General features: G+C 47.4%; 2 protein-coding genes across 7 annotated transcripts; one reads left to right on the forward strand and one right to left on the reverse strand.

The window, feature by feature from the left end:
• The first annotated feature begins 33,167 nt into the window (after positions 1-33,167).
• Positions 33,168-100,469, forward strand: mak (male germ cell-associated kinase). 6 transcript variants are annotated; one of them, XM_055653439.1, is made up of 14 exons: positions 33,168-33,295; positions 40,403-40,731; positions 44,790-44,844; positions 55,354-55,475; positions 58,170-58,249; positions 60,646-60,778; positions 61,272-61,443; positions 66,235-66,402; positions 75,550-75,858; positions 80,495-80,694; positions 85,691-85,830; positions 89,065-89,166; positions 90,871-90,990; positions 100,270-100,469. In XM_055653439.1, the coding sequence occupies exons 2-14, from the start codon at positions 40,631-40,633 to the stop codon at positions 100,350-100,352; spliced, it is 1,785 nt and encodes a 594-aa protein (XP_055509414.1). In that variant the 5' UTR covers positions 33,168-33,295; positions 40,403-40,630; the 3' UTR covers positions 100,353-100,469. The 6 variants fall into 6 exon arrangements, with proteins under 6 accessions (XP_055509414.1, XP_055509390.1, XP_055509421.1 ...); XM_055653415.1 differs by lacking the exon at positions 100,270-100,469 and adding an exon at positions 91,874-92,686; XM_055653433.1 differs by lacking the exon at positions 100,270-100,469 and adding an exon at positions 91,874-92,686 and having other exon boundaries at positions 33,221-33,295; positions 40,406-40,731.
• Positions 95,265-117,327, reverse strand: LOC129707956 (transmembrane protein 14C-like). The gene is made up of 4 exons (XM_055653469.1): positions 117,166-117,327; positions 106,365-106,466; positions 102,923-103,010; positions 95,265-95,465 (listed from the first exon to the last, which is right to left on the reverse strand). Exons 1-4 carry the CDS (start codon positions 117,254-117,256, stop codon positions 95,408-95,410), a joined length of 339 nt encoding a protein of 112 aa, XP_055509444.1. The 5' UTR covers positions 117,257-117,327; the 3' UTR covers positions 95,265-95,407.
• Between the last annotated feature and the right edge of the window lie 4,364 nt (positions 117,328-121,691).

Consider the following 121,691-nt stretch of genomic DNA (forward strand, 5'->3'; position numbering starts at 1 on the left):
GTGTGAGCGGATGGCGGGCCACATCCATCACGTGTACACATGGATCCCGCCCCCGTCCCGCCCCGGATGGCAGGCATCAAATCACGTGTTCACGGAAGGGGGACAAAAATGCTGGAGAAACTCAGCGGGTAAATGTAAAAATTGTCCCTGGTGTGTGTAGGATAGTATCAATGTGCAGGTCGTCGCAGACCCGGTGGGCCGAAGGGCCTCTTTCCGCGCTGTATCTCTAAACTAAATCTCCTTCCTAAAGGAACGTCATTTAATTCTAAAGCTATGACCTCTGGTCCTAGACTCTCCCACTAGTGGAAACATCCTCTCCACATCCACTCTGTCCAGGCCTTTCGCACACACGGCCCAAGAAGCAGCTGCGAATCTTTCCAGTGGATTCCCGGAAAACCAGTAGCAAATTCGGAAAGTCTATCCTAACAGTCTGGTTTCTTACTGCATTCCATCTTGCCACACCCTCCCCCCCTCACCCCCCCCCACCTCAACCAGCACCTGATAACACAATATGCCAGCATCTGCTGCAGCCAAGGATTTAACAAGCATCTGCCTTCAGTTCAACTTGTCCTTTCATGTTTAGCTTGTTTAATTTTTCTTCTCTCTCTCTGCTGAAAGTACACTGATAACATCGCAGCAAAGGGAAAATACAGTCAGACAGCACGGAAACAGGCCCTTCTTCCCAACCCGTCCTTGCCAACCAAGATGCCCCGCCTACGCTAGGCCCATTTGCCAGCGTTTGGCCCATATCCCGCCAGACTTTCCTATCCATGTACCTGGCCAAATGCCTTCTGAAAATGTTTTTAGAGAATTTCAGCGACGCAGAGCGGAAACAGGCCCCTCGGCCCAGCGAGTCTGCGCTGTCCTGTGGTCACACTCGCACTATCCTACACACTGGGGACAATTTATATTTTTTCACAGAAGCCAATTAATAGACAATAGGTGCTGGAGTAGGCCATTCGGCCCTTCGAGCCAGCAACGCCATTCAATGTGATCATGGCTGATCATCCCCAATCAGTATCCCGTTCCTGCCTTCTACCCATATCGCCTGACTCCGCTATCTTTAAGAGCCCTATCTAGCTCTCTCTTGGAAGCATCCAGAGAACCGGCCTCCACCGCCCTCTGCGGCAGAGAATTCCACAGACTCACAGCTCTCCGGGTGAAAAAGTAATTCCTCAACTACATCAACCTACAAATCTGCTCGTCTTTGGAGTGTGGGAGGAAACCAGAGCACCCGGAGAAAACCCACGCAGGTCACAAAACTCCGTACAGACAACACCCGTGGTCGGGATGGAACACACGGGTCACTGGCGCTGTGAGGCAGCAACTCTACCGCTGCGCCACTGTGCCTGTACTGTAGTGTTCTAAGTTCTCTGTTCCTGTAGTTTGCGAATAATGTACACATTTAAAAACGAAGTACCGGGTCCCAGCCAGTGCCGATGAATGGGCTCATAAAGTTACACACATTATTTGCCGGTGCCAGTGGACACGTTCTTTCAGGCTACTCCTTCTCGGCTCAGCTGTTACGGAGGTCAGTGGAGTTAACTGTCTGGGCTTGAGGTGCGTTGGAATCAGTTAAGGGCCTGTCCCACTAACGCTATTTTTTCGGCGCTTTACCATGGTCGCAGCAGGTGGCTGAAATTTTTCAAACATGTTGGAAATCCAGCGGCGACCAGAAAAAGGTACGACTCTTTGGGCGACTACTGAAACCAAACAGGCGTCACAGTCGCAGCAGGTTGCCGAAAATTTTCAACGTGTTTAGAAGGATGAGAGGGTATCTCATTGAAACACATAAGATTGTTAAGGGCTTGGACACACTAGAGGCAGGAAACATATTTCTGATGGTACACAAAAAAGCTGGAGAAACTCAGCGGGTGCAGCAGCATCTATGGAGCGAAGGAAATAGGAAACGTTGCCTAATAGCGTTTCCTTCGCTCCATAGATGCTGCTGCACCCGCTGAGTTTCTCCAGCTTTTTTGTGTACCTTCGATTATCCAGCATCTGCAGTTCCTTCTTAAACAACATGTTTCTGATGTTGGGGGAGTCCAGAACCAGGGGCCACAGTTTAAGAATAAGGAGAAAGCCATTTAGAATGGAGACAAAGAAACACTTTTTCTCACAGTGGAGAGTGGTGAGTCTGTGGAATTCTCTGCCTCAGAAGGCGGTGGAGGCAGGTTCTCTGGATGCTTTCAAGGGAGAGCTAGATAGGGCTCTTAAAAATAGCGGACAGGGGATATGGGGAGAAGGCAGGAACGGGGTACTAATTGGGGATGATCAGCCATGATCACATTGAATGGTGGTGCTGGCTCGAAGGGCCAAATGGCCTACTCCTGCACCTATTGTCTATTGTCTATTGACTCTTTGGGCGACTACTCACCACCAAACAGGCGTCACAGTCACAGCAGGTTGCCGAAGATTCTCAACGTGTTGAAAATCCAGCGGCGACCAGAAAAAGGTACGACTCTTTGGGCGACTACTCACCACCAAACAGGCGTCACCCCGCGATCGCCTGTTTGAAATTTTTTTCGGCAGCCTGCTGTGACTGTGGCGAGTGCCGGCAAGTCGGCAGGAAAAAAACGGGTAAGTGGGACAGGCCCTTTAAGGTTGTGATGAGGAGAGCTGATGAAGGAAGGGAAGCCTGGCTTGGGGCCTTTATCTGGGAGCTGAACAAAGCTGGGAAGATTAAAGAGAACATCAGTCGGGCAGATAAGAGATGAGAAGGATTGGAGAAAGCGCCGACGCAGGTAGTTTGCCTGCAGCTACCCTACCTGTTGGGTGTGACCTGACTGAGTCTTGACTCCGTTGTAACCCATTCCATGTTAAATTTAGGCACGTTTAAGAATAAGGGGTAAGCCATTTAGAACGGACACGAGGAAACACTTTTTCACACAGAGAGTGGTGAGTCTGTGGAATTCTCTGCCTCAGAGGGCGGTGGAGGCCGGTTCTCTGGATACTTTCATGAGAGGGCTAGATAGGGCTCTTAAAGATAGCATCCAGGGAATCAGCCTCCACTGCCCTCTGAGGCCGAGAATTCCACAGGTTCACAATTCTCTTGGTGAAAAATTGTTTCCTCATCTCTGTTCTAAATGGCCTACCCCCTTATTCTTAAACTATGATACAACGGTGATTGGCCTCATCAGCAACAACGATGAGTCGGCCAACAGGGAGGAGGTCCAGCACTTAGCAACATGGTGCGCTGACAACAACCTGGCCCTTAACTCCAAGAAGACCAAGGAGCTCATTGTAGACTTCAGGAAGTCCAGGGGCGGCACGCACACCGCCATCCACATTAACGGGACGGAGGTGGAACGTGTTTCTAGCTTCAGGTTCCTGGGTGTCAACATCTCCGATGACCTCTCTTGGACCCACAATACCTCAACTCTGAACAAGAAGGCTCACCAGCGTCTCTTCTTCCTGAGGAGACTGAAGAAGGTCCATCTGTCTCCTCAGATCCTGGTGAACTTCTACCGCTGCACCATCGAGAGCATCCTTACCAACTGTATCACAGTATGGTATGGCAACTGCTCTGTCTCCGACTGGAAAGCACTGCAGAGGGTGGTGAAAATTGCCCAACGCATCACCGGTTCCACGCTCCCCTCCATTGAGTCTGTCCAAAGCAAGCGTTGTCTGCGGAGGGCGCTCAGCATCGCCAAGGACTGTTCTCACCCCAACCATGGACGGTTTACCCTCCTACCATCCGGGAGGCGCTACAGGTCTCTCCGTTGCCGGACCAGCAGGTCCAGAAACAGCTTCTTCCCAGCGGCTGTCACTCTACTCACCAACGTGCCTCGGTGACTGCCAATTATCCCCCCCCCCCGGACACTCCTCCCACAGAAAAAACACTATGTCTGTATATATGCTAATGTAAATATCTATTCAAATCATATGCTATGTCGCTCTTCCAGGGAGATGCTAAATGCATTTTGTTGTCTCTGTACTGTACACTGACAATGACAATTAAAGTTGAATCTGAATCTGAATCTGAATCTGAATAGCCGCTGGTTCTGGACTCCCCCAACATCAGGAACATGTTTCCTGCCTCTAGCGTGTCCAATCCCTTAATAATCGTATATGTTTCAACAAGACCCTCTCTCATCCTTCTAAATTCCTGTGTGTACAAGCCCGGCCGCTCCGATTCTTTCAACATATGACAGTCCCGCCATCCCGGGAATTAACCTCGAGACTGCGTAATAGCAAATGTAGGCATAGTCAGAGTCAGGCAACCCTTCAGCTCAGCTTGCCCAAGATGTCCCATCTACACTACCATCTGCTCACATTTGGCCTATATCCCTCCAAACCTTTCCTCTTCATGCATCTGTCCAAATGTGATTTAAATAGTTACAGTACCTGGTACAACATCTCCTCTGGCAGCTCGTTCCATATACCCACCACCCTTTGTGTAAATGGGTTGCCACTCAGGTTAGACATAGACATAGAAAATAGGTGCAGGAGGAGGTCATTCGGCCCTTCGAGCCAGCACCGATCGTCCCCAATCTATCCCCTCCTCCCCATATCCCACTAGCCCCTAGAGCTCTATCTAACTCTCTCTAACCCTAAACCTATATCCTTGAATCCTGGTTCTTGAATCCTCCACTCTGGGTAAACGACTCTGTACATTCACCCTTCAGCAGTTCAGCTCATGATCTTATACACCTCTATCAAAGGACAAAGGACATTTATTGTCCCATACACCAATCGGTGCAGTGAAATTTGAGTTACCATGCAGCAACCAAATAAGATAAGCACAACACTATAGAATTTAACATAAAACATAAGAACGTCCCCCCGCAGCGGAATCAACGTTTCCCACTGTGAGGGAAGGCACCAAAGTTCAGTCATCTTCCTCTTGTTCACCCGTTGTTCGGGGCCTATTGAAGCCTCCGCAGTCGCCCCTCATCCTCCTGCGCTCCAAGGAATAAAGTCCCAGCCTGTCTCGGCTTTCCCTGTAGCTCTGGCCACGAATAGTGAAAGGCCTGGATAGTGTGGACATGGAGAGGATGTTTCCATTAGTGGGAGAGTTCTAAGACCAGAGGGCACAGCCTCAGATTAAAAGGACCTATCTTTAGGAAGGAGATGAGGAGGAATTTCTTTAGCCAGAGGGCGGTGAATTGGTGGAATTCATTGACACAGACGGCTGTGGACGCCAAGTCAATGGGTATTTTCTAAGGCGGAGAATGACAGATACTTAATTGGTAAATGCGTCAGGGTTTATGGGGAGACGGCAGGCGAATTAGGTTGTGAGGTAAAGATAGGTCGGCCATGATTGAGGCCGCAGTAGACTACAGGGGCAAAATGGCCTAATGCTGCTCCAATGATGTATGAACCTATGAACTTATGAGACCCTCGAGTCCTCACAAATCTTCTCTGCACTGGGATGGGATCTGTTGCGGAGCTGGTAACACACAAAGGATTATTGTAGTCTGAAAAAATACACGTAAAACTGCACTTGCAAAACCGAAAGAGCAAGAAGAATATCTCCGACATGCTGGTTTTTGTCTGGGAAGAATTTGTACAGTTGCATTTTAATCTCTGGACATCGCTGATACATCTGTGACAAGCCTGTTTATGTGATGAAGATACTCTCTATCAGAACTACCAGCATTTAAACAATGACGGCATGCTTGGCTTTAATCCCAGTGTGGAGAAATGCCTACGTGCGGAGTGGTTGAGGCAGATTTGTGTAACTTTGCTGCCTCTGGGGCAGCGTTTGATGAAAGAATTTTGACACGCCCAAAAAGGTTTTGCAAGATGCTCTGTGAAGTGACCGATATAATGCGGGCGGCACGGTGGCGCAGCGGTAGAGTTGCCACCTCGCAGAGCCAGCAGAGGCCCGGGTTCGATCCTGACCAGGGGTGCTGTCTGTGCGGAGTTTGCACGTTCTCCCCGTGACCTGCGTGGGTTTTTCTCCGGGTGCTCCGGTTTCCCCCCCAACACTCCAAACATGTAGGTTAATTGGCTTCTGTAAAATGTCCGTAGATGTGTCGGATAGAAATAGTGTACAGGTGATCGCTGGTCGATGCGGACTCGGTGGGCCGAAGGGCCTGTTTCTGCGTTGTATCTCTAAAGTAAAACTAATGGGCATATTCCAGCATCAGTACGTGAATACAAACGTGACTTGCTGGAATCTTTTTGAAGAATAATTTAACAAATTATTTAAAATATCTTCTTTACTGAAGTCATAGAGAATCATGGTCATTAGCACAGAAACAGGTTAATAGACACTAGACAATAGGTGCAGGAGTAGGCATTCGGCCCTTAGAGGGGCCACAGTCTTAGAATAAAGGGGAGACCATTGAGGTGAGAAAAAACTTTTCACCCAGAGAGTTGTGAATTTGTAGAATTCCCTGCCACAGAGGACAGTGGAGGCCAAATCACTGGATGGATTTAAGAGAGAGTTAGATAGAGCTCTAGGGGCTAGTGGAGTCAAGGGATATGGGGAGAAGGCAGGCACGGGGTATTGATTTGGGACTATCAGCCATGATCACAATGATTGGCGGTGCTGGCTCGAAGGGCCGAATGGCCTCCTCCTGCACCTATTATCTGTTGTCTTTTTTTTTTTTTTTTTTATTTTATTAGAAGTACAGTAAATTACAATAATACTCATCACTTAAATCTTATTACATTTTGTTGTACCACTTCGTTTTCCGAGGTTTAAAAAAGGTAGAAATAAAAGAAGTAAGGAAAGTGAGCAAGAATCGTGAAGGTGCAGGAAAGTGTTGGGAGAAGAAAGCCCCTTAGGGAAGAAGTTAGAGAAGGAAGTGAAGAAAGGAAATAAGACCCTAAGAAGAAAAGGAAAAAAAAAAGGAAAAACAATTGCTCTATTGTAACACAAAGCTCCGCAAAAAAGGATATACCAACAGTGTTTTTTTTTTAATTTATTTTATACCCCACGTTACCAGATCCTGGTACCATTTATATTTTAAATTACTATTGCACCTTATGCTTGTAATAGTTCCGTAAATGCAGACCACGTCTTTTGGAAATGGTCTGCTTTGTCTGCTAGGAGGAGTCTCATCTCTTCCAAGTGTAGTGTTTTGAACATGTTTGAAATCCACATTTTTATTGTTGGTATTGGAGCATTTTTCCAAAATTTGAGAATAAGCTTTTTTCCCATTATTAGCCCGTAATTAAGTAAGTTCTTTTGAAACACATTTAATTCGGGGTTACCTTCCGATATTCCAAAAATGATCCATTCTGCTTTTGGTACAAGTTTTAGTTTAAATAATTTTGTGAAGATTTCAAATATTTCGTTCCAGAATTTTTGAATTTATATACAGAAAACAAAAGAGTGCGCTATGTTAGCTTCTTGTGACTGACATTTATCACAAATGGGTGCGACATTGGGGAAAAGTTTATTTATTTTAGTTTTTGAATAATATAGTCTATGTAATGTTTTATATTGAATTAGAGTATGTCGTACGTTGATCGAGCATTTATGCACATATAGTAAGTGTTTATCCCAGCTCTCTTTTGAAATTTTTATAGCTAGTTCTTGTTCCCAGTCTCTTCTAATACCATCGGTTGTAGGTATTTCTATATTTAAAATAATGTTGTATAAGTATGATATTAGATTTGCTGATTCAGCCTTTGTCTTCATGGCTTCATCCAATAAGTCTGGGGGCATGTTATGATAGTCTTTTGTGTATTTTTTTCAGATAGTCACGGATTTGAAGATATTTAAAATATTGATTATTTTTCAAATTATATTTCAGTTGTAATTGTTGAAATGATAATAATTTTCCTAATTCATACAAGTCTCCGAGCGTTTTGATTCCCATTCTTTCCCATTGTGTAAATGATTTATCTATAATTGAGGGTTTAAACGATGGGTTATTGACTATTGGCATTAAAAGAGATAGATTTCTTAATTTTAGATTCTGTTTTATTTGTTTCCAAGTTCTAATTGTGCTACCCGGACAGGGCACGACCTGTGGTGAAGGTCGTTAGCCCAGCGAAGTTCCGACGGTCTTCCCTGTTGTGAGGTCCGATCCTCGTTGCGGCCCACTACAAAACTGAGAACCGACGAGCATGTATCATTGGATTTTTATTATAATTTTTGTTATTCAGATTCATTGGTGAGAGGAGAGTCGCTCCTGTATTACACGGAGAGCAGTCCTCTCTCTCCATTACAATCCAATCCACCTGCTGGGAAGAGTTGTCCAACAGGTGAATCATATTTTTAATATTTACTGCCCAATTATAGTACATAAAGTTAGGGAGCGCTAGACCACCCATCTCTTTTGGTTTACTAAGGTGTGCTCTTTGTATTCTGTGGGATTTGTAATCCCATATAACATTTGTAATGTCTGAGTCTAGTTTTTTGAAAAACTTTTTTGGAAGATATATTGGAATTGATTGAAATAAATATGGGATTTGTGGTAAAAAGATCATTTTTATAGCATTTATTCGACCTATTAAAGACATCGGGAGCGTTTTCCAGAATTTAATTAGATTATTTAGTTTCTTAAGTAAGGGGCTATAATTGGCATTAAACATAGCGATTTCTAGTTTCTTAGTAATTTCAATTCCTAAATATTTAAATTTTTCTGTTGTCTATTATCAAGTTTCTGTATATGAATGGGATACAGATGGCACCACCCAGGTGACACAGAAGTGTATCTACATTCACATATTATTTCTTTATCTATCTATCTATCTATCTATCTATCTATCTATCTATCTATCTATCTATCTATCTATATATCTATCTATCTATCTATCTATCTATCCTTTCTTATCACATGTAACGTCACGGTAAAATTCTTAGATTTGTGTACCACGGACAAAGTATGCAAAGGGGGGCTACGTATAGGGCACCGACAAAGTTACAAAGTGTTCAATATGGTCCACAATGGTCCCTCTTTGTTCTCCGATTCCCTTTATCAAGTATCCCTATACTCCAGCTTTTTGTGTCCATCACCAATTCCTTCCTACACATCTCTACACTGTGGACGGCTCGATTGTAATCATGTATTGTCTTTCCGCTGACTGGTCCGCTGACGCATCAAAAGCTTTTCACTGTACCTCGGTCCACGTGACAGTGAACTAAACCCCATCGTCTGCCGAAAGTGAGAAGAAAGAATAACCTGGGGGCATGGGTGGAAATCCTGTGGGGAACGGGAGGACACGCACCCCTCCCCCCAATGCTTTGTAATCCGGACTTTATCAGCCGCTTTCTTTGGGCTGAATTGGCCCGTTCGTGGGGCCTTTCAGTGCTCTGCGCGGCTTAAAATCAAACTGCTGCATCGAGGAGATCGAGGCGATTGAGGCTCCCGATGTTGAAGCCCCCGCAGGCCAATGAAAGGCCCCGTGAACGGGCCGATTCAAGCCCCACGATTCGGAGTGGACGAAGCTGCTGTTGCTGGAGTTCGTAGTCGGTCACCATCCAGGTCAGCTCCCGATGTTACCGTCCACAGGACCCACGGCCGAAGCCTCCTGCGTGTGCGTGCGTGCGTGTGTGTGTGTATGTGTGTGTTTGTATGTGCTCATGCGTGCGCGCGGCCGACAAGAAATTGTGTCCCCCCCCATGTTTTGATAGCGATTTCCGTGCCTGCCTGGGGGTGACAAGCCATTGATAATATTGGCTGTTTTTTTCCCGAGGCAGCGTGAAGTGCCAAACACTGATGGGCAGAAATCTCCATCAAAAAGCCCGCCTGTAGTAGTGGTACTGACACGGACAGAACGAGTTGTTTCAGTATTTAGCCCAAATGACCTTGACATACTTCCTTGTGTTTGATTAGCCTGTCTGAAAGCAGAATTGTTTAGCTTTAGCATGAGCGGGTGATGTGAGATGTTCCGTTCCTTTGACGTTGCTATTATGTTGGTGAGGGCAAAGTGTAATCAGCATGTAAACACGGCCGTGACAGATGGAGGAGAGTGTGGGGATAAACTGTCCAACTTGAGGTCATTCTGGGTTGTCAGGTGACAGGTTCACCTTCAACACCAGACATCAGGTGCAGGAATGGCACCCGGATGTGGCGCCGACGGACAAGAAGCCAAAGCAAAGGAGTCGAAGCCAAAGAACCGAATGTAAACGAGGCCGAAACGCTAATAAACCAAAAGAGTCCGAAGCCGAAATGCCAACTAACCGAAAAGGTGGGACGCCTAAAAGTCAACGAACCAAAAAGCTGCGTAGCCTAAAAGCAAACTCACCTAACAGCCACTCTGCCGAAACGCCACCTACCCGGACAGCGGCGTCGCCTACAAGCCAACGGACCGACTGCCGCTCAACAGAAAAGTCCAATAATGGACATGACGTTGCCGGGGGGGCGGGACTTGTCAGCGATTGGTCCAGACCCTCACGTCCATCACATCACTGTGGAGGGATGAACATTGTCCCACACCTCCGCTCCACCCGACCCACAGCCCACAGAGGGTGGCCGTGGGAGAGTGAGGGCTGTCCCGAGGGATGCGCACCTTCGGCTGCTTACAACTTTCTGCTTGGGTTCAGATTGCCCAGTCACCTATGGCTTGTGAGGGGAAAATGAACCCCACGCTCCCATCTCCCCCTTCTCCCTCCCCTCTTCTCTCTCTCCCCCTCTCTCTCTTCCTTCTCTCTCTCCATTCTCTCTCTCCATTCTCTCTCCCCTCTCTCTCTCTCCTCTCTCTCTCTCCACTCTCTCTCCCCCCTCTCTCCCTCTCCCCCATCTCTCTCCCCCCCCCTCTCCCTTCTCTCTCTCCTCCGCCTCCACCCGCGGGAGCGTCCCTCAGTCACTGACTGTGATGCACCGCCATCGTACCCCAACCCCCACACCAGGGTGACTCACCCCAGCCGCGGGGACAGACGTTTTATTTATTACCGTCTCGGTGCTTGCGAACGCACCCAAGCTCCCACGCACAAAAGAGGCTACATCTCTGGAGAGAAGGAATGGGTGACGTTTAGTGCCGAGACCATTCTTCAGAGTGCGTCTGAAAGGTCTCGACCCGAAACGCCACCCATTCCTTCTCCCCAGAGATGCTGCCCGGTGAGGCTGCTGTCACACAGTGACCCAGCCGGGGAGAGCTGTCTGCTGTCACACAGTGACCCAGCCGGTGAGTCTGCTGTCACACAGTGACCCAGCCGGTGAGACTGCTGTCACACAGTGACCCAGCCGGCGAGACTGCTGTCACTCAGTGACCCAGCCGGCGAGACTGCTGTCACTCAGTGACCCAGCCGGCGAGACTGCTGTCACACAGTGACCCAGCCAGTGAGGCTGCTGTCACATAGTGACCCAGCCAGTGAGGCTGCTGTCACACAGTGACCCAGCCGGGGAGACTGCTGTCACACAGTGACCCAGCCGGTGAGACTGCTGTCACACAGTGACCCAGCCAGTGAGGCTGCTGTCACACAGTGACCCAGCCAGTGAGGCTGCTGTCACACAGTGACCCAGCCAGTGAGACTGCTGTCACATAGTGACCCAGCCGGTGAGACTGCTGTCACACAGTGACCCAGCCGGTGAGACTGCTGTCACATAGTGACCCAGCCGGTGAGACTGCTGTCACACAGTGACCCAGCCGGTGAGACTGCTGTCACACAGTGACCCAGCCGGTGAGGCTGCTGTCACACAGTGACCCAGCCGGTGAGACTGCTGTCACACAGTGACCCAGCCGGTGAGACTGCTGTCACATAGCGACCCAGCCGGCAAGACTGCTGTCACACAGTGACCCAGTCGGTGAGATTGTTGTCACACAGTGGCCTGGCCATTAAGGCTGCATCACAAAGTGAATGGCGGAGAAGAAAAGATGGGTCAAATGGCCTAATTCTATTCTTATGAACGTTTAGATAGCCACATGGAAGTGTAAGGAATGGAGGGATATGGATCATATGCAGGCAGATTAGATCATTTCAGCAAGGTATCATGTGTGCCAAAGCACCACTCATGTGCTGTGCTGTCTATATTCTAATTCAATGTTCATACCATTGAGTTGTAAGCTACTCAAGCGGAATATCTATATATAACTAAAACTCTCATCTTGTATGTATGTATGTATGTATGTATATATATATATATAATATATATATATATATATGTGTATGTTAAAGTCAATTTTTATTCGTCACATGCAGAAGGTGCAGTGAAATGAATTTGCCAGCAGCGATACACTTAAAAAGAACACACAATACACAATAAGATTTAACACAAACATCCACCACAGCATTCTTCGCTGTTCAGCCAGTCCTCCTCCTTTGTTCACCCGTGGTCGGGGCCATGAACCCTCTGCAGTCGCCGCTATGGATGGCCCGATGTACAGGCCCTCTCGTGGGGATGATCCAAACTTCGACGTCGGGACAGTCGAACACACTCCAAGGCTTGGTGCCCGAATCGGCAACTTTCTTATCAGCGACCGTGGGTTCAGGATGTTATAGGCCGCAGGTCAGTGGTCGGAGCTCTTCTCCGGCGATCCCAAGCAAGGGATCCCAGATGGTAAGTCCACTCCACGCCACGTCCGCGGCTAGAAGCACCGCAGACCACAGCCCCATGATGCCAAAGTCACCAGGCCAGCGATCGGAGCACTCCTTTCTGGTGACCCCTGGCAAGGGTGCGCCCGCTCCGCAATGGAAAAGTCCACGCTGTGCCCACTGTTGCAGCTCTGGTCCCAATCCATGGTGTTAGGCAGCGAGGGAGGCGACATAGAAAAAGTTGCCTCTCCGTCGAGGAGGCGACCGAAAGCGGTTCCCCCTTCTCCCCCACTCCCCGCCACCACCCCCCACACAAGACACACTGAAAGACACTAAAACAAACATTTGGACAAACTAAAAAAAACTAAAAAAGTTAAAATAACGAACACGCTGCTGGCAGGGCAACCGACCCGCAGCGCCCTCACCAACCTGAATGTATGTATGTGCCCCAAATACAGCCAAAACAGTGCACGATAGCGCTAACATTTTAGGGGCGCCTTGGTCCCCATTCGCCTGCGGTGTGCAGTAGCAAGTTTCATTCGATTTAACAGAGTAATTCCCTTTAAAAACTTAAATTATCTTTCTCCCGCAAACGGCACTGCACTCCTACTTGCCGGCCCGGTTCCACGCTTGGTCGAGTGAGAAATAAAATCAGAGAATTCAACATTCATTCCATCCCTATAACTGCAGACTTCAATTCTGGTTGAGTCTCTTGGAGAAAGATCCCTATTAACGCAGAGTATAGATCGGCAAATAAGTGTTTAGTTTAGATTAGGAAGGAACTGCAGATGCTGGTTTAAAACAAAGATACACACAAAAAGCTGAAGTAACTCAGCAGGCCTGACATAATGTCTGAAACAAAGGAATAGGTGACAAAGGAAAGGAATAGGTATCGGAGCAAAGTGGTCCTTCTGCATTCGTAGCTCGAAGGGCCAAATGGCCTACTCCTGCACCTATTGTCTATTGTCTATTGTACAGGGCCCTAGTGAGACCACACCTGGAGTATTGTGTGCAGTTTTGGTCTCCAAATTTGAGGAAGGACATTCTTGCTATTGAGGGAATGGAGCATAGGTTCACCAGGTTAATTCCCGGGATGGCGGGACTATCATATGTTGATAGAATAGAGCGGCTGGGCTTGTATACTCTGGAATTTAGAAGGATGAGAGGATAATCTTATAGAAACATATAAAATTATTAAGGGTTTGGACACGCTGGAGGCAGGAAACATGTTCTCGATGTTGGGGGAGCCCAGATTGTGGATGATCAGCCATGATCACATTGAATGGCGGTGCTGGCTTGAAGGACCGAATGGCCTACTCCGGCACCTATTGTCTATTGTCTATTGTGACGTTTCAGGTCTTGAAGGGTCTCAGGTCTGGAAGATGGCACCAATTCATTTTCTCCAGAGAAGCTGTCTGACCCACAAGGTTCAGAGGGACTGCCGCCCTCAATGTGATCTAATGAACTTTGAGTTGCATCCCGGCCACTCACCCTTCTCCCTTCTCCCATCAGGCAAAATGTATAGAAATGTGAAAACGCAGACCTCCAGATTCAGGGACAGTTTCTTCCCAGTTGTCATCAATTATTGCAACTGAATCATCCTGACACAACCAGAGAGCAGTGCTGAACTACTGTCTATCTCTTAGGTGACCCTCGGACTATCTACGATTGGACTTTACTGGCTTTACCCTGCACTAAACATTATCCCCTTATCATGTATCTACACACTGTAAATGGGTCAATTGTGATCATGTATTGTCTTTCCGCTGACTGGTTAGCACGCAACAAAAGCTTTTCACTGTACCTCGGTACACGTGACAATTGGCCAAAGTGAAATTTGAAGGTAGACAAAAATGCTGGAGAAACTCAGCGGGCGAGGAATAGGCGAAGAAGCGCCGAAACGTTGCCTATTTCCTTTGCTCCATAGATGCTGCTGCACCCGCTGAGTTTCTCCAGCATTTTTGTCTACGAAGGAATGGGTGACTTCGCTCCATAGATGCTGCCTCACCCGCTGAGTTTCTCCAGCATTTTCGTCTACCTTCGACTTTTCCAGCATCTGCAGTTCTTTCTTAAACTGAACTTTTGTATTTTTTTGTTTTGAAGAGGACACAAATCTTCTGAGAATCCTTATCTGTCCCTGAGAAACAGCAGCCAAAAAAAAAAAAATGTAGTGTATATATACATCTACTAAATAAGCATGAAGATGCAGGTTGTACCCGTGAGTGGTTCTGTGGCTCACTCACCCTGATAGCGATCTTATAGCCAGGATATTGCGGGCTGTTGTTGATAATCCATCTACCAGCTGCGCTGCTGCGGATTCCAGCCCGCTTACCTGTCTTTTTTTGATCGTCCCCAAGTGCCAATAAGCGAGGATGAAAAAGAAAAGTTACTGAACACCAGAGAAAGCGGTGCCTGAATGTACAGGAAGGAACTGCAGATGCTGGTCGACTAGTCCCTGCCTCAACGGTTCGGACGAACGCATTATGGGAACTACACTCACCCCCGCCCCTGCAGGACCTATACACCAGGAGGTGCTGATCCAGAGCCAGCAACATTATGGGGGACCCCTACCACCCCAGCAATGGACTGTTCCAGCTGCTACGGTCAGGCAAACGCCTCCGCTGTCATGCTGCGAAAACAGAGAGGATGAGACGGAGTTTCTTCCCACAGGCCGTCAGGACTGTAAACTCTTATCTCACCAGGGACTAATTTACTGTTGTGTTGTGTCTTTTTATTTTTTTCTAAAATGTAAATACTGGTTCTATTCTATTCTGTTGTTCTGTAGTTTCTTGCACAATCTGCAGGCATTGCCACTTTCATTTCATTGCACATCTTGTATGTGTATGTGACAAATAAAGTTGACTTGACTTGAACTAATTCCTCTGGCAGCTTGTTCCATACACCTGCCACCCTTTGTGCAGAAAAAATTGCCCCCCATTAAATCTTTTCCCCTTCACCCACCTACCTCACCTTAATCCGATGTCCTCTTGTACATGATTCCCCTTCTCCAGGTAAAATACTCCATTCACCTGATCTATTCCCCTCATGATCTTATACACCTCTATAAGATCAACCCTCATCATCCAAGAGACAAGACTCAAGAGAGTTTTATTGTCATGTGTCCCAGATAGGACAATGAAATTCTTGCTTTGCTTCAGCACAACAGAATATGTAAAACTAATACGGAACAGGAGATAAAAGTTCAGTGTGTCTATAGACCATGGACCATATATATATACACAATAAATAAACAGATAAAGTGCAATAGGTTGAAGAAGGGTTTCGGCCCGAAATGTCACCTATTTCCTTCGCTCCATAGATGCTGCTGCACCACCTGCGTTTCTCCAGCAATTTTGTGTACCTAAGTGCAATAGGCTGTTATTGTTCAGTGTTTGTTTCATGACGAGTTTAACAGCCTGATGGCTGTGGGGAAGCAGCTATTCCTGAACCTGGATGTTCCAGATTTCAGGCTCCTGTACCTTCTTCCCGATGGCAACGGAGAGATGAGTGTGTGGCCAGGATGGTGTGGGTCTTTGATGATGTTGGCAGCCTTTTTGAGGCAGCAACTGCGATAGATCCCCTCGATGATGGGGAGGTCAGAGCCAGTGATGGTCTGGTCACAACTTTCTGCATTCTTTTCCGCTCCTGAACGCTAAAGTTATCGAACCAACGCTACAAGGAATAAATTCCACAGATTCACCACCCTAAAGAAATTCCTCCTCATCTCCTTCCTAAAGCCACGTCTTTTTATTCTGAGGCTATCCCCTCTGGTCCTAGACGTATCTTTAGGAAGGAAATGAGAAGGAATTTCTGGCCGAAACCCTTCTTTAGACTGATGTAGGGTGCCCCCTTCTTCTTCTTCTTGCGTATGGCGTGCACAGCCTAAAGTTGTAAGACAACTTGTTCTGTTTGATCTTTTGTTTGTGCACACCTGGTTGATTGCATTTGTTGAAACAAGGTGGACCATGTGAAGGTTGCAATCTCCCACCCCAGGGTGCCCCCCACCCTACATCAGTCTGAAGAAGGGTTTCGGCCCGAAACGTTGCCTATTCCTTCGCTCCATAGATGCTGCCGCGCCCGTTGAGTTTCTCCAACACTTTTGTCCACCTTTGATTTTCCAGCATCTGCAGTTCCTTCTTGAACAAAACTGAGAAAGAATTTCTTTAGCCAGAGGGTGGTGAATCTGTGGAATTCATTGACACAGACGTCTGTTGAGGCTAAATCAATGGGTATTTTTAAGGCGGAGAATGACTTAAGAATCTCCTCTATAAGATCACCCCTCAGTCTCCTGCACTCCAAGGAATAAAGTCATTGTCACACAGTGTGGAAACAGGCCCTTCGCTAGACTTGCCCATGCTGACCAACATGCCCACTCTACACGGGTCCCACCTGCCCGCGTCTGGCCCACATCCCTCTAGACCTCACGATTTTGCAAACCTCGTTAAGGTCACCCTTCAAAAATCACCATACTCTATGCAGTAAGGAACCGCAGATGCGAGTTTCAGGTCGAGTCCCCTGAGTTCACAGAAGGGTCTCGACCCGAAACGTCACCCATTCCTTCTCTCCAGAGATGCTGCCTGTCCCACTGAGTTACTCCAGCGTTTTGTGTATGTCTTCAAAGCTGTGCCTGATCTCTGCGGCTTCACATGTTTTGAAGGACGTCGGGGTGGTGTTATGAATGAGGCAGAGCGGGCATTTGAAATTAGATCCCATTACCACTGCATTGAAAATATAGGGAATCTGCTGTGAGAGTAGATTGAACGATTAGCTGACTTCTTTCAACACCGCTGAGGTAAAGATAACACAAAGTCAAACAATCTATGTTTTGTGATTTACCCTCGGGAGATAGCTTCGAGAGATAGGAAGTAGTTCTACAAAACTGAAATCCTTTTGACAAACATGAGCTGACACTCTTTGAAATCTGCATTTAACTCTTTGCTCTCATCTGCATCATTGAGACCAAAGATGGAGACCTTTCAACTATCTTTAATCAGACATTATCGGACTTTAATGTCAATGTTATATCCTGCACTAAATTTAGTTCCGTTTTCAGTTTAAAGATAAAGGAGCTGAAACAGGCCCCTCGGCCCACCGAGTCAATAGACAATAGACAATAGGTGCAGGAGTAGGCCATTCGGCACTTCGAGCCAGCACCGCCATTCACTGTGATCATGGCTGATCATCCACAATCAGTACCCCGTTCCCTGCCTTCTCCCCAGATCCCTTGATTCCGCTATCTTTAAGAGCTCTATCTAACTCTCTCTTGAAAGCATCCAGAGAATTGGCCTCCACCGCCTTCTGAGGTGGAGAATTCCACAGATTCACAACTCTCTGGGTGAAAACGTGTTTCCTCACTCAGTCCGCGCCGACCAGCGATCACCTCGTGCTATCCTAACGGGCCTGTCCCACTTAGGCGATTTTTTAGGCAACTACAGGCGACCAGTTTGTCACCACATGGGCACCGGTGGTCACCGGAAGTAGTCTCCTCAGTCGCGCAAAAAGTCGTAGCATCTTTCTGCTCGCCGCTAAATTTTCAAAATGTTGAACTTTTTTCGGCGACGGTGGGTTTGACGCAAATGAGCATAGCTTGACTTCTCCTGGCGTGGTTGCTGTCGCAGGTTGTCGCCAGGATGACGTAGGTTGGTGCCATTTTTTCGGCGAACTGATATGACTATGACTGTCGCCAGCCATTGCCTAAAAAATCGCCAAGTGGGACAGGTCCATAAAACACTGTCCTATACACTAAAGACAATTTTTTAAACAACTTACCAAAGCCAATTAACCAACAAACCTGTAGTCAGGATCAAACCCGAGTCTCTGGCACTGTAAGGCAGCGTCTCTACCGCTGTGCCGCTCCATTAGAGACCTTTCAACTATCTTTAATCAGATTTTATCAAACTTCAATGACAATGTTATATCTTGCACTAAATGATTTACTTTTTATCCTTAATGAAGAAGTGTCTCGACCCGAAACATCACCTATTCCTTTTCTCCTTAGATGCTGCTCCTTAGATGCTGCATCACCCACTGAGTTTCTCCAGCAATTTTCTCTACTTACCTTTTAGACAATAGACAATAGGTGGAGCAGTAGGCAATTCGGCCCTTCGTGCCAGCACCGCCATTCAATGTGATCATGGCTGATCATCCCCAATCAGTACCCCTTTCCTGCCTTCTCCCCATATCCCCTGACTCCACTATCTTTATGAGCCCTATCTAGCTCTCTCTTGAAAGTATCCAGAGAACCAGCCTCCACCGCCCTCTGAGGCAGAGAATTCCACACTCACAATTCTCTGTGTGAAAAAGTGTTTCCTCGTCTCCGTTCTAAATGGCTTACCCGTTATTCTTAAACTGTGGCCCCCTGGTTCTGGACTCCCCCAACATCGGGAACATGTTTCCTGTCTCTTTTATCCTTTATCTGTGCAGTCAGTCGATGGCTAGATTATATTCATGCGTAGTCTTTTCTCTGAATGGATGGCACACAAACAAAGGCTTTTCATGTACCTCAGTACACTTGACGATAATAAACATCTATAATAAACTAAGTTGCAAGGTTCATGAGACCTCATTTTCCATATTCATTGACACGTTTTAGACAGTCAGAACCTTTTATCCTAAGGATAAAAATATTAAATATTAAGAGGGCACAGCTGTAAGGTGAGAGAGGTAAAGTGTAAAGGAGATGTGCGGGGCAAGTGTAGAAGAAACTTAGAGAAACAGCATGGAAAGAGGCTCTTCAACCCACCATGGAAGTGAAAATGTCAAATGGAATTTTCGCACTGTAAACACTATATATTTATTACTTGGACAGGGGCCACAGAGTGGCACGGGTGGGGGACTGTTTGGTGAAATTTGACAAATGTAAAAAAATTGTACTGAAAAAACTTGTATAGTCTCCGAAAATGTTGGATGAATTTTGTTTGTTTGAATGGTTCAGGAATTGTATATATTTATCAATTGAATAAAGTCTATTTTGAAATTAAAAAAAAAAAAAACCCACCATGCTGAGCATTCATCACAAGCTCACACTAGTTCTATCTTATTCTATTTTCATCCATCCCCTGCAAACTTGGCTCAATTTAACCCTACCTCCGACCACGTCTTTGAGATGTGGTAGGAGATGGGGACAAAGTTTAAAGGAGATGTGCGCGGCAAGTTTTTTTTAACGCAGAGGTTGGTGGGTGCCTGCAACGGGCTACCAGAGGTGGTGGTGGTGGCAGATACAATAGAGGTGTTTAAACGGCCTTGCCAATTTATTTCGGCGACTGCCGGCATCATTGACTGACGTATCCGGTCACCGAAAAATTTGCGGCATGATAAAGTTTGACGTTTTCTTGCAAGTGTCGCAACATCTTTTTGGGATTTTGTAAAACGTTCAAAATCTTTTGGCAACGCTGATATGGCACTGGCAGTCGCCGAAAACAGTCGGCAGGTGGGACGGGCCCTTAAGAGTTTGAGTTTATTGTACCGTGATAATCTTTCATCGCGTGCTAACCAGTCAGCGGAAAGACAATACAGGATTACAATCGAGCCGTCCACAGTGTACAGATACAAGATAAAGGGAATAAAGGTGAATAACGTTTAGTGCAAGGTAAAGCCAGCAAAGTCCGATCAAAGATAGTCTGAGGGTCTCTCTACTTATCATCAAAAACAGTATTTAGAATGGATCAGATACATAAAGTTCTGCAAATCTTTTCTACCTGTGATCAACATCCAGCATCAGATATTGTTTTTGACAGGTACCATTCTTGAGATATTCTTTTTTGCCTTGAAGATAAACATTTGAAGATAAATCATCGGCAGGTGAGATAAATAGCTCGGGAAATCTCTCAAAGAGAAACATTTGATGCTTTACAGACTACAAGCCTGAAAACTGAACTGAGAACGGTACAGCGTAGCAACAGGCCCTTCGGCCCACAATGTCCGTGCTGAACAAGATGCCAGGTCAACCTAATCTCCTCTGCCTGCACGTGACTATCTAAAAGCCTCTTCATCGGAGACCCTCAGACTTCACTATAGAGATCCTCGGACTATCTTTGATCGGACTATACTGGACTTTATCTTGCACTAAACATTATTTCCAGAGTCACAGAATGATACAGCGTGGAAACAGGCCAACTTGCCCACACCGACCAACATGTCCCAGCTATGTTAGTCCCACCTGCCTGTGTTTGGTCCATATCCCTCCAATTCTGTCCTAACCATTTACCTGTCTAACTGTTTCATAAATGTTGGGATAGTCCCAGCCACAGCTTGTTCCATGCACCCACCATCCTTTGTGTGAAAACGTTACCCCTCAGATTCCTTTTATATCATTTCCACTTCACCTTAAACCTACTGTATGTCCTCTGGTCCTCAATTCACCTACTTTTGGCAAGGCACTCAACGAGATCTATTCCTCTCATGATTTTGTACACCTCTATAAGATGACCCCGTCTCCCCCATACTTCTGCGCTCCAAGGAATAGAGTCCCAGCCTACTCAACCTCACCCTATAGCTCAGACCCTCTTGTCCTGGCAACATCCTCATAAATCTTCTGTACCCTTTCCAGCTTGACAACATCTTTCCTATAACATGGTGCCCAGAACTGAACACAATACCCTAAATGCAGCCTCACCAACGTCTTACATAACCGCAACATGACCTCCCAACGTTTATACTCAATACTCTGACGGTGGATGGTCTTGCAGATCACGTAGATAGTTATGAAAGATTGCAGCAGGATCTGGATCGATTGGCCAGGTGAACTGAGGAATGGTTGATGGAATTTAGTACAGAGAAGTGTGCGGTGTTGCATTTTGGGACGCCGAACAAGGGCAGGACCTACACAGTGAATGGTCGGCCTCTGGGCAGTGTTGTAGAGCAGGGGGATCTAGGAGTACAGGTGCATGGTTCCTTGAAGGTGGAGTCAGAGATAGATAGGGTTGGCAAAAAGGCTTTTGGCACTTTGGCCTTCATCAGTCATAGAGTCATAGAGTGATACAGTGTGGAAACAGTCCCTTCGGCCCAACTTGCCCACACCGGACAACATGTCCAGCTACACTAGTCTCACCTGCCTGCGCTTGGTCCATATTCCTCCAAACCTGTCCTATCCATTTCTTAAACGCTGGGATAGTCCCAGCCTCAACTACCTCTTATGGCAGCTTGTTCCATGCACCCACCACCCTTTGTGTGAAAAAGTTATCCCTCAGATTCCTATTAAATCTTTTACCCTTCACGCTTTCCGCTGACTGGTCAGCGCGCCACAAAAGCTTTTCACTGCACCTAAGTACACGTGACAATAAGCTAAACTCAAATACATAGTGTTTAAGAAGGAACTGCAGATGCTGGAAAATCGAAGGTACTCAAAAATGCTGGAGAAACTCGGCGGGTGCAGCAGCATCTATGGAGCGAAGGAAATAGGCAACGTTTCGGGCTGAAGCCCTTTTTCAGTCTGAAGAAGGGTTTCGGCCCGAAACGTTGCCTATTTCCTTCGCTCCATAGATGCTGCTGCACCCGCTGAGTTTCTCCAGCATTTTTGTGTACCTTCAAATACATAGTGACTTCCTTATATGCTGAACGTGGCTGCAGGTTAACACTCAGTGTCTATTAGCGCCATCTGCAGACCAGTTTAATCTTTGTCAAAGCCTTACAATAGACAATAGGTGCAGGAGTAGGCCATTCGGCCCTTAGAGCCAGCACCGTCATTCAATGTGATCATGGCTGATCATCCACAATCAGTACCCAGTTTCTGCCTTCACCCCATATCCCCTGACTCCACTATCTTTAGGAGCCCTATCTAGCTCTCTCTTGAAAGTATCCAGAGAACCAGCCTCCACCGCCCTCTGAGGCAGAGAATTCCACAGACTCACAACTCTCTGTGAGAGAAAGTGTTTCCTCGTCTCCGTGATAAACGGCTTACCCCTTATTCTGAAACTGCGGCCCCTGGTTCTGGACTCCCCCAACATCGGGAACATGATTTATTTCAATAAGATTCCCTCTCATCCTTATAACTCCAGAGTATACAAGCCGAGCCGCTCCATTCTCTCAGCATATGACAGTCCCGCCATTCCGGGAATTAACCTTGTAAATCTACGCTGCACTCCCTCAATAGCAAGAATGTCCTTCCTCAAAGTAGGGGACCGAAACTGCACACAATACTCCAGGTGTGGTCTCACTAGGGCCAAAAATATTCCACTGTACCTCAGTACACGTGATAATAATAAACTAAACTAAACAGCATCCAGCGTCACTGGAGAACATGGACCGTGACGTTTCGCGTTGGGACCCTTCTTCTGACTCTAATACAGGAAGTGCTGTTCGGACAGAGGAATGTTGGTATCATACGACTGGTATCATAAGATATAGGAGCAGAATTAGGCCATTGGGCCCATCGAGTCTGCTCCGCCATTCGATCGCGGCTGATCTATTTTTACCCTCTGAACCCCATTCCCTTGTCTTCTCCCAGTGACCTCAGATGGCATCGCTGAGGTGTGGCACAGATCTTAGATCATTGCAAGCAATTTTGCAATGATCCATTCCTACTCAATGACAAAAATGGTGCCGTGGTTGCATCATGGCCTGGATCGGCAACCCGAACGCCCGGGAGCAAAGAAGACCGCAAAATGTTGTGACCACTGCCCGGTCCATCAGGGGTACTGACCTCCCCACCATCGAAGGGATCTACAGGAATCGCTGCCTCAAAAAGGCAGCCAGCATCATCAGAGACCCACACCACCCTGGCCACACTCTCATCTCACCCCTGCCATCAGGAAGAAGGTACAGGAGCCTGAAAACTGTAACGACCAGGTTCAGGAACAGCCTCTTCCCCACAGCCATCAGGCTATTAAACATTACAACCTCAAATGAGTTCTGAACTACAATAGACTGTTATTGTTATTATTGCACTATTATTGCTAGTTTTTTTTTGTGTACGTATGTGTGCGTGTGTGTGTATTTGTGAGTATATATTCTCTCGTTAATTATATTAATTTACAGTCTGCTATGTTTACATATTCTGTTGTGCAGCTTACAAGTATGAATTTTATTGTTCTATCTGGGGGGACACATGACAATAAAACACTCTTGACTTGAAAAAAACTATAATGGGAATTAATGGTCTATTTCACCGCTGCAGAATGACAAGCCAAATCACAAAATGGGTAATTTTGGTCAAATATTTTCCATTTTAGGACATATGCTTTTTGTCATGGGTATTAAGACAGAAATGTTCAGAAATATTATCTACCTAGTCTTAAGTTCACAAACTGCCAAAACGCAACAAGCTAATAAAGGTTTCCTTATTTGAAATGAAGGACATTATACTAAGATTATATATTGTGTTTGACAGCACAACTTGTTTAAAATTGTTTTACAACTTCATAACAAGTGGACTTCAGTACTGTATTGTTGTATTGTATTCAAATTTATTGTCATTGTCTCAATTTGAGACAACAAAATGAATTTCCCTTACAGGCAGTATCATAAAAATAAAAATAAATCATTAAAAAAAAATAATAATAATAAATAAATGATAAAACATATTAAAAATAAAATTGAAATTCAATTAAAAAAAAGCACAAACACAGAAAGTCCACGACACAACATAACATAAATGGCACCAAGGTGAGGATGGCACCATAGTCCAGCCAGCCTCCCCTCCGTGTTCATAGGTGGTCGGGGCCTTCTGAGCACCCGCAGTCGCCACCCCGGGTGGCCCGATGTTCAGGCCCTCACGCCGGGCTGGTGGAACGCCGACGCCGAACCCCGACGGTGAACATCCTCCTCCTCAGCGGCCCGGACTATAGGAGTAAAGAAGTTCTTCTGCAGTTGTACAGGGCTCTGGTGAGACCACATCTGGAGTATTGCGTACAGTTTTGGTCTCCTAATTTGAGGAAGGACATCCTTGTGATTGAGGCAGTGCAGCATAGGTTCACGAGATTGATCCCTGGGATGGCGGGACTGTCATATGAGGAAAGATTGAAAAGACTAGGCTTGTATTCACTGGAGTTTGGAAGGATGAGGGGGTGGATCTTATAGAAACATATCAAAATTATAAAAAAGAATGGACAAGCTAGATGCAGGAAAAATGTTCCCAATGTTGGGCGAGTCCAGAACCAGTGGCCACAGTCTTAAAATAAAGGGGAGGCCATTTAAGACTGAGGTGAGAAAAAAAGTTTTCACCCAGAGAGTTGTGAATTTGTCGAATTCCCTGTCACAGAGGGCAGTGGAGGCCAAATCACTGGATGGATTTAAGAGAGAGTTACAAGATACAAGATACATTTATTTGTCACATGTCCCAGTTGGTACGGTGAAATGTGTGGTCAGATAGATAGAGTTAGATAGTACTCTAGGAGCTAGTGGAAACAGGAGATATGGTGAGAGGGCTGGCACGGGTTATTGATTGGGGTTGATCAGCCATGATCACACTGAATGGCGGTGTTGGCTCAAAGAGCCGAATAGCCTCCTCCCGCACCTATTTTCTATGTTTCTTTTTAATTTAATTTTTTTATTTTTTATTTTTTATTTTTATTTTATTTTTTTTTTATTTTTTTTTGGAGCTCCCTGTATATTTATTATTATTTTTTTTTATTTTACATTTGTTGTACCACTTTGTTTTTCGAGCTTTAAAAAAGATAGAAATAAAAGAAGTAAGGAAAGTGAGCAAGAATCGTGAAGGTGCAGGAAAGTGTTGGGAAAAGAAAGCCCCTTAGGGAAGAAGTTAGAGAAGGAAGTAAAGAAAGAAAATTAGACTCTAGAAAGAAAAGAAAAAAAAGGAAAAACAATCGCTCTATTGTAACACAAAACACCGCAAACAATGATATACCAACCGTATTTTTTTTTTTTTTACTTTACTTTATAAATGGTACCAGATCCTGGTACCATTTATATTTTAAATTACTATTGCACCTTATACTTGTAATAGTTCCATAAATGCAGACCACGTCTTTTGGAGGTTACACAGAAAAGCTGGAGAAACTCAGCGGGTGCAGCAGCATCTATGGAGCGAAGGAAATAGGCAACGTTTCGGGCCGAAACCCTTCTTCAGACTGATCAGGGGTGGGGACAAGAAAGGGAAAAGGAGGAGTAGCCGGAAGGCTGGAGGGTGGGAGGAGACAGCAGGGGAGCTGAGGAAGGGGAGGAGACAGCAAGGACTAACAGAATTGGGAGAAGTCGATGTTCATGCCCCCGGGGTGCAGACTCCCCAAACGGAATATGAGGTGCTGTTCCTCCAATTTCCGGTGCTGCTCGCTGTGGCCATGGAGGAGACCCAGGACAGAGAGGTCGGAGACGGAGTGGGAGGGGGAGTTGAAGTGCTGAGCCACCGGGAGGTCAGCTAGGTTATTGCGGACCGAGCGGAGGTGTTCGGCGAAACGATCGCCCAACCTCCGCTTGGTCTCACCGATATAGATCTGCTGACATCTAGAGCAGCGGACGCAATAGATGAGGTTGGAAGAGATGCAGGTAAACCTCTGTCGCACCTGGAACGATTGCTTGGGTCCCTGAAAGGAGTTGAGGGGGGAGGTAAAGGGACAAGTGTTGCATCTGCTGCGGCCGCAAGGGAAAGTGCCCGGGGAGGGGGTGGACCGAGAGGGAAGGGAAGAATTGACAAGGGAGTTATGGAGGGAGCGGTCTTTGCGGAAGGCAAAAACTCGCAACAAGGGCCGAGTCCCCCTAGTCCTCACCTTTCACCCCACCAGCCATCACATACAAAAAATAATCCTCCGTCAGTTTCGCCACCTCCAACGTGACCCCACTACTGGCCACATCTTCCCATCTCCCCCCATATCTGCCTTCCGGACACGTCTTTTGGAAGTGGTCTGCTTTGCCTGCTAGGAGGAGTCACATCTCTTCCAAGTGTAGTGTTTCGAACATGTTTCTATGTTTCTAACCTGAATCAGTGCTATAGGCCCAATGACTGACCCCATTAGCTAATATTGATCTTAAAACACTAACTACTTCACAAATCAAAGTAAAGTTTCATTATTTTATTAATCTGTAACAAAATAAATGTATTAATTTGTATTATAGAAGAGATGCCCTTCATACGTTCCATAAGTCATAGGAGCAGAATTAGGCCATTCGGCCCATAGAGTCCATTACTGATCTGTCTTTCCCTCTCAACCCCATTCTCCTGCCTTCTCCCCAGAACCTTTGACACCCGCACTAATCAATGTCAATCTGTTAATCTTCGCCTTAAAAATACCCATTAACGGCTTCCACAGCCCCCTGTGGCAGTGACTTCTACAGATGCACTACCCTCTGACTAAAGAACCCTCCTCATCTCCTGTTTAAAGGTATGTTCTTTATTCTGATACTATGCCCTCTAGTCCTGGATTCTCCCACTAGTGAAAACATCCTCTCCATATCCACTCTATCCAGGTCTTTCACTATTCGGTAAGTTTCAATGAGGTCCCGCCCCCAGTGCCATCAAACCCACACATTCCAGGGATCATTGTCGTAAAGCACCTCTGGACCCTCTCCAATGCCAGGATATCTTTCTTATAAAGCCTCAGCACTACATCCCTGTTTTTATACTCACGTTCTCTCAAAATAAAGAATACATTCAGAATAAGGGCTAGGCCATTTAGGACTGAGATGAGGAAAAACTTTTTCACCCAGGGAGTTGTGAATCTGTAGAATTCTCTGCCATAGAAGGCAGTGGAGGCCGATTCACTGGATGTATTCAAGAGAGAGTTAGAAAGAGCTCTTAGGGCTAACGGAATCAAGGGATATGGGGAGAAAGCAGGAACAGGGTACTGATCATCAGCCTTGATCATGTTCAAACATAGAAACATAGAAAATAGGTGCAGGAGGAGGCCATTTGGCCCTTTGAGCCTGCACTGCCATTCATTGTGATTATGGCTGATCATCCACAATCAGTAACCCGTGCCTGCCTTCTCCCATGTCCCTTGATTCCGCTAGCCCCTAAAGGGCCTGTCCCACGAGCATGGGACTCCATGCAGCAAGCGCGACATAATGTGGTCGCTTGAGCCGTACGGCCTCGCGGGGCCGGTCCCACTTTGATCGCCGGAGCAGTATGGAGTTGTGCGGAGCTGGTCCCGACATCGCACGGGGCACCGAAAAACTGACCGTGTTTAAAAATTCCGCGCGGCAACGGCCTGCCGGCCCGCAGTCGCCTCGACGTCGTACGTCATGCGCGAACTTCCCGCGGTTCTTCGCTCGAACTTCATGCCAGTCACTCGACCTTCTGGCTTTGCCGTCGCGCTTGCCGCATGCAGGCGCATGCGCATGCTCGTGGGCCAGGCCCTTAAAGCTCTATATTTTAAAATTCATCCAGTGAATTGGCCTCCACTGCCTTCTTTGGGAACATTTTTCTCCTTTCATTGGGAACATTTTTTCCTGCATCCAGCTTGTCTAGTCCTTTTTATAATTTGATACTTTTCTATAAGATGCCCACTCATCCTTCTAAATTCCAGTGACTACCAAGCCCAGTCTTTCCAATCTTTGAATGGCAGTGCTGGCTCATAGAGCCGAATGGTCTACTCCTGCACCTATTTTCTATGTTTCTAATATAAATGCTAACATTGCATTTGCATTGAGGTGGAAATGGTGCAGAGCCAGCACTTTTAATTTAATTTAAGAGTGCAGAAAAGTTTTACAACAATGTTGCCAGGACTCAAGAACCTGAACTATGGGATGTGGTTGGGCTGGCTAGGCTATGTTACAGTTGCATAATATGTTGGTGAAGCTATACTTGGAGTTGGGAGTTCAGTTTTGGTCACCCTGATATAGGAAGGATACAGGGGCGGAAATCGCTATCAAAACATGGAGGGGGGGGGGGACACAATTTTTGGCTGGCCGCGCACACACACACACACACACACACACACACACACACACACATACGCGAGGCTTCGGCCGTGGGCCCTGTAGACGGTAACATCGGGAGCTGGTCTGGTTGGTGACCGACTCCGAACTCCACCAACAGCAGCTTCGTCCGCCTCGAATTGTGGGGCTTGAATCGGCCCATTTGCGGGGCCTTTCATCGCCCGGCGCGGCTTAAAACAGTCAGCGGGATCTTCCATCGCCCGGCGGGGGCTTCAACATCGGGAGCTTCGATCGCCTCAACGCAGCTATTTGACCGCGGGCGATGGAAGATCCCACTGCTGATTTTAAGCCGCACCACGCCGTGCCGGGTGATGAAAGGCCCCGTGAACGGGCCGATTCAAGCTCCGCTCTATGATCTTTGCTCCACCAGGATGTCTCCCTCCTCCAATCACCACCCTCTATCCTCAGTCCCACCCCCGTACTTCCGCCTCTGCCCGACACCTCCCTCCTCCAATCATCGCGCTGAATCAGCATGCCCCCACCCCACTGCCTGCTGACCGACGTCTCTCTCATCCAATCGGCGCCCTCGATCATCAGTCCCACCCCCACTGTATCGCGGAAGGCGGAGGTTTTTAATAGATTTTTTTTTCACCAAATTTCAAAATACGGATTATAAAACATTTGGGGGGATTGTCCCGCACCTCTCAAAACATGTAGGGGACGTGTCCCCCATGTCCCCCCTGGGATTTCCACCCATGGAAGGATAAACTGCAAAGAGTGCAGAGAAGATTAGCAAGGATGTTGCCCGGACTCAAGGGCCTGAGGTTGTGCAGGCTAGGACATTATTCCTTGGAACAGGGGAGACTTAAGCGGTGATCTTATGGAGGTGCTGAGTGTATGGAACAATCCATGGAGGGGGTAATCAACGCAGGTACTATCATAATGTTTAAGAGACATTTCGACAAGTACATGGATAGGATAGGTTTAGAGAGATAAGGGCCAAACGCAGGCAGGTAGGACCAGCGTAGATGGGGCATGTTGGTCGGCATGGGCAAGTTGGGCTGAAGAGCCCGTTTACACGCTGTATGACTCGGAGATGTTCAGTCAAGCTGGTACTTGTCGTACATTGTTTAATGATTCTTAATCGGCGCCATTTCAAAACTTGGAGAAAATATTGTTGAAACAAAATATTGTCAGGGTCTGATAGAAACTGACAACCTCCGTCATTTCTTTCACCACAGCTTTTCTTGACTAGAATAAACAGCATATCACCGAGCTCAACTCATGGCCACATCTACTCACGCGAGACAGTGAAATCCAACCACCAGTAGCTTTTTTTTTTAAATCATCTTTACATCTCATTGGTTTCACTTTTGAATCCTGTGCTTTGAAGGTTTGGAAGAGGTATGTTTTCCAAGACTGTGACAGAAAATATAAATAGACAAATCAGTCAGCATATATGAAATACAGATCAACATTTTGGAGTATAGACCCGATTCATTTCGCTCCTACCATTGGGAAGAGGGACCAAGAGCCCGAAAACCGTAACCGCCAGGTCTGAAGAAGGGTCTCAACCAGAAATATCACCTATTCCTTTTCCCCAGAGATGCTACCTGACCCGCTGCGTCACTCCAGTATCATAATCATAATCATAGTTTATTAGCCAAGCATGTTTTGCAACATACAAGGAATTTGATTTTTCATAGTCATACCAATAAAAAGCAACAGAACACACAAAATACATTTTAACATGAACAGTGAATCCTCCACATTCCTCACTGTGATGGAAAGCGAAAAAAAGTTCAATCTCTTCCCTTCTTTGTCCTCCAGCGGTCGGGGGCCTCTAACCTTCCGTTGACGGGACGATCTTACTCCCGTAGTCGGCGGCGGGCCTCCTCGTCGGGGCGATCAAGCTCCAGCATCGGGGAGGGGGAATCTCATCTCCCCCGCGACGGGCGATCTGATCCCGGGTCAGAGCTAGTCGAACGGCATGCAGTTTTTGGAGCTTCCCGACATCGGTCTCTTACCCGAGACTGCGAGCTTCTTGATGTTAAAGTCTGCAGGCCACGGTTTGAGGGTCGATCCCAGGCAAGGGATCGGCTCCGATGGTAAGTCCACGGCCCCGCGGTGGGGCTCAAAGTCAGTCTCGAGCGAGGCCTCCAGCTCCATGATGTTAGGCCGCAGAGGACAGACAGACTAGCCATCGAAACGCCACCCGTTGGAACCCAGTATTTTGTGACCATCTCAAGTTCAAGTACAGCTTCTTCCCAACAATCATCAGCCTCTTGAACACTACACAACACTAACTTCAACTATGAGTGAACTGGGGTTGGGGACTGGACTTTGTGCCTTCCCTCATGGTGGGAGCCATTGTGGGGGGATGTTCTTTGTGTTTAAGACTCTCATTGGTGTTATGTCTGTATTCTTTTTTTGTGTGCTGCAAAATGGCAAAAAGCATTTCACTTCATTACACCTCGGTGTATGTGAATGTGACTAATAAAAACCTTTGAATACTTTGAAGTCAGAAGAAGCGTCCCGACTTGAATCATCATCTTTTAGAGATTAGAGGATGCAGCACGAAAACAGACCCTTCGGTGCACTGACCTGTGATCCCAATTACACTAACATATATCATGCAACAGGGGAAATTCACATTTAAAAAAATCAAAGCCAATTTATCCACAAACCTGTACGTCTTTGGAGTGCGGGAGGAAACCGGAGCACCCGTGGGGAAAACCCGTGCGGCCACGGGGAGAACATACAAACTCCATCCAGACAGCATCCCATAATCAGAATCTAACCCGGGTCTCTGGACTGTAAAGCAGCAACTCTACCGCTGCACCACTGTGCTGCCACATCACGTATCCAAGTCAAGTTTATTCATCACATACACATACAGGATGTGCAGTGAAATGAAAAGTGGCAATGCTCGCAGACTTTGTGCAAAAAGACAAACAAACAAACAAACAATCAAACAAACTACCTGTACTAACAGAATGTAACAGAATCACATATTCTTTTTCATATTAAATATTGTGGGCGGAAGGAAAAAGGGGAACAAAACAGCAATTTTAAGAAAAAGCAGTAGAGTGGTACTAAATTTAGTCCCTGGTGAGATAGGAGTTTACAGTACTAATGGCCTCTGGGAAGAAGCTTCTTCTCAACCTCTCTGTTCTCACAGCATGGTAGCGGAGGCGTTTGCCTGACCGTAGCAGCTGGAACAGTCCGTTGCAGGGGTGGAAGGGGTCTCCCATGATTTTATTGGCTCTGGAGTTGCACCTCCTGATGTATAGTTCCTGCAAGGGGGCGAGTGAAGTTCCCATGGTGCGTTCGGCCGAACGCACTACTCTCTGCAGAGCTTTCTTGTCCTGGGCAGAGCAATTCCCAAACCAGATTGTAATATTTCCGGACAAGATGCTTTCCACAGTTCCTTTCTCTCCAGAGTTCTCCAGAGAGACTGCCTGACTCGCTGAGTTACTCCAGCACCTTGTGTCCTTCGATAAACTACTTTGGACTGTCTTATGTGCATAAAGTATTTTATTTTAACTGGTATAACGGTTATTAATTTATAGATGTTGGTTTTCACCGGGTGCTCCTGTTTCCTCCCACAGTCCAAAGACATTTGGGTGTGTAGGTTAATCAGTTTCGGCAAAGATTGTAAATTGTCCCTAGTGTGTGTGGGATAATGCTTGTGTATGGGGATCACACTGGCTGACGCGGATTTGGTGGGCCAAAGGGCCTGTTTCCACACTGTATCTCTGACCTAAACTAAACTAGACCAATTTCTTCATTTTGAGCTTCATGCAGAATGACTACAGCACAGATGTAAAATAAAAACATCAAATGCTGGAAACACTCAGCTCAGGATACTTCGTGTGGGAAGAGAAACACAGTTAACATATCAGGTCAAAGTTCTTTCATCCGGAGAAAGGTTTAAACTGTGCTTTTGTAGACAAAAAGGTGCTGGTTAAAATATAATTCCTTTCTGTTGGTGACTATAGAAACAGAAAATAGGTGCAGGAGGAGACCATTCGACCCTTCGTGCCAGCACCGCCATTCATTGTGAATTAGGCCATTCGTCCCATTGTCTACTCTGCCATTCAATCATGGTTGATCTATATTTCCTTCTCAACCTCATTCTCCCACCTTCTCCCCATAACCCCTGACACCCTTGCTAATCACAATAGACAATAGGTGCAGGAGTAGGCCATTCGGCCCTTCAAGCCAGCATCCCATTCAATGTGATCATGGCTGATCATCCACAATCAGTACCCCCGTTCCTGCCTTCTCCCCATATACCCTGATATCCCCTATCTTTAAGAGCCCTATCTAGCTCTCTATTGAAAGTATCCAGAGAACCGGCCTCCACCGCCCTCTGAGGCAGAGAATTCCCCACAACTCTCTGTGTGAAAAAGTGTTTCCTCATCTCTGTTCTAAATGGCTTACCCCTTGTTCTTAAACTGTGGCCCCTGGTTCTGAACCCTTAATAATCTTATATGTTTCAATGAGATTCCCTCTCATCCTTCTGTCCAGAGTGTACAAGCCCAGCTGCTCCATTCTCTCAGCATACGACAGTCCCGCCATCCCGAGAATTAACCTTGTAAACCAACGCTGCACTCCCTCAATAGCAAGAATGTCCTTCCTGAAATGAGTGGACCAAACCTGCACACAATACTCCAGGTGTGGTCTCACTAGGGCTCTATACAATTGCAGAAAGACCTCTTTGCTCCAATACTCAACTCAATCTTTGGGCGGCAGTGTGCCGCTCTTGAGCATGCGCAGTGAGGCAGGCCGCTCGCCTGGGAGTAGGAGGAGCGAAGGCGGGGTTGTGCCGTCTCTAGCGTTGCCATGGAGATGCTTGAGATTGACGGCGGCAGGGCGGGGCCATCGCCCGATCAAGCGCGTTGAGGCCCGGCGTCGCCAAGGTGACAGCGCCGGGATTGACCGGAGCATGCGCACGAAGGCCGGCCTGCCGTTGCCATGGAGACGCTAGGGGCGGGTGGGGGGGGCGGTGCCGCATCCCGAGCATGCGAGTTGAGCCGCGACGTTGCTATGGAGACGCCTGAGGGTGGACGGCGGCGGCGGCGGCGGCGCGTTGCCATGGAGAGGCCGGGCCTAGAGCCGGCGATGGGCGGCAGCGGCGTGGAGGTAAACAGGGCGGCTGGGGTGAGCGACACGGGGTGCTGGGGGTGGGGGGGTCATAAGATCATGAGTGGGATCGGGCAGAATTGGACCATTCGGTCCATCCAGTCTACTCCGCCATTCAATCATGGCTGATCTGTCTATATCTCCCTCCTAACCCCAGTCTCCTGCTATCTCCTCATAACCTCTGACATGTCGGGGAGGCTGGCGCTGGCTCCGGCCCCCAGCGGTCTGTCTGCCTGTGGCAGCGGCCCTGTGGTGGACGGCGCCGGCCCCGGGCTGGGCTGGGCAGGCAGCCGCCCCTTGACACACAGAGGGAAAGAGAGAGGTGGGAGAGGGGGAAAGAGAGAGGAGAGAGAGGTGGGAGAGAGAGAGAGGGGAGAGAGATGGGTGGAAGAGAGTAAGAGAGGGTGGAGTGAGAGAGGGAAAGAGGAGGGAGTGAGGAGGGGAGAGAGGGAGAGGTGGGGGAGGAGAGAGAGGTTGGTGGAAAGGGGGAGAGAGGTGGGAGAGGGAGGGGGAGAGAGGAGGAGGGAGAGAGAGAGAGAGAGTGAGAGGGGGGGAGGGTGAGGGGTGGGGGGGGGGGGAGAGTGAGAAATATGCGAGACCAAGAGCGGGGGGAGAGAGAGGGGGGGGGGTGTGTAGAGAGAGAGAGGCGGGAGAGAAATACATTTGGACAGACATGAGAGGACAGAGAGGGGGTTTCCAGAGAGACTCCATGAGATAAGAGAGAGACGAGGGCAGACATTGTAGGTGCAACATGAAAGAACAGAACAATTTAATAGGAATCTGTGGGGCATCTTTTTTTACACAGAGGGTGGTGGGTGTGTATGGAATGGGTTGCCTGAGCAGGTAGTTGAGGCTGGGACTATAACAGCATTTGAAATACATTTGGACAGGTACATGGATAGGACAGGTTTAGAGGGATCTGTTTCCATGCTGTATGACTCTATGACTCCATGAGATAAGAGATGGACGGCATCATGTTCAGTGCAGACATTGTAGGCCTGTTCTTGTGCTGTACTGTTCAATGTTCCAAAGATACAGCATGGTAACAGGCTCTTCAGCCCACCAAGTCCACAATTAGGAAAGGAAAAATAGATCTGACCATTGATCATCTGTTCCTACTTACTGTTAGGTCAGCATCATTCATTCACTTGTGGACTGCTAGATCTGGCATTTGCTGTTGTCTCAATAGACAATAACTGCCTCACAGCGGCAGAGAACTGGCCTTGATCCCAACCTCCGGTGTAGTTCCTGAAGATTGGCGGGTAGCAAACGTAACGCCACTTTTTAAGAAGGGAGGGAGAGAGAAAATGGGGAATTACAGACCAGTTAGTCTAACATGGAGTTTGCATGTTCTCCCTGTTTCCTCTGGATGCTCTGGTTTCCTCCCACACCCCAGACATGTGGGATGTGTTGGTTCATTTGTAAAATTGTCCATAGTGTGTCAGAGGTGGGTAAGAAAGTGAGATAACATTGAGCAGGTGATTGATGGTCAGTGTGGACTCGGCAGGCCAAAGTGTCTATTTTCATGCTGTATCTTTCAAGTAATCAATTTAAATATAATCTGAAATATTGAGCTAACCATAGAAAAATTAAGGCGAGACACAAGAGACTGCAGTTGCTCGAGTGTTGAAGTGTGAAAACGCACACCTCCAGATTCAGGAACAGCTTCTACCCAGCTGTTATTAGGCAACTGAATCATCCTACCGCAACCAGTGAGCAGTCCAGTACTACTATCTACCTCTATGATGTCTCACGGACTATCCTTGACCTGACTTTACCTTGCACTAAACGTTATTCCCTTATCATGCATACACTGTAAATGGCTTGATTGTAATCATGTACTGTCTTTCCGCTGACTGGTTAGCACGCAACAAAAAGCTTTCCACTGTAGCTTGGTATTCGTGACAATAAACTGAACCGAACGGGATTCTCTGGCAACATAAACTGCAACGAACATATTGGGATAAATAGTGTAGACAAACTGAAACTTTTGCCTAGTGTGGAAATGACAAAGACAGATGATACCAAAGATGGCAGATGACATTAAAGTAGTTGCTACCATAGGCAGGGAAGATGCTTATCAAAAATGACAGCAGGCGCTTGAACAGCTGGCCAAGTGAGCAGAGGAATGTGTCTCACCTATCACACAGATCACAGGAGATCTGGAAGCCTTGGGCGAATTGAATTGTCCGTGTCTTTATCTTACTTATTTATTTATTTATTTATTTATTTTTAAATTTGAGCGTGAGAAATTTGTGATCAGCGTGAGAGCGTGAGAATTTTTGTGAAATGGGTGAGTCTCACACTCAATGCATGAGAGTTGGCAGCCCTGGCTGTAGGAAGAGGCTAGGACTTTAGGAGTGGTGGTGCAGTCCGATACAATAGTGACATTTAAGAAGTGACGTTTGGATAGGCACATGGATACGCAGGAAGTACGTCATCAAGTTTGCCATGGACATTGTGGACTGAAGGGTCTGTTCCTCTTCTGTAGCATTTTATTACTATACACTGGAGGGGCTCTGAGGATTGGACAGCATCTATGGTGCAGGAAATTCTGGGTTGAAGCCCTGCATGAGGACTCGTGAGTTTTGATTTTTTGTTGCTTAGAGAAGCAGTTGCTTGTAGAGGAAAACTCAACTGATAGTTAAATTGTTAAATATCTGCTTGAGAAGTAGAATATTGGTGGTGCCTGACTTTAATTCCAAGGAAGCCTGATAAAGACAGGGGGTGGAAGCAGAGAGGCTCTGGATTATTTTGGTCATTGGAACTGTTTCTGGGAAAGGAGGAAGTTTCAAAGATGGATGGGTTGCATCTCAATTCAGACATTGATGGGACAGTCCCAACCTCAAATGTCACCTATCCACATTCTCCAGAGATGCTGCCTGACCCGCTGAGTTACTTCAGCACTCTGTGAAATGTCACCTATCCATGTTCTCCACAGATGCTGCCTGACCCGCTGAGTTACTCCAGCACCCTGTGAAACGTCACCTATCCATGTTCTCCAGAGATGCTGTCTGACCCGCTGAGTTATTCCAGCGCTTTGTGTCCTTTTGTGTAAACCAGCATAGCAGTTCCTTGTTTCCACAATGAATTGCAGGAAATTGTTTAATATTTAAATTGAAGGTGACTTTCTTTTTGAAATTTGGTTTAGTTTTTCATTTTCATTTTAACTTGGAACAATAAGATGGTATCATTTACAGTGTTAGTCAACAGTAAATACGCTTGTTGCTGTTGTTGTTCTTTATTGGAACATGTGCCTAGATACAGTGAACTGCTTTGTTTTGCATACAACCCAGTAAAATCATACTGTAGATAAGGACAATCACACACAAATAAGAGTGAAAGATTGAGTAGATTTCTTCTGATTCGGTACACAAAGAGTTTAGTTTAGAGATACAGCCTGGAAACTGCCCGCAGAGTCCTCCGCACCAGGCCAGCGATCCCCTTACACTGACACTATCCTACACACACTAGGAACAATTTATAATTTTTTGTACCTAAGCCAATTAACCTACTAACATGTACGACTTTGGAGTGTGGGAGGAAACGGAGCACCCGGTGAAAACCTACACAATCACAGGGAGAATGTACAGACTCTGTAAAGACAGCACCCGGGTCTCTGGCGCTGTGAGGCAGCAACTCTACAGCTGCGCCACCATGCCAACCCCTTACTGCGTTTACGACGCCATCTTTGTAGCTTTCAAGTATCAAGTTCTTAAAAACATTGATTCTTATCTTGGCCTCAAAGGTGCCTGTGGCAAATTACAGTTAATGGCTCAATGGTTCTTTATTATCCTGTGTACCAAGGTACAGTGTTCTCTTTTGCATAGATCAGTAAGATTATTGCCATGCCTATGTCCAAACCCCAGTTAAGTACAGAAACAGCCCACTGAGTCCATATGCAACAGGTGCCTGGTGTTGGTGCCAATTTAACAGTTCCACCTGCAGTTGGCTATAAAGGCCGTTGTATAAGTTAGTCCCTGGTGAGATCAGAGTTTACAGTTCTAATGGGCTCTGGGAAGAAACTCCTTCTCATCCTCTCTGTTTTCACAGCGTGACAGCGGAGGCATTTGCCTGACCGTAGCAGTTGGAACAGTCTGTTGCTGCGGTGGAAGGGGTCCCCCATAATGTTGCTAGCTCTGGATCTGCACCTTCTGATGTATAGTTCCTGCAGAGGGGCTAGTGAAGTTCCCATAGTGCGTTCGGCCGAACGCACTACTCTCTGCAGAGCCTCCTTGTCCTGGGCAGAGCAGTTCCCAAACCAGATTGTGATGTTTCCGTACAAGATGCTTTCTACAGCCGCTGAGTAGAAGCACTGGAGGATCCTCAGAGAGACTCTGAATTTCCTCAGCTGCCTGAGGTGGTAAAGGCTCTGCCTTGCCTTACTCACCAGTGCGGCAGTGTGTGATGTCCATGTCAGACCCTCTGAGATGTGGACTCCCAGGTATTTCAAGCAGCTCACCCTACCCACTGTATCCCCATTTATCTTCAGTGGGGTGGCATGTACGTCCTCGGATGTTGTTCCCTCCTAAAGTCAACGATCAGCTCCTTAGTTTTTTTGACATTCAAGAGGAGGCTGTTGTCCTGACACCAGAGTGCCAGATCAGCCACCACTTCCAGGTAGGCCTTCTCATCGTTATCGGAGATCAGGCCCGCCACCACAGTGTCATCAGCAAACTTGATTATAAAGTTGGAGCTGAACCTCGCCACACAGTCATGTGTGTACAGGGAGTACAGTAGGGGGCTGAGGACGCAACCCTGGGGGGATCCTGTGCTCAGGGTGTGGGTCTTCGATGTATTTCCTCCCATCCTGACTACCTGGGGCCTGATGGTGAGAAAGACACACAGGGGAGTGTTAAGCCCCAGTTCCAGCAGCTTCTCAGCAAGTCTGGTTGGGACTATCGTGTTGAAGGCTGAACTGGCCAAGTCAGGAGCTGTTCTTATAGATCCAACAGCTGCCTATGACTCCGTGTGGCACCGGGGACCAACTGCAAAGCTACCTCGGGTGCTGCCAGACAGGCGCATGGTACGCTACACCATGGAGCTGATATCAAACCGCAGCTTTGTGCTTAAGACCAGCAGAGTAGGCTACGTAGACTGAAGAATGGCGTCCCACAGGGATCTGTCTTGGCTCCGCTGCTTTTCAACGTGTACATCCATGACCTCCCAGAGACCATCGCTGGAAAATATGGGAATGCTGACGATCTAGCCATCCTGATGAGACACAAAGAGTGGAAGACAATCGAAAGCTCCTTGAGTCAAGACATGGGCACTTTGGCTGTATACCTACGACAGTGGCATCTAAAGCTGAGCGAAGGCAAAACAGTGTCAACAGCATTCCATCTAAACATCAAGGAAGCTAAGCGAGAGCTAGCTGTCTTCGTTAACAACAGGCGCTTGGACGTCCAACAAACACCCACTTACCTCGGCGTAAAGCTGGACAGGTCGCTTGCATTTCGTCAACACCTGGCTGGTCTCTGCGACAAGGTCATGGCACGTAGCAGCCTCATCCGACGCCTGGCAGGAACAAGTTGGGGAGCCAGTCCATCAACTCTTCGCACCTCTCCCTTAGCTCTTGTGTTTGCCCCAGCTGAGTACTGCACACCCATATGGAGTAGAATTAGACATACTAGCCTGGTAGACACGAGCCTGAACAGCACCTTGCGAACCATCACTGGGTGCCTTCAACCTACTCCAGTCGAGCCTGCAGGGATCTGAAGGCAAACAGCAACTCTGGCACTGTCTCGTCGTGCCATGGACCCAGATCACCTCCTCCATCAGGCTATCAGCAGAGAGCAGAGGCCACCATGACTGAAGTCCCGTCACCCCTTTGCTCCACATGGAAAACAACTCTTAGCATCCATCCAGCCAACTGAGACATAAGCACACTGGGTAGCTACCAAGTGGTCACAGGAGTGGAAGGCAACCTCATCTCCATTACACAGCTACATCTCTTCACCAGATAAAAGTTGTCCAAGGTCTGACCTCCCCAGAGGAGCATGGGTGAAGCTCAACAGACTTGGGACTGGAGTTGGGCGTTTCAATGCCAGCGTGTGGAGATGGGGGCTCCGCCAGAGCTCAACCTGTGAATGTGGAGCAGAACAACAGACAGCCAACCATGTCATCTCTGGGTGCCCGCTCTACCACCCACCAAATGGAGCTCAGGGCTCGGCAGACATTGACGCCAGCAGAGATAACAACCTGGCTGCTCAACATTCGGCTTGGGATCTAACAATTCCTTTGGTTTATGTTTCATTTGCGAGAAGAAGAATATCCTGCATAGCACCCAACAAAAGCTTTTCACTGTACCTCGGTACATGTGACAATAAACTAAACTGAACTGAAACAAACTTTCTAAAAGGAATTATATTCAACCAGGTGCATACATTTTCTACTAAAGACAGACACAAAAAGCTGGAGTAACTCAGCAGGTCAGGCAGCATCTGTGGAGAACATGGAGAGGTGACGTTTCACAGAGTGCTGGAGTAACTCAGCGGGTCAGGCAGCATCTGTGGAGAATATGGAGAGGTGACGTTTCACAGAGTGCTGGAGTAATTTAGCGGATCGAAGGCTTAGGAAGATTGGCACGTCCCCTCCAAAAATCACACCAACCTCTACGGATGCGCCATAGAAAGCACTTCATCAGGATGCATCACCGCTTGGTTTGGGAACTGAAAAAGAGCGTGAAGCTTGGCTCAGGGCTACGACACTCAGTCTTTGTCCTATCCTTGGTTTGGTTTGGTGTTATCGGCATCCGTCTCCACAAAGTATTCCACGAGAGAAGACTAACTAGATTAACAGGAGAGACCTTGAGAAGGTTGCCGACATCTCCCCGACATTACAATCGAGCCATTTACAGTGCACAGATACATGATCAGGGAATAACGTTTAGTGCAAGGTAAAGCCAGTTAAGTCCGATCCAGGATATTCCGAGGGTCACCAATGAGGTAGATAGTAGTTCAGCACTGCTCTCTGGTTGTGGTAGGATAATTCTGTTGCCTGGGTAGAAATTGTTCCTGAATCTTGGGTTTCCGACTGTTTAAATTATTTTCTTATGTGATACGGTATAAAATGAATTATAAGGATGCTTTTGTTTTGCTTTCACAGCAGAATGGCAGAGAACCAGTCTCAAGGATAGTCTTCTAACCTATTGCAAATACGGATTAAGGATATGAAAAGCAACCATACACCCAAGGACTTCTTTCATTTCTGAGAGCAATATCTGAAGACTTTAAACCAGTCTAGGAGTTATACGATTTTTTAAACTGTGAATCAAACAGATGAAGGAATATTGAGCTTAGGTTTCCGACTGTATAGATTTTTTTTCCTTCCAATATGAATCGATATACAACGATGAAACAGCTGGGGGATGGAACATATGGCTGCGTCCTCATGGGGAAGAGTAATGAATCGGGAGAATTGGTAGCCATCAAAAGGTATGTGTGTATTTTCAGCAACATAGCGGACATTTTAACTATCAGTACAAAAATGTTCTTGAATTGATTAGTATGACTGGATGTCACAATCCCTAAGGTTTTTCACTACAATTGACATTTGGTATTCTTGGGGATGACCACCACGTGATTTTGCTATCATTGTGATTGTGGATGATCAGCCATGATCACAGTGAATGGCGGTGCTGGCTCGAAGGGCCGACTGGCCAACATCTGCACCTATTTGACTATTGTATATTGAAACCGGAGCACCCGGAGAAAACCAAGTCACATGAAGAACGTACAAACTCCATACACACAGCACCTATAGTGAGGAACGGACCAGGAATTCTGATGCTGTGAGGTAGCAGCTCTCCTGCTGAGCCACTGTGGCACTTTGATACTAGGTGTTCATTATGAAGATTATTCATCTCATTTACAAAATTACATAAATAGATTTTTCACCTGTGTCTCTCCTTCAGGAACATTACTGTAACATGTTAAGGGCGGCACAGTGGTAGAGTTGTTGCCTCACAGCGCCAGAGACCCAGGTTCAATCCTGACTTTGGGTGCTGTCTGTACGGAGTTTGTACGTTCTCCCTGTGACCGCGCGGGTTTTCTCCGAGTGCTCCGGTTTCCTCCCACACTCCAAAGATGTGCAGGTTTGTAGGTTAGTTGCCTTCGGTAAAAATAGTGTGTAGGATAGCGCTAATGTGCGGGGATCGCATGTCGATGCAGACTCGGTGAGCTGAAGGGCCTGTTTCCCCACTGTTCCCCAAATCTGAGGAAGGACATTATTGCCATAGAGGGAGTGCAGAGACGGTTCACCAGACTGATTCCTGGGATGTCAGGACTGTCTTATGAAGAAAGACTGGATAGACTTGGTTTATACTCTCTAGAATTTAGAAGATTGAGAGGGGGATCTTATACAAACTTACAAAATTCTTAAGGGGTTGGACAGGCTAGATGCAGGAAGATTGTTCCCGATGTTAGGGAAGTCCAGGACAAGGGGTCACAGCTTAAGGATAAAAGGGAAATCCTTTAAAACCGAGATGAGAAGAACTTTTTTCACACAGAGAGTGGTGAATCTCTGGAACTCTCTGCCACAGAGGGCAGTTGAGGCCAGTTCATTGGCTATATTTAAGAGGGAGTTAGATGTGGCCCTTGTGGCTAAGGGGATCAGGGGGTATGGAGAGAAGGCAGGTACGGGATACTGAGTTGGATGATCAGCCATGATCATATTGAATGGCGGTGCAGGCTCGAAGGGCCGAATGGCCTACTCCTGCACCTAATTTCTATGTTCTATGTTTCTATCTCTAAACAATAAACTAAAGTAAACTAATTTAAATACCATGAGTTGTTTATTATGTGAGGCCAAGTCAATGGATATTTTTAAGGACTAGATAAGTTCTTGATTAGTCCGGGGTGTCAGGGGTTAGGGGGAGAAGGCAGGAGAATGGGGTTGAGGGGGAAAGAGAGATCAGCCATGATTGAATGGCGGAGTAGACTTGATGGGTCGAATGGCCTAATTCTGCTCCTACCACTGAAGAACATACTTTTCGCATGGTGGATTAGAAAATTACAAAAGATTTCTTAAGGGCCTGTCCCACTTGCCGATTTTTTCAGCGACTGCCAGCGTCATATCGGAGTCGCCAAAAGATTTTGAACATTTCAAAATCCAGCGGCCAGAGAAAAAATGTTGCGACACTTGAAAAAAAACACCGTACGTCAATACGTCATCACGCCACGTCACCGCCACATCACTCCGCAAATTTTTCGGTGACCTGATTCGTCAGTCAATGATGCCGGCAGTCGCCGAAAAAAACCGCCAAGTGGGACAGGCCCTTTACCCTTGATTATCCTTGAAAAGCCGAATGGAGCTGGCTGTGGCTGAAGAGAAAAGATGCTGTCTGGGCTGCCACGTGACCATCTAGAGGCTAACCATAAGACACACTCCCAGGGCTGATCACTCTGCGGTGGGCCTGCCTCGACTGAGGGCGGCTTGCGATAAAAGGCCGAAACACCCAGTGACGTTGAGGTACACAACTGAAGATGTGTCTGGTAGCAAAAGGTACAGAGAAGAATTGCAAGGATGTTGCCAGGACTAGAGGGTCTAAGAGGAGAGGTTGTGTCGGCTGGGACTCTATTGAGGGGTGATCTTATAGAGCTGTACAAAGTAATGAGCGTCAGCGAGTGTGGCAGCCTCGCCAGCAGCTGTTCGTCCTTTCACCCTTTTTTGTTATTTTTAGAAAGTATTTTTTAAAGGTTTATTAGTCTTTTTTATGTTGGGGAGGTGGGGGGAAAGGGGGAAACCGTTTCCCAGTCACTTACCTGGTCGAGATCTGTCTTTTCTCTGAGTTGCATCTTCGCCCCCTCCCCCTCCGCGCCAATCCAGCCGGAGATCTGCCAGAGCTTCAGCAGCGGCGCAGCACTGAATTTCATCGCGGAGCAGGACGATGCAGTGCCGGGGATCGCCTGTGTTGAAGCTCCGGAGTGTTGGGCCTGTTGCTTTAACATCGTGGAGCTGTGGTTTGCGGAGCTTCTAGCCGCGGGCGGCGCTGACTTTATCATCACGGAGTCCTGGGATCTTTGCCGAGTGTTGGAGCTCCGCCCAGCTCGGCCTGTGGACTTCGGAAGCCACGGTCTCCGGTAAGAAGCGGCTGATTCGGAAACTCCGAGCCGCTGAGTGTGTTCTTCCGTTCCGACACGGGAGCGCCGATCACCCCGGCGAGCGGGCCTGAACATCGGGCTGCCGTAGCGACGACTGTGGAGGGCTCAAAGGACCCGACCACGGGTGAACAAAGAGGAAGATGACTGAACTTTATTGCCTTTCTTTGCAGTGGGAAACGTTGATTCCGCTGTGTGGGGTGTTCATGTTAAATCCTATCATGTGTTGTGTTCTTTTTATTCGTATGGCTGTATGGTAACTCAAATCTCACTGTACCAATTGGTGCCTGTGCCAATAAATGAACTTGAGCAGAAAAGATCAGGTAGACGCACAGAGTCAATAGACAATAGGTGCAGGAGTAGGCAATTTGGCCCTTCGAGCCAGCACCGCCATTCGATGTGATCATCGCTGATCATCCACAATCAGTACGCCGTTCCTGCCTTCTCCCCATATCCCCTGACTCTGCTATCTTTAAGAGCCCTATCTAGCCCTCTCTTGAAAGTATCCAGAGAACTGCCCTCTGGGGCAGAGAATTCCACAGACTCACAACTCTGTGTGGAAAAAGTGTTTCCTCATCTCCGTTCTAAATGGCTTACCCCGTATACTTAAACTGTGGCTCCTAGTTCTGGACTCCCCCAACATTGGGAACATGTTTCCTGCCTCTAGCTTGTCCAAACCCTTAATAATCTTACATGATATGCTTCAATAAGATATCCTCTCATCCTTCTGAATTCCAGAGTATACAAGCCCAGCCTCTCCATTCTCTCAGCATATTGACAGTCCCGCCATCCCGGGAACTAACCTTGTTAACCTACGCTCCACTCCCTCAATAGCAAGAATTTAAGGTGAAGGGGAAAATGTTTAATATGAATCTGAGGGGTAACATTTCCACATGGGTGTGGATGGAACGGGCTGCCAGAGGAGGTAGTTGAGGCAGGGACTATCGCAAAATTTAAGAAACATTTAGACAGGTACATGGATGGGACAGGTTTGGAGTGCTATGGGCCAAACGCAGGCAGATGGGACTAGTGTAGCTGGGACATGATTGGTGTGGGCAAGTTGGGCCGAAGGGCCTGTTTCCACGCTGTTTGACTATGACTCTAAATCATTCCGATCCATGTACCTGTCCAAATGTCTTTTAAAATCCTCTGGAAGATTTAAATACATTTCAAGAACATTTATACTTTTGATATCCCATTAATCAGCTTGCCAACTGCAGTGCGAGAATTCCCCGCTGAGCATGGCTATGTTATGTTCAGCGAGAGTATTACATTATCTTGATGAATTCCTACATTTAACTTTCTCATTACCTTTTTAAGAATATTTTTAGTATCATTATTATCTCGGCGTCGTTTCAGCCCATTTGTTTCAGTCCATGTGTTTAATTTTGCAGGATGAAGAGGAAATTCTACTCCTGGGATGAATGTATAAATCTCAGAGAAGTTAAGGTAATGCTAACTTTTTCGTATACAAAGCCCTTAACGGGCTTGCCTTCCCCCCTCCATATCAAAAATCTTCTAACCCACCATTCTACCTCCAGGTCCCTCAGGTCGGCCGACTTGGGGCTACTGACTATCCCGCAGTCTAGGTTTAAGCTCAGGCGACCGCGTTTTTGAAGTTGCAGCACCCAGACTGTGGAACAGCATCCCTCTTCTCATCAGAACTGCCCCCTCCATTGACTCCTTTAACGCTCAATGCTCAAAACCTATTTCTACTCCCTAGCATTTATGAGGCCCTCTGATGGGGCGCTGTAAACAGTTTATGTATGTATTGTTAGGTCTGTGTACCATTGTATGTAGCACATTAGTATCTGCACTGATGTGAAGCACTTTGGTCAACGTGAGTTGTTTTTAATCCAATCAATCAATCAATCAACCTTTATTGTCATCTTGCAAGCAACAGTTGTACAGTGCAAAATGAAAAGACGTTTCCCAGTGAATAGCGGAGCATCGCACATGAAATTTAAAACATTTCACACATAATAACACTAAAAACAATCCAGTCCCTGATGGAACAGTATAAATAGTTAAAAGCAGGTAAAAACACAATGTTAAAATACAATAAACCAATCATAAAAAATGTCCGGGGCAGCTGATTTGAGTGGCCAGTGCCAGTTATTAAAGTGTCCGTGCCAGCCACAGAATCAAGTGACTGTGAGTACAGAGTGACTGTTTAGCAGCCTCACAGCCTGTGGTAGGAAGCTGTTTAGCAGTCTTGTAGTCCGGGCTTTGATGCTTCGATATCTCTTGCCTGATGGCAGGAGATCCAGGTGTATGTGGAGGGGGTGTAGTTTGTCCTTAGCAATTCTCTGAGCTTTTTTCAGACAGCGGCTCTGGAACAGTTCTTGTACCGAGGGTAGGGAGCTTTAAATGTGCTATACAAATAAAATTAACTGACTGGCTAACTGCTAATACTAACTGTGTAGGAAGAAACCACAGATGCTGGTTTATAAAGAAGATAAACACAAAAAAGCTGGAGTAACTCGGCGGGTCAAACAGCACCTCTGGAGAAAAGGAATAGGTGACATTAAGGGGTCGAGTCTGAAGAAGGGTCTTGACCCGAAATGTCACCTATACCTTTTCTCCAAATTTGCTGTCTCGCCGGCTGAGTTGCTCACAATGCTTCTATCTCTGTTAATTATTTCTTGCCATTCTCTTGAACATTAGAATATAAAACGTAGAACTGCAGGCCCCTGCGGTCCACAATATCTGTTCCAAGTACAATGCCAAGACCAGCTCTTGTTTGCCAGCACATAATCCATATCGATCCATATCCACGTACCTATCCAAAAGTAAGTAAGTAAGTAATTTTTATTTATATAGCACTTTTAAATCAAATCACGTTGAAGCCAAAGTACATTACAGGGAAGAAATTAAATTACCAAACATCCATATAAAATAAATAAGAGAAAACAGACACAATACACTATAGGATTCAACATGAACGTCACCCCACAGCAGAATCAACACTTTCCACTGTGAGGGAAGGCACTAAAAAGTCCAGTCCTCCTCCTCCTCCTAGTCTATCCGAGGTCGGGGCCTATTTAAGGCCTCCGCAGCCAGTCGCCACAACGGCGGCCCGATTTTATAAGCCCTCTTGCCGGGAAGATAGAACTCCGGCATCGGGTGAACACTTACATTCTTAAATTTAAATTCCACTATGTGTAAGAAGGAACTGCAGATGTTGGAAAATCGAAGTTAGACAAAAATGCTGGAGAAACTCAGTGGGTGAGGCAGCATCTGTGGAGCGAAGGAAATAGGCGACGTTTTGGGTCGAGACCCTTCCAAGGGTCTCGACCCAAAACGTCGCCTATTTCCTTCGCTGCACAGATGCTGGCTCACCTGCTGAGTTTCTCCAGCATTTTTGTCTACCTTAAATTCCACTATCGTATATCTGCCCCCACAACACCGTGCCGGCGAGTTCCAGGCACTTGCCACCCCCGGTGTAAAAATAAACTTGCCCCACACATCTCCTTAAAACTAGGCACAAAATGCTGGAGTAACACAACGGGATAGGCGGCATCTCTGGAGAGAAGGAATGGGTGACGTTTCAGGTCGAAACCCTTCAGACACGTTTCTAGTCTCAGACCCCTTAAAGATTTATGTAGAATTAACTCTTTTCTCTTTTCCACTCCCTCCCCTGCCCCTCTCTTCCCCCTGACACCCGTGTTGTGTGTGTATGTGTGTGCGCATGTATGCCTATGTTATTATCCTTCTTGTGCATATCTGCCCGTTACCAGAAAATGCTTGGTTGATGGTTACAAGTGCAGTTACTATCATGGCCCATCCTAGGTGGAGCATTGTTTAATGTCCTCTCCACTGCAGTTTTGTTGGAAAGCAGATAACATCATAATAGACAATAGATACAGGAGTAGGCCATTCGGCCCTTCGGGCCAGCACCGCCATTCACTGTGATCATGGTTGATCATCCACAATCAGTACCCTGTTCCTGCCTTCTCCCCATATCCCTTGACTCCGCTATCTTTAAGAGCTCTATCTAGCTCTCTCTTGAAAGCATCCAGGGAACCGGCCTCCACCGCCCTCTGAGGCAGAGAATTCCACAGATTCACAACTCTCTGTGTGAAAACGTTTTTCCTCATCTCCGTTCTAAATGGCCTAGCCCTTATTCTTAAACTGTGGTCCCTGGTTCTGGACTCGCCCAACATTGGGAGCATGTTTCCTGCCTCTAGCGTGCCAAATCCCTTAATAATCTTATGTGTTTCAATAAGTTACCCTCTCATCCTTCAAAATTCCCGTGTACTCAAGCCCAGTCGCTCCATTCTTTCAACATATGACAGTCCCGCCATCGTTCGTGTAGGAAGGAACTGCAGGTGCTGGTTTAAACCGAAGATAGACACAAAAAGCTGGAGTAAGTCTGCGGGACAGGCAGCATATTTGGAGAGAAGGAATGGGTGACGTTTCGGGTCGAGACCCTTCTTCAGGCTGAAGAAGGATCTCGACCAGAAACGTCACCCATTCCTTCTCTTCAGAGATGTTACCGGTCCCGCTGAGATAACATCATTCCCCATTCTGAAGAGTGGTCCTTATCCGAAACACCGCCTGTCCATTCCCTCCCCAGATGATGCCTGATCCACTGAGTTCATCCAGCAAGCTCAAGAATCAAGCATTTCCAATTTCTTTTGTCTATAACATCATTCCTCATTGTAACATCTATATTCACAGAAGCAAGTACATAACTTATGTCAACGTCTTGAATTGTTCTGTGTAATATTTAGCTTGCATCTTGGTCGGTTTATTGAAAACTGCCAATGCAATGGTGACAAGATTACATTATTAACCGTACGAGAACCGTGCAATGCACAATGGCGCAGTGGCAGACTCAATGACTCTAAGAGGCCCAACCCAAAACATTACTTATCCATGTTCTCCAGAGATGTTGAGTTACTCCAGCACTCTTGTGTCCTTATCTGTTTTTGTATGACACCTGCTGGCTGAAAGGAGAAGCAACATGCAATCCTTTTGAAGAACATCCTGGGCATCTCGAATGCACCAAAGTGCTCCAAACTGTACTAAAGTCACAGTGTCATACAACGTAGAACGCTGACCAACATGTTCCGTCGACACGTCCCACCCGCCTGTGTTTGGCCCATAATTATCCCTCGAAACCTGTCTCATGCATGTACCTGTCCAATTGTTTCTTAAACGTTGCAATAGTACCTGCCACAATTACCTCCTGTGGCAACTCGTTCCATTACACCCACCACCTTTTGTGTGAAAAAGTTACCCCTCGGGTTCCTATTAAATCTTTTCCCCTTCACCTTGAACCTATGTCCTACTCTGGGCAAAAGACTGTGCATTTACCCGATCTATTCCCCTCATGATTTTGTACACCTCTAAGAGCAATATGTAATGTGGCATAGATAAGGTGTAGCGCCCTTCGTCATTCTGGAGGCTACCATGTTTACGGTGATGGTTGCTTTCTCCTGTACAAGCAGAACACTCCGAGCACAGGAGTGTGACGAGCTCTGTCCGCAGATAGTGATGGATCTCTGATGTAGAAAACATTAAAATTATACAAATATATATATATATATATATATATAGAAACATAGAAACATAGAAATTAGGTGCAGGAGTAGGCCATTCGGCCCTTCGATATATATATATATATATATATATATATATATATATATTTCTTATAGAAACATATAAAATTATAAAAGGACTGGACAAACTAGATGCAGGATAAATGTTCCCAATGTTGGGCGAGTCCACAACCAGGGGCCACACTTAGAATAAAGGGGAGGTCATTTAAGACTGACGGTGAGAAGAAACTTTTTCACTCGGAGAATTGTGAATTTATGGAATTCCCTGCCACAGAGGGCAATGGAGGTCAAATCACTGGATGGATTTGAGAGTTAGATAGAGCTCTAGGGGCTAGTGGAGTCAAGGGATATGGGGAGAAGGCAGGCACGGGTTAATGATTGGGGACGATCAGCCATGATCGCAATGAATGGCGGTGCTGGCTCGAAGGGCCGAATGGCCTACTCCTGCACCTATTTTCTATGTTTCTATGTTTCTAAAGTCTAGATGTCTTGCTCCTCAAAAATCTGGACATGGGCAAGGTTTCTCCAGCTCTTAGTAGACAGGTTCTCCGGGTTATAAAGCTTCTCCCTATCTCTTATACTCTTATCTCTGCCCGGTCCATCACGGGTACTGACCTCTCCACCATTGAAAGGATCTACAGGAGTCGCTGCCTCAAAAAGGCAGCCAGCATCGTCAGAGACCCACACCACCCTGGCCACTTTCTCATCTCACCCCTGCCATCGGGAAGGTACAGGAGCCTGAAAACTGTAACGTCCAGGTTCAGGAACAGCTTCTTCCCTACAAATCATCATTCAACCAACCATCGGGCGGCACGATGTCACAGGGGTAGAGTTGCCGCCTTACAGCGTCAGAGACCCGGGTTCGATCCTGACTATGGGTGCAGTCTGTGCAAAGTTTGTACATTCTCCCCGTGACGACGTGCGTTTTCCCCGGGTGCTCAGGTTTCCTACCACAGATGTACAGGTTTGTAGGTTAATTGGCTTTGGTAAAGATTGTAAATTGTCGCTAGTGTGTGTAGGGTAGTGCTAGTGTACGGGGTTCGCTGGACGGAGTAGGCCGAAGGGCCTGTTCACTACAACCTCCAAATAAGTTCTGAACTACATAGACTTGGGGGTATTGCTTTTGCCTCTCCACTATTATTATTTGTTTGATCTTTTTTATATATTGCGCTGCTGCAAGTATGAATTTCATTGTTCCATTTCAGGACAAAATGACAATAAAACACTCTTTACTTCTTGATCACTTGCTCACGGTGTTCTTACACTAAACCATCCAATTTCCTATCACCTTGTTGTGCTCCTTGTCAATATTTACTCCACCTCTAAATACAACAGCATTTGTAGTCCCTTAATATAATTGCAGCGATCTCCTCAACAGGGCAGTGGGCAGGTGCTATAGACCTGCACGGGAAGGTAGAAGGTAGACGCTCCCGCCCCCATGAGTCTTGGGCAGATGGGGCTCGTCAGCCTGGGAAGGCAGTCCATCTAGGAGAGGGAAAACTCTGATTTCTAGAATTTAGAAGATTGCTCACTCGCTAGAATTTAGAAGATTGAGGGGGGATCTTATAGAAACTTACAAAATTCTTAAGGGGTTGGACAGGCTAGATGCAGGAAGATTGTTCCCGATGTTGGGGAAGTCCAGAACAAGGGGTCACAGTTTACGGATAAGGGGGAAATCTTTTAGGACCGAGATGAGAAAAACATTTTTCACACAGAGAGTGGTGAATCTCTGGAATTCTCTTCCACAGAAGGTAGTTGAGGCCAGTTCATTGGCTATATTTAAGTTATAATGTGACCCTTGTGGCTAAGGGGATCAGGGGGTATGGTGAGAAGGCAGGTACAGGATACTGAGTTGGATGATCAGCCATGAGCATATTGAATGGCGGTGCAGGCCTGAAGGCCTACTCCTGCACCTATTTTCTATGTTTCTATGATTTAAAACCTTCACTGCCTTGTGGCCATATCCAGTCATGGAAAAGGCTCCAGGAGCAAACCTCCAGACAATCCGGAATCGGAGCCCCTAAGGCAGTTCGTCATTGTCTACAACCTCGCTCTGGCAGCTCCTGCTACGGCACTGGTGCCAAACTGTAACGGCCCTGCTGGTCCTTTGGATCGATCAGCGACGTGGAGAGGGGGGATGTGCTGCATGGGCAACAGCCTGTCCTCCATATGACATCGCCCAGGCTTGCATCCGGCCAGGATGCATCACCCATGGTCAGTCAAAGGTTCAAAGGTTATTTTATTGGTCACATACACCTAGGTGTAGTGAAATGCTTCTTGCCAATGCAGCACGTAAAGAAAGAATACAGACATAACAGTAATAAAGAAATTTAAACATAAAAACATCCCCCACAATGGTTCCCATTATGAGGGAAGGCACAATGTCCAGTCCCCATCCCCAGTTCACCCATAGTCGGGCCTATTGAGACCTCCACAGTCGCCTTTACGGAGGCCCGATGTTCCAGGCCGTTCTCACCCGTTCTGGGTGATGGTGCTCCGGCGTCGGGAAAATCCTCACAGCGGCATGGGACACCTGGAACGGCCGCTTCCGTACTGGAGGCCGCGGCTTCCGAAGCCAACAAGGCCGCGCCGGATGGAGCTCCACAACTGGTGATCTCGCTGAGAGATCCCAGGCTCCCGATGAAAAGTCAGCGCCGCCGCCCGCAGCTGGCCGCTCCTCAGACCCGCAGCTCCGCGATGTTTTTATCGGCGGTCTCAGCTCACTGGAGTTCCAGCGCGGCGACCTGGGCAAGGCATCACCCGCTCCACGATAACACACCAGCGCTGTGCCGCCGCCGAAGCCGAGGTTCTGGGCGGTCCCCGACAGGAAACGCCGCTCCAGGCCCACTGGTAGGCCGCGAGGACAGGTCGACGGTGCAGCCCGGAGGAAAGCTGCCTCTCCGACCAGGTAGGGACCGTAGAAAAGCAATTTCCCCCTCCCCCCACATAAAAAAGGCTAGAACTCCAGAACAAAAAAACTCAACTAACTAAAAATTAAAAAAAAGAGGGAAAAAAACGGACAGCTGCAGGCTGGGCAGCCATACCATACAGGACGGCGCCCCATATCCATACGGCGCCCCCTATGTCATGACCGAGGGGAGGCCTAGGACCTCAACAAAGACAATTGATGATTAACAGTTGAGGGTGGACAGCCAGAACCTTTTTCCCCTGGGTGGGAATGTCCAACACTGGAGGGCGCAGCTATAAGGTGAGAGGAAGAACGTTTAATGGAGATGTGCGGGGCAAGTTTTTTTTTACAGTGTGGTGGAGGCCTGGACCGCATTGCCAGGGGTGGTGGTGGGGGCAGATATGATAGTGGTTTTTAAGAGGCTTTTAGATTGGCACATGGATGCCCAGAGAACCAGCAGGCAGATGAGATAGATCAGTTTAGCTTGGCATCATGCTTGGCGCAGATGTTGTGGGCAGAAGGGCCCGTTCTTTTGCTGTGCTATTCCTACTTTGAGGAAGGGTACTCTTGCTATTGAGAGGGAGTGCAGCGTTGGTTCACCAGGTTAATTCCCGGGATGACGGGACTGACGTAGGATGAAAGAATGGGTCGACTGGGCTTGTGTTCGCTGGAATTTAGAAGGGATGGGAGGGGATCTTATAGAAGCAAATCAATTCTTAGAGGTTTGGACAGGGTAGATGCAGGAAAAATGTTCCCGGTGTTGGGGGAGTCCAGAACCAGGGGTCACAGTTTAAGAATAAGGACTCATCCCTTTTAGGACTGAGATGAGGAAAAATGTTTTCACCCAGAGAGTTGTGAATCTGTGGAATTCTCTGCCACAGAAGGCAATAGACAATAGATGCAGGAGTAGGCCATTCGGCCCTTCGAGCCAGCACCGCCATTCAGTGTGATCATGGCTGATCATCCACAATCAATACCCCGTTCCTGCCTCCTCCCCATATCTCCTGATTCCACTATCTTTAAGAAATAGACAATGGACAAAGAAATAGAAATAGGCAGTGGAGGTCAATTCACTGTATGATTTCTAAGAGAGAGTTACATTCAGCTCTTAGGGCTGAGGGAATCAAGGGATATGCGAAAAAAAAACTGGAACGGGGTACTGATTGTGGTAGATCAGCCATGATCATATTGAATGACAGTGCTGGCTCGAAGGGCCAATTGGCCTACCCGAGCACCTATTTTCTGTGTACTGTTTGTTCTAGGTTCCATCAACTTGTACGGCAGGTGTAGGCTCTGTCCCTACACCTACTTTCCTTTGTGTGGCCAACACTTAATTACATAATTACTTTATCACAAATTATGATGCAGTTTCATAGCAGAGCCACTGACAGAACATTGTAGAGGGATTGACATTACTCGTAGGTTATCCATGCACTCTGTGCATGATGTGCCCTAAATCAGGTTCCCATAATCCATAATTCACACCAGTTACGATTTACAAACATGGCACTAAAATTGGGCACTGTTTGGCACTATAAGTCAATCACCAAGGATAGTCTTCCCAGTTGAGGTGTTTTCACTTGTGGGGGAACCATAGCCTATTGGTGCATAAGTTTCAGGAGCAAAACTATATAAAACTATAGCCATTGGTGCAAGTTTCAGGAGCAGAATAAGGCCATTCGGGCCATCAAGTCTACTCCGCCATTCAATCATGGCTGATCTATCTTTCCTTCTCAACCCCATTCTCCTGCCTTCTCCCCATAACCCCTGACAATCATACTAATCAAGAATCTGTCAATCTCCTTAAAAATACCCATTGACGGCCTCCACAGCTATCTGTGGCAATGAATTCCGCAGATTCACCACCCTCTGACTAAGGATATTCCTCCTCATCTCCTTTCTAAAGGTACATCCTTTTATTCTGAGGCTGTACCCTCTGGTCTTAGACTCTCCCACTAGTGGAAACATCCTCTCCACATCCAGACCTTTCACCGTTCGGTAAGTTTCAATGAGGTTCCCCCCCCCCCCCCCCCCCCCCCCCCCCCCCCCCCCCCATCATCCGTCTAAACACCCACAAGTACAGGCCCAGTACCTTCAAGCGCTCATCATATGTTAACCCGATCATTCCTGGGATCATTCTGGTCAACCTCTTCTGGACCATCTCCAGAGCCAGCACATCCTTCCTCAGATATGAGGCCCAAAACTGGGGTACTATGAGGTAGAAGAAGAACAGATGAATAGTTTCAAAAATTGCCCTTAGTGTGCAGGAAGGGGATGCAAACTTGCGATAGCATGGAACTAGTGTGAACGGGTGATCAGTGGTCGGTGTAGTCTTTGGTGGGCGGGAAGGCCTGTTTCTGTACCGCTTCTTTCAGTCAGTCAATATATATTGTAATGGAAACAGGCCCTTCAGCCCACCAATTCCACACCAACGATCGATCACCCATTCACACTAGTTCTATGTTATTCCCACTTTCGCATCCACTCCTTTACACACTAGGGGGCAATTTACAGAGGGCCGATTAACCTACAAACCCGCACGTCTTTGGGATGCGGGAGGAAACCGGAGCTCCCAGGGGAAACCCACGTAGTCACAGGGAGAACGTGCAAACTCCACACAGACAGCCGCCGAGGTCAGGATCGAACCCGGCACTCTGGCACTGTGATGATTCGGCCAAGGTGACGAATTTAGAATGCCACTTGACTTGATGAGGTAGGTAGCTGTTAACAAAGTTGAGACTCTCTTGCTGCAAATACAGATCCGCTGCCGATTTTAACGGTGTCCTGCGGTCCAGCACCTCCTTTCATTGAGACAAAATTCCAAGAGCGCTATTGAAATCCCGCTGAAAATGTGGCGGCCGATCACCGGCACTTCCGCGGCCAAATGCCGGGTGGAATTTGCCCCCCTGCGGCCTAGGCAGACCCAGTACCGGTACCGTTCAACTAATCTCGGAGTCCGTGACCATTCCTGGTCCGGCAAAATGGATAATCCAAGAGGCTTTGCAAACCAATGGTGCCGGAAATCTGGCCTCAGACCCAGTACAAAGACACTTTCATCTGGGAGAAATTTGTTCCTGCATGCTCAAAAAAATATTTTAGCCAGAGTAGGATGTTCCACTTTTAAAAACCTTTCCCGCACAATGTAGAAATTAATCATATAAAGAGAATGTTTTTGTTTAGTCTAGAGACACAATATAGAAACAGGCCCTTCGGCCCACCGACCAATTAATCCTTGGGAGCAAACCGGAGCACCTGGAGAAAACCCACGTGGTCACAGGGAGAGAGAGCAAACCGCGTGCAGACAGCACCCATCGTAGTCAGGATTGAACCCGGGTCTCTGGCGCTGTGAGGCAGCAACTCTACCGCTACGCCACCGTGCCGACCAATGTGTTGATGCATTCACTATATGTCCGAACTTTATATCATCCAGATGATTTCCACATCTGGATGAGATGAGTAACACATTTTTTAATTGTTTTTCAGTCATTGAAGAAATTAAACCATGCAAATATTATCAAGCTCAAAGAAGTTATAAGGGAAAATAATCATCTTTACTTTATTTTTGAATACATGAAAGAAAACCTGTATCAACTCATGAAAGATAGGTACTTCTTTTATTCAACAGGTTATTCAACTCTATTTCTGATTTTGCTACTTTTGGGGAATTGGGGATATTTGTTTATTATTGTCATAGTCATACAGCATGGAAACAGGCCCTTCGATCCATCTCTTTCATGCTGACCAAAATACCCCATCTATACCCATTTGGCTTAAAATGTCTATAAAATGGACTTGTTAAAATGTCTATTGATGAATGAATGAATGAATGAAAGAAAGCATGAATGTATGAAAGAAAGAATGAATGAATGAATTGAATGAATGAATGGATGAATTGAATGAATGAATGAATGAATGCATGAATGAATGAATGAATAAGTTTATTGGCCAAGTATTCACATACAAGGAATTTGCCTTGGTGCTCCGCCCGTAAGTGACAACATCGACATACAGTGACAGTCAGGAATGACACATAAAATATTAAACATTAACAATAAAACATTATCGATTGAACATGAGAATTAAGTAAAATACCAGAGCAAAAGGAGGCTACATATTTTTGGTTATTGAGTAGAGCTACTACTCGTGGAAAAAAAGCTGTTTTTATGTCTGGCTGTGGAAGCTTTGACAGTCCGGAGTCGCCTTCCAGAGCGAAGTGATTCAAAGTGTTTGTGGCCAGGGTGAGAGGTGTCAGAAATGATCTTACCCACTCGCTTCCTGGCCCTTGCAGTAATACCTGCCTCGACTACCTCCTCTGGCACACCTTCCATATCCTCACTACCTTCTGTGTGAAAACATGTCCTCTCAGCTTTCTATTAGTATTTAGTTCAGTTTATTGTCACGTGTATTGAGGTTGCGTGCTAACCAGCCAGCGGAACACAATATAGTATTACAATCAAGTGTACAGATACATGATTAGGGAATAACGTTTAGTGCAAGATAAAGCAAGTAAAGTCTGATCAAATATAGTCCGGGGGTCTCCAATGAGGTAGATAGTTGTTCAGCACATCTCTGGTTGTGGTAGGTTGGTTCAGTTGCCTGATAACACCTGCGAAGAAACTGTCCCCAAATCTGGAGATGTGCGTTTTCACATTTCTATACCTTTTTACCCTTCAAATCTTTCCCTCTCACCTTAAACCTATGTCCTTTGGTTCTTCATTCCCCTACTCTCAGTAAAAGATTCTGTGTTTAAGAAGGAACTGCAGATGCTGGAAAATCGAAGGTACACAAAAATGCTGGAGAAACTCAGCGGGTGCAGCAGCATCTATGGAGCGAAGGAAATAGGCAACGTTTCAGGCCGAAACGTTGCCTATTTCCTTCGTTCCATAGATGCTGCTGCATCCGCTGAGTTTCTCCAGCATTTTTGTGTACCAAAAGATTCTGTGCATCCATCCTATATATTACCATTATGATCCTTCCCATAGCAGGGTGACCAAAACTGAAGACAAATACTCCAAATGTGGCCTCGCCAATGTCTTGAACAGGCCTCTTGATTCCCCTACGCTGGGTAAACGGCTCTGTGCGTTCAACCCATCTATTCCAAGTTGGTGCATTCACCAAACTCTCTGCCTCCACCTTGGATGCAGTCAATGACAATTACAATTCGCCCCTTCTCTGTTCAACCCGTGTGTTGAGAAGAGGTATGGTTGGTATAAGCAATGATTTGGTATAAAATTCAGACTGAGTTTGTCAGGGCGGCACGGTGGCGCAGCGGTAGAGATGCTGCCTCACAGCACCAGAGACCCGGGTTCCATCCTGACCACGGGTGCTGTCTGCAAGGAGTTTGTACGTTCTCTCCATGTGACTGCTCCGGTTTTCTCCGTTGCTCCGGTTTCCTCCCACTCTTCAAAGACGTACGTACGAGTTTGTAGGTTAATTGGCTCACAAGGTCATAAGGAATAGGAGTAGAATTGGGCCATTCGGCCCATCATGTCTAATCCACCATTCAACCATGGCTTATCTATCTCTCCCTCCCAACCCCATTCTCAGAGGCATGCAAGACCTCTGGACAGGCACATGAATATGCTGGAAATGGTGGGATATGGATTATGGGCAGACAGATAAGAGTTCATAACGTCATAAGTGATAGGAGTAGAATTAGGCTATTCGGCCCATAAAGTCTACTCCTCCATTTAATTTAACTCTCCTAACCCTATTCTCCTGCCTTCTCCCCATAACTTCTGACACCCGTACTAATCAAGAATCTATCCATCTCTGCCTTAAAAATATCCACTGACTTGGCCTCAACAGCCATCTGTGGCAAAGAATTCCACAGATTCACCGCCGTCTGACCAAAGAAATATCTCCTCATCTCCTTCCTAAAAGAGCGTCCATTAATTCTGAGGCTGTGACCTCTAGTCATAGACTCTCCCACTAGTGGAAACATCCTCTCCACAATACTACAGCGAGTACAGGCCCAGTGCCGAGAAATACTTATCATAGGTTAACCTGCTCATTCCTGGGATCATTCTTGTAAACCTCCTGTGGACCCATCCCCTCCAGAGCAAGCACATCCTTCCTCAGATATGGTTCCCAGATTTGCTCAGATTGCTTTGGTAAAATTGTAAATTGTCCCTAATGTGTGTAGGATAGTGTTAGTGTGCGGGCTGGTCGCTGGTTGATGCTGTCCAAAGGGTCTGTTTCAATGCTGTATCTCTATATAGTCTAAAGTAAAATATTACAAACATTAACTCTACTGAAAACGACTTCACTTGACCATAGATGTTTATGTCTCTCCACAGAGATAAGTTATTTCCTGAATCGATCATTAGGAACATAATGTATCAAGTAATACAAGGATTGGCTTTTATCCACAAGCACGGTAGGTTTTTTCTAAGGGCCTGTGTAGCCCATCTCTCTTGCAAAAGATCGATACAAAATGCCGGAGTAACTCAGTGGGTCAGGCAACACCTCTGGAGAACATGGACAGGTGACGTTCCACAGAGTGCATGAGTAACTCAGCGAGTCAGGCAGCATCTCTGAAGAACATGGATAGGTGACGTTTCACAGAGTGCTGGAGTAACTCAGCGGGTCAGGCAGCATCTGTGGAGAACATGGATAGGTGGTTTCACAGAGTGCTGGAGTAACTCAGCAGGCCAATAGACAATAGGTGCAGGAGTAGGCCATTCAGCCCTTTGAGCCAGCACCGCCATTCAATGTTATCATGGCTGATCATCCCCAATCAGTACCCCGTTCCTGCCTTCTCCCCAACGTACTCTAGCACTCTGTGAAACGTCACCTATCCATGTTCTCCAGAGATGCTGCCTGACCCGCTGAGTTACTCCAGCACTCTGTGAAACTTCACCTATCCATGTTCTCCATTGATGCTGCCTGAAGTATGATGTTGTGGGAATTACAGAGACATGGCTGCAAGAGGGCCAGAGCTGGGAACTGAATATTCAAGGGTATACCTCCTATCAAAAAGACAGACAGGTGGGCAGAGGGGGTGGGATAGCTCTGTTGATGAGGAATGAAATTCAGTCCCTTGCAAGGGGTGACATTGAAACAGGAGATGTGGAGTCAGTATGGATAGAACTAAGGAATTGTAAGGGTAAAAAGACCCTAATGGGACTTATCTACAGGCCCCCAAACAATAGCCTGGATAGAGGGTGCAAGTTGAATCACGAGTTAAAATTGGCATCTAGTAAAGGTAATGCTGTGGTTGTTATGGGAGATTTCAACATGCAGGTAGACTGGAGCCATGAAATGGAGTTTGTGGAGTGCCTCCGTGATGGATTCTTAGAGCAGCTTGTATTGGAGCCTACCAAGGGAGAAGGCAATACTGGATTTACTGTTATGCAATGAACCGGATTTGATAAAGGAACTTGAGGTTAAGGAGTCATTAGGAGGTAGTGACCATAATATGGTCAAGTTTCATCAACAATTGGAGAGGGAGAAGGGTAGATCGGAGGTGTCAGTGTTACAGTTGAATAAAGGGGACTATGGAGCCATGAGGGAGGAGCTGGCCAAAGTTGACTGGAAACATACACTGGCAGGGATAACAGTGGAACAAAAATGGCAGGTATTTCTGGGAATAATACAGAAGGTGCAGGATCAGTTCATTCCAAAGAGGAAGAAATATTCTAAGGGGAGTAAGGGGCGACCCTGGCCGACAAGGGACGTCAGGGACAGTATAAAAATAAAAGAGAAGTACAACGTAGCAAAGATGAGCAGCAAGCAAGAGGATTGGGTAATGTTTAAAGTGTTGACATGGATAGAAAATTGGTTGGCAGACAGGAAACAAAGATTAGGGATTAACGGGTCCCTTTCAGAATGGCAGGCAGTGACTAGTGGGGTACCGCAAGGCTCGGTGCTGGGACTGCAGCTATTTACAATATACATCAATGATTTAGATGAGGGGATTCAAAGTAACATTAGCAAATTTGCAGATGACACAAAGCTGGGTGGCAGTGTGAACTGTGAGGAGGATGCTATGAGAATGCAGGGTGACTTGGACAGGTTGGGTGAGTGGGCAGATGCATGGCAGATGCAGTTTAATGTGGATAAATGTGAGGTTATCCACTTTGGTAGCAAAAACAGGAAGGCAGATTATTATCTAAATGCTGTCAAGTTGGGAAAAGGGGTAGTACAACGGGATCTGGGGGTCCTTGTTCATCAGCCAATTAAAGTAAGCATGCAGGTACAGCAGGCAGTGAAGAAAGCGAATGGCATGGTGGCCTTCATAACAAGAGGAGTTGAGTATAGGAACAAAGAGGTCCTTCTGCAGTTGTACGGGGCCCCTAATGAGACCACACCTGGAGTATTGCGTGCAGTTTTTGGTCCCCTAATTTGAGGAAGGACATTCTTGCTATTGAGGGAGTGCAGTGTAGATTTACAAGCTTAATTCCTAGGGATGGCGGGACTGTCATATGCTGAGAGAATGGAGCGGCTGGGCTTGTATACTCTGGTGTTTAGAAGGATGAGAGGGCATCTTATTGAAACATATTTAATTCACATATTTTATAAACAAAGTTTATTAAGGGTTTGGACACGCTAGGGGCAGCATCTCGGGAGAACATGGATAGGTGACGTCTCGACCCGAAATGTCACCTATGGCTTTTCTCCAGAGATGCTGCCTGACCCGCTGAGTTACTCCAGTTTTTTGTGTTAATATTAGACAATGGTAAAATCCACAGATCTTTTATTTGCTAATACTGCTTGTTAAAGTGCTGTGGCCGACTCTAGTTGCTGTTTTAAGAAACTCTGGATATCTTTTAGGATTCTTTCATCGTGACATGAAGCCAGAAAACTTGCTCTGCATGGGTCCAGATCTTGTCAAAATAGGAGATTTTGGATTAGCCAGAGAGATAAGATCACGTCCACCGTACACGGACTATGTATCCACAAGATGGTAAGTCCAATTTTATATGAATTGTACATGGGACTGCTGTGGAGCAGAGGGATCTTGCTATGCAGGTGCATAATTCTTAAAGTACTATCGCAGGTAAATAGAGTGGTCACGAAGGCTTTCAGCACATTGGCCATCAGTCAAAGTATTGAGTATAGGAGTTCAGAGGTCATGCTCCTGTTGTAGCAAGGCATTGCTGAGGGGTCAGTTAGAGTATTGTTTAAGAAAGGAACTGCAGATGCTGGAAAATCGAAGGTAGAGAAAAATGCTGGAGAAACTCAGCGGGTGAGGCAGCATCTATGGAGCGAAGGAAATAGGCAACGTTTCAGATAATTGGTGGTGGACCTGTATTTGTAAAGCCATCAAATGACTTTGCACATTGGCTATGATTTATTCTGACAGTTTAGAAACAATGAATCCTTGCAAAACAATCTGAGAAATGTGACACCACATAACGCATTTTTTCCCATTTTAAACCTTTTCCCTGTTTTCCCAGGTATCGTGCTCCTGAAGTGCTATTGCGATCGTCAATCTATAGTTCTCCGATAGATATTTGGGCAATCGGATGCATTATGGCTGAGCTGTACACCCTGAGGCCGCTCTTTCCCGGAGTCAGCGAGGTGGATGAAATCTTTAAAATTTGCCAAGTGCTGGGCACACCAAAGAAAGTAGGTGACAATGTGGGAATTTTACAAAGTAACTTTCCTTTTGGAAATCTATCACACGTCACCACCGCTCCACACTCTTAAATCTCTACTCCTGCAGCAACATTTCTTACTGTACACTGTAAACGGCTCGATTGCAATCACGAGCAGTCTTTCCGCTGACTGGTTAGCACGCGACAAAAGCTGTTCACTGTGCCTCGGTACACGTGACAATAAACTAAACTGAACTGAACTAAATCTTGGGCATGAAGGCAACAATGGCAGAGTGGTAAAGGGCCTGTCCCACTGTACGAGCCAATTCAGGAGTTCTCCCGAGTTTCCCCTGATTCGAACTTGGAGAATTACGGTAATAGCCGCTCGTAGGTACTCGGGGCTCTCGTGGACTTTTTTCAACATGTTGAAAATCTTCACGAGTCTTCACGAGCTTACCGCATTTCTTGAATACCTACCGATACCATTACGAGCCGCTAAGAGACGTCCCGAGCTCTGACGTACCCGCTACGTACATTCTACGTGCTTACCACGAGTTTGAATTTTTTTTTAAACTCGGGAGAGCTCTTGAATTAGCTCGTACAGTGGGACAGCCCCTTTAAGCTGCTGCCTCATGGCGCCAGAGACCCGGGCTTAATCGTAATTAGTCGTATAGTGCTAACATGCAGGGATCGCTGGGCAGTGGGCCTGTTTCCGTGCTGTATCTCTAAACGAAACTAAACTAAACTAGACAAGACAAGATAGGTCAGAAGGCTTGTTCCTATGCTGTTCGATGAGACCATGAAAGGATTTGACAGCGTACCATCCCCAGTCGAATGGGTTGGTGGAGCAGTTCCACCGCTGTCTGAAGGCCGCGCTGACTTTTGTGGCCGCTTTCCAGTTGCTGACAGGAAAGCCCCTCACGTTTGATTTCGCCAAGGTTTCGGATCCTTGGTCCGTCCGTCAGCAGCGCCAACTGGCGGCTATTTCGGAGTATACAACGGACGTCCGGCACATCACTGGGAAATGCAACCTCGTGGCGGATGCTTTGTCCCATCCGGCAATTGCAGCCATGCTTAACCCGGCCTTAGGGATAGATTACTCTTCCTTGGCAGCGGCCCAACTGGCGGATGATGAGATGCCGGCGTACTGCACTTGGTGCTTAAGGACGTGCCGTTGGGTGCCTCGGGTTCCATCCTCTGCGACGTGACTGCAGGTCAGCCGAGGCCTATCGTTCCGGTGGCCTGGCCCCGTCGCGTGTTTGAGGTGATCCATGGGCTGGCCAACCCATCCATCCGGGCCATGGTCTCCATGGCGGCTGTAAGGTTTATGTGGCACGGACTTCGGAAGCAGGTCGCTCGCTGGGTTCGGGCGTGCATCCTGTGCCAGACATCGAAGGTGCATAGACACGTCTGGGCGCCCATTCAAGACTTCGCAGTGCCACGCCAGCGGTTCGATCACGTACACGTGGACATCGTGGGGCCGCTGCCAACGTCCCAGGGTGTTTCACACCTGCTTACGGTGGTCGACCGTTTTACGCGGTGGCCGGAGGCCACCCCGCTCACGGACACTTCAACTCAGTCGTGTGCTCGTGCCCTCGTGACAACTTGGATTGCCTGCTTTGGGGTTCCACTTCACATCACGTCCGACCCAGTTCACGCCTGAATTGTGGTCCGCCATGGCATCGCCTGTTGGGGACGCAGCTCCACCACACGACAGGGTACCATCCCCAATAAAATGAGTTGGTGGAGCGGTTCCACCGCTGTCTGAAGGCTCGTCTCACAGGCCCTGGGTGGATGGACGAGTTGCCATGATGTCCTGTTGGGGATTCGGACGGCCCCCAAGGAGGATCTGTCGTCGTCCTCCGCGGAGTTAGTATACGGTGCTCCGCTCCGGGGAGTTTGTCCCTGCCACTGATGGGTGCCAGGAATCCCCGTCATCGGTGCTGATCCGCTTGCGGGAGAGGGAGAGCACCCTATCTCCCATCCCAACGTCACGTCATGGGGTGGCCCCTTCCCATGTGCCACTGCCGCTGATGGGCTGCCCGTACGTCTTTCTTCGCCGTGACTCCCACAGGTCGCCCTTACAGCGCCCGGATGAAAGTCCCTTTCGCGTGCTGCGGCACGGGCCTACTACATTTGATTTAGACATGGGAGGCCGGCGAGAAACTGTGTCTGGGGCTCGTTTGAAACCGGCCCACTTGGACCTGAACAAGCCAGTCCTTATGGCTCAACCTCCCCATCATGGTCGTCTGCCGTCTCGGGCTCATGAGATTCTTCCAAACCGAGCAAGCCCCCGGGGCGTTGGGTGGTATCTATGTGTTCGGGCTGCCCCGTTCGGCGTCCCATTCGGTTTAGTGCCTCTGGTTCTGGGGGGGGGGGGGGGGTCATGTGGCGGCACCTGGTGGCAAGCCACGGGCACAACGAACCCTCGGCTCTGGAGGGCGACGTCTCGGTGTGGGCGGCGCTAATCACGGGGTCGGTGAGTTGGTATTTAAGGCCAGGCAGCGCCCGTGACCTGGGATGAGTAGGGAGCTTTATCGGAGAGAATAAACACGTCTAGTGTCCGCTTAGGTATTGGCTGGACTCCTGCCAATCCTTGCTACAGTACAATATTTAGTGCAAAGATATTACATTGAAGTCTGATAAAGTCCTATTAAAGATAGGTCAAAGGTCTTCACTGAGGTACATGAGAGATCAGGAATAGGTCTGCAGAGACCTAATATTCTTCATTTAAACCTTGTTTAGTTTATTGTAACGTGTATCAAGGTACAGTGAAAAGCTTTTGTTTCATGCTACCCAGTCTGCAGAAAGGCAAGTCTACCCGCAGAAATATAGAAACATGAAAACATAGAAAATAGGTGCAGGAGTAGGCCATTCGGCCCTTCGAGCCTGCACCGCCATTCAATATGATCATGGCTGATCATCCAAATCAATATCCTGTACCTGCCATCTCTCCATACCCCCTGATCCCTTTAGCCACAAGGGCCACATCTAACCCTCTTAAATATAGCCAATGAACTGGCCTCAACTACCTTCTGTGGCAGAGAATTCCAGAGATTCACACTCTCTGTGTGAAAAATGTTTTCCTCATCTCGGTCCTAAAAGATTTCCCCCTTATCCTTAAACTGTGACCCCTTGTTCTGGACTTCCCCAACATCGGGAACAATCTTCCTGTATCTAGCCTGTCCAATCCCTTAAGAATTTTGTACGTTTCTATAAGATCACCCCTCAATCTTCTAAATTCTAGCGAGTACAAGCTGAATCTATCCAGTCTTTCTTCATATGGAAGTCCTGACATCCCAGGAATCAGTCTGGTGAACCTTCTCTGTACTCCCTCTACGGCAAGAATGTCTTTCCTCAGATCAGGAAACAAAATTTTGTTCAGACCGAAAGGTCTGAATGACAATAAACGTCATTCTATAGAAAACGTCATTCTATAGAAAACGTCATTCTATAGAAAAATTCTATAAGATTCGTCAGACATGATTTACCTTTCATAAATCCATGCTGACTTTGTCCAATGATTTCACCATTTTCCAAATGTGCTGCTATCCCATCTTTAATAACTGCTTCTAGCAGTTTCCCCACTACCGATGTTAGACTCGGTAGTGGGGAAAGACAATGCATGATTACAATCCAGCCAATTATAGTATATAGATACATGATAAGGGAATAACATTTAGTGCAAGGTAAAGCCAGCAAAATGCTCGGGAGTAGAAATAGGGTTTGAGCCTCAATTTAAAGGAGTTGATGGAGGGGGCAGTTCTGATGGGAAGAGGGATGTTGTTCCACAGTCTAGGTGCTGCAACCGCAAAAGTGCGGTCACCCCTGAGCTTAAACCTAGACCGTGGGATAGCTCCAAGTCGGCCGACCTGAGGGACCTGGAGGTAGAATGGTGGGTTAGAAGTTTTTTGATATAGGAGGGGGCAAGCCCGTTAAGGGCTTTGTATATGAATAAGAGGAACTTGAAGTTGATTCTGTACCGTACTGGGAGCCAGTGGAGAGAGGCCAGGATCGGGGTGATGTGGTCCCTTTTACGGGTACCCATCAGAGTTCTCGCTGCAGCATTTTGCAGCATTTTGAACCAATTGCAGGCGGGACAGGGATGGTTGGCTGATACCAGTGTAAAGGGAGTTGCAGTAGTCAAGGCGGGAGGAGATACATGCGTGGATGATTTTTTCAACATCGTCGAATTGGAGGAATGGTTTGATGATTCAGTTGCCTGATAACAGCTGGGTAGAAACTGTCCCTGAATCTGGAGGTGTGCGTTTCCACACTTCTGTACCTTTTGCCTGATGGTAGAGGGGAGAAGAGGAAGTGGCCAGGGTGCGACTCATCATTGATGATGCTGCTGGCCTTGCCGAGGCAGCGTGTGGTATAGATGGAGTCAGTGGAAGGGAGGTTGGTTTGTGCGATGGTCTGGGCTGCGTCCACAATTCCCTGCAATTTCTTGCGGTCCTGCGGAGCTGTTCCCAAACCAAGCAGTGATGCATCCCGATAAAATGTTTTCCATGGTGCATCTGTAGAATAGGTAATGTCAACTTAATATTGTAGTTAATCTGTGGAGCTCATTGCCACAGAGGGCTGTGGAGGCCGAGTCAGTGGGCAGAGATAGCCAAATTATTGATTAGAACGGGTGTCAAGGGTTTTGGGGAGAAGGCAGGAAAATGGGATTAGGAAGCAGAGATCAGCCATGATTGAATGGCAGAGTGGACTCGATGGGCCGAATGGCCTAGTGCTAAACCTATAACTTGTGAACTTGTTTATCTTGGGGGGAAAAGTCCCTGTGTTTAACTGAGAGCGATCTTGTTCCCCTTCACAGAGCGAGTGGCCGGAAGGTTATCAGCTTTCAGCTGCCATGAATTTCCGTTTTCCACAGTGTGTGCCCATTCACCTGAAGGCATTGATACCCAATGCAAGCGATGACGCAATTCAGCTACTTAAAGAAACGCTTTATTGGGATCCTAAAAGGCGACCAAATGCCAGTCAAGTAAGTTAACAGGGGCAGCACGGTGGCGCAGCGGTAGAGTTGCTGCCTCACAGCCCCAGAGACCCGAATTTGATCCCGACTACGGGCGCTGTCTGTACGGAGTTTGTACGTTCTCCCTGTAACCATTTGCTGAGAGAATGGAACAGCTGGGCTTGTATACTCTGGAGTTTAGAAGGATGAGAGGGAATCTCATTGAAACATATAAGATTGTTAAGGGCTTGGACACACTAGAGGCAGGAAACATGTTCGCGATGTTGGGGGAGACCAGAACCAGGGGCCACAGTTTAAGAATAAGGAGTAAGCCATTTAGAACGGAGACAAGGAAACACTTTTTCTCACAGAGAGTGTGAGTCTGTGGAATTCTCTGCCTCAGAGGGCAGTGGAGGCAGGTTCTCTGGATGCTTTCAAGAGAGAGCTAGATAGGGCTCTTAAAGATAGCGGAGTCAGGGGATATGGGGAGAAGGCAGGAACGGGGTACTGATTGGGGATGATCAGCCATGATCACATTGAATGGCAGTGCTAGCTCGAAGGGCCAATTGGCCTACTCCTGCACCTATTGTCTATTGTCTATTGTAACCTGTGTGGGTTTTCTCCAAGATCTTCAGTTTCCTCCCCACACACCAAAAACTTACCGATATGTAGGTTTGGTATAAATGTAAATTGTGTGCAGGATTAGTATACGTGTGCAGAGATCGCTGGTCGGTGCAGACTCGGTGGGCCGAAGGACTGTATCTCTAAACTAAACTAAACTAATCTAAACGGAGAAAGGAATATTCTGTAACTTTTGTACATTTTGATAAACTGAGGTTGCAATTATGTTTCCAGCAACTGCAGATGTTGATTTACAAAGAAAGGACACAATGTCCTTGGAGTAATTCAGCGGGTCAGGCAGCATCTGTGGAGAACATGGATAGGTGACAAGGGCAGTCATTGCAAGGGCAGGCTTTTGCAGAGAGAATTAAGTCAACTTTCAAGGGAATTGAGAGGTTGCGGGTGTTAGAAACATAGAAAATAGGTGCAGGAGTAGGCCATTCGGCCCTTCGAGCCTGCACCGCCATTCAATATGATCATGGCTGATCATCCAACTCAGTGTCCTGTACCTGCCTTCTCTCCATGCCCCCTGATCCCTTTAGCCACAAGAGCCACATCTAACGCCCTCTTAAATATAGCCAATGAACTGGCCTCAACTACCTTCTGTGGCAGAGAGTTCCAGAGATTCACCACTCTCTGTGTGAAAAATATTTTTCTCATCTCGGTTTTAAAGGATTTCCCCCTTATCCTTCAGCTGTGATCCCTTGTCCTGGACTTCCCCAACATCGGGAACAATCTTCCTGCATTTAGCCTATCCAACCCCTTAAGAATTTTGCAAGTTTCTATAAGATCCCCCCTCAATCTCCTAAATTCTAGCGAGTATAAGCCGAGTCTATCCAGTCTTTCTTCATATGAAAGTCCTGACATCCCAGGAATCAGTCTGGTGAACCTTCTCTGTACAGCGAGACCTCTATGGCGAGAATGTCTTTCCTCAGATTAGGAGACCAAAACTGTATGCAATACTCCAGGTGTGGTCTCACCAAGACCCTGTACAACTGCAGTAGAACCTCCCTGTTCCTATACTCAAATCCTTTTGCTATGAAAGCTAACATACCATTCGCTTTCTTCACTGGCTGCTGCACCTGCATGCCTACTTTCAATGACTGGTGTACCATGACACCCAGGTCTCGTTGCATCTCCCCTTTTCCTAATCGGCCACCATTTAGATAAAAGTCTGCTTTCCTGTTTTTGCCACCAAAATGGATAACCTCACATTTATCCACATTATACTGCATCTGCCAAACATTTGCCCACTCACCCAGCCTATCCAAGTCACCTTGCAGTCTCCTAGCATCCTCCTCACAGCTAACACTGCCCCCCAGCTTAGTATTATCAGCAAACTTGGAGATGTTGCCTTCAATTCCCTCATCCAGATCATTAAAATATATTGTAAATGGCTGGGGTCCCAGCACTGAGCCTTGCGGTACCCCACTAGTCACTGCCTGCCATTGTGAAAAGGACCGTTTACTCCTACTCTTTGCTTCCTGTTTGCCAGCCAGTTCTCTATCCACATCATTAATGAACCTCCAATACCGTGTGCTTTAAGTTTGTATACTAATCTCTTATGTGGGACCTTGTCGAAAGCCTTCTGAAAGTCCAGATACACATCCACTGGTTCTCCCCTATCCACTCTACTAGTTACATCCTCGAAAATTTCTATAAGATTCGTCAGACATGATTTACCTTTCTTAAATCCATGCTGACTTTGTCCAATGATTTCACCACTTTCCAAATGTGCTGCTATCCCATCTTTAATAACTGACTCTAGCAGTTTCCCCACTACCGATGTTAGACGAACTGGTCTGTAATTCCCCGTTTTCTCTCTCCCTCCCTTCTTAAAAAGTTGGGTTACGTTAGTTACCCTCCAATCCTCAGGAACTACTCCAGAATCTAAAGAGTTTTGAAAAATTATCACTAATGCATCCACTATTTCTGGAGCTACTTCCTTAAGTACTCTGGGATGCAGCCTATCTGGCCCTGGAGATTTATCAGCCTTTAATCCATTCAATTTACCCAACACCACTTCCCGACTAACCTGGATTTTTCTCAGTTCCTCCATCTCCTTTGACCCGCGGTCCCCTGCTATTTCCGGCAGATTATTTATGTCTTCCTTAGTGAAGACGGGACCAAAGTAGTTATTCAATTGGTCCGCCATATCCTTGTTCTCCATGATCAATTCGCCTGTTTCTGACTGCAAGGGACCTACATTTGTTTTAACTAATCTCTTTCTCTTCACATATCTATAAAAACTTTTGCAGTCAGTTTTTATGTTCCCTGCCAGTTTTCTTTCATAATCTATTTTCCCTTTCCTAATTAAGCCCTTTGTCCTCTGCTGATCTCTGAATTTCTTCCTGTCCTCTGGTATGCTGCTTTTTCTGGCTAATTTGTACGCATCATCTTTTGTTTTGATACTATCCCTGATTTCCCTTGTTATCCACGGATGCACTACCTTCCCTGATTTATTCTTTTGTCAAACTGGGATGAACTATTTTTGTAGTTCATCCATGTAGTCTTTAAATGCCTTCCATTGCATATCCACCGTCAACCCTTTTAGAATTAATTGCCAGTCAATCTTGGCCAATTCACGTCTCATACCCTCAAAGTTACCTTTCTTTAAGTTCAGAACCATTGTTTCTGAATTAACAATGCCACTCTCCATCCTAATGAAGAACTCAACCATATTATGGTCACTCTTGCCCAAGGGGGCACGCACAACAAGACTGCTAACTAACCCTTCCTCATTACTCAATACCCAGTCTAGAATACCTGCTCTCTCGTTGGTTCCACTACATGTTGGTTTAGAAAACTATCCCGCATACATTCCAAGAAATCCTCTTCCTCAGCACCCCTGCCAATTTGATTCACCTAATCTATATGTAGATTGAAGTCACCCATTATAACTGTTTTACCTTTGTTGCACGCATTTCTAATTTCCTGTTTGATGCCATCCCCAACTTCACTACTACTGTTAGGTGGCCTGTACACAACACCCACTAGCGTTTTCTGCCCCTTAGTGTTTCGCAGCTCTACCCATACCGATTCCACATCCTCCAAGCTAATGTCCTTCCTTTCCATTGCGTTAATCTCCTCTCTAACCAGCAACGCTACCACACCTCCTTTTCCTTTCTGTCTATCCCTCCTGAATATTGAATATCCCTGGATGTTCAGCTCCCAGCCTTGGTCACCCTGGAGCCATGTCTCCGTGATCCCAACTATATCATAATCATTAATAGCTATCTGCACATTCAACTCATCCACCTTATTACGAATGCTCCTTGCATTGAGACACAAAGCCTTCAGGCTTGTTTTTACAACGCTCTTACCCCTTTTACAATTATGTTGAAAAGTGGCCCTTTTTGATTTTTGCCCTGGATTTGTCTGCCTGCCACTTTTACTTTTCACCTTGCTACCTATTGCTTCCACCCCCATTTTACACCCCTCTGTCTCTCTGCTCACCCATTTAAGAACCCCACCACCTCTTATTCTCTGTTTATTATTGTTTTCTTCTTTCCCCCCTACATGTTGGGTCTGAGTGCTTCCCTTCTCTGCCTCCTGCCTCACACACTGTCTACTAGCTTTCTCTATTTGAGTCCCTCCCCCCAACCGTTCTAGTTTAAAGTCTCCCCAGTAGCCTTTGCAAATCTCCCCGCCAGGATATTGGTCCCCCTCGGGTTCAAGTGCAACCCATCCTTTTTGTACAGGTCGCACCTTCCACAAAAGAGGTCCCAATGATCCAGAAATTTGAATCCCTGCCCTCTGCACCAGTCCTTCAGCCACGCATTTATCCTCCACCTCGCTCCATTCCTACTCTCACTGTCGCGTGGCACAGGAAGTAATCCCGAGATTGTTACCTTTGCGGTCCTTCTCTTTAACTCCCCTCCTAACACCCTAAATTCTCCTTTCAGGACCTTTTCTCTTTTTCTACCTATGTCATTGGTACCTATATGCACCACGACCTCAGGCTCCTTTCCCACCCATTTCAGGATATCTTGGACACGTTCAGACACATCCCAGACCCTGGCACCAGGGAGGCAAACTACCATCCGGGTCTCCTGACTGCGTCCACAGAATCGCCTATCTGACCCCCTAACTGTAGAGTCCCCTAGTACTAATGCCCTCCTCTTCTTTTCCTTACCCTTCTGAGTAACAGGACCGGTCTCTGTACCGGGGGCCTGGCCGCTGTCGCTACCCCCAGGTAGGCTGTGTCCCCCCCAACAGTACTCAAACAGGAGTACTTATTGTCAAGGTGTACAGCCACCGGGGTACTCTCTAGTCCCTGCCTGTGCCCCTTGCCTCTCCCAACCGTGACCCACTTGCCTGCCTCATGTGGTCTTGGAGTGACCACCTCCCTGTAACTCCTCTCAATGACTTCCTCGCTCTCCCTGACCAGACGGAGGTCATCGAGCTGCTGCTCCAGGTTCCTAATACGGTCCCTTAGGAGCCCAATCTCGACGTACCTGGCGCAGATGTGGACGTCCGTTAGGCTGTCAGGTTGCTTGATCTCCCACATCTGACATCCAGAACAGCAAACTGCCCTGGAACTCATTCTCTCCTCTTACCCTGATTACAATACAAATCAAACTGCCACAATACAATCAGCAGGGATCTGACTCCCAATCAGCTGCTCCCTCTTGTCAGCTTCCACCAATCAGCGGCTTCCTCAAGCCCACTTGTTTTGAAGTGCGAATGGAACTTGGAACGTTGCAGATTTGGGTTCCTCCCTCCGCGACCTCTCCAACAGCTCTTGGGCGTCTGTAAGCAACAAGCCCCGCTCTCGGGTGTAGCTCCTCCCTCCGCGACCTCTCCAACAGCTCTTGGGCGTCTGTAAGCAACAAGCCCCGCTCTCGGGTGTAGCTCCTCCCACCGTGACCTCTCCAACAGCTCTTGGGCCTCTGTAAGCAACAAGCCCCGCTCTCGGGTTTTATCCCTACCGCTCAGGTGTAGCTCCTCCCTCCGCGACCTGTCCAACGGCTCTCGGGCCTCTGTAAGTCTCGGGCCTCTGTAAGTAGCAATGTTACAAAATTTTGAGATTTTAAAAATCAAGTCTGCAATTTATCCCATCAGATAAAGCATAAAAAGAAGTTTAATTTGACACCCAATTCACTTTCATATCTCAAGTATTTAAAAAGTTATGGCCATTTTCATACTCGGAAATTAGCAACTTGTTCCCTATTGATTTTTTATGGACATAACAAAAAAGCTGTGATCGTGGACAGTCAAAAGCCCATAACTTTCTTAAAAATTAAGAGAACTGAATGAAATTTTCAGTTATCATAGATTGAAGTATTCTGAAACAAATATAAAACAATCTTACTTGGACAACTGAAATTAAAGCATATAAGTTAGTTACCCAATTGTAGCTAATTTCAAACTTCAATTACTAGATCTAAACATCTATCCATTTCTTAATAAATGATTAACATTTTTAAATAGCCTAAGTGTCCAAATAATATTCACAAATAATTCACAATAAAACATGATTTTTAAATCTCATTGACATTAATTTATAGGCCAAATGGAAGGAATTTAGTGTTCAATTGCTGTAAATTAAAGACCATTTAAATCAGCTTTCTAGTGGGATCCTGTGAACGAGCTGGTTTAGAATGTTCACATTGCGGTAGATTTGTGCCCTCAAATGCCCAGAAAAATACTGCGGGATATAATGGGGCCAAAATTTTGTATAAAGGGATCTTAATAAGCCCTTTTTAATGTAAAAATAAACAGCCTACCTTCTGTTGTCCCCTGTATGAGATCCGGCCGGTTGCTGGCGGTCGGGGGTTTAGAGGTTAATTTTTAAACTACTATAACAACTAGATAAAGCCCTTAAAAGTAATAATAGCTAAAGCGACAGAATCTTCCAGCAATTTTTCGTTAATAATTAACTAGGCTGAACATCCTCGATTTGAACAGCCTAGGGGAAATCGCGTTTTAAACCCGGCCCCCTCTAAACGGCGCCAAAATCGCACACACGGGCTGGGACAGATTTTCAGCGATGCTTCAGGTAGGCTTTGCAACATACCTACTGTAAGCAACAAGCCCCGCGCTCGGGTTTTACCCCTACCGCTCGGGTGTAGCTCCTCGCTCCGCGACCTCTCCAACGGTTCTCGAGCCTCTGGGCCCCTTAGGGGTTATGGGGAGAAGCCAGGAGAATGGGTTTGAGATGGTTAGATAGATCCGCCATGATTGAATGGTGGAGTAGACGATGGGCCGAATGGCCTAATTCTGCTCCTATAACTAATGAACTTAAACTAGATGACCTTGCTCACCTCTTTTGTTATGACTCTTTTAGTTTATTATTCATCACGTGAACTGAGGTACAGTGAAAAGCTTTCTCTTATGTGCTATCCAGTCATCGGAAAGACTACACATGATTACAATCATTCAGTCCACAGTGTACAGATACAGGATAATGGGCATAACGTTCAGTGTAATATGCAGTTTCTTGCTTCTACTCCATTGAGTCATTGTCTTCCAGCATGGAAGCAGGCCTGTAAAGTCCGACTCGATAGTTCAAAAGTCTCCACTGAGGTAGATGGGAGGACTATTATCTAAATGGTGGCCGACTAGGAAAAGGAGAGATGCAGCGAGACCTGGGTGTCATGGTACACCAGTCATTGAAAGTAGGCATGCAGGTGCAGCATGCAGTGAAGAAAGCGAATGGTATGTTGGCTTTCATAGCAAAAGGATTTGAGTGTAGGAGCAGGGAGGTTCTACTGCAGTTGTACAGGGTCTTGGTGAGACCACACCAGGAGTATTGCGTACAGTTTTGGTCTCCAAATCTGAGGAAGGACATTATTGGAGTGCAGAAAAGGTTCACCAGACTGATTCCTGGGATGTCAGGACTGTCTTATGAAGAAAGACTGGATAGACTTGGTTTATACTCTCTAGAATTTAGGAGATTGAGAGGGGATCTTATAGAAACTTACAAAATTCTTAAGGGGTTGGACAGGCTAGATGCAGGAAGATTGCTCCCGATGTTGGGGAAGTCCAGGACAAGGGGTCACAGCTTAAGGATAAGGGGGAAATCCTTTAAAACCGAGATGAGAAGAACCTTTTTCACACAGAGAGTGGTGAATCTCTGGAACTCTCTGCCGCAGAGGGTAGTCGAGGCCAGTTCATTGGCTATATTTAAGAGGGAGTTAGATGTGGCCCTTGTGGCTAAGGGGATCAGAGGGTATGGAGAGAAGGCAGGTACGGGATACTGAGTTGGATGATCAGCCATGATCATATTGAATGGCGGTGCAGGCTTGAAGGGCCGAATGGCCTACTCCTGCACCTAATTTCTATGTTTCTATGACATGACTGCTCTCAATTTGTTGGTCGGATTGTTCAGTTGCCTGATGACAACTGGAAAGAAACAGTCCCTTGAATCTTGTCGAGTGTGTTTTCAGACTTCCGTACCTCTTGCCTGATGGGAGAGGGGAGAAGAGGGAGTGGCCAGAGGTGCGACTGGTCCTTGATGATGCTGCTGGCCTTGCCGAGGCAGCGTGAGGTGTAGATGGAGTCAATGGAAGGGAGGTTGGTTTGTGTGATGGTCTGGGCTGCGTCCACAATTCTCTGCAATTTCTCACCGGCTTGGATGGAGCTGTTCCCAAACCGAGCTGTGATGCATCCCGATAAAATGCTTTCTGCGGCACATCTGTAGAAGCTGGTGAGGGCTGTTATAGAGTTACATAGAGTGAAAATAGGACCTTCAGCCCAACTTGCCCACGCCGACCAAAATGTCCCAGCTACACTAGTCCCACCTGCCTGCATTTGGCACAGATCCCTCTAAACATAGAAACTTAGAAACATATAAAATAGGTGCAGGAGGAGGCCATTCGGCCCTTCGAGCCAGCACCGCCATTCATTGTGATCATGGCTGATCGTCCCCAATCAAGAACCCGTGCCTGCCTTCTCCCCATATCCCTTGATTCCACTAGCCCCTAGATCTCTATCTAACTCTCTTAAATCCATCCAGTGATTTGGCATCCACTGCCCTCTGTGGCAGGGAATTCCACAAATTCACAACTCTCTCAGTGAAAACGTTTTTTCTCATCTCAGTCTTAAATGGCCTCCCCTTTATTCTAAGACTGTGGCCCCTGGTTCTGGACTCGCCCAACATTGGGAACATATTTCCTGCATCTAGCTTGTCCAGTCCTTTTATAATTTTATATGTTTCTATAAGATCCCCCCTCATACTTATAAACTCCAGTGAATACAAGCCTAGTCTTTTCCATCTTTCCCCATATGACAGTCCCGCCATCCCAGGGATCAATCTTGTGAACCTACACTGCACTGCCTCAATCACAAGGATGTCCTTCCTCAAATTAGGAGACCAAAACTGTACACAATACTCCAGATGTGGTCTTACCGGAGCCCTATACAACTGCAGAAGAACCTCTCTATTCTTGTATTGAAATCCTCTTGTTATGAAACCTGGCCTATCCCTAGGTTGTGGGCCTGCCAAACCTCCTTAAGTATTGGTTGACCATTTTTCTTGTCCATATAGCTTCAATGTGGCTCGTTACTAACAATTTAAAAATGGATTCTAAGTCTGAGCATTTGAAATTATAGGCACTTCGATATCCTTACTTCCAAGTGGGCCAAACACTGGGCGCCACTCTGACACCGTACGTTCAGCCTCCGCAGGTGCCGAAGAAAATAATTCAGCCGACGGAGGTCAAGCAAGAAATATTGCCAAAGTACAAGCTTCAGCCCCAGCCCCAGCCTCAGCCCCCGTCTCAGCCTCAGCTGAAAGGCACAAATCAGCCACTGCGACAACTGCAAATCCCACAGATGACTGCCAACCAGCGAGAACCGGAGAGGGAGGCGGTGAGATACAAGCCAGCCCCTCTTCCCGCTATCACCAATAATGCCTACCTGGTAAGATGTGCTTGAATGCACTGGGACTCTACTCACTGACTTTGGAAGGACGAGCGGTGGGGGGGGGGGGGACCTCAACGAAACTTACAGGTCAAAGACCTGGAGAAACTCAGCAGACCAGGGTGAGGCAGCATCTATGGAGCAAAGGAAATAGGCGACGTTTCGGGTCTCGACTCGAAACATCGCCTATTTCCATCGCTCCATAAGGGTCTCGACCCGAAACGTCGCCTATTTCCTTCGCTCCATAGATGCTGCCTCACCCGCTGAGTTTCTCTGGCATTTTTGTCTACCTTCGATATTTCCAGCATCTGCAGTTCCTTCTTAAAAAGAAGTCAAAGACCTGGTTCGAGTAGACGTGGAGAGGATGTTTCCACTAGTGGGAGAGTCGAGGACCAGAGGTCACAGCCTCAGAGTTAAAGGGCGTCCCTTTAGGAAGGAGATGAGGAGGAATTCCTTTAGTCAGGGGGTGGTGAATCTGTGGAAATCATTGCCACAGAAGGCTGTGGAGGCCAAGTCAGTGGATAATTTTTTAAGGCAGACATAGACAGATTCTTGATTAGTACGGCTGTCAGAGGGTATGTGGAGAAGACAGGAGAACGGGGTTAAGAGGGAAAGATAGATCAGCCACGATTGAATGGCGGAGTAGCCTCGATGGGCCGAATGGCCTAATTCTGCTCCTATCACTTATGAACTACTAAACAAATAGCATACAGCGTGGAAACAGGCCCTTCAGCCCAACTTGCCCATGTAGACCAACATGTCTGCATTGGCATTTTTCACACAGAGAGTGGTGAATTCTCTGCCACAGAATGTAGTTGAGGCCAGTTCATTGGCTATATTTAAGAGGGAGTTAGATGTGGCCCTTGTGGTAAAAGGCATCAGGGGGTATGGAGAGAAGGCAGGTACAGGATACTGAGTTCGATGATCAGCCATGATCATATTGAATGGCGGTGCAGGCTTGAAGGGCCGAATGGCCTACTCCTGCACCCATTTTCTATGTTTCTATGTCACATCCATATTAATCCACCCCTGCCTTCGTTTTGGCCCATATCCCTCTAAACTTGTCCCATCCATGAACATGCCTGAATGTTTCTTAAAGGTTGTGATTGTACCTGCCTCAGCTACTTCCTCGGGCAGTTTGCTCCCTTTTTCACACCCAGCACCGTTTGTGTGAAAAGAGTTGGCCCTAGTATTTGAGGAAGGATGTGCTGACATTGGAGAGCGTCAAGAGAAGGTTTACGAGAATTATCCTGTGGGTGATTGCATCATGTAGCCTCCCTTTGATCTGGTATTTTGTTGGTTCACATGCTTGATCAATGGTGTTTTATCATTAATGTCTTATTATTATTAATGTTTAGTGTTTTTTGAGTCATTCGTAACTGCCACTGCATGTCATGTTGTTACTTGTGGGTGGAGGGAGCATCAAGGCAAATTCCTTGTATGTGAATACTGGGTCAATTGATTGATTAGTAGGACTGGATGTTACAATCCCTAAGGCTTTTCACTACAATTGACATTTGGTATTCTTGGGGGTGACCACTAGGTGATTTTCCTACCAATCAGACACATCTTCAGTTGTGTACCTCAACGTCACTGGGTGTTTGGGCCTTTCATCACAAGACACCCTCAGTCGAGGTAGGCCCACCGCAGGGTGATCAGCCCTGGGTGTGTGTCTTATGGTTAGCCTCTAGATGGTCACCTGGCAGCCCAGACAGCATCTTTTCTCTTCAGCCACAGCCAGTGACTGCTCCATTCGGCGGCATTGGCAAGTTCTTTTATTGCCCTCCTTTGTGCCTGCCCTTTGACTCCTACGTCCCTCAGGAGCCTTGCGGTGGAACTTACTTACTTAACGTATGAGGAGCGTTTGAAGATTCTAGGCCTGAATTCATTGGAGTTTGGAAGGATGTTGGGGGAGGGGGCCTCATTGAAACCCACCGAATATTGAAAGGCCTGGGTCGGGTGGATGGGGAGAGGATGGCTTAGCAGCCATGATCGAATGGCTGAGCAGACAAATCATTCTGCTCTTATGACATGGGCTTTTGGTCAAAGTGCCAGAGTAACTCAACGGTCAGACATCACTGGAGAGAATGGCAAGTACAACGGAATCTGGGAGATCCTTGTTCATCAGTCACTAAAAGTAAGCATGCAGGTAGAGCAGGCAGTGAAGAAAGCAAATGGCATGTTGGCGTTCATAACAAGAGGAGTTGAGTATAGGAGCAAAGAGGTCCTTCTGCAGTTGTACAGGGCCCTAGTGAGACCACACCTATTGTGTGCAGTTTTGGTCTCCAAATTTGAGGAAGGACATTCTTGCTATTGAGGGAGTGCAGCGTAGGTTCACAAGGTTAATTCCCCGGATGGCGGGACTGTCGATTATATTGATAGAATGGAGCGGCTGGGCTTGTATCCTCTGGAGTTTAGAAGGATGAAAGGGGATCTTATTGAAACATATAAGATTATTAAGGGTTTGGACACGCTAGAGGCAGGAAACATGTTCTTGATGTTGGGGGAGTCCAAAACCAGTGGCCACAGTTTAAGAATAAGGAGTAAGCCATTTAGAACATAGATGAGGAAATACTTTTTCACACAGAGGGTTGTGAGTCTGTGGAATTCTCTGCCTCAGAGGGCGGTGGAGGCCAGTTCTCTGGATGCTTTCAAGAGAGAGTTAGATAGAGCTCTTAAAGATAGCGGAGTCAGGGGATATGGGGAGAAAGGAGGAACGGGGTACTGATTGTGGATGATCAGCCATGATCACATTGAATGGTGGTGCTAGCTCGAAGGGCCGAATGGCCTACTCCTGTACCTATTGTCTATTGTCTATTGTTTCCACTAGTGGGAGAGTCTAGGACCAGAGGGAAAAGCCTTGGAATAAAAGGATGTAGCTTTAAAATGGAAATGAGGAGGAAATTCTTTAGTCAGTTGGTGGTGAGTCTGTGGAATTAATTGCCACAGACGGCTGTGGAGGCCAAGTCAGTGGGTATTTTTAATGCGGAGAATGACAGATTCTTGACAGACAAATTGACAGACGCTTGACTGGCAAGGATGTCAAAGGTTATGGGGAAAAGGCAAGAGAATAGGGTTGAGAGGGGAAGATAAGATCAGCCATGAACGAATGGCTGAGCAGGCTCGATGAGCCAAATGGCATCATTCTGCTCCTATGACATGGGCTTTTGATCAAAGCGCTGGTGTAACTCAGCAGGTCAGGCAACATCACTGGAGAGAATGGCAAGTTATGTTTTGGGTCGGAACCTTTTTTCAGAGGGGAGAAGAGACCCAAGCCGAAAAGTCGCCTCTAGTCTGAAGAAGGGTCCCGACCGAAAAAGTCGCTATCCACACCTCTCCACAGATGCCTCCTGACCCACAAAGGTTCTCCAGCACTTTGTGCTTCACTGAAGATTCCAGATCTGCAGTACCTTGCGTCTCCAAGAAGATAAATCAGATGGAAGGAATCATACAGGGTGGAAACAGGCCCTTCAGCCCAACTTGCCCGCACCAACCAACATCTTCCATCTACACTAGTCCCACCTGCCTGCGCTTGGCCCATATCCCTCCAAACCTGTCCTATCCATGTAACTGTCTAATTGTTTCTTAAATGTTGCAATTGTACCTGTCTCGATAGCGGAGTCAGGGGATATGGGGAGAAGGCAGGAACGGGGTACTGATTGTGGATGATCAGCCATGATCACATTGAATGGCGGTGCTGGCTCGAAGGGCCGAAAGGCCTACTCCTGCACCTATTGTCTATTGTATATTGATTCCCTCCTCCGGCAACTCATTACATACCCCAGCACCCATCAGATTCCTATTGTGTAAGAAGGAACTGCAGATGTTGGTTTACACCGAGGATAGACTCAAAATGCAGGGGTAGGTCAGCGGGCCAGGCAGCATCTCTGTAGAGAAGAAATGGGTTGAGTCCTTTCTTCAGACTGATCTTTCCCCCTTCCCTTTAAACCTGCGTCCTCCAGTTCTCGATTCCCCTTGCTCTGGGCAAGACACAGTGGGTGGCGCATACAGCGCTTGAAGCTCCAGGGACCTGGGTTCAATCCCAGGTGCCGTCTGTACGGAGTTTGCACGTTCTCCCCGTGACCTGCGTGGGTATCCTCCAAGATCTCCGGTTTCCTCCCACACTCCAAAGACGTGCAGGTTTGTAGGTTAATTGGCTTGGTATAAATGTAAAGATTGTCCCTAGTGTGTGTCGGATAGTATTAATGTGCGGGGATCACCGGTCGGCGCGGACCCGGTGGGCCGAAGGTCCCGTTTCCGCGCTGTGTATCTCTAAAGGATAAGGGGGAAATCTTTTAGGACAGAGATGAGAAAAACATTTTTCACACAGAGAGTGGTGAATCTCTGGAATTCTCTGCCACAGAGAGTAGTTGAGGCCAGTTCATTAGCTATAGTTAAAAGGAAGTTAGATGTGGTCCTTGTGGCTAAAGAGATCAGGGGGTATGGAGAGAAGGCAGGTACAGGATACTGAGTTGGATGATCAGCCATGATCATATTGAATGGCAGTGCTGGCTCGAAGGGCCAAATGGCCTACTCCTGCACCTAATTTCTATGTTTCTAAACTAAAATTTTATGCATTACATTTTTGCCTTGAACTAATGACGGCATCGTGCTTACTTTCTGTTCCAATGCAAAGAATGAACTTCAGAAGCCAGCCAAAGGGAGAGAGAATAATGCCCTGGGGTTCAAAAGCGGCAGACGGAGATGGGGCCAGATTGCAATGAAAACCATGGACAGTTGGGACGATTTTGATAGTTCTGACTTTGGAGTGTCCTTCTCAAAAAAGGCCACTGTCGGGCAGCCGAAGGAGGATTTCGCTGACAGCTTTCTACAAAGGTACATCAAATAACAATGTGTTTCTTCAATTGAGACGTTGGCACTGCCATTAATTTTCCCCCAACTGTTACAGCAATAGGAAAATTATGGCACTTTTTTAAAATGCCTGTCCTAGCTTTTTCGGGCTGTGTGCTGGTCATTTTTTTACTCCAAAAAGGGAGTGGCACGATGGAGCAGAGGTAGAGTTGCTGCCTCACAGCGCCAGAGACCCGGGTTCGAACCTGACTACGGGTGCAGTCTGTACGGAGTTTGGACGTTCTCTCCGTGACTTGCTTGGGTTTACTCCGGGCGCTCCGGTTTCCTCCCATACTCCAAAGACGTGCAGGTTTGTAGCTTAATCGGCTTGGAATGAATGTAAAATTGTCCCTTGTGTTTCTAATGTGTGAGGGATCGCTGGTCGGTGCAGACTCGGTGGGCCGAAGGGCCTGTTTCAGAGCTGTATCTCTGAACTAAACAAAAACAGGGGGCTTGGAACGTAGTGGAGATGGCAGATTCGACAGTGGCATTTAAGAGACTTTTGGAAAGGCACCTGGACATATAGGGATTAGACACTAGACAATAGGTGCAGGAGTAGGCCATTCGGCCCTTTGAGCCAGCACCGTCATTCAATGTGATCATGGCTGATCATCCCCAATCCGTACCCCGTTCCAGCATTCTCCCCATATCCCCTGACTCCGCTATTTTTAAGAGCCCTATCTAGCTCTCTCTTGAAAGCATCCAGAGGGCCTGCCTCAACCGCCCTCTGAGGCAGAGAGTTCCACAGACTCACCACTCTCTGTGAAAAAAAATGTTTCCTCGTCTCCGTTCTAAATGGCTTACTCCTTATTCTTAAACTGTGGCACCAGGTTCCCCCAACATCGGGAACATGTTTCGTGCCTCTAGCGTGTCCAAACCCTTAACAATCTTATATGTTTCAATGAGATATCCTCTCATCCTTCTAAACTCCAGAGTGTACAAGCCCAGCTGCTCCATTCTCTCAGCATATGACAGTCCCGCCATCCCGGGAATTAACCTTGTAAACCTACGCTGCACTCCCTCAATAGCAAAAATGTCCTTCCTCAAATTAGGGGACCAAAATTGCACACAATACTCCAGGTGTGGTCTCACTAGGGCTCTGTACAACTGCAGAAGGACCTCTTGGCTCCTATATTTGATTCCTCTTGTTATAAACGCCAACATGCCATTCGCTTTCTTCACTGCCTGCTGCTTACTTTCATAGGCTGATGTACAAGGACCCCCAGATCCCGTTGTACTTCCCCTTTTCCCACTTGACGCAATTTAGATAGTAACTGCCTTCCTGTTTTTGCTACCAGTGGATAACCTCACATTTATCCGCATTAAACTTCATCTGCCATGCATCTGCCCACTCCCCCAACCTGTCCAAGTCACCCTGCATTCTCATAGCATCATCCTCAAAGTTCACACTGCCACCCAGCTTTGTGTCATCTGCAAATTTGCTAATGTTACTTTGAATCCCTTCATCTAAATAAGTGATGTATATTGTAAATGGCTGCGAGCCTTGCTGTAGCCCCACTAGTCACTGCCTGCCATTCTGAAAGGGACCCGTTAATCCCTACTCTTTGTTTCCTGTCTGCCAACCACTTCTCTATCCATGTCAGCACTCTACCCCCAATACCATGTGCCCTAATTTTGCACACTAATCTCCTAGGTATGACCTTATCAAATGCTTTCTGAAAGTCCAGGTACACAACATCCACTGGCTCTGCCTTGTCGATTTTCCTAGTTACATCTTCAAAAAATTAGTCAAGCATGATTTCCCCTTCTAAACCATGCTGACTCGGACCGATCCTTTTACTGCTATCCAAATGTTCTGTTATTTCATCTTTTATAATTGACTCCAGCATCTTCACCACCACCGATGTCAGGCTAACTGGTCTATAATTCCCTGTTTTCTCTCCCCCTCCTTTCTTAAAAAGTGGGATAACATTAGCTACCCTCCAATCCACAGGAACTGATCCTGAGTCTATAGAGCATTGGAAAATGATCACCAATGCATCCACAATTTCACAATGCACCCCGGTCACTCCCTTTTCTCCCCTCTCCGATCGGGCAAGAGGTGCAGAAGAGTGAAAACGCACACCTCCAGATTCAGGCACAGTTTCTTCCCAGCTGTTATCAGGCAACTGAACCATCCTACCACAACCAGAGAGCAGTGCTGAATGACTATCTACCTCATTGGTGACCCTCGGACTATCCTTGATTGGACGTTGCTGGCTTTACCTTACACTAAACGTTATTCCCTTATCATGTCCACTGTACACTGCGAGTGGCTCTATTGTAATCATTTATTGTCTTTCTGCTGACTGGATAGCACGCAACAAAAGCTTTTCTCTGTACCTCTGTACACGTAACAATAAACCACACTGAACTGAACTGTTCAATGGGTCCTTGATTATCACGTGTACCAAGATACGATGAAAAATGTTTTTTTTGCACATCAATCAGTAAGATTATTGCCGTACGTAAGTACAATCCCCACTTAAGTACATAATGCATAGAAATTCACATGTTCAATTCACGTGTTTAATCAATAATGTTTTATTATTAATGTTTAATATTTTATGTGTCATTCCTAACTGTCAATGTATGTCACTTGCGGGTGGAATGTAGGTGAATACTTGGCCAATAAACGTATTCATTCATTCGTTCATTCATTCAATCATTCAAACAGCCCCAGAGAGTCCATATACAAGAGTCGCCGAGTTTTGGCACAGTTTTACAGTCCCAGTTACCGTTGCCCATGAAGGCCCGTTGCAGCTGTCGCCTCCATCCGCATCGTCCTGTGAACCATCGACCCTCTCCTCACCCAGCCACCTTCAACCGCCGTGCCCCAGAGAGAGGGGGCGCCTTTCACAGCCGACCTTGAGGGTGCGGAAGATAAAACCTCTCCCACCCCCCACCCCCGCCTCGTTGGTTCTTCTTACAAGGACATGGCAGACCAATTGAATAATTACTTTGGTAACAAGGACATGGCAGACCAATTGAATAACTACTTTGGTTCTGTCTTCACTATGGAAGACTTAAATAATCTGCCGGAAATAGCAGGGGACCGGGGGTCAAATGAGATGGAGGAACTGATTGAAATCCAGGTTAGCCAGGAAGTGGTGTTAGGTAAATTGAATGGATTAAAGGCCGATAAATCCCCAGGGCCAGATAAATTGCATCCCAGAGTACTTATGGAAGTAGCCGCATTAGTGATAATTTTTCGAAACTCTTTAGATTCTGGAGTAGTTCCTGAGGACTGGAGGGTAGCTAATGTAACCCCACTTTTTGAAAAGGGAGGGAGAGAGAAAACGGGGAATTACAAACCAGTTAGTCTAACATCGGTGGTGGGGAAAATTCTGGAGATATTAAATTAAAGATCTTATAGAAAATTAAAGATGGGATAGCAGCACATTTGGAAAGTGGTGAATTCATTGGACAAAGTCAGCATGGATTTATGAAAGGTTTGACGAATCTTATAGAATTTTTCGAGGATGTAACTAGTAGAGTGGATAAGGGAGAGCCAGTGGATGTGTTATATCTGGACTTTCAGAAGGCTTTCAACAAGGTCCCACATAAGAGATTAGTATACAAACTTAAAACACATGGTATTGGGGGTTCAGTATTGATGTGGATAGAGAACTGGCTGGCAGACAGGAAGCAAAGAGTAGGAGTAAACAGGTCCTTTTCAGAATGGCAGGCAGTGACTAGTGGAGTACCGCAAGGCTCAGTGCTGGGACCCCAGCTATTTACAATATATATTAATGATCTGGATGAGGGAATTGAATGCAACATCTCCAAGTTTGCAGATGACACGAAGCTGGGGAGCAGTGTTAGCTGTGAGGTGGATGCTAGGAGACTGCAAGGTGACTTGGATAGGTTGGGTGAGTGGGCAAATGCATGGCAGATGCAGTATAATGTGGATAAATGTGAGGTTATCCACTTTGGTGGCAAAAACAGGAAAGTAGACTATTATCTGAATGGTGGCCGATTAGGAAAAGGGGAGATGCAACGAGACCTGGGTGTCATGGTACACCAGTCATTGAAAGTAGGAATGCAGGTGCAGCAGGCAGTGAAGAAAGCAAATGGTATGTTAGCATTCATAGCAAAAGGATGTGAGTATAAGAGCAGGGAGGTTCTACTGCAGTTGTACAGGGTCTTGGTGAGACCACACCTGGAGTATTGCGTACAGTTTTGGTCTCTTAATCTGAGGAAAGACATTCTTGCCATTAAGAGAGTACAGAGAAGGTTCACCAGACTGATTCCTGGGATGGCAGGAGTTTCATATGAAGAAAGACTGGATAGACTCGGCTTGTACACGCTAGAATTTAGAAGATTGAGGGGGGATCTTATAGAAACTTACAAAATTCTAAAGGGTTTTGAACAGGCTAGATGCAGGAAGATTGTTCCCGATGTTGGGGAAGTCCAGGACAAGCTTAAGGATAAGGATAAGAGGGAAGTATTTTAGGACCGAGATGAGAAAATCTGTGGAATTCTCTGCCACAGAGGGTAGTTGAGGCCAGTTCATTGGTTATATTTAATAGGGAGTTAGATGTGGTCCTTGTGGCTAAAGGGATCAGGGGGTATGGAGAGAAGGCAGGGATGGGATACTGAGTTGGATGATCAGCCATGATCATATTGAATGGCGGTGCAGGCTCGAAGGGCTGAATGGCCTACTCCTGCACCTATTTTCTATGTTTCTATGTAAACCGTCCACAGTGTACAGATACAGGATAAAGGGAATAACGTTTGGTGCATGATAAAGATAGTCGTAGGGTCTCCAATTAGGTAGATGGCAGCTCAGGGCTGCTCTCTAGTTGGTGGTAGGATGGTTCAGTTGCCTGATAACAGCTGGGAAGAAACTGTTCCTGAATCTGCATTCCCCTCAGGTTCTATTAAATCTTCCCCCCCCCCCCCCCCACCAATCCCCCACCTTAAACCCTTGCCCTCCGGACTCTTGTTTAATAGCACCATACGTTGTTATGTTTTCCAGCACAGCTGAACACCAGCCACTACACCACAACAGCAGAGGAACAAAAACGGTTCCGAGCACCACGGTGTCAAGACTGGACTCTGGATTATCTTCATCCTCAGCAAGGCAGCACTACCTGAGGCAGTCAAGGTATCTTCCAGGTAAGCAAACACCTGGATCATTCATCAGCTTGAGATTCATTCCACTGCCTCCTGTGATATTGAGATAAAGCAAGTCCGAGATTTTGCCAAGACTTGCGGGCTTGAGGCTATAGCAGGGGTTTCCCAGCCTCTTTTGTCCCGTTCACCCCTGGTAACTTTAATAGCACACAACAATGTTATTGTACTTATTTATGAATAACAATGTTATTTATGGATATTATTATTTATGAATATTGTTATTTGGAATATTATTGTGAATATTATTATTTTTGAATATTATTATTTTGAATATTATTGTGAATATTATTATTTTTGAATATTATTTTGAATATTATTATTTTTGACGATTATTATTTTTAACATTATTTTTTTGAATATTATTGTGGATATTATTATTTAAGGAGATTATTATTGTGAATATTATTATTTATGAATACTATTTATGAATATTATTTATGGGTGTTATTTATGAATAACAATGCTATTTCACTTATTTATGAACAACTAATGATGAACAGAACCAAACACAGTCAGTCAATGAGAAAAAAATATGTACAAATCCAGAATCAACAAATTTACCCCCTAAGTTGGCGAAATGTACCCCCTGGAGGTAAATTTACCCCGGGGTTGGGAACCCTTGAGCTATAGGGGGAGGCTGAGCAGGCTGGGACTCTAATCCTTGGCGCGCAGGAGGATGAGGGGTGATCTTATAGAGCTGTACAAATTCATGAGAGGAATAGATCGGATAGACGCACAGAATATCTTGCCCAGAGTAGGTGAATCATGACTCAGAGGATATAGGTTTAAGGTGAGGGGGGAAAGATTTAATAGGAACCTAAGAGGTAGCACAGATATTCAGAGCTACCAAGTTTTGTCATAGCATTTTAGTATTGTAGTACCTGAAAAATCAGTATTTTGCTGAGGAAATCAGTATTTTTACGAGGTGCCATTTTGCTGAAAAAAGTGTTATTTTTTATGTGCAGTTATACCCATGTAAGTGTACAAGAATGCATAACTTTGCTACCAATTGACATGTCTTCTACACACCTTACTTGACAGTGCAGTCATTGCCATCTCTTTGTATATTGCTGTTTGAACGGCTGCTTCCTGCTTTTAGCACCAGATGGTGATGTGGAAGCCATTTGGAAGCCTCCCTCTCCCTCCCTCGCTCCCTCTCTCCCTCCTTCCTCTATTTCCCTGCCTCTCCCTCCCACCCACCCTCTCTCCATCTCTCTCTCTCTCCCTCCCTCTCCCTCCCTCTCCCTCTCTTCCTCCCCCTCCCTCGGACTCAATCAAAATGATAGCAGGCAGTCTTGGAAGCCTTACCCCACTACTCAAACCTCACGTCAAAAACCTCGGCGTGATATTTGACTCAGCATTGAAATTTGACAAACAAGTCAATGCCGTGGTAAAAGCTAGCTTCTTTCAGCTTCGGACGATAGCTAAAATTAAACAATTCCTCCACTTTGATGACCTCGAAAAGATCATCCACACATTTATCTCCTCCCGCCTAGATTACTGCAACTCCCTTTACACTGGCATCAGCCAATCTTCCCTGTCCCGCCTGCAACTGGTCCAAAACGCCGCAGCAAGACTCCTGACGGGCACCCGAAAAAGGGACCACATCACCCCGATCCTGGCCTCTCTCCACTGGCTCCCTGTGCGGTTCCGTATACATTTCAAGTTCCTCCTCTATGTCTACAAAGCCCTCAATGGGCTTGCCCCCTCCTACATTAAAAGTCTTCTCACCCACCACTCCACCTCCAGGTCCCTCAGATCGGCCGACTTGGGGCTGCTGAATATCCCATGGTCTAGGCATAAGCTCAGGGGCGACCGCGCCTTTGCGGTTGCAGCTCCTAGACTGTGGGACAGCGTCCCCCTTCCCATCAGAACTGCCCCCTCCATCAACTCCTTTAAGTCAAGACTAAAATCTTATCTATACTCCCAAGCCTTTCCTGACGTCCACTGAGTGAGGGTTATATGTATATATGTATGTAGTTTGTTTGTCTATACTATTCTTATAACAAATGTAAAGCAATTTGGCCAATGAGAGTTGTTTTTTAAATGTGGTATATAAATAAATGTGACTTGACTTGACTATTTCCCTCCCACCCTCCCTCTCTTATTCCCTCCCTCCCTCCTACTCCCTCTCTCCTTCTCCCTCTCCCCCTCCCCTAATAGTCTGTGACCCATAGCGCTGTGGCCATAACGCTATGTGTAAAGGCAATAGTGCTCCAGCTGATAGCGCTATGATTAGAACCCATAGCGCTGTTCGTTTAAATCCCCACGCGCTAAGCTGACAGCGCCGTTTAAACCTGGAGCGGGACAGGCAGATCAAAGCTTACAAAAATAATCACCCAGATCTTGAAATGTAAAATACTAATAGATTTAATCTGCTATAATTTTTAGAGGTACACTATGACTTTTTATATCCTTGCATTTTTTCAGCAGCAAGATGAAACAGGAAGTCGGGCCGATTTAAAAAAAATCCGTATTTTACAAAACAAATCCGTACATCCGTATTCTTATTGCATTTCTGTACAAAATACGGAAAATCCGTTCTACTTGGCAGCTCTGGATATTGTCAATAAGGAATCTGAGGGGTAACCTTTTCTCCTAAAGGGTGGTGGGTGTATGGAACAAGCTGCCAGAGGAGGGAGTTGAGGCTGGGACTATCCCAACATTTAAGAAACAGTTGGACAGGTACATGGATCGGACAGGTTTGGAGGGATATGGACCAAGTGCGGGCAGGTGGGACTAGTGTAGCTGGGACATGTTGGCTGGTGTGGGCAAGTTGGGCCGAAGGGCCTGTTTGCACACAGTATCTCTCTATATGACAGATTTCGAGGGATATGGCCTAAACACATGCAGGTGGGAAATGTTGGCCGGTGTGGGCAAGTTGGGCCACTGTAAGGTGTACACTGCATAGAGTCACTGTATGACTCTATGCTCCATTTGTGACATTCTCCACAAACTGAAATCTATCGGGTATTTTTATGATTAGCACCCTGGTGATTGGATCTGCAGATGCTGGTTTACACCAGATAGACACAAAAAAGCTGGAGTAACTCAGCGGGACGGGCAGCACCTCCGGAGAGAAGGAATGGGTGACATTTCGGGTCGAGACCCATTCCTTCCCTCCAGAGATGCTGCCTGTCCCGCTGAGTTACTCCAGCTTTTTACATCGATCGACTATATTAGAATCTGATTTGAATTTCTCAATTCTTTTTCCAGGGATACATTCCAAGAATGCATCAGTGGTAGGAACTAACAAGGAACATAACAAAGCGTTGGGAATGATCAGTGGAGGACCCTCCATCGGTAGAATTAATGCCGGTAAATAGAGCAGTTGTCTCACCTCGCACACTGGCACCATCCTACACCCACTAGGGACAATTTATAATTGAACCGAAGCCAATCAACCTACAAACCTGCGCGTCTTTGGAATGTGAGAGGGAAACCAGAACTCCCGGAGAAAACCCATGCAGGTCACGGGAAAAAGGACAAACTGCGTAGACTGCGCCCGTGGTCAGGATCGAACCCGGGGCTCAGGCGCTGTGAGCCAGTAACTCTACCGCTGCGCCATTACTAGTCCTACTGGTTAACCATCCTGTTTAGTTTAGTTTAGTTTAGAGATACAGCACGGAAACAGGCCCTTCGGCCCACCGGGTCCGCGCCGACCAGCGATCCCCGCACATTAACACTACCCTACACCCACTAGGGACAATTTTGACATTTACCAAGCCAATTAACCTATATACCCGCACGTCTTTGGAGTGTGGGAGGAAACCGAAGATCTCGGAGAAAACCCACGCAGGTCACGGGGAGAACGTGCAAACTCCGTACAGACAGCACCCGTGGTCGGGATCGAACCTGGGTCTCCGGCGCTGCATTCGCTGTAAGGCAGCAACTCTACCGCTGCGCCACCGTGCCGCCCGTCATCCTTTAATCTTTGTGTTATTCGACAAAATCTAGGCACGTTCTCCAAGGCGTGCACCAAATCATAGCTCTATGAACCTTACCGTCCTCTGCATCTAGAAATAATTCTATCAAGATTTGGAGGTTGAATGTATGGAGAGAGCACACAGCTCACGGCAAGACCCTCTGCAGCAATGATGTGCAGAGGGATCTTGGAGTTCAATTCATAACTGGGTTGTATCGAAGGCATATGGTATGCTTGTCTTCATTGCCAGGTTATCCCAGACCAAGCTGTGATGCAGCACAACAGTATGCCGGCTCTGGTGCATCCGGTTTGTAAGAGTTATGATGCGGTGTAGTTCATATGCTACAGCAGCCGATTTAGGCCATTCGGCCCATCAAGTCTACTCTGCTATCCAATCCTGGCTGATCCATCTCTCCCTTGCAACCCCATTTTCCTGCCTTCACCCCATAACCCCTGACACAGGTACTAATCAAGGATCCGTCTATTTCAGCCTTAAAAAATATCCATTGACTTGGCTTCCACAGCCGTCTGTGGCAATGAATTCCAGATTCACCACCCTCTGACTCAATAAATTCCTCATGATATCCGTCGTAAAGGCACGTCCTTTAATTCTGAGGTTGTGCCCTCTGCTCCTACTCTCCCACTACTCTCCACATCCACTCTATCCAGCTCTACACACAGGCCCAGGAAAATACAAACATGACATTCTAGACAAGTGGAAACATATTCTCATATTGTATGAATGTAATATTGTATTAATATAGTGTAAACCCTGTATAGTTTAGCATGAGACAGTGTGTTAGACAATAGACAAAAGGTGCAGGAGTAGGCCATTCGGCCCTTCGAGCCAGCACCGCCATTCACAGTGATCATGGCTGATCATCCACAATCAGTACCCGGTTCCTGCCTTCTCCCCATATCCCCTGAATCCGCTATCTTTAAGAGCTTCATCTAGCTCTCTCTTGAAAGTTCCCAGAGAATTGGCCTCTGAGGAAGAGAATTCCGCACTCACAACTCTGGGTGAAAAAAAGTGTTTTTTCTCATCTCCATTCTAAATGGCGCACCCCCTTATTCTTAAACGGTGTTATTGTTTCCAGGAAACCTGGGAGTGTTTGGTCCAGACAGTACGACCGGTGGTTATATCCCGTCATTCTTTAAAAAGGAAGTTGGCTCGGCGGGACAGAGAGTTCAGTTTGCTTTTGGTGGACCTGCGAACAGTGAGTACCATTTATTTTCAGCCTCGTCGTCCCATGTACCAGAGAGCGCCCCCCCCCCCCCCCCCACTTAAACCCCCCCTGCGTCCCCCCCTCATGGAGTTTTTGCTCGGGTTGCCAGCATCTGTAGAGCCCTGTATCTCCACAGACCACAAGCATCTGATTGTCGCCACCTGGCCCATCTCAAAAGCACAGCCCCCCGAGGGACTCCAGGCTGGACATGAAGACACTCGTCTCTCGATAACGTGTAGGAAAGAACTGCAGATGCTGGTAAGAGCAGATAAGAGGCACAAAATGCTGGAGTAACTCAGCGGGACAGGCAGCATCACCAGAGAGAAGGAATGGGTGACATTTCAGGATGCTGCCTGTCCCTCCCAGTTACTCCAGCATTTTGTGCCTTAGTCTCGTCCCGATAATTCTGCTGGTGGCCTTTCCAAGCCAGCACGGGGCAGAGACGGAGTCGATGGAATGCAGACTACATTTTCACTTCACGCTGCCTCGGCAAGGCCGGCAGAACCAGTCTCACCCCCGGACACTCCCCCTTCTCCCCTCTCCCATCAATGTTCAATGGATCAATGGTTCTTTATTAGAAGGACCAAGATAAAACTATAGACAATAGACAACAGGTGCAGAAGTAGGCCATTCGGCCCTTCGATCCAGCACCGCCATTCAATGTGATCATGGCTGATCATCCCCAATCAGTACCCCGTTCCTCTCCGTCAAATTCGAATCCATCATCAGACATATAACACGGACGGGCCTGTTCTTGTGCTGAACTGTTCTATGTGGAAAGTAAAGCGTGATTATTGCTTCATAAAATCAAAATGTTAACGGATGTTCTTTTTTGTTTGCCCCTCTCCCCCCTCCCCCCCCCCCCCCCCCAAAGACCACGATGCTTGGAAAACCAAACCAACCCAACCCCAGCTCCCAGCCCCCAATTACAATGCAGCCAAAAAGCACTCAGCTGAACGCCTGGCCTATCCACCGCACATTCACCCCGTTCACGGAAGGACGGACTGGGCATCTAAATACGGCGACCACAGATAGCCCTGGTGGCTACTACTTCCCAGTCCCGGACTGTGAGAGCTTGGGCTCCGGCCTCACCAACCCCAGTCCAAAGATGACCTTCACCTCCATTTTGATAACTGGCGGGATCATTTTCAATTTGAAACCCAGGCAGTCGTCACAGTCCAAGATACAGCCGGCTGTTCACACATTAACAACACGGATGCAGATACGATCAGCGGCTGTAGAATTTATACCATGCTCCTGGAAGATGTCAATTTATGTTTTAATATTTAAATCAATTTTAATAAGCGTAGATTAGGGATATTTATTTTCATATGTCATGCGGATACTACAAGTGCCTTGAAAACCCTTTTGCTTTTTGAACATTTAAGGCTGACTGGAATGTAAAACTTTATTTCATGTTCTCGAATGTGTTGTGTTGGGATTAGTCATTCGTGCTTAGACCCGATGATTACGGGCACCAGAGGAAGAAATATTGATCCTTCCAAGTAACCAGAAATATTTTAAAATGCATGTTAATGTCCAGAACCAGCTTCTTAAAATGTCGTTGTGTATTTAAATGCTTCTTAACACTGAAGATGCCTTCAGTAATTTGTTTGTAATGAACCAATCACAATCACCAATCCTGCAGGGTTTGTTTTGTTAGTAAAACTCTATTGATTTATTGGGATTTAATAGTATTTTTTCACAATGAGTGGAAAAAGGAAAAAGGAAACAAGTAAATGCAGTTTAAGGCCACACTCCTCCACCAAGCGCGCGGCACTGTGACAGGTCAAAGGTGTGCCAGTTGGAGGTTATCTTGCCTCGGGCAGCGTGCAGCTTTGAAACACAAAGTGCTGGAGGAACTCAGCGGGTCAGACAGCATCTGTGGAAGGGAAGTTGCCTTTCGGGTTCCTATGAAATCTTTCCCCTCTTACCTTCAACCCATGTCCTCTGGTTCTTGATTCCCCTACTCTGGATAAAAGGCTGTGTATGCATTCACCCCATCTGTTCCTCTCATCTATTTAGAAACATATAAAATAGGTGCTGGAGGAGGCCATTCGGCCCTTCGAGCCAGCACAGCCATTCATTGCGATCATGGCTGATCATGTCCCCTATCAATAACCAGACTGATTCCTGTGCCTGCCTTTGGTTTATACTCTCCTTATAGAAACTTACAAAATATTAAGGGGTTGGACAGGCTAGATGCAGGAAGATTGTTCCCGATGTTAGGGAAGTCCAGGACAAGGGGTCCAGCTTAAGGATAAGGGGGAAACCCTCTATTTTTTCACACAGAGAGTGGTGAACTCTGGAACTCTCTAAAAGGTAGTTGAGGCCAGTTCATTGGCTATATTTAAGAGGGAGTGATGTGGCCCTGGCTAAGGGGATCAGAGGGTCCGGGACTTGGATGATCAGCCATGATCTATTGAATGGCGGTGCAGGGAAGGGCGAATGGCCTACTCCATAAATATTCCCCTACTCTGGATAAAAGGCTGTGTATGCATTCACCCTGTCTGTTTCTCTCATCTATTTAGAAACATATAAAATAGGTGCTGGAGGAGGCCATTCGGCCCTCCGAGCCAGCACCGCCATTCATTGCGATCATGGCTGATTGTCCCCTATCAATACCCCGTGCCTGCCTTCTCCCCATATCCCTTGACTCCACTAGCCCCTAGAGCTCTATCTAACTCTCTCTTAAATCCATCCAGTGATTTGGCCTCCACTGCTCTCTGTGGCAGGGAATTCCATAAATACACAACTCTGGGTGAAAATGTTTTTTCTCACCTCAGTCTTAAATGACCTCCCCTTTATTCTAAGACTGTGGCCCCTGGTTCCTGGACTTGCCCCTGGACTCGAAGACTGTGGCCCATGGTTCTGGACTTCTTGCGTATGGAGTGCACAGCCCACAGTCACAGTCGGACAACTTGTTCTATTTGATATTATTTGATTGTGCACGCCAGGTTGATTGCATTCGTCGAAACAGGGCGGACCACGTTGACGGTTGCAATCTCCCACCCCTCTACCTCTCAGGACCCTATACACCTCTCAGCCACTCCAGGGAATAAGATTCCTTGTGTCTCTAATATTTCAGGGTGAGGGTAGTTCCATAGAACCGGGTAATATAAAGAGACAAGACTCGTGCCAAGTACAGACTCAGGGAAAGGGTTAGGAAAATGTTTAAGAAGGAACTGCAAATGCTGGAAAATCGAAGGTAGACAAAAGTGCTGGAGAAACCCAGCGGGTGCAGTAGCATCTATGGAGCGAAGGAAAAGGCAACATTTTGGGCCAAAACCAAGAGTTTCAGCCCAAAACGTTGCCTTTTCCTTCGCTCCATAGATGCTGCTGCACCCGCTGAGTTTCTCCAGCACTTTTGTCTACCAAAGGGTTAGGAAAAAACTGAAGAGAGGATCACTGATGAGGTAGAAGTCAAATTGATTAGAAATCTAGCTATCTTACAACATTCAACGACTCCGTTCGGGCGGCACAGTGGCGCAGCAGTAGAGTTGCTGCCTTACAGTACCAGAGACCGGTGTTCGATCTTGAGTACGGAGTCTTGTACGTTCTCCCGTCGCTTTTCTCCGGGATCTTCGGTTTCTTCCCACACTTCAAAGACGTCCAGATTTGTAGGTTAATTGGCTTGGCATGAATGTAAATTGTCCCCAGTATGTGTAGGATAGTGTTAGTGTGCGGGGATCGCTGGTCAGCGCGGAATCGGTGGGCAGAAGAGTTTGTTTCCGCGCTGTATCCCTAAACTATTCTGGATGATGATCTCATTGGTTTCATGATTGCCCTGGAAATGGGAAAAGATATAGAAACAGCTCCTCTTTCTGCAGATGTTTAAGTTGAACCATCAACAATGGTCCCGATGTTGGGGGAGTCCAGAACCAGGGGCCACAGTTTAAGAATAAGGAGTAAGCCATTTAGAACAGACGAGGAAACACGTTTTCTCACAGAGAGTGGTGAGTCTGTGGAATTCTCTGCCTCAGATGGCGGTGGAGGCAGGTTCTCTGGATGCTTTCAAGAGAGCTAGATAGGGCTCTTAAAAATAGCGGAGTCAGGGAATATGGGGAGAAGGCAGGAATGGGGTACTGATTGAGGATGAGCAGCCATGATCACATTGGGCCAAATGGCCTACTCCTGCACCTATTGTCTATCAATCAGTATATAGGAATGGTATACTGAAAGCGATTTACCAAAAGATGATACAATATTTTTCTATAGACGCAGGAAGAAAGTTAACAAACGAAACACAAGAGCGACCAAAACAATTTTGACTTTGGTGATTTATTGGAACATCTCTTGCAGATTCAAATTCAGTTTAGTGTACTCACATCTTGCATGATAAACGTCAAAAGTCAATGTGATCCCTGCACATTTATACAAAACTCTGTTGTAAAAAAAAAGCAAAGCTTCATGATTCATGAGGTTTTCCCATCATTTTTAGTCCAAGTCTTCCGACCATTAGTATGCTGTGGGAGAACATACAAGAATTATTCAACAGCATGCAACTCAAATAGTAATGCACTTACTTCTGCAATATCTAAAGGTTATGTTCCTTGATCTTTTGAAATATAGATTTTAAATTAATCTAACAATGTTACCTCAACGGCAAAAATCTGATCAGACAAGACAATAGACAATAGGGGCAGGAGTAGGCCATTCGGCCCTTCGAGCCAGCAGCGCCACTCAATGTGATCATGGCTGATCATCCCCAATCAGTACCCCGTTCCTGCCTTCTCCCCATATCCCCTGACTCCGCTATTTCTAAGAGCCCAATCTAGCTCTCTCATGAAAGCATCTAGCTTTCTTGAAAATCTGCCTCCACCGCCCTCTGAGGCAGAGAAATCCACAGACTCACCACTCTCTGTGAGAAAGTGTTTCCTCTTCTCCGTTCTAAATGGCTTACTCCTTATTCTTAGACTGTGTCCCCTGGTTCTGGGCTCCCCCAACATCAGGAACACGTTTCCTGCCTCTAGTGTGTCCAACCCCTTAACAATCTTAGCAATCATCTTAATCTTAAATCTGAGATTGATTGACGGTCTATCCAATTGTTTCAGTTCAGTTTATTGTCACGTGTACCGAGGAACAGTGAAAAGGTTTTGTTGCACGCTAACCAGTCAGCGGAAAGACAATACATGATTACAATCGAGCCGTCCACAGTGTAGAGATACAGGATAAAGGGAATAAGTTGAATAACACAGTGCAAGGTAAAGTCCTATTAACGATAGTCCGAAGGTAGATAGTAGCTCAGGACCATTCTCTAGCTGATGAGAGGACGGTTCAGTTGCCTGATCCCAGCTGGGAAGAAACTGTCCCTGAATCTGGACGTAGACAAAATTGCTGGAAAAACTCAGCAGGTGAGGCAGCATCTATGAAGCGAGGATTTCAGGTCGAGACCCATCTTCAGACTGATGAATCTGGAGGTGTGCGTTGTCACACTTCTGTACCTTCTGCCTGATGGGGGAGGGGGAGAAGAGGGAATGACCAGTGTGAGATCGCTCCTTGATGATGCTGCTGGCCTTGCCGAGGCAGCTGAGAAGGCAGGAGACCCTTTGAATGCTGGTCCCAGAGAACAATCTAATATAACCATATAACAATTACAGCACGAAACAGGCCATCTCGGCCCTTCTAGTCCGTGCCGAACACGTATTCTCCCCTAGTCCCATCTACCTGCGCTCAGACCATAACCCTCCATTCCTTTCCCGTCCATATAACTATCCAATTTATTTTTAAATGATAAAATCGGACCTGCCTCCACAATATCTAATTCAATCCTTTGTCTTTTCAATCTCTTTTCTACTTGTAAATCTAGCATTATCTCTAGTTGTACTAAACCATATTCTGCACTCTCTCTTCCCCTTCACTCTGCCTATTGTATTGGGCTTGACTGTATTCATGTACAGGTGCACAACCTTTTATCCGAAAGCCTTGGGACCAGCCACTTGTCGGATTTCGGACATTTTCGGATTTCCGAATGGAAGATTTTTAGCGTAGATTAGGTAGGTAGCGCGGGCGGCTTGAAAAGTCTGGAGCAGCTGCCTCCTCCCCGGAGACCGGGGAATCATTGCATAAATGTTAGTCAGTTAGTTTGGAGGGGTTTTATGTGGTGGTGGTGGTGGAGTAGGGGTGAAGGGGGAAACTTTAATTCTTAGTCCCCTACCTGGTCGGTGACTCCCAACCTCGCGGAGCTGGGGGCTCCGTCCGGCCGCGGGCGGCGCCGGTTGGAGCTCCGACCCCAGCAACTCTACCCCTGGCTGCGCGGCTCCAAATCCAGCGACGCTCCGCGAACGTTGGGTCGGCGGCCACAGCGCTCCGGAGCTTGCCGCACGGCGACCCGGTAAGGCATTGCCCGCTCCCCGCTGGTATCCCAGCGCTGCGACGCCGCCGACTCCCGACATTCGCGGAGCTGGGGTGGGGGGCGTCCGGCCGCGGGCCGCGCTGGATTTGGAGCGCCTCGCAGCCAGGGGTAGAGTTGCTGGGGTCGGAGCTACAACCGGCTCCGCCCGCAGCCCCACCGGCCACAGCGCTGCGGAGCTTACTACACGGCGACCCGGTAAGGCATTGACCGCTCCCCGCCTCTCCGACCAGGTCGGGGACTAAGGATTAAAGTTTACCCCTTCACCCCCCCCTTCACATAAAAAGCCCTCCAAACTAACTGACTAGCATTTAAGCAATGATTTACAGATGTTTAAGCGTCTCCCAGTCTCCGGGGAGGAGGCAGCCGCTGCAGTAATACAGGCCTGGGTTGACCGTGGGTCGTTTCGGGTCAAGTTTGGCGCCAAACGCGAGCTTTGGTGCGCAGACGACATCTGGAAAAAATGGCCGGTTTTCGGAGTTTTTCGGTTTCCGGAACACCGGATAAAAGGTTGTGCACCTGTATAGTATATTCGGATTTGATTCGATAGCTTGCAAAACCAAAGCTTTTCCACTGTGCCTCGGTACACACAACAATAATAATTGGAATGGAGATGAGGAGGAATCATTTTAGTCATGGTGGAGGCCAAGTCAATGGATAACTTTAAAGCGGAGATCGATAGGCTCATGATTAGTAAGGGATACGGGCAGAAGGCAGGAGAATGGGGTTGAGGGTAAAATAGATCAGCCATGATTAACTAGCGGAGCAGATTTGATGGCCTCATTCTACTCCTGTGTCTTGTGCTCTCGTTCAATTGGGGGGGGGATCATAATAATGTGGCGCACCTGGCAGAGCGAACCCTCGGCTCTGGAGGGAGGAGTTAGGTATCTCGGTGTGGGAGGAGCAGGTCATGGGGCTGACCCTCAGGGGTATTTTAGGTCGGGCAACGCCCGTGCCCATTTGAGTAGGGAGCTGTAACTGATTAAAACACGGTCTCAAGCACACAACTTGTGTCCGCTTTGTTTTTTAGCCGGACTCCTGCCAGTCCCTGCCATAATAGAAACAATCTTTAAAAAGATGGTTTTATAGATCTGAACCAGCTGTTTATTTGGCACCTCTCTCTTTCTCTCAAATAAAAAGATATTCATCTTTTCTCCCCAGCCCACTTTACCCCTTCATTCATATACTGCCCTCCCTCCAGCTTCACATTTCACACCTCCCCTCTCCTGATCTGAAGGATACCCTTTAGTCTTCTTTTCATCTCTAGCCTTTGTCACTATCTCCACCCCCACCTGCATCCACCTATCACTTGCCAGGCTTTGTTTCCCCCCCCACACACACACATTTTCCCAGCTTTCTCTAATTCTTGGCCAGAGGAAGGGAATCGAGAAGCAGAAGTTTCAAGTTAGGGGGAAAGCTGCGATAGGAACCAGAGGGGCAACTTTTCTTACACAAAGGGCGGAGGGTGTATGAAGCGAGATATCGGAAGCGGCAGTTGAGGCAGGGACTGTTGCAACGTTTAAGAAACATTTAGACAGTCACATGGACATGAGAGGTTTGGAGGGATATGGACCAAATGCAGGCAGGTGGGACTAGTGTAGCTGGGACGCGTTGGTCAGTGTGGGGGGCTGTTCCCACGCTGTATCACTCTATGACACTGGTCCTGTATAATCAGGCAGTGCGTGCTGGTGTTAATTGCAGGATGGTGATGTAAGACTATCGAGAATCACCTTCACTAACTCTAACCCTTCACCTTTACTTGTCCCATCCCCACCCTATCAGCACCTCAGCACCCATAATGACTCCTGTCCACCAACCACTCAAGTGGAGCAGCTGGTAGAGAGCCTGCTTCCATCCTGACCTTGGGTGCTGTCTGTGTTCTCCCTGTGACATTGTGGGTTTACTCCAGGTTCCTCCCACGTCCCAAAGCCGTTCAGGTTTGTGGGTTAATTGGCCTGTGTATAATTGCCCCCTAGTGTGTCAGGGGTGGGAGAGGTGGGCCTGTTTCCAGGCTGTATCTCTAAAACAAACCTACCTTTCTACATTGCAGCCTTCCCTTTCCCTCCTTCACTCTGAAGGGCACTACTAGTGTTTACTAACATTGAGTTTTTGGCCAAACGTTCCCCCGACAGACCAGTCTAAAGATGATCAACCTAAAACACGATCGGTTTCTTTCAGCACAGGAGCCGTGCGGCCTTTGAGTATTCTCTCAACATCTGCTGCTGTTATTGATATGGCATGCGGCTGAAAAGACTTGCATGCTTAAAAAAGTCTTTGTATTGAGGGAGATAGTTGTTCAATTGCAATGGGGTAACCCAATAACAAAAAAACAATTCCTTACTCATTCAAGGTCCTAGTGCTTTGTAAAAGATTGCCGGATAAGGAATGGTAAAACAATACAATGGAAGAACATGTAGAAATAAAGAACTGCAGATGCTGGTTAATACACGAAAGGACAGAGTGCTGGAGTAACTCAGCGGGTCAGGCAGCATCTGTGGAGAACATGGATAGGTGACGTTTCACAGACTGCTGGAGTAACTCAGCGGGCCAGGCAGCATCTGTGGAGAACATGGATAGGTGACGTCTCGACCCGAAACGTCACCTATTCCTTTTCCCCAGAGATGCTCCCTGACCCTCTGAGTTACTCCAGTTTTTTGTGTTAATGTTAAGACAATGGTAAAATCTGCAGATCGTGGATAGGTGACAATTTGGGTCTGGTCCCCTCTTCACACCACAGATGCTGCCTGACCCGATGAGTTACTCCAGCACTCTGTGTCTTTTTTGTTTTCTAAATCAGCATCTGCAGTTCATTTGTTTCACCGACCCAATATTTTACTTCTATTTCGTTATACGCGATGCACTTAGCCACTGGATGGATGTGATTCATTTTTATTTCTGCTTATTTCCTGGTATTTTAGCTCTGTACCATGTGCAAGCATTCAAACAAACCATTCCCGCTGTATACTGCTGGAGTAAAGGTCTGAGAACAGGGACAGTTTAACTGGAAAGGAGGCAACTAATATTTTTCAGGACTTTGACCAAAATGGATCCGTGTGCACCAGTTATTAACCGTGGGAGCGTGCGCACGTATTAGATACGCCTGCCTCAGTTTCTATGCTGCACCTGCCAATAAAATGGAGTTTAGAACGCAATAAAGACTTATATTTATTTTGCCTTGCATGTCCGTGAGAGTTTCCATAAAGCACTTTGGGAAGTTTAGTCAATGCTAAATGCAGATTGTGTGTACATTAATGCAGTTAGATCAAACACTAGTACAATAAGTGAGTTCGGTATTCCGACTGCACATGCCCAGGTTACCAGCTATAAAACACTTGGCAATGTTGATGCTGCATTGTGCCAGGCTTGCGTTTTGTCCGTGGTCGGGTCGGGGTCGGCTCTCCGTCGCTGCGGGTGCTGTTGAGTTGCTGCTGGGCCGTCCCCGTCCCCTCCCCGGTGCCCCATCTCTGTCCGGAGGTGTCCGGGGTGGCACTGGGCTGGCGGTCGGCCCCGGACTTGCAGCCTCTGGCTCCAGCTCGGCTCTGCCTGTCCCGCCGGGTTGGCCGGCAGCCCTCCACCTCCACCCCCCTCCCCTCACTCCTACACCGAGACCCTGCTGAAGATGGGCAGCCTTGGCCCTGCTCGAAGACGGGCGACTCAGAGCCGCTGCTGCTGGAGTCGTCCTGGTCGGGAAGAGAGTCTGCGGACGGGCTCCTGCCGGCCATGGGCACGCCGGGCGCCCGCTGGAGCTGCGGGTACTGTTGGTGATGGTGGTGCTGGCGACAGCAGCAATCTCCTCCCCCTCCCTTGCCCAGCCCCAAGCCCAGAGTCCGGGCCAGCTCCAACTCCAGGTCGGGGCTGAAGGCGCGGCCCAGTCTACTGCCGGGCCGGAGGAGGCTGAGCCCTGGCGCAGACAAGGCCGGGCCTCTCGCTCTTCCTCGGGGTTGTGGATGAAGTGGCAGTGGGTACCGTAGGGGCAGAAGCCGGTGGTGTGCAAGGTACGGCTTGTAATTGGGGTGGCGGCTAAGGCCGCGGGCGAACTGGCACTTGTCGCCGTAGCGGCCCAGCGGGGAGCGGGTTCCTCTGGAGTTAGAGCGGGGTTGGGCTGGAGTTGGCGCTGGTGCTGGCTGTGTGGTCTGTGGGGCTGGGACCGCTGGTGTTGAAGTTGGCGTTTCTCCACACTGGGTCTGGGGGCCGGTATCCCGTCAGTCCGAACGTCTCGCGTGGGGGGGGGGACCGGAGACGGTCCAGCGCTGGTTCGGTAGCGCTTATGGGTCTCCCCCAGCCCACCGCTGAGATCTATTTACCCTTATAGCTTACGACCTTTGACAAATCCCATGATTCCTTGCATTTTTTTTTTTTTTCGGAATACCGAACTTGCTTATAGGTCGAGCAAAGAGAATGCAGAATATAGATTACAGGAGATGTGCGGTTCATGTTGCTTTTAAACTGAGAGGGTGGTTTGCAAGTTCACAAGTTATAGGAGTAGAAGTAGGCCATTCGGCCCATCGAGTCTACTCTGCCATTTAATCATGGCTGATCTCTGCCTTCTTGTCCTGCCGGGCGGGGTTTATAGTTCTGGGAGTAGGACCCTCCCTGGATGAGATGCGAGTTCACAAATGATGGGAGTAAATCAGGCCATTCAGCCCATCGAGCCCACTCCGCCATTCAATCATGGCTGATCTCTGCCTCCTAATCCCAGTTTCGTGCCTTCTGCCCAAAACCGTTGACACCCGTTCTAATCAAGAATTTGTCTATCTCTGCCTTAAAATGATCCACTGACTTGGCCTCCACAGCCCTCTGTGGCAATGAGTTTTACAGATTAACTACCCTCTGACTAAAGGGTGGTGGAGGCAAATACGATAGTGGGGTTTAACATGCTTTTAAACGGGTACATGGACATGCAGGGATTGGAGGGATATGGATCAGAGGAGATTAGTTTAACTCGGTATCGTATCCACCACGGATATAGTGGGCCGAATGGCCTGTTCCTGTGCAGTTCAATGTTTAGATTATTATTGTCACGTGTACTGAGGTACAGTAAAAAGCTTTTTTTGTTGAATGCTATCCAGTCAGCAGAAAGATTATACATGATTCCAATCGAGCCGTCTACAGTGTACGGATACAAGATAAGGGAATGACATTGAGTGCAAGATAAAGTCCAGTAAAGTCCAATTGATGATATGAGATAGATGGGAGGTCAGGACCGTTCACTAGTTGGTGAGAGGACATTTCAGTTGCCTGATAACAACTGCCCCTGAATCTGGAGGTGTGCGTTTTCACCTTCTGTACCTCTGGCCCGATGGGAGAGGGGAGAAGAGGGAGTGACCTCTCGATTAGTGCGGGCGTCAGGGGTTAAGGGGAGATGGCGGGAGAATGGGATTGAGAGGGAAAGATAGATCAGCCATGATTGAATGGCGGAGTGGACTTGATGGGCTGGGGCAGAATTTTCTCCTTTTAAGTTTACAGAAGTGTTTTCATCCCATACTTAACATGTAGCTGCCACAGCGATTCTGATTCTCATTCCACTCCTTGGCAAGACAATCAGTTGGACACACAGTGGTCCACATTTACCTTAATCCTGCGACTAAACCAGCTGGCATGAACTTCCTCGAATTGTAGAACCGCATTCCCATTATTCCGGTCAGCGTTCCTGAAACCACTGGAAAATAACAAGCCACACAGATCAGCCAAGCGGATATTTGCCAAACTTCTCCAGGGTTTCCCACTCATGCCACAGGTCCATAGAATATAACCGGTGTTCTAAACTGACCAAATATCACTTCAGCAGACCAAGTAGTTTAGTTTAGTTCAGAGGTACAAGGTGGAAACAGGTGCATGGGCGCACTGAGCCCGCACTGACCAGCGATCACCCCGTACACTAGCTCTATCCTACACACACTAGGGACAAATTGTGATTCTTTACCGAAGCCAATCAATCTACAAACCTGCACGTCTTTGGACTGTGGGAGGAAACCAGGGCACCCGGAGAAAACCCACGCAGGTCGCGGGGAGAAGGTACAAACTCCATAGAGACAGCGCCCGTGGTCAGAATCGAACCCGGGTCTCTGGCACTGTGAGGCAGCAACTCTACTGCTGCACCACCGTGCCTTCCTTGAAGTAGAGCAAGATCTACTTTGCCTTGTCGGGCCTTTACTGATCAAAGGCTGACTACAGCTCACACCAAGGTCAGGAGAATGCAGGCAGATATTTATAGCTATACATGTTTTAAATGCAGACAAGTGGAGAATAGCTTCCTTTCAACTCACCGGAGCCCCATTCCTGCCCTCCCATTACTCTTGTTGGGAGTGTGTGTGTGTGTGTGTGTGTGTGTGTGTGTGTGTGTGTGTGTGTGTGTGTGTGTGTGTGTGTGTGTGTGTGTGTGTGTGTGTGTGTGTGTGTGTGTGTGTGTGTGTGTGTGTGTGTGTGTGTGTGTGTGTGTGCGTTGCGTTCGGGTATGCGTGCGTTACAAACCCATACGCCTTTGGAGTGTGGGCGGAACCCAGAGAAAGCCCACGCTGTCATGGGGAGAACGTACAAGAGCTAGATATGGCTCTTAAAAATAGCAGAGTCAGGGGATATGGGGAGAGGGCAGGAACGGGGTACTGATTGGAGATGATCAGCCATGATCACATTGAATTGCGGTGCTGGCTCGAAGGGCCGAATGGCCTACTCCTGCACCTATTGCCTATTGTCTAATTGGAGAGGGAAGAGGGTAAATTGGAGGTGTCAGTGTTACAGCTGAACAAAGGGGACTATGGAGCCATGAGGGAGGAGCTGGCCAAAGTTGAATGGAAAGATACCCAAGCCGGGATGACGGTAGAACAACAATGGCAGGTATTTCTAGGAACAATACAGAAGGTGCAGGATCAGTTCATTCCAAAGAGGAAAAAAGATTCCAAGGGGAGTAAGGGGCGACTGTGGCTGACAAGGGACGTCAGGGACATTATAAAAATAAAAGAGCAGTGCAACATTGCAAAGATGAGTGGGAAGCAAAAGGATTGGGCATCCTTTAAAAAGCAATAGAAGATAACCAAAAATGCGATATGGGGAGAAAAGATGAGGTACGAAGGTAAGCTAGCCAAGAATATAAAGCAGGATAGTAAAAGCTTATTTAGGTATGTGAAGAGGAAAAAAATAGTTAAGACCAAAGTTGGACCCTTGAAGACTGAAAAAAGGTGAATTTATTATGGGGAACAAGGAAATGGCAGATGAGTTGAACAGGTACTTTGGATCTGTCTTCACTAAAGAGGACACAAACAATCTTCCTGATATAATAGTGGCCAGAGGATCTGGGGTGATGGAGGAACTGAAGGAAATCCAGTGAGGAAGCTGTTGCTCTTTAAACATTACCCAATCCTCTTGCTTCCCGCTCATCTTTGCTACGTTGTACTTCTCTTTAATTTTTATACTGTCCCTGCGTCCCTTGTCAGCCACGGTCGCCCCCTACTCCCCTTGGAATCTTTCTTCCTCCTAGGAATGAACTGATCCTGTACCTTCTGTATTATTCCTAGAAACACCTGCCATTGTTGTTCCACTGTCATCCCTGCTGGTGTATCTTTCCAGTCAACTTTGGCCAGCTCCTCCCTCATGGCCGCATAGTCCCCATTATTCAACTGCAACACTGACATCTCCGATCTACCCTTCTCCCTCTCCAATTGTAGATTAAACCTGACCATGTTATGGTCACTGCCTCCTAATGGCTCCTTAACCTCGAGGTCCTTTATCAAATCTGGTTCATTACATAACACTAAATCCAGAATTGCCTTCTCCCTGGTAGGCTCCAATGCAAGCTGCTCAAAGAATCCATCACAAAGGCACTCTACAAAGTCCCTTTCTTGGGGTCCAGTACCAACCTGATTTTCCCAGTCTACCTGCATGTTGAAATCTCCCATAACAACCATGGCATTACTTTTGCTACATGTCAATTTTAACTCCTGATTCAACTTGCACCCTGATATCCAGGCTACTGTTTGGGGGCCTGTAGATTAGTCCCATTAGGGTATTTTTACCCTTACAATTCCTTAGTTCTATCCATACTGACTCCATATCTCCTGTTTCAATGTCACCCCTTGCAAGGGACTGAATTTTCATTCCTCACTAACAGGGCAACCCCACTCCCTCTGCCCACCTGTCTCTGTCTTTTCGATAGGAGGTATACCCTTGAATATTCAGTTCCCAGCCCTGGCCCTCTTCCCAGCCCTGGCCAGTAATTCCTACAACATCATACTTGCCAGTTTCTAACTGAGCCTCAAGCTCGTCCACTTTATTTCTTATACTTCGCGCATTCATATACAGCACTTTGACCTCCGTATTTACCCCCCCCCCCCCCCCCCCCCCCCCCTCTCTCCGCTCCGCTCGCAATTAGCCCCAACCTAACTCTCTTATCCCTTCTCGAAATTTCCTTCCATTAATTCGGGAGTCTTTTGTAACATTTCGGGTTGGGACTCTTCTTCAGTCTGAAAGTAGAGGGGAGGGAACTGTAGGTGGGGAGAGGCCAGAACAAAGCAGGGCCAGCTAGATGACCATAGAAACATAGAAATTAGGTGCAGGAGTAGGCCATTCAATATGATCATGGACCAAGGACAATGGAGGAGGCCCAGGACAGAAAGGTCAGTGTGGGGATGGAAATGGGAATTAAAATGTTTCATCTTATAGAGGTGTGTAAAATCTTGAGAGGAATATATCGGGCAACTCCAGCCTCTTGCCTAGAGTACGTGAATCAAGAATCAGAGGGCATTGATCGAAGGGAAGGAGGGAAAGATTTTATAGGAATCTGAGGGGTAAGTTGTCCACACAAAGGGTGGTGGGTGTATGGAAGGAGGTAGTTGAGGCTGGGATTATCACAATGTTTAAGAAACATTTGGACAGGTACATGGATAGAACAGGTTTGGAGGGATATGGACCAAGCGCAGGCAGGTGTGACAAGTGTAGATAGGACGGGCAGGTTGGACTGAAGGGCCTGTTTCCACGCTGTGAGACACACTGTGACTGTAAATGAAGCCAGGATACTCACCCAGTGACAGCCAGACGTTTTTCGGGTTCTGGGTGATCTGATAGGCACCGATTCCTGCCGCAGTCCCAAACAACAGGCCGGCCGCGAGTGAAGGTACGCTACCTGGAGTAAAACAAGCAAAGCGGTGATAGCCGAGCCAGCGATGAGATGCCGCTGCTGCATGGTCTTATATAATGGTGAGGAATGAACTCAGGGGAGCGTTTAGATTGAAGTGAGAGGGGCTTCGAGCAAAAGCAGACCTGGTTTGCCGCTGTGACGAGATAGGACCGTTCAATTAACTATTTGCAACTTAGTCCGCACCAGAAAGGCACAACAGAGGATGCACTTCCTGCGGCAGCTGAGGAAGTACAATCTGCCACAGGCAATGATGGTCCAATTCTATACGGCCATCGTAAAGTCTGTCCTCACCTTCCCCATTATGGTCTGGTTTGGCTCAGCCACCAAGTATGACACCTGGAGGCTGCAGCGAATCGTCCGATCAGCAGAGAAACTTATTGGCTGCAACCTTCCCTTCATTGACATAGAAACATAGAAAATAGGTGCAGAAGTAGGCCATTCGGCCCTTCGAGCCTGCACCGCCATTCAATATGATCACGGCTCATCATCCAACTCAGTATCCTGTACCTGCTTTCTCTCCATACCCCCTGATCCCTTTAGCCACAAGGGCCACATCTAACTCTCATTTAAATATAGCCAATGAGCTGGCCTCAACTACATTCTGTGGCAGAGAATTCCAGAGATTCACCACTCTCTGTGTAAAAAATGTTTTTCTCATCTCAGTCCTAAAAGATTTCCCCTTTATCCTTAAACTGTGACCCCTTGTTCTGGACTTCCCCAACATCGGCAATAATCTAACTGCATCTAGCCTGTCCAACACCTTAAGAATTTTGTAAGTTTCTATAAGATCCACCCTCAATCTTCTAAATTCTAGCGAGTATAAGCCGAGTCTATCCAGTCTTTCTTCATATAAAAGTCCTGACATCCCAGGAATCAGTCTGATGAACCTTCTCTGTACTCCCTCTATGGCAAGAATGTCCTTCCTCAGATTAGGAGACCAAAACTGTACGCAATATTCCAGGTGTGGTCTCACCAAGACCCTGTACAACTGCAGTAGAACCTCCCTGCTCCTATACTCAAATCCTTTTGCTATGAAAGCTAACATACCATTCGTTTTCTTCACTGGCTGCTGCACCTACATGCCTACTGTTAATGACTGGTGTAGCATGACACCCAGGTCTCGTTGCATCTCCCCTTTTCCTAATCGGCCACCATTTAGATAAGTCTACTTTCCTGTTTTTGCCACCAAAGTGGATAACCTCACAAACAAACTGTACACTGCAAGGGCCAGGAAGCGAGTGGGTAAGATCATCTCTGACCCCTCTCACCCTGGCCACAAACACTCTGAATCACTTTGCTCTGGAAGGCGACTCCGGACTGTCAAAGCTGCCACAGCCAAACATAAAAACATCTTTTTTTGACGAGTAGTAGCTCTACTCAATAACCAAAAATCTGTAGCCTCCTTTAGCTCTGGTATTTTATTTAATTCACACGTTTAAACAATAATGTTTTATTCTTAATATTTAATGTTTTATGTGTCATTCCTAACTGTCGCTGTATGTCATGTTGTCACGTGGGTGGAGCACCAAGGCAAATTCCTTGTATGTGAATACTTGGCCAATAAACTTATTCATTCATTCAAATGTGGCAGATCTTTGTAAGCTGCCTGGGTGAAGTCTGCAATATGATTTTACCGGATTGAATGCAAAAACTAAAAATGTCACTGTACCCCTTGGTCCATCTGAGGAACAAGGAGGAACCGACCAAGAACAAAGAGGGAGCCGGCGGGGAGGTTGGGGACAGACAAAGAGGGGACACACACTAGGTAAAGAGTCATTTTTGTGGCAACTCTTCCATATACTTGATATGCAAAAACAAAGAATTTCACTGTAACAAGGTGCATTTGACAATATAGTACCGTCATAAAGTATCATTGAATCATTAGGTAGACAAAAATGTTGGAGAAACTCAGCGGGTGAGGCAGCATCAATGGAGTGAAGGAATGGGTGACATTTCGGGTTGAGACCCTTCTTCAGACTGATATGGGGATGGTGAGGGCAGGAAACGTAGAAACATAGAAAATAGGTGCAGGAGTACGTCATTCGGCCCTTCGAGCCTGCACCGCCATTCAATATGATCATGGCTGATCATCCAAATCAATATCCCATAACTGCCTTCTCTCCATACCCCCTGATCCCTTTAGCCACAAGGGCCACATCTAACTCCCTCTTTAATCTAGCCAATGAACTGGCCTCAACTACCTGTGGCAGAGAATTCCACAGATTCACCACTCTCTGTGTAAAAAATGATTTTCTCATCTCGGTCCTAAAAGACTTCCCCCTTATCCTTAAACTGTGACCCCTTGTTCTGGGAAGAAGAACCATCTTCAATTGTTCCAGCATTCCTTCGCTCCATAGATACTGCCTCACCCGCTGAGTTTCTCCAACAATTTTGTCTACCTTCGATTGTTCCAGCATCTGCAGTTCCTTCTTAAACATGGAATCATTAGTGTGTTATACGACAGCAGGGAATGCACACTCCTTTGCAATGTTCTGAAGATAATAAGTGGCCCCATAGCAGAAGCGTCCACGTGGCGGGGCTGGAAACTGGAAGTATCCCGAGCTAATTCTGCTGCCTCCATCATCTATTGCAACAAGTGATGGCTCCCACTGATTGTCGCCTTTCGGGACGGACGATGACAGCGATGTCAACATTTGAAACATGGAAGATGGGCACGAAAGAAGAAGACCGTTTAAGTGCAAGGGGATACTATTCAAGATGGAGTGGACAGTCAAGCTTCTCACTGTGCCTCGGTACACGTGACAATAAACTCAACTGAAACTGAAAAAGACACAAGGAGGTTCAACGGTAGTCAAAAATGCTGGAGAAACTCAGCGGGTGAGGCAGGCAGCATCTATGGAGCGAAGGAATAGGCAACGTATCTGGCCGAAACCCTACTGCAGATTGATGTGGTGGTGGGGGGGGGGGGGGGGGGGAAGAAGAAAGGAGGAGGCAGAGACAGTGGGCTGTGGGAGAGCTGGGAAGGGGAGGGGAAGGAAGGAGAAAGCATGGACGACCTGAAATTAGAGAAGTCAATGTTCATATCGCTGGGGTGCACACTGCCCAAGCGAAATATGAGATGCTGCTCCTCCAATTTACGGTGGGCCTCACTCTGGCTATGGAGGAGGCCCAGGACAGAAAGATCGGATTCGGAATGGGAGGGGGAGTTGAAGTGAGGGGAAGGTTCAACAATCTGCCGAACCTTCATTCCTGACCTTTGCCTAACAATCTGCCTATCGAAAGCCCCCCTCGCCTGAAGTCCCAAAGCCCACCTCCGCAGACGATGGGCAGGTTGAATTTGCCCCCTGGGGCCGGGGCTCTGGAACTCTGTCCCGGCCAGAGCCGGAAAATCCGTTTCCATAGCCAACTTCCGTAGTCGGCTTTGCAAGCCGATATCTCAGCCCCTTGGTGGACCGCTCTGGTACCGTTGGAATCCTCTCGGAGCCTGTGACCCTCTGTTGGTCCGACTAAACGGACAATCCAGAAAGGCTCTGGAACTAAGGCTGCCGGACAAATCGGTGGTGGACCAGTACATTTATTGCAAGATAAAGTCCAATTGTAGATTGGTGAGAGAACGGTTCAGTTGCCTGATAACAGTCGGGAAGAAACAGTCCCTGAATCTGGAGGTGTGCGTTTTTCACACCAGTAACTCTTGCCCGACGGGTGAGGGGGAGAAGAGGGAGTGACTGGGGAGACTGGTCCTTGATTATGCTGCTGGCCTTGCCGAGGCAGCATGAGGTGTAAATGGAGTCAATGGAAGGGAGGTTGGTTCTCTTGTCCCTGCCCACCCCCGCCCCCGATGTGATGGTCTGAGCTGCTCCACAACTCGCTGCATTTTCTTGGAACTTGGAAGGGGTTGCTGTGATAAAACACGCCGCATCTATAGTCGTCTCCGTAATAGTGAAGACCGTGCTCGCTCCGTACACTGGTGGAGCAGGGGATTGCAAGGAAACTACTTGTGAGAGGAGATAAGACTGAAGACTGTCAAGACTGAAACATTGGACAATGACTGCTGCCCTGTGGATGTTAGGAGTTCACATTATCTGTTGCACTGCAAAATAGGATGGAGGGCAGACACCTTATCAGTGAAAGACACAAAGTGTTGGAGTAACTCAGCGGGTCTGGCAGCATCTGCGGAGAACTTGGATAGATACCGTTTTGGGTTGGGACCCTTCATCAGGCTGCATCGGCAGTTTGTTATTTCTACATTATCACTGCAGACCTTATCAGAGTTTTGCAACCTGTTACTGATCAGTGCGCAAACACACCCAAAAGCCGATAACACTCTGCCGATCAGGCAACAACTGCGGCGAGGGATACAGAGTTAACGTTTAAGGTCACAGTCCTTTTGTCATTTCTGAGCTGTCGACTGTGTCCAGCATTTTCTCAATTTATTTCAAGAGTCAAGAGTGTTTTATTGTCATGTGTCCTGGATGGGACAATAATATTCTTACTTGCTGCAGCACAACAGAATATATGAATATGTAAACATTGAATATAACGGGGAAGAGAAAAATAAATAACAAATATAGTGCAAATAACAACTAATAATAGTCTTTTGCAGTTCAGAGATTATTCATTGTTGTGTTTAATAGCCTGGTGGCTGTGGGGAAGTAGCTGTTCCTGAACCTGGACGTTACATTTTAATTTCCAATCAATATAGTTTAGATTTAGTTTAGAGACAGCATGGAAACAGGCCCTATCCATGCAGGCCCATCCACCGAGTCTGTGCCGACTAGCAATCACCCCACATACTAGCACCAACCGACACACTAGGGACAATTTACAGTCTTGCTATTGAGGGTGTGCAGCGTAGGTTTACAAGGTTAATTCCCGGGATGGCGGGACTGTCATATGCTGAGAGAATGGAGCGATTGGGCTTGTACACTCTGGAGTTTACAAGGATGAGAGGGAATCTCATTGAAACATATAAGATTGTTAAGGGCTTGGACACGCTAGAGGCAGGAAACATATTCCTGATGTTGGGGGAGTCCAGAACCAGGGGCCACAGTTTAAGAATAAGGAGTAAGCCATTTAGAACGGAGACGAGGTAAACCTTTTTCTCACAGAGAGTTGTGTGTCTGTGGAATTCTCTGCCGCAGAGGGGGCGGTGGAGGCCGGTTCTCTGGATACTTTCAAGAGAGAGCTAGATAGGGCTCTTAAAGATAGCGGAGTCAGGGGATATGGGGAGAAGGCAGGAACGGGGTATTGATTGTGGATGATCAGCCATGATTGCATTGAACAGTGGTGCTGGCTCGAGGGGCCGAATGGCCTCCTCCTGCACTTATTGTCTATTGTCACCCATTCCTTCTCTCCAGAGATGCTGCCTGTCCTGCTGAGTTACTCCAGCTTTTTGTGTCAATCTTCACAGAGTGTAGATACAGGTACTGATGAAATCTAACACCACTCATGAACCGAAATAGGCATGCTTAAAAACTGTTCTGCTTTGTTACATGAATACTTCAAGTTCTTTCATTTAACTCATTGTTGTCACACAACTGCAAATGGGTGGCGATGAAGCACGCTGCTAAATATACGTGGACATTAACAGGTTGAAGAGATGAAAATCTCGTATTAATGTCAGCATTAGGTCTGTCATCAGTAAGACTGTAGAAAATGCAATTTTGTTCAAACCAAGGAGTTTGAATGACAATAAAAGGCATTTTACTTCGGAGTCACGTGAGTGACTACGTGAAGAACCCCGCCAGGACGCATGCGTGTCATCGCTACACGCATTGCGAAACAGTCAGGCAGGGTGGAACGACGTTCCCCCACAGCAGCAAGTTTAAAAGCCGGAACCTGCAGGTAAGAGATACTCTGCGGTCTTTTGTGAAACTGTTCCCATAAATGTTTTTAGGTGGGGAGTGCACATGGACAAACTGACAAGTTCCTCTATAATCGACAAAGAGGTGGAGGGGGAGGGACCGCGGAGGAAGGAACAGCGGAAGCCAGCAGCGGACCAGCGGCACAGAAACTCAGCCGGTGAGGCAGCATCTGTGCCAAAGACAATAGCCTCCGTTTCCGGTCAAATCCCTTCTTAAGCGGCCGGGCGGTAAGTTGCAATTTCCTTTGCAAAATAGATGCCAACAAAGCTCAGTTGACTCCAGCATGTGAGTCCGACTTTCCAGCATCTGCAGTTCCGCGAGCGGCCAGCGACCGTGAGCGCTGGAGCCAGATGGAGCGGTGTGTAAGAGTAGTTGCTCCAACGTGACAGGCTCCGGGAGATGGAGTCGCTGTCACTGTGGACACTATGTTAAACCCACAGCAGATCTACCTCTTGTAGGGCTGCACAGTGCATCTGCCTCGTCAGAGGGGAGTATTGGGGAGACAGTTCTGGGCTGATCCTGAAGAGGGAGATGCAGAAGAGAAATCAAGTGTGCAAGGGGTGCAGGAACGTGAAAATCTACTGGACATGGTGTCCAACTTCATACAGCCAGACCAGACTGGCCAAAACCTGGAACAAAAACTAGCTGCCAGTATATGTTATATGTCCTTTAACAGCTACAGGAAGCAGGCTGTATTGGACACCACGGCAAGACACTTGGCACCGGGCAACTGTATATCCCTGAATGGTCCTGTTGTAAATAATTGCATATGGAAACATATCGGAGCAGGAGTTAGAGGCAAGGATGTCAAACTCCAAAAGGTACTAAAGCTCCTAACAGCGGGAATAACAGCTTTCGCCCGCAGTAGATGAGAAGGACATGTCGCAGGACCAACAGGATGCACTGGCACTGCTTTGCAACACACAATATGAAATAAACAGCATCAGGAAGAGTGCCATCCGACCTGCTGTCTGTACTCATTAATTCATTTATCCTGTGTATATACACTGTGACTAGACATACAATGCTGGACCAACTCAGCGGGTCACGCAGCATCTCTGGAGAAAGGGAATCAGTGACGATTCAGGTCGAGACCCGTCTTCAGACTGAGAGTTCAAATGTACACGGCTTGATTGTCATCATGTACGGCCTTTTCACTGACTGGATAGCACGCAACACAAAAGCTTTTCACTTGTACACGTAAGCTAAACTAAACACAGAAGCTAATAATTGATTTGAATACTACAAGGCCAATAAGGGTAATGCACAATATAAAATCAGAAATTGAAAATTATATTTGTCTGCGGAGGGCGCTCAGCATCGCCAAGGACTGCTCTCACCCCAACCACGGACTGTTCACCCTCCTACCATCCGGGAGGCGCTACAGGTCTCCCCGTTGCCGGACCAGCAGGTCCAGGAACAGCTTCTTCCCTGCGGCTGTTACACTACTCAACAATGTACCTTGGTGACTGCCAATCCCCCCCCCCCCCCCCCCCCCCCGGACAGATCCTCCCACAGAAAAAACACTATGTCTGTATACATGTAAATAGATTTATTTATTGAAATCATATTCTATGTCACTCTTCTAGGGAGATGCTAACTGCATTTTGTTGTCTCTGTACTGTACACTGACAATGACAATTAAAGTTGAATCTGAATCTGAATCTGATACTTTGAGAAACTTTTCCCAAAAATGTTTTTACTGTAAAGTGCACATGAAGAAACTGACATGTTCCTCTATAATCGAACAAGAGGTAGGATGGAGGGGATGTGTAGGAAGGAACAGCAGAAGGTAGACAAAAATGCTGGAGAAACTCAGCGGGTGAGGCAGCATCTATGGAGCAAAGACAATAGGCAACGTTTCGGGTCAAAACCCTTCTTAAGGCCCAGTCTGAAGAAGGGTTTCGACCCGAAATGTTGCCTATTTCCTTTGCTCCATAGATGCTGCCTCACCCGCTCAGTTTCTCCAGCATGTTTGTTTACCTTCGATTTTCCAGCATCTGCAGTTCCTTCTTAAACCATACTACAGTGTAAACAACAGATGCCTGTTCTACACTGTAATAGACACAAATCACTCTGTAACTCAGGGGGTGGGGGGCGCTAGCTCACTCTCTCTGGGGAGAAGGGGCGCTCCCTCATTTCAGTCCCTGGGGGGTGGGGGCCTTCATCACTCCTGTCTCTGGGGGGAGGGGGATAGAGATCCCTCATCTGTCTCTCTGGGTGAAAAGGGCGATCAAAGCAGACGATGTCTCTCTGGGGGGGTGGAATCGCTCCCTCACTCACTGAGGTCTCTCCAGTCAGGGGGCAACAACACTCTCTGTCTGCTCAACACCCGGCTTCAGATCTAACTATTCCTTTGGTTTAAGGTAGACAAAAATGCTGGAGAAACTCAGCGGGTGAGACAGCATCTATGGAACGAAGGAAGAGTCGAGATCCGACACGTAACCTATTCCTTCGCTCCATAGATGCTGCCTCACCCGCTGAGTTTCTCCAGCATTTTTGTCTACCTTCGATTTTCCAGCATCTGCAGTTCCTTCTTAAACATTCCTTTGGTTTATGTTTCATTCGCAAGACGAAGAAGCTGAGGGGAAGCTAACAGCGAGGCATACAATCAGTAAAATTCGCATCTCTGGGACAAAGTAAAACTCCCTCACTCTCTGTCTCTCTGGGGGAGGGACGCTCCCTCACTCTCTGGGTCTCTCAAGGTGTTAGGTGGCGCTCCCTCACTCTCTATATCTCTACCTCTGGGTTAGGGGCTGCCCCTCAAGTTCTGTCTCGCAGAGCGGAGTTCGCTCACTCACTCACTCTCTCACTCTGGGGGGTGGGGCGCTCCCTCAGGAGGGCTCTCTGGGGGGAGGGGGAATACAAAAACAGTCTCTCTGAAATGCTGAGGCTCTATGTAAGGTGCTGGTCAGGCGGTATTTGGAGTACTGTGAGCAAATTTGGGCCCCATATCTGAGAAAGGGCTGGCTCTAGAGAGGTTTCCAGAATGATTCCAGGAATGTGTTCAAGAAGGAACTGCAGATGCTGGAAGATCGAAGGTACACAAAATTGCTGGAGAAACTCAGCGGGTGCAGCTGAAGAAGGGTTTCGGCCCGAAACGTCGCCTATTTCCTTCGCTCCATAGATGCTGCTGCACCCGCTGAGTTTCTCCAGCAATTTTGTGTACCTTTGATTCCAGGAATGGGTGGGGGCGCATCCCTCAGAAGCGTTTGACAGGGGTGGGGGCGCTCCCTCACTCGCTGTCAGTTTAGGGGATGGGGCGGAACCTCATCTCTGAAACTTGGGGAATAATGAAAAGCCCTCACTCTCTGTCAGTGGGGGTGGAGGGGCTGTCACCACTGGTCCCTCTGGGGGTGGGGGCGCTCTAGAGGTCTCAGTCCTCTCTGAATTAAAGGGGGCGCTCCCTCACTCTCTGGAAAGGGGGGGTGGGGAGGATCTTCTCTAGTCAGGGGGGTGTTAATCTGTGGAACTCATTGCAACGGACAGTGGTGGAGGCCAAGTCAGTGGATATTTTTAAGGCAGAGATAGATTCTTGATTAGTACGGGTGTCAGAGGTCATGGTGAGAAGGCAGGAGAATGGGGTTAGGAGGCAGAAATAGATCAGCCATGATTGAATGGCGGAGTCCCTCTCGATGGGGGAACGGGCGCTAATTCTACTCTCTGTCTCTCTGGGGGGTGGGGAGAAACTCCCTCACTCTCTGTCACTCTGGGGGGCGGGAGGCGCTCTCCCCACTCAAGCTATCTAGGGGGAAGAGAGACAGACCCCTCACTCGATATCTAGGCCAGAGAGGCTCCTCCCTCACTCTCTGTCCCTGGGGGTGGGGGGCGCTCCCTCAGTTTCCCCCCCCTCTCTCTCTCTGGGGGATGGGGGCGACGCTCCCTCACTCTCTGTCACTCTGGGGGGTGGAGACGCTCACTCACTCTCTGTCTCTCTCTGGGGGATGGAGACGCTCACTTAGTCTCTCTCTCTGGGGGGTGGGGGCGCTTCTCACACTCTCATATGGGGGGTGGGGGAGAGACCCCACTCCTCACTCACCCAGGGGAGATGCGCTCCCTCACTCTCTGTCTCTGGGGGGTGGGGGCGCTCCCTCACTCTCTGTCTCTGGGGGGTGGGGGCGCTCCCTCACTCTCTGTCCCTGGGGGGTGGGGGCGCTCCCTCACTCTCTGTCCCTGGGGGTGGGGGCGCTCCCTCACTCTCTGTCCTGGGGGGTGGGGGCGCTCCCTCACTCTCTGTCCCTGGGGGGGGGGCGCTCCCTCACTCTCTCTGTCCCTCACTCTCTGTCTCTCTGGGGGGGGGCGGGCGCTCCCTCACTCTCTCTCTGGGGGGGGGGGGCGCTCCCTCACTCTCTGTCCCTGGGGGTGGGGGCGCTCTCTCTCTCTGTCTCTCTGGGGGGGGGGGGTGGGGGCGCTCCCTCACTCTCTGTCTCTGGGGGGTGGGGGCGCTCCCTCACTCTCTGTCTCTCTGGGGGGGGGGGCGCTCCCTCACTCTCTGTCTCTCTGGGGGGTGGGGGGCGCTCCCTCACTCTCTGTCCCTGGGGGGTGGGGGGTGGGGGCGCTCCCTCACTCTCTGTCCCTGGGGGGGTGGGGGCGCTCCCTCACTCTCTGTCCCTGGGGGGGGGGGGTGGGGGCGCTCCCTCACTTTCTGTCCCTGGGGGGTGGGGGCGCTCCCTCACTCTCTGTCTCTCTGGGGGGTGGGGGCGCTCCCTCACTCTCTGTCCTCTGGGGGGGGGGGGGCTCCCTCACTTTCTCTCTCTCTGGGGGTGGGGGGCGCTCCCTCACTCTCTGTCTCTGGGGGGTGGAGGCGCTCCCCCGTCGCCGGCTCTAGACACAGACACATGGGCCCTCGGAGCTCTCACCCGCTTTGACGTATCCGAGCAGCCCGCCGGCCGCCACGAGCGCCGCGTATCCGAAGCCGGGCCAGTCCGTCCCCGCCGCCGCCGCCGCCATGTTGTTGTCCGTCTGTCGTCCCCTCACCGGGCGGGACTACACTGGGCATGCGCACCACCGGGCCCGGTGAAACCGCACTGGGCATGCGCACCACCGGGCGGGAGGGCATGCGCACCACCGGGCTGGACTACACTGGGCATGCGCACCACCGGGCCCGGTGAAACCGCACTGGGCATGCGCACCACCGGGCCCGGTGAAACCGCACTGGGCATGCGCACCACCGGGCCCGGTGAAACCGCACTGGGCATGCGCACCACCGGGCGGGACTGCACTGGGCATGCGCACCACCGGGCCCGGTGAAACCGCACTGGGCATGCGCACCACCCACGGCGTCATGGTCATGGGGAGGTCACTGCGCATGCTCGGCGGGATGGAGTACTGCAGGTGGCTGTTTACAAATGAAAAAGTGCTGGAGTAACTCAGCATCTCTGGAGAACATGGACAGGTGACGTTTCGACAAGTCACAAGTCACAAGTGACAGGGCCATTCAGCCCACCAAGTCTACTCCGCCAGTATTTAAAGACTGCATGGATGAGCTACAACAATTGTTCATCCCAGTTCGGCAAAATAATAAATCAGGGAAGGTAGTACATCCGTGGATAACAAGGGAAATCAGGGATAGTATCAAAACAAAAGATGATGCGTACAAATTAGCCAGAAAAAGCGGCCTACAGAGGACTGGGAGAAAATTCACAGACCAGCAGACGAGGACAAAGGGTTTAATTAGGAAAGGGGAAAATAGATTATGAAAGAAAACTGGCAGGGAACATAAAAACCGACTGCAAAAGTTCTTATACATATGTGAAGAGAAAAAGATTAGTTAAAACAAATGTAGGTCCGTTGCAGTCGGAAACGGGTGAATTGATCATGGGGTATAAGGACATGGTAGACCAATTGAATAACTACTTTGGTTCCGTCTTCACTAAGGAAGACATAAAAAATCTGCCGGAAATAGCAGGGGACCGCGGGTCAAATGAGATGGAGGAACTGAGTGAAATACAGGTTAGTCGGGAAGTGGTGTTAGGTAAATTGAATGGATTAAAGGCGGATAAATCCCCAGGGCCAGATAGGCTGCATCCCAGAGTACTTAAGGAAGTAGCCCCAGAAATAGTGGATGCATTAGTGATAATTTTTCAAAACTTTTAGATTCTGGAGTAGTTCCTGAGGATTGGAGGGTAGCTAATGTAACACCACTTTTTAAAAAGGGAGGGAGAGAGAAAACGAGGAATTACAGACCAGTTAGTCTAACGTCGGTAGTGGGGAAACTACTAGAATCAGTTATTAAAGTTGGGATAGCAGCACATTTGGAAAGTGGTGAAATCATTGGACAAAGTCAGCATGGATTTATGAAGGGTAAATCATGTCTGACGAATCTTATAGAATTTTTCGAGGATGTAACTAGTGGAGTGGATAAGGGAGAACCAGTGGATGTGTTATATCTGAACTTTCGACAAGATCCCACATCAGAGATTAGTATACAAACTTAAAGCACAAGGTATTGGGGGTTCAGTATTGATGTGGATAGCGAACTGGTTGGCACAGGAAGCAAAGAGTAGGAGTAAACAGGTCCTTTTCACAATGGCAGGCAGTGACTAATGGGGTACCGCAAGGCTCAGTTCTGGAACCCCAGCTATTTACAATATATATTAATGATTTGGACGAGGGAATTGAATGCAACATCTCCAAGTTTGCGGATGACACGAAGCTGGGGGGCAGTGTTAGCTGTGAGGAGGATGCTAGGAGGCTGCAAGGTGACTTGGATAGGCTGGGTGAATGAGCAAATGCATGGCAGATGCAGTATAATGTGGATAAATGTGAGGTTATCCACTTTGGTGGCAAAAACAGGAAAGTAGATTATTATCTGAATGGTGGCCGATTAGGAAAGGGGGAGATGCAACGAGACCTGGGTGTCATGGTACACCAGTCATTAAAAGTAGGCATGCAGGTGCAGCAGGCAGTGAAGAAGGCGAATGGTATGTTAGCATTCATAGCAAAAGGATTTGAGTATAGGAGCAGGGAGGTTCTACTGCAGTTGTACAGGGTCTTGGTGAGACCACACCTGGAGTATTGCGTACAGTTTTGGTCTCCTAATCTGAGGAAAGACATTCTTGCCATTGAGGGAGTACAGAGAAGGTTCACCAGACTGATTCCTGGAATGTCAGGACTTTCATATGAAGAAAGACTGGATAGACTCGGTTTGTACTCGCTAGAATTTAGAAGATTGAGGGGGGATCTTATAGAAACTTACAAAATTCTTAAGGGGTTGGACAGGCTAGATGCAGGAAGATTGTTCCCGATGTTGGGGAAGTCCAAAACAAGGGGTCACAGTTTAAGGATAAGGGGGAAGTCTTTTAGGACTGAGATGAGGAAAACTTTTTTCACACAGTGAGTGGTGAATCTCTGGAATTCTCTGCCGCAGAAGGTAGTTGAGGCCAGTTCATTGGCTATATTTAAGAGGGAGTTAGATGTGGCCCTTGTGGCTAAATGGATCAGGGGGTATGGAGAGAAGGCAGGATACTGAGTTGGATGATCAGCCATGATCATATTGAATGGCGGTGCAGGCTCGAAGGGCCAAATGGCCTACTCCTGCACCTATTTTCTATGCTTCTAGTAGACACAAAATGCTGGAGTAACTCAGAGCAGAGCTGCCAACTCTCACGCTTTGAGTGTGAGACTCACACATTTCGCCCAATTCTCACGCTCTCATGCTGATCACGCTCTGTCGTGAAAAATTCTGTGATCAATGAGAATTTTAAAACTAATATCAACTGCATGGGCCGCAGGTGTTGGAGAGCCGGGGCTGAGGGAGGGATGGAAGCAGAAGCAGCGGCGGTGGCGGGGACAGATGCGAACGGGGAGCCGGGACTGGCGAGTGTTTGCCGGGCTGGCGAGTGTTTGCCGGGCTGGCGAGTGTTTCCCGGCCTGGAGAGCCGCCCGCTGCAGCTCCAGCCATGGAGCAGCTTCAGTGCAAGAGTCCCGGGCCATCGGAGACATTGCGCCGCTGCCGTGAAAGCATCTGCGCCGAATTCGCCCTGGTGACCGGCATGAACCAGGCTGCGGCTTGGTGCATCATGGAGGACAGCCAGTGGCTGCTGGAAGTAGGTATGGGGGTGGTTGGGGGGGTTGGAGAAAGCATCCTGCTTGCCTGCTAGATTTTTACTTACTGTAACTGCAGGAAAAATGTTCCCGATGTCGGGAGAGTTCAGAACCAGGGGACACAGTTTAAGAATAAGGGGTAGGCCAATTAGGACTGAGATGAGGACAAACTTTCTTAGAAACATAGAAAATAACTCCATCAGTTAAGAATAAGGGCGAATCTGTGGAATTTTCTGTCACAGAAGGCAGTGGAGGCCAATTCACTGGATGTTTTCAAGAGGGAGTTAGATTTAGCTCTTAGGGTTAACGGAATCAAGGGATACAGGGAGAAAGCAGGAATGGGGTACTGATTTTGGATGATCAGCCATGATCATTTTGGATGATCAGCCATGATCATATTGAATGGCAGTGTTGGCTTGAAGGGCCGAATGGCCTACTCGTGCACCTATTTTCAATGTTTCTAAAATGGTTAGCAACCATCAGCCAACCATAATGGAAGGGGAAGGGTGCATTCATTATTCTAACACCGAACATGGACAGTGCTCAGAGTGAACGCACGTTGAACGTTTTTACCCAGGGTTGGAGAATCAAGAACCAGGGGACATTGGTTTCAAATGAAAGAAAGAAGATTTAATAGGAACCTGAAGGAAAACGTTTTCATGGTGGGTGACAGGGACATGGAATGAGCTGCCAGAGAAAGTAGTTACAGTAGTTCCATGCTGTTATCAAGCAACTGAACCATCCTACCAGCAACTAGAGAGCAGTCCTGAACTTCTATCTAACTCATGGGAGACCCTCGGACTATCTTTGACCTAACTTTACTGGCTTTATCGTGCACTGAATGCTATTCACGGTATTCCCTTTATCCTTTATCTGTACACTGTAAATAGAAAATAGACAATAGGTGCAGGAGTTGGCCATTTGGCCCTTCGAGCCTGCACCGCCATTCAATGTGATCATGGCTGATCATCCCCAATCAGTACCCCGTTCCTGCCTTCTCCCCATATCCCCTGACTCCGCTATCTTTAAGAGTCCTATCTAGCTCTCTCTTGAAGGTATCCAGAGAACCGGCCTCCACCGCCCTCTGAGGCAGAGAATTCCACAGACAATAGCTCGATTGTAATCATGTATAGTCTCTCGAAGATAGACACAGAAAGCTGGAGAAACTCAGCGGGACAGGCAGCATCTTTGGAGAGAAGGAGAGAAGGGTGGCGTTTTGGGTAGAGACCCTTCTTCTTCAGTGTATAGTCTTTCCACCGACTGGTTAGCATGCGACAATAGCTTTTCACTGTACCTCGGTACAGGTGACAACTGATCACTAAAGTAGTATGTGTGGGAA

The sequence above is a fragment of the Leucoraja erinacea genome, chromosome 2 (assembly GCF_028641065.1).
Source record: "Leucoraja erinacea ecotype New England chromosome 2, Leri_hhj_1, whole genome shotgun sequence".
NCBI classification, from domain to species: domain Eukaryota; kingdom Metazoa; phylum Chordata; class Chondrichthyes; order Rajiformes; family Rajidae; genus Leucoraja; species Leucoraja erinaceus.

Bases quoted from the DNA above. Each gene is read 5' to 3' on its own strand.
- mak (XM_055653415.1), top strand. From the start codon at position 40,631: ATGAATCGATATACAACGATGAAACAGCTGGGGGATGGAACATATGGC. The intron at 58,250-60,645 runs GTAGGTTTTTTC...GATATCTTTTAG, and splicing joins GGCTTTTATCCACAAGCACG to GATTCTTTCATCGTGACATG. The intron at 75,859-80,494 runs GTAAGATGTGCT...TCCAATGCAAAG, and splicing joins TCACCAATAATGCCTACCTG to AATGAACTTCAGAAGCCAGC.
- LOC129707956 (XM_055653469.1), bottom strand. From the start codon at position 117,256: ATGGCGGCGGCGGCGGCGGGGACGGACTGGCCCGGCTTCGGATACGCG. The intron at 106,467-117,165 runs GTGAGAGCTCCG...GTTTTACTCCAG, and splicing joins GCTCGGATACGTCAAAGCGG to GTAGCGTACCTTCACTCGCG. The intron at 95,466-102,922 runs GTAAATGTGGAC...GTTCTCCCACAG, and splicing joins GGTTTAGTCGCAGGATTAAG to CATACTAATGGTCGGAAGAC.